The sequence below is a fragment of the Tiliqua scincoides genome, chromosome 6 (genome assembly GCF_035046505.1).
Source record: "Tiliqua scincoides isolate rTilSci1 chromosome 6, rTilSci1.hap2, whole genome shotgun sequence".
Classification (NCBI taxonomy): Eukaryota; Metazoa; Chordata; class Lepidosauria; order Squamata; family Scincidae; genus Tiliqua; species Tiliqua scincoides.
Genome location: NC_089826.1, coordinates 46569876 through 46714054, shown reverse-complemented (window position 1 = coordinate 46714054; position 144179 = coordinate 46569876). Strand labels below are relative to the sequence as shown.

Here is a 144179-nt window from a genome sequence, read left to right as displayed (position 1 = left end):
CACCATATCCTCTGTGATCACATGGAATAGCTTAGAGTTTGCATCAACTTCTATAAAAGAGGACACACATCCTTTTGCATGTTTGTTTTTCTTTAACAAGCACACTGGACAAAGTCTGATAGTTATTTCAGAAGACACAAGTGATCTTATACTAAGCACATTACCAGGAAATTGGACTTGTTACAGTTTGCAATATCAAAATAGAACAATAGTGTTGAGCAATAACCCTTCAGATAAGCAGATACAATCTTATGAATAAGTAATAGCACAATTATTAAACTTCTATTTACATAAGTGATTAAAGACATAATAAGCATTGGTGTGCACCAGGATAGTGGTACACATTCACTATCCTGAAAGTCTTGCACTGCAAAACAGGCCAGCAAAATCATATTTTTTAAGCCATTTTGGAATGATGCAGAGTGATCCTGTCCTCAAGTTACATCCTATCGGTTCAGCTGAGACCAACTGCAGCTTGGCATGTTCTCAGAACTGTTTTCTTCAGTGGTCATTCCACCTGGGCATTTGTCATATCTATTTATATATTTATTTGTTGCATTTCTGTCCCACCTCTCCATTCTCAAAGAGAACACTCAGAGTGGCTCATGCCAGAAAACAAAATATCAAAAAGGTGGTGGGGAGAGGGAAACCTCCAATTTTTTTTTAATAAAAAGAAATAAAAATGCGATCAAACAAAAGAAAGCAAATGCAGACAACAAAGGTCATGCCAAAAACAGATCCAAAGCTTGTCATAACAGCCAGATCTTCAGCTGATGGCAAAAGAGTTAATAAAATGGGAAGGCCAAAATGATTCCTTGAGCTAGGAAGCTCAATAGTCTGAGTGCCTCCTCAGAAGAAAAAAAAATCTTCTCATAAGGTGAAGGATGCACAAAAGGCCCTCCCCAACAGATATCAGTGGATGTAGAGACTGATTTTCCCTGTATGAAAATGGTCTTTCAGGAACCCTCTACCTAAGCCACGAGGGACCTTAGAGATAATAGCCAGCACCTTGAATTGCACCTGGAAATAAAACAGGAGGTCAATGAAATGAGTATAATGTTGGAATAACATGCTGCAAAAAAGCTAGCAGTCAAAATTTCAGAGACAGTATTTCGTAACAGCCAAAGTTTCTGAATTGTCTTCACAGCTGCCCCAAGTACAGCATATTTCAGTAGTTAAATCAAGATGTAACCAAATGGCCACAGCCAAGTTCGCTTTTCTCCAAGTATGGGCACAGTTACAGAAAGTACTCCTGGGCACAACCACCACGAGCGAATCCAGAACCCATACTGGGTCCAAGAGCACTCCCAAACTCCTAAATCAGTGTCCCAAGGAATTTTTTTTAAGAAGGATGTTTAGAATATTGGTCCAGAAAAAAACTAACATGCCACCACTGGATCAGCAGTTTTCCTGACTAGGAGCATATTAATCTTGTCTGGATTATTTATTTGTTTGCCCACATTTAACCCACCACTGCTCTCAGACACTAATTCAGAGCCTCTACAACCATGCTGGGTTGAGATGGTGGGGAAAAAGCTACAGTAGCACCACAACGGATGTCTACAAGTCCAAAGAGCCACCATATCTTTCCTCCCAGCATGCTGCTCCACTGTGCCCAATGATGGGTAGGGGAAATCAATAGGGGCAGAGTTCCCCTCTCAATTGCCCTGACAAGCTATTAGCAGTTGTCAAGGTGTGGTAGCCCCTGCATGTATAGAGCCACCATGCCTTTCCTCCTCATTGAGAAAACATTATAAACCTTCCTCCACCCTCCTCAGATGTGTGCAACTGCTTGCAGCACTGCTGGACTGGTTAAGTAAAAGACAGAGGGAGCATGTTCAGGGGCAGGTGGAAAGGATGTTCTAGCAGTGGGAAGGCTGACAGGGAAGGGGTCCTTTTCCTATTTTCAGATTGGCTAACTGTTTGTGGGGGAAGGAAGGAAATATCGTTTTTGAGTTAATCCAAGGTTAGCAGAAGAGAATTTATCCACCTCTGGTCCTAAGACATGACCCCAAGTGATGAGTGTATTCTTATTCTTAATAATCCCTCATAAGCACATCTGTATCTACCGGAGACTCATATTGACACAAGGCTTCCCTCCCCAAATGTGATAGTACAGGAGATCCTTCTCATACAGGACTGTAACTGTGTGAAAAAGAGTGAAGAAACAAAAGTATTGTACAATCGACAATGTACTTTGTGTTGGACAAAATGCTTCAGAGTAAAAAGTAATCCTGGTGAGTTTAATTTTACAAACCTTTACTTTTAACCAATATTCATATGCATCAAGCTTTTGAAGAGACTGGAATTTAGCAGCTCCCTTCCAGTCTTTATTCCCAGAGGCTCTAGAATACTCTGCATTGTTAATCTTTAACGTGTCTTGCGGGACTTCTTGGAAAAAGAATGAAAGTGTATAGGTTGATTGATGACAATTGGTTTTCAACAACTTCCCAGCTGTGCAAATAACTTCAGTACACGTTTGCTCAGCTTTCACAAATCTAGGCTGAGATCCATGAACAAACACAACAAACCAGAGCTCAAGGCTTGACCTTGAATAAGTTGTGAATGGAAAATGAACATCTCGTAGAGCCCTGATTTCATGAATGGAATGTATTGAATCAATTGTCTTTCCAAGGTGCATGCTTGCCCATGCTAATATCTGTGTAACGATCTACTGGGACGTTCTCCTGCATATGTCCCATTGAAGTAAATGGCAACTGCAGATAAATATTCTCATGCATTTCCACAGGGTGTATGCAGGGGAACTGGGTTGGTGAAAGTTACCTTAAACTAGGACTGTTCACACATAAAGCTGCTACACATTTCCATGTAAATGATTATACCCTGGTTAATATTTATAGATCAACAATCCATGTGCACTGTATCTACATTAAATGGAATATGTGAATAGCTGTACCCATGCACAGGCTAACAATGAGTGCAACCCAGTACAGGGAGAGAGAGAGGTACATTTCAACTTGTGAATGTGAACAGCTCTAGTGAGTCAAGGCGTTGGTCCAGCAAGTTCAGTATTGTTGGTGCAGCCTGTCAACTGGATGGGAAACTTTCTCTTCCTCTGTCTGGGAATTCCAGGGGTTGAACCTGGGGCCTTCTGCATGCAGAATGCACAGTTTATCACTGCGCTACAGGCCCCCTCCATATCAGATTTCATTGTAGGAGGAACAATATCTTCTATCTTATTGTTGTTGTCAAACTGGAGGTAGACTTGAAATTGTGAAGTTGATGGCCCCAGTCCTGAGATGCTCTCATGCAACATCCTTTACCAGTGATTCTCAAACCTTTCAGCACTAGGACCCACTTTTTAGAATGTTGGGGCCCACTGGAAGTGGTGTCATTAACCCGAAAGTGATGTCATGGCCAGAAGTGAGATAATCAAATTAGGCTTCACACTCTAACTGCGATCAGCAAAAGTTCCCATTACACATCATGCTCGTGCTGTTAGTTTGCATAGCTCAGAATTCAAACATTCCAGCTTGGAAGTCAAAGCAGAATGCAAACTTAGATCTTTCTCCAACCACACAGCCCTCTCCTCTTTCCAGTGTCCCATTTTCCCACCTATTCAGGGAAAAGCACCATGTCTCTCTCCCACTGGGAGCTGACCCTGCCCAGCAGCTCTGTACCCTGTATTTTCAGCTCTGTATTTTCAGTGGTGGCTGAGCTAGGTGCTATGCAACCTACCTGAAATTGGCTCATAACACACCTAGTGGGTCCTGATCCACAGTTTGAGAAACACAGTCCTATACATCAATATCCTATCATGCACTCTAGTCCCTATTTGTCGGTCCAAATCCTGCTTTGTTCTATGAAACGTTCATTTGCCGATTTCAGCGACATACAGAATTGATGCTTAATTCCCAAGAGTTCTCAATAGCACTTTGGATAAATAGAATATATAGTAATGAGCCATGGAAAAAAATACACAGATGTCTTTTGTACTGTGCATGAAACTAACTGTAAAAAGCAGTAAAAAAAAAAATACCCAGCACAGAGGTTACCATAATATTAATTAATGATTTGCACTGGCTAACTTTCCTCCCTAGCACACGCCATCCCTCTGATCATCAGGTAAGTAAGCAATAAATAATTCATGGCATTTCAGCAGAGCAAACATGTTGAGGAAGTTAAAAAGGTGAGGCTCTTTTAAATCAACATCATAAAGTTTGCCAATGTTTATTCTGAACTTACCACATTCCAGGTTTTTTTCTTCCTTCCTCTTCTATGAACTCTCTCTCTCTCTCTCTCTCACTCTCTCTCTCTCTCTCTCTCTCTCTCACACACACACACACACACACACACATCACCCAGCTAATACTTTAAATAATATGTGCTACGCTGTTTTGCATTATGATGATTTAAGTGAGCATTTTAGGGTCTGTTATGCTGTGATCTTGGTCCTACCGCCAAGTCTAGAGCAGAAAATCAGCTGTTTCTCAAAAAGCTAGCACTGTTTCCTTGCTGGTCTGAATTGTGGGTGAGCAAAACTTGTTAACAAAACATTGGGAGGAAAGAGGATGTCCCTTTGTGGGCTAACCTTTCATTGCGGATATACAGCTTTATAAAGAGAGGAGCCCTAGCTTGGTGGAGGCTCAGTATCAACATTTTGAAATAAAGCAAAGGAAAATTATGCTCTGAAGCCACTCAGTGCCACCATCAGCTAGCCAGGATCAGTGCTGAACTGACCAATGGTCTAAGTCAGAATAAAGCTTCTTCCTATGTCAGTGCAGCAGAGAAAATACATAATTTAACTATACTAATTTTCAGCTTGTCACCCCCCCCCCCCCACTGAATTAATATTCCTGGTTTGGTACTTTATAATCAAGTCACAAACTGATTTTGCAATGTTGTCATGGTCATCCCAGAGGCAGGGATCTCCATAGGACTCAGTGCAGAATTTTAGCTTCCACTGTCAAGTGCACACCAACAAGTCTTGCAACTAACTGACATGGGGAGTCTGTGCGTACCTCCCATATGTGCATCCATCAACACAGCTCCTCTCTAGAGCCTTTTAGTCAGGCAGCAGGTGATTGCAGCAATGGAGAGAGGAGCACACGCAACACTGTGCTTTCAGTGTTGGATAATAGAAGGATTTATGGGTCACTGACTGACTGGAGGTGAATGGTGGTCTAGCAATGGTCAGGTCTAATGTTGTGTGTTTGATGCTAAAAGTACTTTGCTTGGCCAAACACTGGCAGGCGAGAGGCAGTTCAAGGGCTCTACTGGTGAAGCATAGCAGATTCAGGACCTTCCTAGTTCAAATCGCACCTCTACCACGAACTCTGTAGGTGGCTTCAGACACAGCACTAAGTGTTATACCATATTTGATCACCTGTGGAACCCTTTAGAGGTGAGGCAGGAAGGACAGAGACTGCCAGACCAGGCTGCTATACACCTTCATCAAGGAAAAGGAACCACTTGCCTTCATTTTAGCTTAGCAATTAAAACTGTTTATGACCCAGGCATTTCTTCTGGATTTAGCTTTGTTTCATTCCTTTTAATTTTATAATTTTAATTATAAAATACAGGCATACCAAAAAAAAACCACTTTTTTTAGTTGCCAAGGATGTTTGAACAAATTTAGGATATTTTTGGGGTGCTGAATCCAAAAATGGCACTCTAGTTTTGGGGGTATGGCATAGCCACCATATATGCTAATTCAAGTAGCTTCCTAATGGGAAGCTGATGTCATGGCTTCCTCACAAGGAGTTGCAGTAAGTCCCACTTTGTACAGTAAGATTTTACTCCCCAGGTAAATTTGTAAAAGATTGTAGCTTTAATAGAACATAAGATGTATATTACCTCTCAAGTAGGCCTTATTATAGGCAATGGCTTAGCTCAGGGTTTTTCAAACTGGGGTGTTGTGATGTCCCAGCCTGTGGGCCCTGGCCTCTGCCCCCTTAAGGGGCGGGGGCAGCCTGGAGGCAGGGAGGAGGCAGCAGCATGATCCCCAGAATCACGCCACTCAGGGGGCTGAAGGGGCTTGGGAGCACTTACCCTAGTCTCCTGCAGCCTCCCCAGAGTGTGGGGAGCCTGGTGCGAACCTTTGTTAGGGCTCCCCGCAGCAGTGAAAGTGGAACGATCCTGGGGATCCTGCCACTGCCTTCCACCCACCCCCGCTGCCTCTCCTCGCCCCCGCAAGCACTTACAGTGGCTCCAACTCTCCTGGAGAGTTGGAAAACCACTGGCTTAGCTATTAATGTATGCCCAAAGGCAAACTTCTCAGTTTGTCTTCTGCTGAGCCTTACATGCCTTCTTCGCAGCTCAGGTTCTTTGAAAAAAGTTTCAAGGGCAGCACTTGAGTGGTACTCCTGAAGATGTCACTTCTCCCACTGAAGAGGAGGTCCCTGCACCAAACTCCTTCTTGAAACCATGCCCCCCCATTACACCCTTGAATAGTTCTTACTTCCAAGCACTGTGGGATGGGATGGGATGGGATGAAGACTATATTGTAGTTGCTTTGTCAGCTTGGTATTAGTATAAATTAATAACTACGAATAAGTCCAGATAGGGACTGGAATGGTGTAAGAAAAATAAGAGAGGGGAAAAAAAATCAGTGGTGTTGACAGTTTGTCTGCTTCCTATACCATTTACTTATAATAACAAACTGTGTGGAGCAAACATCACACATGGATGAGAAATTCTTTCCGCTGTTGCAGACTGAAAAGTTGTGCTCAGGAAATTGTGGCAGATTGGCAGAAGGAACTTGGACCGCCTCTACCTTTCCTGTTTTATGGATAAACATAAAGGTCACTAAACAATCTGAGCCTGCCTCTGTTCTGTTGACGAACAGCAGCTGCCAAAAATAGGAAAACCATTAATTTTCTTTTTTAATATCCATTTTACTTCTAGGTTTGTCTGGTGAAAATACCATCATATGACCAGATTATTGAGACAAGAACTCCATTTTGAAGGGGGGGGGGGAGGAATGACAGCCTAGAAATAAATTTCCAATATATTCAAACAATGAACTTGTGAAAACGTTACCCCAAATATAGGGAGAGCAAGTCTGAACATTCTATGATATCTGATTACAAACATGATAAAATAAGGCAGGGGTTATCAAATTGGTGGATTGTGACCCACCAGCCTGAAAAGCCCTGTCTCTGGCCCCTTAAGGGGCTGGGAAGGGGGGGGAACATAGCAGCACAATTCCCAGGATCGCACTGCTGCCAGGGACAAGGATCTTTTCCCACTTACCTACAGCCAGTGCTAGCCTCCTGGAGGGTCCAAATGTCTCCAAATGTCTGGAAAAAGTGAAAAAAAACACTACTTTCAGTTTCGCAATGAAAACAGGAAGTGGGTGGTGTGTGTGCGTGTGCGTGTGTGCGTGCGTGCGTGTGTGTGTGTGTGTGTGTGCTTTTTTACTTTTTCCAAGTATTAGGATGCTTGGGAAGCCATACAGAGGGTTACAGCTGGCTCCCCAGAACCCCCAAGAGGCTGGCGCTGGCTGTAGGTAGGTGGGAATAAAAACCCCTTGTCCCTGGCAACAGCATGATCCTGGGGATCATGTTGCTGCCTTCACTTTTCCCCGCAACAACTTACCTCAGTTCTCAAACTCCCTGAGAGTTTCAGAACTGCTGAAATAAGGACATAGTTCACATGGTAGAGGACAAAGCATAATGGTAGACTAAATTCTGCACAGGTAGATGGGCCAAGTGTCAGTTCCCAGCATCTCCCGGCAGGCCTGGGACAAATTCCACTCCAGATCTCAAAGGCCTGATCTAAGTGGTCAAAGGCAGCTTTCCATGAGATTGTCTCAAACCTTCAGACAAGACCACTGTTGGCTTTTGCATGTTGTATAGGACATATTTTAGGAGCTTTTTGAAATACTAGATTAAGGCTGCACATTACCTAGAAGAAAGAATCATTGAACTAAATGGGGTTTGCTTTCAAGTAGTCATGCATAGGATTGCATCGATGATGGTGGTGATAGTTGCATTTTCTTTGGAACTAGCATTTTCATGGTTCTTTGCGTCCACCAGTTTTATGTTATCATGTCTATGAGAAAGCAATTTACATTACTGAACCATGAAAATAACCCAGCTAAAGTTCTTGAACAGCAGTTTATTGAGCATAACATGAATGGCAAAGAAAAGATAAATACCTTTGGTGAAGTTGCTGCTGACTATAATTTTCACCTTTCATGTCAGGCCTCCTCTGCCCAACTACCTGCCAAACTATAAATAGCTCAAACATAGTCAAAATGAGCCATAGATAAGCTTTACAGCAGGCATCCCTTTGACATCATACCATTCCCCTAAATGCCCTGCTCAACTGTTACACAACCCCCCAGTAGAGATCTACAACTGTAACGAAATAGGCACCAGTGTTCCACAGGAGCAAGTCCTTGGAATAAAGGTATCTGTCTCTGGTGTTGGTAAAAAAAAGGGTGTTGACATTCTGAATGCAGTTGAGATTCAAACCTTTCAATTATACATCTGTTGAACCACTTAATGGCAAATCTCACACACTTCGTATTCCATCACCTCAATAGGAACTTTATGCTATCGGAGAATTCTGAAGTCCTCTCAGGTTATGTTAGAAAAATACTTTGAAGGATTTCACTTTCAAGTGCAATTTCACCAGAAAGGTTGCAAGTGAGATTGCAAAACCAGCCGCATGCCCTCCCAAGCTGTCACTGTTGTGCTTGTCTTTGGGACAAATTGGCCATTTGAGGATTTGGAATAAGACTTTTCCTGCTCTGAGAACAGCATGTTGTACGTCTTGACTTGAAAAAGGAAACTATTCTAGTGAGGAAGGCAGTGAGGAAGGAGGACGAGAAGGAAAAACGGGATTTAAAACCTCTGCTGCCTAGAGTGAGGGTTTCCAAACTACGGCCTAAGGGCCACATAGTGCCTGCCGCAAGATTTTATCCAGCCCGCAGCCACTTGGTTTTATTTTTATGTTTTTGTCAGAGTGTTTGCTAATGTTTGACATTTTTACTTGTTATGCAGGTGTGCCCCCATATTTGTGAGGGTTCCATTCTGGACCCACCCACCCCCCCGATAGCTAAAACCATGGATACCGGTGAACACCCTTCCCCATGCTCTGGGGGTCACCCCCCTTCTGGAGGCAAGGGGAGCAGTGCTTCCCTTGCCTCCAGAAGGGCTTTTTTGCCCAGCAGAGGCCGAGAGCATCTGTCCCCAGCCTCTGCAGGGCTCAGATTGAGCCCACCATCTCAAGTAACTCAATTTTCAGTTTTACAGAGAAATCGGAAGTGATGTTTTTAATGCCTTACAAGGCATTAGGAGGTCCGAGGAAGCCCTTCAGGGGCATGGGCAAGCTGTGGGTGAGTGGGGGCAGGGCCAGTATTTGGCACTTGTGCTGGATCCTAACACTGGTCCTAGGCAGGCCGGGGCAGCTCTGGGCTGCTTGGATCTGCACCACCTCTTGAGGTGGCACAGATCTGTGTAGCCTCATTGGGGTTGCTGCAGCTTTACCGGGGGTAAGAGAAAGCAATTCCCCTTGCCCCAAGCTGAGCTGCTTTCAGCCTCAACCCTGCTCTGGATGCGAGGCAGGCCAGTTTGCCTGCCTGCTCCAGGGCTAGTTAGGATTGGGCTGCCCATGTCTTGTGACTGTCTTCTAGTGCTTTATTTTTCTTCTTCTGGTGCCTAAAACTTAAGCTGCCTCTGCACACCTCAGACAGAATGCTTTCCTTGGCTAGCTGGTGGGATGGCTGAGGGAAGCTCAGCAAGAGCTTCCCTCCCAAATAGATAAAGAAAAGAAACCCTGCCTTTCTCTGCTGGAGAAACACACACTGGAACTGAAAATGCTGCCTTCTCCAAACATCTTGTCTTCTTCTTGTATAGTCCTTTTCTAAAAGAAAGAACTATACTGAATTGTAGTAGCCCAGACTGGCTGAGGGATTGATGGTGAAAGAGATCAGAGATGCAAGGAACCCACATAAGCTACCTGGCTGGCAGCTAATTTTTTGGAAATTCTGTGCACTGGTGTGCATCCGATTAAAGCAACCCAACCCAAGAATAGGATAAAGCACACACACACACACACACACACCCCGCCGCCAAAAGGAAGGCACAGGCAGGCTTCACTTGCTGCAGAGGTATATCCCAATGCCCCTGCTCTGCCTGCCTAACCATAAACTAAGAAGTGCTTCCTGGGTACTGTGCTGGGAGTGCAGGGGAGAGAGAGAGAGAGAGAACATACGGAGAGACCAACTGTTGCCACGTGGGTGCGAGCAATCAATGAATGCACACAAGGCATGGGTTCCTCCTTTTCTATTGCTTCATGAACTGCCTTCCTTGGTCTCCCTCTACCTCCTCCTGCTCCCCACCCCACTTGCAAAACCCACTTGTCTCTATGGCCAAAAATGGCTCCCCCTCCCTCTCCCAGAGACTCAAAATCAGGATATATCCTCCATCCAATGGATAGTCTGGGGGACAAGAAAAAGCATCTCCCCCCCCCCCATGTTCTGGACACCTGCAGTACCTTTTGCCAGTTGTTACTTTTCTAATGGACTTTTGCAATTCAATACCCAAACCAACAACAAACTGATTAACCATTTTCCTTCACCCCCAGCCCTTTCTCTGCCTCCTGACTGAACATAACGTACCCTGCTGCTGGTCACACAGTTGAAAGCCTGGCTTCTGGATCAGTGAACAAGGTCTTTTGGACCACACAGAAGCAGCACAACTGCATCAGAGTTGCAAGCTGCAGCCCCAAGCCATGTCTGGGTGACTTGAGTCGTCCATGATGGTTCCTGAGTCAGTAGCTCCAGATTTGAGTGTTTTCCCGAGTCACTGACATGCATGACTTGAGTCTGCACAAATCAGCAAAAAATACATATTTTCGTGACTCGGACTCGAGTCAGTTGATTCGAGTTCCCATCCCTGGCAATGACCCTACTGTCTATATTTACAGCAGCTCCTTAGTGGTTGTTTGGATACATGTTGCAAAGTTCTGAGACAGCCACCAAATCTGAATGCAAACAATGTGTCACATCCAAATCTTATCAAGGATTCTGTGACATCTTCTAAATCCAGGGGCCAATTAGACAAACAATCCCCCAATGCTAATCTCTTTAAGTTCTATTGATTTCAATGGATTGCTAAGTATACACTTAAAATCTTGTCCATTGTAACCAATGTTCAAGTTGTTTTACTTTGGGGGATTATGCCTTCAGGGTTCATATTTAACAGCTGTCCTCTGTTATTTATTAGGTCCATAATACGAGACCTATGATATGCTGAGATTCTTTTAGACTGCTCGGAAAGAGCTCCAAGTTAATTTATGAACCAATCCATTAACTTCGTTTAGCTAGGAGAGTCACTTCAAAACCTTTCATTCAAATGAAAAAGGAATGTATCTGACAATATGATGCTGCCAGACAGACAGCACTTTCCATTTAGGCTCATCACTACTCAGCTGTGCAGTGAAATGGATCATCATCACGACTAGTAGAAAAGTGGAGAGAAAAGATCTCTCTCTCTCTCTCTCTCTCTCTTAGATGTGGGAGGCCATGCAGTGGCAGACTTCCCCAGCCCCGCACCCCAGGGTAAAGATCTGTGATGGTGCCCCCTTGTGGGCTGTCGTCACCCCCTGCATGCAAATCCACCCCCCTCACCTGAGGCTCATAGAGCCTCACATGACCCAAGGCTGCTTTGGGGAAGCCTCCCTGAGGTTCCCTAATGCTATAAACTATGCTTCCGGGAAACCAGAAGCACAGTTTCCAACCCTATCAGGAGCCTCAGAGAGGCTTCCATAGGGTTGTACAGCCTTGCGCCTGGGGCATTTGCCCCATAGAATATAATGGGAGGTCTGCAACTGAGGCCATGTATGCTGTACTGTACAGACTATACAGCTGTACAGACAGTACAGACCGTACAGCTGTTTGCAATTTACTTAGAAAAAAGTGTGTAAAGATTTCTGCGAGTGTCAGAGAAAATTCTGCAAAATGATAAAAGACAAATCTCAAAATGCCTCCTTCCCAATCAGATGGTCTGCTTGCCTGCCTTCCCCAAGTGCTCCATAGATGACTACAGTTTGAAATATAGGTATGTTTCTGCTAGTCTATTTTATCTTGATCAGATCATTGGACCTATTTTTATCATGAGGTTATTTGAAATACACCCTATGCATAAGTCAGTATCTTATTTATTTACTTTTAATTTTCTAAACATAAACATTTAGGTTTACTGCTAATGTCAATCAAGGCAACAGAATTGTGGCCTTCTGTTATTCTGCACCCTGGTCAACCCCTTCCCCCCAAAGGCTATAATCCTATAAATACTTTCCTGGAAGTAAGCCCCATTAAACATAATGGGACTTATTTCTGAGAAGACCTGCATAGTATTTTACAGGGAGTAAACCCCATTCAACATAATGGGACTTACTTCTGAGAAGACATGCATAGGATTGTGCTGAAAATCAGTTGCCTTTGTTCTCGATGAGACAGCAAATCTGGAGCACTTCAGAGAATTGATTATATTATATTCACTGACAAAAGATTCTTTCCATATTGAAAACTGGATGTTAGGAGGAAGGATTCTAGCCTAGTTCTTTTCCCTGACACACACATTTTCTGGATGTGGAATATTATTTTTCATGGACAGATGCAGCAGCATTTTTGGGACTCAGCTGGAGTCATGCAGCCCAGACATAGGATTGCCATCTCAGTGAGAAAGATGCTGTTATTTCGTGCTGTTTCCGAGCTATGCTTCAGTTCTGAAAGTGGCAAATTATAATTCTGTCTGGCTTTCTGGTTCCAGCCTGGCTTTCCAGTTCCAGTAATTCAGCTGACCCATCCTGGCTTTAGAATATTACTGTCAGTAATGTACTAAAGTTTGTTTAACTTGCAAAGTACTATGATTGCCCCATAAGAACACTAGTGACATTTGGGAGATTCTCCCACAAGAGGCCACCCTGCTCCATTGGACTGAAAATTGACTATGTACCAGAATGCTGCTTTGTCGATATGCCTCTCAGGAAATAACATTTGTTTTCCAAATTAAAATTATCTCAGGAAACAAAATTAGAATACAGTGGTAATAAATTATGGAATACAAAGAGCTTCATATTTGCAAAAAATATGCTACAGCAGGGGTGCTCACACTTTTTTGGCTCGAGAGCTACTTTGAAACCCAGCAAGGCCCGGAGATCTACCAGAGTTTTTTTTACAATGTTCACGCCATCATAACATATAGCATTTATGTGTACAATGTATGTTGGTGTACCTTGAGCCCCACTGAGTATAACAAGACTTAATCCTGAGTAGACATGCCTAGGATTAGGCTGTGAGGCTGCAATCCTAGCCACACTTACCTGGGAGTAAGCCCCATTGGGTACAATGGGCCTTACTCCCAGCATTTCCTCCCAGAGGCACCTGAAGGGGGGGTCGGCACTCTGCGATCTACTCATTTTGCCTCGCGATCTACCGGTAGATCGCGATCCACCTATTGAGCACCCCTGTGCTACAGGGAAATCCTGTTTGATTGATTGATTGATTGATTGATTGATTTCTGTATTACTTTTCCCAAGGCTGAAAGTTTGAAGCTCAAGGCAGTTTACAACATGGTTAAAACATACATAGCAAAACATACATATGAACAATACAATAGTCTGAAGACGATTTAAGAAGGCTGCCAACACTGACCCATCTAATCATTCTTCTGCTGCCACCAGTCCCAGGGGGTCTGCTCTCCGCAAGGCCTTAAGGGAGTAGGGACACTTCACTTCTAGGTTCTCAACCCCCAAGTTGCACTTACTCTCCAGTAACCTGGCATTCCACCAACTAGAACATAAGGCAGAGAATCGATGCAGCTCTTCAAAAAAACTTAATTTATTTTCAAGAACAACTTTGGTAACACCATACCTCTCACTTAGTTCAATTATGCAATCCAGCAGTGATACAGTTCAGTGATTTGGCTCTTCTCTCCTGGCTTCAACTCCCCACACAGAATGGCAAGGAATTGGCCCACATAGTGGACCTCTTTATCCATGGGCTCGGCATACATGGATTTGAATATCCACAGATGCTGAGTCCATGGCTGGAGGCTTCAGAGGATCTCCTGGATGAAACCAGAAGTCACTTTCAGTCCACATCAGCAACTTCTGGTCACATCATGAGATGTTTCTTATATCATTTGTGGAGGTACCTGGCAATACAAGCAAAGCAGATCTTACAATTCACCTTTTCCCCAAGTCAAATCTTCAGCCTTTATTTCTGTGTGCTATATCTAGAATCTCCTTTTATGACTCACTCCCCCAAACACATATGAGGGCCTTCTAGTGACAGATACTTCTACTTGCCCCCAGGGGGAGGGTATGCAGTCTTCACTGACTTTCCACTCCAGCTTCAACCCCCATGCACCACATCATTTCTTGAGGCACAGGGAGACAGGCACAGAAGGCTGCAGTGAGGATGAGATGGAAAGTCCCATTCCAACAATTGAGTATTGGCCAGGCAAAAAGCTCCCACTGTGTCCAGTATAACGTCCTTCCACCCAATCACCCAACTCCATGTATGGAGCTCCTACATGAGTGAGCTCCCACATCCACTGAAATGAAGGAAGCAGTTATGCATATGCCCAAGAAAGTAGGCACTGAACTTTCCCTCTCCACAGCCTGCCTTTTCAGTCAGGCACTTCAGGGGAGGTTCCAGTGTTCATCAGTTTGGGAGGGGGGGACTGTTCAGATCTGTGGCTTTTTAAGGGAGGGATTGTACCTTAAAGAACCTTATGCCAACATTTTCATATTTGCTGCCACCCCTCCACCACCAAAATTCTTTGCAGCAATTATGCCGTTATTCCAAGTCTCGCATAAATCAGACGTGACAAGCACTGAAAGAGGTTATTGAGACAGTGGCAGACAAGACAAAAATACACCTAGCGCCATGCGCTGAACTTGCCATAACAACTCCCATTAGCATGCAAAACACATCTCGAAGATTCCTCCAAAACATGGCCAATGGTGGAAAGAACAGAAGAGGCACAAACAAGATGGTTTTGACAGGCATTGTTCGCCTACTGTACACACTCGTGAAATACCTATTATAACTGGAACATGCACTTCTTCCACTGCCAGTGAATGGTAACATGTGCTTAAATGAAAATTGCTTAGTGTCTAAATCTTTTCAAATACATGACACTTTGTCTGCTCTACCTTTCTCTGAACTTTTCAGCTTGAAAGGGGGGGGGGGGGTAAGAGCAATAGCTTCCCATTGCCAGCACAACGTTAATATTCACTCAAGACCAAACACAGAAGTCTAAAGAAAAGAGAAGTATTTTCATCCTTTTCCAACCACTTGAATGAAAACAGCGCCATCTTGAGGCTAATGGGAGGAAACTCAAACCAAACGATTTAAGATGAACTACAGCTCCTGAGCGAGGGTGGAACTGCAGGTCATGTAGGAAAATGTGCGCATCAGAAGAGTGACAGGCGCTTTTCCCAGGGAAAAGCTGTTTCACGAGAGGGCTTCAGAGAAGTGAAGCAGTTACTGCACCCCAGTGACGTAGCTAAGGGGTGCAGGCAGTAGCAGTTGCACAGGGCATCAAGCTTTAGTGGGGCAACAAGCTGAGCTTGACACTAGAGACCAAAATTGTGAAAATCTTGGTATGTATGAATAATACCATCATGTTATATATCATTGAAAAGGTTATTTAATGCACAATGCCATGAAATAAACTGCATTGGAATATTTTTATTCTATCAAAAGTTATGGCCAATTAACCAGAAAATGAAAATACAACTGTCTTGTGGAACAATAAGTGGATTTGCTTAACTCCAAACTGACCTATGAGACTGATTGTTCTGACTCTCACATAGCACCAGAACCAGGGGACATCCACTAAAATTGAGTGCTGGGAGAGTTAGGACAGACAAAAGAAAATACTTCTTTACTCAGCGTGTGGTTGGTCTGTGGAACTCCTTGCCACAAGATGTGGTGATGGCATCTGGCCTGGATGCCTTTAAAAGGGGATTGGACAAGTTTCTGGAGGAAAAATGCATTATGGGTTACAAGCCATGATGTGCAACCTCCTGATTTTAGAAATGGGCTATGTAAGAATGCCAGTGCAAGGGAGGGCACCAGGATGCAGGTCTCGTTATCTGGTGTGCTCCCTGGGGCATTTGGTGGGCCTCTGTGAGATACAGGAAGCTGGACTAGATGGGCCTATGGCCTGATCCAGTGGGGCTCTTCTTATGTTCTTAGGAGAAGGGTTCAACTTTTATTGGTGATTTTATTCTTGTTTTACTATTGCTGTTGCTTTTTTTGTGCTATATTTTATCTGGATTGTTTCATTCTAAACTGCCTGGGCACCATTTTTTTTTTTTGCTAGAAAAGCAGAATACAAATGCTTAAAATAAACCAATTAATACATAAAACAAAAACTTCCTTAAGGAAAAGTATCGCTTTCATCTAGCCAAAAGAAAAAAAAATTAGCCAGTCTTCTACCCATTCCCCCATGGGTGGCACCTACACTATGGAGCCTGGTGCATCTACAACCTATCTCCTGCCTTCCTGTCACCAAGCAGTGCTATCTAGTAAGGGCAAGAACCCCTGCCCTCACTGCTATTTTTATGGCATACATCCAAGGAAAGGCAGGAGATATGCTGGACCAGTAAAATGTCAGGCTGTCTGGCTGGGGCGCACTGAATCTGACATGTGCTGCTACCGCTGAGATCCGCACTGCTGCTTCCAAACTGTTCTTGCCCTTCTGGCTCTCTGCCCTGATCCTCCCCAAACAATCCATGACCCACCCTGTTGGTACCTCACCTGTTCTGACATGGGCTGGATCTGTCTCTGGTGGGTGGAGCCTTGCACCAGCAGCCGTGACATGCACAATAGCAGTAGGACATTTACAAAATCATAAGAAGGTTTTGGGCAGCAGATTGAGAGATTGTTGCCATAGGTCCTCTATAGAACTGAGTCATTATCTGTGTATGATTTTCAGCTGTCATAGGGATGATGCACTGGTGCTTGGAATTCTTATTACATAGCATATCTTGATTCATCATAATACAGGGTGAATGACATATATTAAAAAATCTGTGACAATACAGGAACCATAGGTACGTATTAGTGCTTTGTATCCAGAAGGTGCCAGGTTCAATCTCTGGTATTTCTGGGTAAAGTCTGCTGTCTGAAGCTCTGGAGAATCACGATCAGCCAGACAACATTGACCCAGTGGCCTGACTCAGTATTAGACAGTTTCATATGGCAGATGGGTTTTTGATCTAAGTAACACTAATTTAGAAACTACAAACCTAATAATAGAATATGAGAGTTCAAAGGGGCCTTAACAGTCATCTGGTCCAACCCCCTACTCTGCACAGGTGATTAGAGCATCTCCGACAGATGGCCATCTAGCCTCTGCTTCTCACATTTTGTTTTTGGTGTGCAGGTAGTGTCTTCCCCAACTGACCACAAGGGACAGTATGAAACATGCAGGAGGAAGTCACTGTTTATCCATCTATCATCCTGTTTTCTATCTCCACATATATAAAAATCCCCATTTGCGGTGAGCATCTTTGCAATATCTCTAGTAGCCAATAACCTCCATTCTTGTGACCCATCCCTTTGAATCATAACAGACTTCTGAATGAAACAAGTTTTATTTCTACAAAATTGCCATTTGTTCACACAATAAAAACTTCAAAATTTATGACTTATTTTAACTTGTTACTTGGTTAAAAAAAATTGTCTCCTATACCAGCGTTTCTCAAAATGTGCTTCTTGGAGCCCTCGGGCTCTGTGAGACCCCTTCAGGTATATCTGAGGCCCCTTCAGTACATCATGAGTGGCTGCCATCTGCCCCCTTTCCACTTTGCTCATCCATCCCACCCCTGTTTGTGGATCTCTTTCCTCACTCTCCTCCTATTCTGGTTCTTTGCCTGTATTTCTCATTGGGCTTGGTGCTGTGCCATTCCATGCATGCACCAGTGTTCTGGGGCTCCCCGAGACTCCATGCATGCACCAGTGGGGCTCTCCAAGATTCTTTTGGGGAATATAAAGGGCTTCAGACCCTGAAAAGTTTGAGAACTGCTGTCCTATAGCATCCCATTCCCTGGTACCCTACCCAGTGGTTTCCTCTAGAACTTTTAGGTGAGAGTTTTACATGTGTCCAGCAAAAAGAGACTGCACAAATTCTTTAAAAGCACAGCATTATGATGGATTCAGAAAAATCAGGGTTTTGTTGTAAGAATATGCATTTAGCTTGATTTCAGGACTCCAACACTACCAGCAGCAGCAGCAGCTATAATTTGCAATGCAATCTCTTTTCTGGTTTATTGAAATATGTGTTCGTAAAGAATAATTTTAATTCTATACAGCTGAACTGCTTCATATAAATTTATGAGTGCAACAGATGTTTCTACTGGCTCATTTAGCCTGCTTATCCTTACATTCCCCTCAGCTGATGAGGTGCCTGTCCATATAACAAGGAATTCCTTTTACATCACAAGAGTGCAGCTGGCCAAAAGTCACCATCTGCACTCATAAATGCCTGGATTGCATTAAGTTCCTCAGTGTAGAGCTTGAGGTTGTTTTCCAAAATGTAGTGATGGATTTTCATATTAGGCAGAATTAAATTAACCTCTGTGCATACAAGTTCTTTCCTATTCACCACATAAGCCCTCACTTAAGCCTTCTGGGAAATATTAACTCATGCAATTGCCATAAGCAGAAGCCCAATAAATATGTTTTGTACGTTGTGACTTCTGTTTATTTCAACATCTAAATTGGAATGCATTATGGTATACATGCATATATAGCCAATGATTCCATGAGCAATTTGCAGTTTCTCTGCCGCTACGTCTATCATGAGCCTCCTCACTAGAGAGGGTTTAACAATCCCCTTGGGGGTTCTGACTGGAAGATCCTTCTCTGGGATTTACCATAGATTTTAATTCACTGCCACCAGATCTCTAGACAGCTCTTGGCCTTCCATAGTAGGGATCACCTTTGGTGAAAGGTCTTAGGAAGGTGTGTACTAGGTGTGTTCTGTAAGTCTTACTCTCTCTGGGCACAGGGTCCTCCCAACTAATCCAATACCCACTTCATCTCAAACCAGGAACCTTACTTGAGAATCTAGTAAGGGATTATGTGAGCCAAGCTATACTAATGTAGGCCAAAAAAAGATGTCATTAATGGTTTACACCAGGGGTGCCTAAACCCCGGCCCGGGGGCCACTTGTGGCCCTTGGGGGCTCCCAATCCGGCCCGCGGGGAGTCCCTAGTCTCCAATGAACCTCTGGCCCACTGTAGACTTGCTGGAGCCCGTGCTGGCCCAATGTAACTGCTCTCAGCATGAGGATGACGATCTCTCACCTGAGCTGTGGGACAAGGGCTCCCTCCACTACTTGCTGTTTCACATCTGTGATGCAGCAGTGGCAGTGAAGGAAAGGCTGGCCTTGCTTTGTGCAAGGCCTTTTATAGGCCTTGAGCTACTGCAAGACCTTCATTCATTCATATAAGTTCCGTCTCTAATAAATTCATGTATGTAAATTTATTCAAATTTTAATGTAAATTAATGTGTTTTTTCCCTGCCCCTGACACAGTGTCAGAGAGATGATGTGGCCCTCCTACCAAAATGTTTGGACACCCCTGGTTTGCACAGAAATTGCAAGAATTGCAGCTCATTTATTAAAGAGATAAAAGGTTGAGTCTCATTATTCGCGAGGGTACCATTCTCAGAACTCACGTGGATGGCGAAAATCCAAAAAAGCAAATCCATTCAATAAACAAAGTCCCTTTGATTTAAAAACAGCCTTGTTGACCTTTTGAAATGCACACAAAGGCAATCAGTCTCTCTCCAGGCACTTAGGCTTCACTAGGAGGAAGCAATCCCTCCCTTCACCAGGAGCCACAGTAAGGGGGAAAGAATGGAGAAGGTGATAATCATTGCTTTTCAGCCTTCTTTCACTTGCTCAGGGGAAGGGAGGAATGAAGCTGGAGAGAGGATGTTTGATAGATTATCAGCGGACTGCCCTCTCTCACATTAATGAAGCTATTGCTAAGGGACTGTTTTCCTTTAATTTAAAGGGTACTTCTCATCATGCTGAGATGGTACAGCATACTCATGCTGGATTCTTCTATTTTCCACAGAAAAATATATGGATAATTAGGATATACCTGTAATTACTTGTATGACTGTCTCTGTACAACAGTTTTTAAAACTGTGATTTTAAAGGGATGCATAAAGGGATACATTTTTTCTCATTTGCAGTGGCCATTCACGTTGAGTCAAATCCGTGTATACAAAATCTGTGTATAACAAGGTTGGACCTGTAATGTTAATGTCTTTATCTGTCTCCACTTCAACAGTAGTTTGCCAAACTGGCACTGAAGATTTTGAAAGCTACTCTCCTAAGGATCAATATTCGTATAGAATCAATATTCATATAGAATTCATACAGAGAGCTAGAGTTGGATGGGGCCTTCATTTAGTCCAACTGCCTGCTCAGAGCTGGTAACTACTACAGTATCCTTGCAACATGGGAGGATGGAGTTTTAAGTTTAGAGGTTAAGCTAAGTTAAATTTAGAACCCATTGGTTCTAACCTTGCCCTCAGGAGCCACTGAAAGCGAGCCCCTACTCTGTGTCAGCCCTTCAGATGCTTGACGGTGGCAATCATATCTCGCCATAGCCTTCTCTTCTCCAGGCTAAACATACCAAGCTCTGTTTAGCCTTTTAACATAGGAGGTGATTTCTAAATTCAGTGCCCATAGTATTGTATTGTATTGGCAACCTTCAGTCTCGAAAGACTATGGTATCGCGCTCTGAAAGGTGGTTCTGGCACAGCGTCTAGTGTGGCTGAAAAGGCCAATCCGGGAGTGACAATCCCTTCCACACCAGGAGCAAGTGCAGTCTGTCCCTGGTCTGTCTCCCTGGCTATGGGCCTTCCTTCTTTGCCTCTTAGCCTCAGACTGTTGGCAAAGTGTCTCTTCAAACTGGGAAAGGCCATGCTGCACAGCCTGCCTCCAAGCGGGCCGCTCAGAGGCCAGGGTTTCCCACTTGTTGAGGTCCATCCCTAAGGCCTTCAGATCCCTCTTGCAGATTAATCAGAAAAGCCATCACTAGAAGCGTCATTTTCCCAAGATAGGTGATTTCTACATTCAGTCGCAGTTGTTACTCATTATGCCTTCCAAGTGTCTGACAACTGCCCCCTTTTTCAGCCCTGGAAAAAGATGTCCATTGGCAGGGCTGGTCCAAGACCTCCTGGTACCTGATGCAGCATGCCAAATGATGTCTCAGTTTCAGCTCCTCTCATTTCTGATCTTCTACTGATCCTCCCCCTCTTCCTTTTCCCATCCAGGAAAAAGAGGAGCAATGAAAGTGAGTGCATGGACAGAAATAGGCACTCCCTGCCACCTCAGCTGTCCTCATGGGAGGGCCAGCTCCATTTGTTGACTCCATCTAACCTGTAAGCCTAGTTAGCTGCATTCTACTTCTAAAAGAGCAAGCTCGAGGACCTGGCCCAGACAAATGCTAGCAGCCTTTTCAATATTAATTAATTCATCATTCAACCTCTGGATGTCTCCTTTTTGATATCTACTGTTCCCATTATTACAAAACAAAGGCTTTAACATTCTTCACCATAGAATCCTTCAGGAATACAAACAAGACATTCATTTATGCCCTCTATAAGGAAAATTCTTAATTCAAGTTGAAACTGAAGTTGAAAGCCATCTAAAAAGAGCTACATTTTGCTCCATGCACCCAAAAGGACGTTCTCAATTTTAAGACTCTCCATTACTGTGGATGTGTCTGAAAGTGCAGTCAGTTAAAATCCTTGGGGTGCTTTTCAAACAACCACCCTTTTCAGCAGAAGATTGCCTTGTAATTTTAGCATGAAAAAAATGGTCAGATACAATCCCATAATTACCACTCAGGTTTCAAGCACATTGTTTTTTTTAACCAGTATCCTGTATTTAACAATCAAGCCACTATTGTGAAGGATGAGACAAAGCAAAATTGGGCATATTTGCTTGTGGGACCATACTGTATGAGTCGCCATAATTTTAACAGTTGTGAAAACACCTGCGGGTGATTAATTTACACCCCAGAGCAATGATGAACAATGTCTGCAATTTACTGTTACAATGTAATGCTGCTAGCCAGCCATTACTTGTGAATTGGCTCATTTGGCGCATGCCAAAGCTGTTTCCAGGTCTTTATAATTCCAGGCCTTAATGTAATATTAAGGTGTCATGTGCATTTGTTTCCTGAACTTCTGTAAGCTGCCCAGCGGGTATTACTGTCTCACAACCAAAAAAATGGTGCCTTTTAAAAGTTCAAACAATAAATGGTTTGAATTAAAATTGGTTCGATGTTCTTAACCATGGAAGATATACCCTTCTTCCAATGGTTTCTAAAATTCAAAGTTGTTAAAAAAAAAAAAAACCTGCTTTAATACTTGCCAGGATGAACTGAGCAGGGGACAGGGCTAATGAGGGGTCCCTAGCTGTGGGGGACACACACCCCCTGACAGCAACTAGGAATGAGCAACACAACAGGCACCTCTGCTAACCTTGGGGAGATGCCCTAAGAACATCACACACAGAGACACAGACACATGTACCACTATACAAGGATGCCACAGCAACCCCAACTCGTACACGAATTACAGTGGCATCAGCAGCAAAGTGTCAAAAGCAGCTAGAACCCCCTGCACCCAGGACTAAACTCCCCTCATCTCACTCATACAAACACACACATCCAGGAAATAACTTTCAGAGTAGAGTAATGGTAGAAAGGGAAGAGGGGAGCCATGTGCAACACACAAGTCTCTCATTAGAAGGGTTTGAGTCCCTGTGGGTACATCTGTCAGCTGGAAGGAACCCTTTGCTAAGGGAGGGACTGAAAGAAGTCACAAGGGAAGCCTCAACTGCACTCAGGCAAAGCAGAGTGTTGTTGGCTCACTGCACAAAGACATAGGATGAGTTTGAGCCCAGCCAAGGGACTTGCCCTAGCCAGCAAGGCACTCACATTTTGCATGACTGGTCAGAAGCACCCATGGCAGGGACAAAAGAAGAGGAGGGTGCAGGTCCAGAACCCATGCCACTTACTCCACAAGGCTGCTCTCTGACCTCCCAGCCATAGCAGAAGATCGGCAAACTGTACCTCATCCAATATGTAAAAGCTGCTATCACCACAAACAGGCACACCTTACTGGGAGGCTGTAACCCATGAACCTATCAGTGAGACCACTACATGGGCCAGTCATTGAGCTGGCATATGACACAGGGTGCCTATTGAAGCAGCCTGTGCAGTTAACCACACATACCCCATACCCTTTGGTTTGCCAGCATGGCTCTTGGCATGCTGCCCCTCCCACCATATACCACAGCAGCAGAGAACGGGGGGGGGGCATGATCAGTGAGGAGTGTTCCCTCTCCCTTGGAGCCAAGATGTCATGGAGTGAGGATGCTGCAGCCTCTGAGAGCAGAGAGAAGCCTCCCTTTGCAAAGTCCTACCCTGAGGCTAAGGTAAGAAACAATTAGGTTGAAGGGATCCCAAGCTGCTAACAAAGTAACAAGTGTGATCCACTAGCAAACTGTATCAGCAGCATCTAAAAAGAAAGACACAAGTGGGGTTACCAACATTCTCCACCCAGCAGGGCTGCTGTGCCATTGCTAAAGGCACATTTTCAAACACTTCTAACCATTGCAAGTTATCCAAGAGACAGCAAGCAACCAGTGCCTGTGAGGTCTTGCTGCACCAGTTGTTTCACTCTCGTCCATGTAGTTAATACCACAGTGGCCTGACTGGAACAAGTAGGGGCCCAATCCTATCCAACTTTCCAGCTCTGGTGTAGCCACAATGTAGCCGTTTGGTAAGGAACACATGTTCCCTTACCTTGTTCCCTTACCTTGAGGAAGTCCCAGTGACTGTCCCTCCACCACAGGATACAGTGCACACCCCACTGGCACAACTGCACCAGCACTGGAAAATTGGATAGGATTGGGTCCTGAGACAGCAAGCTCACCAGGCACCAGACGGGCTCACACTGGTCACTGAAGGGAGGCAGGTGAGAGGCTTCCCTTGGGGTCTGCACAATGCCCTCCTCTGTAGGACAGCTGCCTGTAGGGAGCAAGGAGAAACTTGGTTTTTACATTTTTTTAAATGTCATTCTATGTCATTTTAATGTCATCATTCTTGAATGTCATCCAACCTTTGGTTGGAACTAGACTGAAAACATTATGACTGAACCAAGAGGTTTCTTATGGATGTTAGAACTTCTGCAGCATTATGTACTCAAGGATATAACAGCAAGGGACACACCTACATGCTCAGACACATGAAATCAATTTTCCATTAGAGACCTTTTGAATTAAATGCATGTGATATTTCTGATATTCTGGAATCACCAGCACATTACTGCATATATCCAGGCAACCATTTGTTCCCTATTATTTTCAAAAAAGAGGAGTTGCCATAGCAACTGCTCTGCCTTGCTCTTACATTATAAGTTACATTCAAGATGAAAAGAGCTTGTTTAATAATGTGCATATGATTGGTATTGCACATCATACAATGTTACATATGTTCCCGGTGGTATCTCTGAGGTTACTTGGCTCTCACAGAATCAGACATCATTACAAGCAACAGCCCAGATTTTAGAGGACAACCACATATGTTAATAACTGCATCTCTTCCTCAGACAGAGATTCATAATCTCTGCCCAAATCTCCCCAGGCTCCCAAGATAGTACAGCAAAACGTGAGAACAGTAAATGCGAGTTCCTCTGTGCTGACCCCACTCCACACACAACCCCAGTCAAGCTCAGTCAATGTGGGAAGGTCCTCTTAGAATGTGATGTAGGGGGCCTATGAACAGATAGCCTAGTATCTTTTTATTGTGTTAAAAGAAAAAATCCCCTTGATATCTCCTAAAGACTCTCCAAAGACAAATCAATACCCACCTTATGACCATCTAAAGAATCCTTAGAACTCCCTTAATAGCTCCTACAGACCCCCTAAACACCCCTTAATACCCCTGAAGAACCCATAATATCCCCTAAAAACCACTTAATGCCCCTTAAAGAACCCCTAAAGACAATACCCCTAAACACATCTTAATACCCCAAAGACCCCCTACTACCCCCTTAATATGCAATAAAGACCTCTTAATACGCCCTGAATACTTCCTAAAGACCCCTTAGTATTCCCTGAAGACCCTTTGTTACCCCTTAAGTCCTCTAAAGACCCCTATATAATCCTTAATACGCCCTAAAGACCCCTTAATACCCTAAAAGACCTAAAGATAGCCCTAAAAATCCCCTAAGTGTGCCCCCCCCATTTTTAACCGATCACTACTTCATTATTAAAGCTTTTTTTAAACTTCAGAAACAAATTTTCCCTGATACAATACCCTTTACACTCCACCGCTGTCCTAATAAAGGACAGTGACCCTGCCGCTACTTTTGGATCCCATTTTTGTCTGCTTCAAATAAACCTAAACTCTGATACAAAAATAGATGGAGGTCACGATCCAGAAATAACACTTCGTGAAGTTCTGTGCCCAGCTGCACAAGTTACACACATAATTAAATACGTGAAACAGGCTTCCAGAGGCAGAAGAGATATGAAATGCAACTTGATTTTACTCTTGCAAGGTCATTGCACAAGGAAAATTGCTGCTCTGCATACAAGTGCTTACTTCAATCTGTGATCTCTGAATCTCTGCCTGAAAACACATATAATACTTTTAATATTTAGGTACAAACAATGTATGGATTTGCATACAAACAGATATATGGATTTTTTAAAAAATGAATCTTTACTACTATAAGTCAGGCAATACAATCTCAGATTGTACTGTGTGTGTGTGTGTGTGTGTGTGTGTGTGTGTGTACGTACACATATATACAGTTTACTAGGCCCCAAAATCCCTGGGGATGGGAACTGAAGTCTTGGAACTCAAGTCAGAGAGGTGGTTCCTAATGATTGAAGAGAAACTCATGGCTCCAGCTGGCTCATTTAGCAACCAGCTGCAATGGGACTACTTCTGAGTACTTGGGTGGTACTGGTGAGTGGCTTGGGTGGTACTTGGGTGGTACTGGTAAGCCTCCCACCTGCTGCATGTGACCCTCCTCCCACTTGCCACTTCTCTCTTCTTCCCACTGTCATGCCATCTGTCTCACTCCCTCCCACCTTGCCAAGCTCAGGTGCCTCCCTACCCCTGTTGCTCCATGCCCTGGCATGCCTGGCACTCCTTATGAAGGCATGATGACAATTGGGGGGGGGGTGCTTCATCACTGGAGTTCATCAGGAACCAATTGCTGGTTTATGCACTGCTGCCTTCACTCAAAGATCAGCAGAGCTTTTGTTTATCAATTGGATGGGTCAACATGAGGAGAGTGGTTAATGAGAACTCTGACACACACACACACCCTGCCAGCAGCTTTGTTTTTTCCTGTGTAGCTGTGCCTGAGTCAAATAGAGTCCAAAAACATTCTGGACAACATTCTCACAGTCACTCATTAAAGCCTGTGCTTTAATTCTCACAGTCACTCATTAAAGCCTGTGCACAAGTCAAGTCAATGGGGGTGAGTTGAGTGTAGCTGCGGTGAGTTTGCATATCCCTGCCCAATCCTATTTGGAGTCTTGCGCTGCCAGAACTTGCTTTCTGGCAGAGCAAAGACCTGTATGGTGGCGTGAAAGCCAGGTCACTGTTGTTTGCTTCCCGGGTGCTGCCACAAATGGCAAGACACGTGATGCACATGGCAGCAGCTCCCAGAGACTCCACCAGTGCTGGTAAGTTGGTGACAGTGTGTGTTATTGGTGGGGAGGTGAAGGAAGAGGGTGGCTCTTGAAAGAAGCAGTGGACACTAGGATCCTATCCCCCTTTTTGACTCCATCCCACCCCTTTTCTGTTCTCGAACCTAGGCCATGTCTGAGACCCATAGGTTACCAGGAAGCCTATGCAGAGGCACGTAGAGAATATTTTTACTTACCTCTGGCAGGCCTCCTCATTACCAGCACCCCCATTACCAGATGTCGTGTCTGCTTCATCAGCACGGCTACATTGTCGGTAATGGTGGAGATTGGGCAGTCAATAAATGACTATCATCCGTTCGTGAATGTCAACTGCACTCATTAGAAATCTTGATTCTTAGACCTTTCTGTGTATTTAACTTTAGTGAGCTGAAATTTAAATTCACATCTCCCACTGATCTGGATTTGGCAGTCTTCAAAGCAGAAGTGATTAATTGGGATGTATGGAAGCTGTTATAAATAGCAGACTCACACAAGCCACACACATCAAAGGACCAAGGCTGCAGTTTAATTATAAATAGGAAGTGAGAGGGGGATGTGAAATGGCATGAAGCCACATAGGGGGAATGGAGGCAGTTAGTAGGTTGATCCTGTTGCACTTGTCATTCCAACACACACCTCGGTCACCATTTTTACATGAAAGAAAGACCTTCCTGTTGAGTCCTGCAAGGTTTCATCTTGTATGTCCTGCTGATTAACACCTGTGTGAAGCTGCTGGAAGTGGTTGTCTAAGAACTTGGGGTATGGTGGAATCAGTACACAGGTGAGAGTGAGCTCTCTCTCTTCTTTCCACAGGGTTTAAGGGAAGTTGTCTTTCTGAATCAGTGCCTCGCTACAGTGGAGGATAGGATGTGTATTAAACTGAAAAAGTAGCCCTATCCTATGTAAACCCTCCCCTCACCAATGCAGTAATTTGTTCCCTTGCCTCCACTGTCTGAATGGACCTGTGCCAGCAATTTAACTGGTACAAGTCTGAGTGGACCTAGAAAGGTGGATTGAGGCCAGGAAAGACGATAGGATATTGGTGGTGCTGCTCCTGCTGCCAATACTGCCCCTTTCTTGGCTTGGATCAACCTCCTTCTCCACCCCAATCTACCCACACCCACTTCTCTCCTGCCCTAGCATTGACTTACTTGTGCTGGGGGGGGGGGGTTACAAGGCGACTGGTTGTGGATGCAACCACTTACTGCCTGCGGCAGTGGCCTAGCTATGCACAATGGCATGTCACCTTTTGCAACCACCATGAAAGATCTCGTGGTGATGGAATTATAGTTCCTGAAACACAAGGCCCCCATAGAATTGTGCCGTAAATCCAGGCAAGATAAAGGTCTGTTGTTCAGTGGGAATGTTAATTTCGGGTTGAGACTGGAGAGCCAGGTGTTTCACATGCTGAAAAAAAGTAAGTAAGCACACCCACACATAGATAGACTCAAGTCTGCATTCCTGAGGACTCATTTACAAGTCAGTGGCTCAAACCCGAGTTAGCCCCAGAGTCAATAACATGCCTGACTTGAATGTTCATGAGTCAGCAAAAAACACGTTTTTTTCACCTTACTCAAGTTCCCATCCCTACCATGGAGTCCATCATTGTGCAGACTTCTACACCAGCAGCACTGTTGTCACACTATTGTATCTCAAGGGTGGGATTGGGCCTTCAGTTTAGTTAGGTTGAAATTGGTGGGACTTAGCCATAACCAACTAAAGTTTGGATACAACCTCATATAGTCTGTGACAACATTTTATCAACATTTCTGTCCTCAGTGGTTAGTAACCTTTCAAGGGATCTAGCTATTAGCATTTCATTTCTTCATTTTGGAAAAATTTTATTTTTTAAATGAAGGCTCTTATTACGAGAAGTAAATGCATTTGTTCTCAATTAACTTGTGTCAGCTATTGGTTCCTTATCTTTCACTGCCTCTTTAAAACATTCCTTTAAGCACTAAAAAAAATCAAACTTGTAATTTTCATTCAAAATAATGAGTAATAAATTATACTTAGTTTCCCCAAGGAGGTGATTTTTTTATGCCTTTGATCTATAATTTATAGGAAAGAGTGCAGGTACAATAGAAAACTTTGAAGAAAATATTCTACCTTATTTTAATTTATAGGCAATTGAATAGGTAGACTTTGCAATTCTTAAGCTACTCCAGAATGATTCCTTCTGGATGCTGTGGATGTAATCAGCAACTGCATGAATAAAAGGGATTATTTAATTTTCCCTGTTATTTATTGGAAAATTTATACCTTACTTTTCAGTTTCAAAAAAATTTAGCTCTCAAAGCACCACACACAGTTAAAAATCAGTTAACAATTTAAGAGAGCAATCCAAAGGCTCTCTTGGATTGGTGTAAGTCCCCTGCACCGGCCTGGAGGTGTTGTGAAAGTGCCATAAGGCAATTTTGCGCCACTCAGAGAGATGGGAAGCCAAATGTGACCTCCGCAGTGCCAGAGGATGTGTAGGTTTGTGTGACTTACCCTGGGCACTCTCCCAGGTGTCCTTCCAGTTCTGGGCCTACCGGCACAGCCTCCTCTTCTGATGCTGCAAATGTGCTTTACAGTACATTTGCAAAACCCATCGCTGGCAGTATGGTTGTACTGCCTGCACTGAAGTCCATAGGATTGGGCTGTAAGGATAGTTATTAAAAAGCTTAAGTATGTGTGAATGAAATGCTTGCACGTGCTGTCCTTGTTTACCCTTGCTTCTATTCCTCTCCTGTCTTCCTTGTGTGGATATCTGGATTGTAAACATCTTGGGGCAGGGACCTGTCTTTTCACTCTGTGGAAAGTGCAGTGTACATTCCTACTAATAACAATAGTACACAAGGTGAATACATAACACAAGGTGATTATGTAACTAACCTGCCATTAAGACAGATCAGATGGACAGAAATGTTTGCACCTTACAAACTTCTTATACTAATTTAAGAATACTTATTTACTGTTTTTCAATAGAGTAGTTCACAAAGCATTTTACCAGCAACAGCCACTGGAAAAGATGCCATGCTGGGGCAACAGCAGTTGCTCTCCTGCTGTTAAATATAAAAGGACACCACTTTAAAAGACTTGACTTTGCCAAGTTAGCAGTTCTAAATCAGATAACATTTTCTGTGCTGTTTTTAAAAGCATTAAAAGCATTTTTATCCCTACCATATGTACAGTTTTAATTAATTAGCATTTGTTCATAGCCTAAGCAGAAGAGATGGCGACTGGAGAAAAGCAATTACCTTTCTATGTCTTGATTCTGTGGCTTAGATATTGCTTGCCGTTCTGAGTTCAACTACTGCAATATAGCAGTTTGTTGTCTTATCTGCCATCACTGAATGGGGCATTCAGGGTTGAGAAGACAAAGTAAGCACCATGTTTACACTTGCTGTGAAGGTAATTCACCTTCTTTACAGAAAACACTTTGGCACAGCAGTGCTGAAGCAAATCTAATCTGTCAGAAAGCTCAAAAGCTGTAGCTTCACAGACAAGAACACAAGCTAAAATGTGTGCCAAGACAAGTGCATATGATAAGAAACAAGCAGGCTAGAAGGATGGTCTTTGTCCCCTATCTAGGTTATTTACTGCTAAGTCGTCTTAGCAGACATGGACAGTGAAATCAATCAATAATTCTGTCCTGGAAAGAGAAAGGCAGCAATCCTCTGCATAGTTTTGTGCACAAGTAGGTATATTGTGTTCAGTGGGCACTAAGGTCTATGCTAAGGAAGGGGCCAGAGCAATATGTCCTGGTGTAGGACCTTCTTCCAAATATGCTTGAGAGTCTTGATTTAGGTACTTTACTATGATGATGACAAGAGGGGTTAGGCCAGTAGTTCCCAAAATGTGAGCAATGACTCCCCAGGAAGCCACGAAAACCAGCTAGGGGAGCAGTGGAATCCTTGCAAAAATGCCACCACCCTATACAATTCAATTCAATAAAACTTTGTTGGCATAATATAAATGATCAAAAAAGATAAGTGCATAAGCATAATGTCAGATCGTATATCAACCAAATTCATTACTCTTGCCATCAGTTTCAAAAACTTAGCAGCCTCCTCAAGAGTCTTGGCATCCTCCTCCATGAGGATACATCGTACCTTATCCTGATCGGTTCACCCACTTATCTTTGCTAAAATCAAATCTAGATGTGATGATTGCAATTCGTGGTACAGAGGGTAATACAGGATCATATGCACTAAGGTTTCAGTCTGCCCTAGTTGACACACACTGTCTCTCAGGGTAAGGGGTCCCATTAAATCTGCGGTATAGAACTGCTGATGGTATCACATTACACCTAGGTCAGGGGCCAGCAACCTGTGGCTCTGGAGCTGCATGCGGCTCTTTCAGTTGTCTGCTGTGGCTCCTCCAGGTGAAAGTGGCAAAGGCGGTGACAGGAGGCACCTGTGTTGGGAGGGCAGGCTGCTTCCCTCATCCCCCTGAGCTCACTGCCCTCCTCTCCCTTCACCCCCACCTGCCCCGCATTGGTTTCCCTTTTCAATTTTGCCAGCTCTGCAGGCTTAAGCTCCCTGTTTTTCCCTTCCCCAACTCTCCAGCAGGATGCCCTCTTCCTCAGCCATTGCGAGCCTTTGCAGGTCCCTACTCAGTGCAAGGAGAGGCTTTTCCTCCACAGCAGAAGAGACCTCCTGTGTGTCTACTCAGTTGTAAACCCCATTACAGCAGATGAGGCTTACTCCCAGGAAAGGGTGCCTGGGATGGCAGCCTTGGAGCCTGCTCCTATGCCTGTCTACTCAGTTGTAAACCCCATTACAGCAGATGAGGCTTACTCCCAGGAAAGGGTGCCTGGGATGGCAGCCTTGGAGCCTGCTCCTATGCCTGTCTACTCAGTTGTAAGTCCCATTACAGCAGATGAGGCTTACTCCCAGGAAAGGGTTGCCCAGAAAGTAATGCACAACGTAAGCCCTGCTGTAGTCAGTGGGGCTTCCTCCCAGTAAGGTGTGGAGGGCTGCAGCCTCAGCCCCCTCCTATGCAGGTCTACTCACAAGTAGTCAGTGAGGCTTTCTCCCAGGAAAGTGTGGAGAGGACTGCAACCTGAGAGCTCCAACCAACTTGTCTGCTCAGAAGTCCCATTGTAGTCAATGGGGCTTACTCCCAGGATAGTGTGGAGAGGGTTGCAGTCTGAGTGAGAGAGGGCAGAAGCTGGCCTGTGGCTGCCCCCCCACCTCCCCCCTCCAGCTCTGGCTTCTTCTCTTCCCCACCTCTGGAGTCTGTGTCCTTTTTTCCTCCCAGCAGGGTGCCTCTGGAAGGTGGGGGGAGTTCTTTAGTATCCATGTAAGATAAGCAGATGTCATAACTGTATTGGAATCCTGGAAGATCTGGTGAGGAGGTAGATGTGGTGTCAGCAGTGGCCCCTTTAAGGGTAAGGCCTGGGCATCCAGCAGAGTGTGCTGCACAGCTGCAGCCACTTGAAGGCAATAGGGCCCTCAGGGATATAACCAGCACCTGAGGCAGGAAGACGATGTGGGTTGGAGAAGGAGTGCAGGTTGGAGAGGAGATTGACTGGGCTTATTGACTTTGACTTGGATACTCTGACTGATTTGACTGACTTACTTTGGAATCTGACCTTGGACTGTGACTTGGCTTATTGACTTTGGACTCTGCCCTGGATACTCTGACTGACTTTGTGCCCAAAGTCTTCTAGACCAACCAGAGGTTGGCTCAAGATGGTGGGGAAGGCACTCATTCTCATTTTTATATAGTACTCTCAACCAGACTTTAGCCACTCTCAGCCATGCTGTAGTTTCCAGTAGATGCAGGCCAGTTTCCAAGCATAGTAGAGCATATGGAACAGAGTGGGGAAGCCCAAGAGTTTTTCAAAGAAAGGTAGCTTGATTATGTTCAAGTGAATGGTCCCATGAGCTTATCTATAGTGGAACACCATACAAAACATTTGCATAATTTTTGCATTATAAATCTTCAGGGCTGTCGGCACGTAGCCTTTGCCTCTGCTGTAAAAGAAGCAAGTGATTATTTGGGTTGTATGCTGTAATACAAGATCATAAGATCATCAGGTGGGTGATATGGTGTTGACAGAGATTCCATGTTTTGACAGCTATTTGACAGCTCTGGGAAGGGCAGGGCTGGCTCCAGTTGTAATCAATCAAGGCCAATGGAGACCTGGTTGGACACCTGAGCTTCATTTGACCTTGATGGGACTTTGGACATGGACTGAAGAGATGGCTTACCTGAACCTAATTTGGACTTAACAAGGTAGCTCACAGCTGAGCTGCATTTTGGATTATGGGACTTTTATCCCATAGATTTTATCCAAGGATAAAAGGCAGCTTCAGAAGGAGCTAACCTACCTGACCAACGAGCTACCTGATCCAGAGGGAACCTAACCCAGACCTATGGGAGACAGGGACTGCCAGGATTCTGCTGGAGGACACAGAAGAGAGGACTGCCAGGACACTGCTGAAGGAGACACTCTGCTGGAGAGGATACAGAGGAGGTACTCTACTGCAGAAGACTGGACTGTGCTTTGGAGACTGGACTGGATTGGACTTGGACTGGAGGCTTTGGACCTTTACCCACTGAGTTAAGTGGAGTTTTGGGGAGGGAAAGCCTCTGGACAAGAGGACTTACAAGGAGTGTATGTTTTCATAGCAATAACTTCTTGTTAATTGCTCAGCTGATAAGGAGTTCTGTTCATTTCTTTGCATACCACAGCTGTTCTTGGAAAAGGAGGGTGTTAATTAGCCAAAAAGTGGGCATTAGAAGGGAGTTGAAATATTTGGATGGGACATACACCTAACTGTATTAATAGTGGCTTTCTGGTATGTTGAACTCAATAGTGCATACAATAGAAGTAAATAACCAAATATTTAAATTGTTTAACTGGCTCAATAGAATTCTCATTGATTTACTACATCCTGTGTTTCCATTCCCCCTCCCCCAAACAGTAATTTTTGATTTGCAATCTAGATTAAGATTATGGCTATTTACTGTAGATACTCAAGTATAGTACCTGAGATTTTTGCCAACTAATCAAGCTCCAATTCTCACTTCACCTTATCTCTGGGTCAATCAGAGGGCAGAGCCTTTCAACTCTGAGCAGTTTTGGTTCTTGCTAAAACAGGCTCATTTGTTTCTATAGCAGTGGTTTTCACCAGCTGTGTCTGGTTTTGGGCCAGAGGAGGCAGGCAGCAGCCCCTGCCTGAAGTGAAGGGAGAAGTAGCTGCTTTGACTCTCATGAAGCATGGGGTGGGGGGGAAGGAGCAGGCAGCTTTGCATCTCCTGCCGTGAGCAAGAGGAAGGCTGCAATCCGATCTTCCTTTACCTGGGTGTAAGCCCTGTTGACTATTATGGGGCTTACTTCTGAGTAGACACACCTAGGATTGGGTATCAAGTCCCTTGTCTGCCCTGCCTGCTGACTGGGCAACCAGAAAAGCCTGGAGGAGGTCTGGGTGGAGTGAGAGCCAGGGGCAGGCAAGCAGGTACAAAGCCAGTGAGGCTGCTGAGGCTACCAGTCTAAGAATGGGCTGGCTGAAGTCCCTTTTCCTTGCCACGGTTGCCTGCAGCTCCCCAAATCGACCCTCCCTGCCTCACCTTTGCCTTTCAGAGGAGGGGTGTTGGGCCACAATCCTATCCATACTTTCCTGGGAGTAAGCCCCGTTGACTATAATGGGACTTACTTCTAAGTAGACATGCCTAGGATTGGGCTTTTTCCTGAACTACAGGAGCTGGCAATGGGGGGGGGGGAATGTGAGGTAAATGATTCTGGACCTTTGGAAGGTGTGGATGAGTGAGGGGAGGGACAGTATGAGAGGTGCTAACTGCAATTATGAGAGGAGGTGGGAATGTGCCTGTGGGGGAGAGGAGGAGAGAGAAGTGCCAATTGCCTACTTGTGTATTTGAGAGTGCAACCAAAGGCCCAATCCTAGGCATGTCTACTTATAAGTAAGCCCCACAGGCACATTCCCCCCCAATGTCCCCACCTAGTTTTTGGCTGCAATCCTAACCACACTTTCCTGAGAGTAAGCCCCATTGAACAAAATGGGACTTACTTCTGAGTAGACCTGGTTAGGATTGTGCCCTTTGTCATGTAATGATTTAATTGCATTCATTAAAAATTAATTGTAATGTAGTAATTAAATGTAAGTAAAAAACAGGGAGTGTGCCTTGACAATTTTAGTGCCTTGACAGTGTGCCAAGAGCTGGAAAAGGTTGAAAATGGCTGTTCTATAGTAACTTTCCTGGGAAATTCCAGCCAAAGTTAACCTTTTATTCTCCTCTGTTCCCTTTTGTTGCTGCAACCTGGTTCCTTTTTGTAAATGCATTTGGCAGAAGTCTTTTTTTTTTTTTCAACACCAGGATGGGATCCTCCTTTCCATCAAATTCAATTCAGGCTACAGTTCAATGCACTGTTACTTAAGAATAATACCCATAGAAAGCAGAGGGTCTACTTCTCAGTAAAAAGGTTTGCAAATATATGCAGCTGCATCTCTCTGCTGTGAATTGAATTGCACACTCCCAGTTATGTGTTATGGGTTGTATGTTGAGCTTCTGGCTTAACACACCAGACACCTTAAAGGTGGATTTGATTCATGGTTCTCCTGCAGTGGTTCCCAACCCTTTTCACTTGCATATCCCTTGGCAGCCCATTTCCATAAATTGTACCCTTCATGTTAGCAAAATGTTTAATTAATAATACAAGCCCTCATCTCCTCTATATGAAAGCCCAGACTTCATGTATTTATCACAGTGTTTTCTCTCTTTATCTGTTTGAAGAACAGAAGACTCTGCCTTTGCACTGTTTTGCACCAGAAGTGTGCTGAGAAATTCTGGGTGATTGAAAACCAGTAAAAGAGCTGAAACATAATATGGAAAGTGATCAATCATTGGTTTTCAATCACTGGTTCATAGATGAATTGATGACCAAAAACTAGCTATTGGTGGGGCTTTCACAGCCAACTAGCTACCTCCCTTCCTGCCTTGCTGGAATGCCTTGCAAGGCATTCTGGAGCACGACCTGCCTTTTTCTGCCATTATTCCATTCTTTTTCAAGTACCCCTAAAGGTCCTGTTTAGTGTCCCTGGAGTACATGACTACCAGGTTGGGAACCACTGTTCTACTGGTATGTTGTTTACAGTGCACTTACTCTGATAATGCTTACAAAAAGGTGATGAAGACCAGAATTTAAAAAGAATAAAAATGTATCTTATCTTTTACTATGTTTTAAATAAATTAGAGTACAGTTCTTAGGTAACAATTAGTGGTAGGCTATTTTTCAGGATCTGGCCTCTGATAAAATCAGACAAAACTATAATCAGACACCCCCCCCTAAGTTTAACCCCCGACTTATCTGAGGATCATAGAAAATTCCATGATTTTTGGCTCAAAACCTGCCCTTATCTGTGGGGTCGACTTATAGGCGCATTTCTGCATTGAGTATGCCGCACATCTCTTAATAAGTCGCATCAAGCCAATATGAGTCCAGGACACGAACACTGTGTCATTGGCATATAACAATATGGGTATGTGATGAGTCCCCAGTCTTAAGCTGTGCCCCTCCACACCCTCTAGAACAGGGGTCAGATCATTCAAAAGTAAATTGAATAGTACAGGGGCTAAAATGCAGCTTTGTTTGCCACACTTATTAGTGGCAATCTGCTCCATTAGTTCTCCCTTTCTAGATACTCGTATTTGGCAAGAAGTATTTAAATGTAGTGTCTTATTTAGGAGAAGGAGTCACTTGTCAATGTCTAGTTTCAAAAGCTTATCCCAGAGGATGGCTTTATCAACTGAATCAAAGGCACTCTTCAGATCAAGAAAGGCTGCATATAATTTGGTGTTCCCTTTTCAACCTGCTTGTGACTTAGGTGCGAGAGTATCAAGCAATTGTCTAGAGTGGATTTCTCCTGTCTAAAGCCTGTTTGCTCAGTTCCTAAGAAAGCCTGCTCATTAACCCAGTGCATCAGTTTATTTTGTAAATGTTTAGCATAGACCTTGCTGATTATCGACAGTAGGGTGATAGGTCTATAACTCAATGGCAAACTTCTATCTCCTTTTTTATAGATAAGCACAACTATTGCATTGGAGTAATCCTGGAATTACTCCTGTTTTATTGCTAGATGTAATGCGAGGCACAAGGGTCGATGCTCAAGAGTCAGGTTCTCACTTTCAGAGATCACAGGGAATGTCATCTGGCCCCATGCCTTCAATTATCTCTCTCACTACTTCTATCGCCACTGGTGGCCATTCTGGAAGATTTAAGGAAGCAAAATCAGGGGTGACTGAGGAAGCTTTGCCACTGTCATAAAACAGTTGGGTAAAATGTTGCACCCAAGCCTGTGAAGGGACAGAGGTATAAACCTGAGTATCCTGCCCAAAACAATGAGTCATAATCTCCCAGAATAGCTTGTGGTTTCCCTGGGCTACTGATCATTGCAATAGGTGCCACTGGGCCTTAGCATTGGCCTGCCTCTTCTCCTCTAACAGGGTCTTTAATGTTTTTTTTAGTGTTAAATAATGTACCAGGAGTCTTGGACCATCTGTAAGTCCTATAGGTCAGGGCCTTCAGTTCTTGACATTCTTCATCAAAGCAGTTTTCCCTTCTGCCCATGTACCTATTCCTTTGTAAGTTGGATACATGTCCTAGCTTCATCCTGAAATGTCTAAACAACTTATCACATAGTGTAACCAAGCAATGGGAAATCAATTTCAGTAGTAACCTTATTCAAATACTCCCTGCATTTAGGTCCAGTTAATAAATAGCAAGCAAAAGGTTAGAGCAGAACCAAAGGTCCAGATGCTACCTGTAGAGAGGAACAGGACTGGTCAAGGGTTTAGAAGGTGGAGACGGGGAAGGTGTGATTGAGATCAGAATTGAGGATGGAACAAAGTACTAAAGCCCCCTTTCCCACCATAATGGGTAGTTAACCTTTAAGTGTGCACAAGGGTAAACTGGAATACCTTTGGCAGCTTAGGCAGGAAGCTAGAAGATTTGTGCAAAATGGGTCTTTAAATATTTGAGATTTTTAAATCCAAAAAAATCTAATAAACCCTAAAATTATTTATTTTTAGGAGGTGCACCTTCTGCCTTAATAAGAAACTCTTCCAGCAAAGGAATCTTTCAGGGCCAGCCGCGCAATCCAGTGATCATCCATGGCCAGCCTGCAGGTAGCAGTCTATTGGGTTCATGCTTGGCTCAGTTTTTTTCAGGGACAGACCCAGAAGATTTAATAATTTCCCCACTAACCTTCAATTATTTCATGCCCCACAACATGTTGTTTTTTCCCCTTTTTCTATATGACTTAAAATATGGTATTTGGTGACATAGAGCTGCTGCAGACTTTATTCAATAGAAAAGATCGGTTAAGGAGCTGGCTAGGATGCTGAACCTTCATATAATAACATTAGGCCTCCTAATGCCTCCTTCAGGGAAGTTTGTTTGAAGCTTACTAGGGAAGAACGGGCACACTGGGGAATACATAGAGTAATACAGAGGCCCCCTTGCTGAACTATGACTGACCACAATGGTTACCGATGAGAAGGTTTCATGTGGCAAAATTACGGACGTAGGAATTAACAGATCCATATTCAGAGGTGAAAGAAACAGACGTCTACTTGAAATGTTATTCTTGGATATCTCTGTTTCCTTAACGTGCACACAATTTATCCTGGCTCAAGCTTTTATTTGAGGAAAAGGGAAACGTTGATGTGAAGAAATAAAGATCATATTTTTCCTCCTTTAAAAGCATTTGCAATGCAAACTGCCATCTTTCATCTTCACAGCCTGCAATGCTTTCTCCTTTGTATGTCTGCTCTTGGAAGTAATAAGGTCACATTATCCTTTGACATTCATGCGCAGACAGGAGAGACTATCCTCGGGCACCCATTAATGTAGTGTAACACGCTGCTCTCTCAACGGCTGTTATTACTGATTTGGCAGTCTCACTGAGAACACCCTGAAAAGGTGACCTTTGCCACTTGGGATGGAAAGGAAACAAAAAGTCACCCTGACATAGAAGAAACTCTGGGAGATTATGAGAATGAAAAGGGGCAAGAAACTGAAGTCTGAGTTAAATGATGATCTATGCACATACACATTACAAATATGCAAAGATCTAAGGCAGCTTCTGTTCACCTCAGTCTAGCAAGAATAATACAGACTCCTCTGCAAATATGCAAAAAATCTAAGGCAGTTTCTGCTTGCCTCAATTCTTGCCAGATTGAGGCAAGCAGAAGCTGCCTTAGATTTTTGCGTATTTGTCTCAGTTTTAAGCAGACCTAGAAGTTTCACAATCAAACACCGTACTAAAGCTAGCCAACTGGCAGGTTTTGCAAAGCAGCTAGGAGGTTGGAAGGGCATTCCCACCCCTCTTCCAAATGCAAATACATCCAGCTATCCTATTCACTTTTGAGTGTACTGAAAAAGATGAAATGCACACATGGTTATATAATATTAATCAGTCTACTGACAGAAGTGAGTGTTTTGCATTTCAGTGATGTGCCAGGATGTGGAGTAAAGGAAGCTTTTCTGCTGCATAGAATTTGCTGCAAAGAAGCACATTCTTACTAGCAGTATTATAATACTAGCAGTAACCATGAGACCCTACTCCCATGTGGATATGGAGATCCCTGTCTCTGGCGGCCCCTATCTTCCCCCCCCCCCCGCGCCCATTAACATGATTTACAGCCCAATCCTATCCAAACTTTCCTGGGAGTAAGCCCCATTGACTCAAATGGGAGTCAGAATGGGACTGACTCCCCCATTCTGAGGGGGAGTAGACATGCATAGGATGTCTACTATCCTATGTAGTAGGACATTATTATTATTATTAACAGTATTTATATACCGCTTAGAGCCCAGTCCTATGCATACTGACTCAGAATTTCCATTATAATCAATGAATCTTACTCCCAGGTAAGTGAAGATAGGATTGCAGCTTTAAAGACTTATGAGACTGAAAATATTCATCCTCATACAGGTTGCTATATGCCTATATCAATGCATAGGCTGTCTCCTGGTAGCCTGAATACTTGAAAAGACTCAATCAAGGTTAACAGGAAGCGGAAGTTAACCTCCTGGCAGCCTGAATGCTTGAAAACAATGAGTAATACAGCCTGCGTGTATTATCTGCACGTACAGCCTGCACATATAACCCGTAGGGTTATAGTAATCTGTAAGGAAGAATATTTTCTATTCAATAAGCCTTTAATGTTAATGGGCATGTGGGAGGGGTGCAGGGAGGACCCTGGATCTGTGGATATTTGAAACCACAGATACCAGATCTGCCAGTTATGTGATACTGGCTGTACTATTGTTCTCCATCCATGAGCGTTATCAGTTTTCAACAATCGGGTATGCCAACAGAGCTAATGGCATAACAACAAAAGGAAGCCCCAACCTACCAGGAGACCTGGTATGGTGAAGTGGCTGGGAGACAGAGCTATGAATCAGAACTTCCCTGGTTTGACTTTCACCTTTCTTACACACTCAGCAGCTAGTCTTAGAGAAATCACTCTGTCTCCGCTTCAGTCTCTCATCTGCAACGGGGATGATAATCATATCATGTGCAATCATATGCATGTCTACACAGAAGTAAATAAGTCTCAATGAATTGAATGAGACTTACTCCCATGAAAATATGTATAGGATTTCAGCCTTATTTACCTTACAGCAGTGTTTCTCAAACTGTGGGTCAGGACCCACTAGGTGGGTCACAAACCAATTTCTGGTGGGTCTCCATTCATTTCAATATTTTATTTTTAATATATTAGACTTGATGCTGCCATGGTATGTGACTGCATTTGGGGAAATGTTACAGATATTTGAACAGGCTATTATGTATATGCTTTTAATGATAGTGAATGGGACTTACTCCTGGGTAAGTGTGGGTAGGATTACAGCCTAGGATTTTCAAAAATTTTCCTGCATGATGACATCACTTTCGGTCATTACATCACTTCTGGTGGGTCCTGACAGATTCTCATTCTAAAAAGTGGGTTCCAGTGCTAAAAGTTTGAGAATCACTGCCTTACATGGTTGTTGTCAGATTTCCATCAAGATAAGAGTCTTGCAACTCTTCACACTCTCTCTCTCTCTCTCTCTCTTCATTCTTACTGGAGGCCAAACTGTGCATTACAGGGGAGAGATGTGAATGTCTTTCCCAATTTTCCAAAGTTGTAATGCAGCTATTGGGGGTGGGGGGTGGGTGGGAGGTGCTGCATACAGAAATAATGGGGGAGGAAGTTTATGCTTCATGGGGGGGTAGAGTGGGCCTAGTGTATTGGCAGTTGAGAAAGACCTTTGTATTTTGAGGAGTTAGTGGCCTGCACAAATTCTTGGTTAGTCTGTATCATTCATGACTGGGTTAATCTCTCAGTAAAATTGTTAAATCATACTTAGTTAGCTTGAGCACTTGTTAGTACTGATGCCTTCCTTGCAGAGATGCTCTGGGCGCCACGCCAAGGACACGTGCCTGATGAGGTCATATTTCAGGGAGTTGCATCATACAATTTCTTTTCCTGACTCTAGGATCCTTTCATATAAAAGGGACATGAAGATGCTCATTAGTTTGAATATGCATCTGGCATCAGTGTGGACAGCTGTAGTTGTGCCACACACCCAGCCCACATGAGAAACTCATCTGTAGGAAGGGGAGCCACCTATAGGAGGAGGTGGAAGACATATGGTGGACTATGTTTGTGCAAAGCTAATATAGTGGACCTTTGGTATCCATGGGGGATCTGCTCCAGGACCCATATGGGATACCTAAATTCACAGATAATTAAATCCGGGGGGGGGGGGCCTGGCGCAGCTCTACATTAACTTACCCGGGGCCGTGCCTCCTGACACCTCAGAATTCCTGGACCTGACTAGAAGTTGCCAGTGAGAACCAGAAGTGACTTCCAGTTGTATCCAGGGAGCCTTCTGAGGCCCTCCAGCCACAGGTTTGGCGTCTGTGGATGCTGAGCCCATGGATAAGGAGGGTCCACTGTACATCCTGGTTACATCCTGTACATCTGTCTTCATTCACCCAGTGATCTGTTTCTTATCTCCATGTCCAAAAACAACTTTTGCCCTTTGGGCAACACACAGCTCTGGAAACAATATTGGCTACCTATTAGCTTCTTTTAGGAACATCAGGTGAGAGAGAGAAAGTGAGGGTAGTGGATTTCTACATCTCACAGAGTTCCGTAGTCCAGTGTATCTCAAACTGTGGGTCAGGACCCATTAGGTGGGTCACGAGCCAATTTCAGGTGAGTCCCCATTCATTTCAATATTTTATTTTTAATATATTAGACTTGATGCTACCCTAGTATGTGACTGCATTTGGGGAAATGTTACAGGCCTGTACTTTTAACAGACTATGCTTACAGTACATGCTTTTAGCAGTGATAGTAAATAGGACTTACTCCTGGGTAAGTGTAGGTAGGATTGCAGCCTAGGATTGTTAAAAATTTCCCTGCTGGATGATGTCACTTCCGGTCATGACATCACTTCTGGTGGGTGAATCTAAAGAATAGAAAAAGATTATTTTTCTAAAAAGTGGGCCCGATGCTAAATGTGTGAGAACCACTGCCGTAGCTTAATGCTTTAGCAACTGCTGCTTCTGTTTATCTTGAGCTTTCAAAAAATGTAAAAAAATAGTCTATAAAATTGGTACAATTTTTCCTTTTATTAATTTATGCTAATTAAGTTGTACTTGTTTTTCTGTTTATGTGCACCACTTGTATAATCTGCACTTGAGGTAAAATTTCAAAGTGTATTTGGAAAAATAAATAAAAAGAAACCCTTTCATAATTTTTACCTAGAAGGCATTCTTGTTGACATAGCACAAATGTCAAGAATTGGATTTTTAGGCAGTAGTTCCATTAAAATTGTGCTTTTTAAGCTGTAATTAAACATAGCCAGAAATGGGAGGGGTACTCCCTATCTGGAGAAAATGAGTTCCCATGAATGAGAGCTCAATTGTATCATGAGAGAACAAGCTTATTTGTATAATACCTTCAGTTCAAAGACTGTAAAGATGTAATCCAAAGGACAGTACCACTATTCAGCATCTAGAATTGCTTAGTTGTGCAGTAAACAAAAATGGCAAATACAGCAACAAACCTATAAGTACCGTAAGGGAAATAAGGATTAAATGAGCAGAATGATATGTAGGGTGCAAAAATCCAGCCAATCAGAATAAAGAATCTAGGGCAACAATCCTATATATCCTTTCCTGGGAGTAAGCCCCACTGAACACAGTAAGACTGACTTCTGAGTAGACATGCATATGATTGGGCTGCAATCCTATCCATGCTTACCTGAGAGTTAACCTCATTTATTATACTGGGACTTACTTCTGAGTAGACATTCATGGGATTGAGCTGTAACATTGCACTCCTACAAATGACCTCTCAGAAGTAAGCCCCACTGAGTCTAATGGGACTTACTCCAAAATAAGCACATATAGTTACAGCCAGGTTTCCAGCACATGCTGGGACCTGCAGTGTCGCTGGTGGGATAGTGCAGATCTTCCTGTCGGTGTTAGTAATTCTGTCGCAATGTGTTGTATGGCACATTTGCAACCAGCATGCTCTGCCAGCTCAGAGGCACAAAAGGATTTTGCTATCAGGATATTAGGTGGTTTAGCCTGCAATCCCGTACATACTTTCCTGGAAGTAAGCCCAATTAAACACAATGCGACTTACTTCTAAATAGACACATATAGGATTGCACTGTTAGGCTGCAATCCTATACACACTTACTTTTATGTTCCAGTTAATGAGACTTGCTTCTGAGTAGAAATGTGTAGGATTGGGCTGTTAGAGTAAGGAGTAATTGGAAAAAAATGGAGAAACTAATAGTGCAATTATGTACTAATTGCAAGTAGCAAGTCTCAGTGTGTTCAATGGAGCTCCCAGGAAAGTGTGCATAGGATTGCAGCTGCCTTGTTTTTTCTTCATTTCATCTGCTGATGATAATAAAGGAAAAAGGAAGGAAAAACACAGTAATAAGAGAAGACAACAATTTTAAAGATACATAAGAAATATAAAGAATACCTTTAATAATGTGGCATGAGGAAAGTTGAATGTTATAATTACTTTTATAGCTTTATATCTTAATAAGAAGAACATGAGAAGAACTCTGCTGGATCAGGCCAAAGGCCCATCTAGTCCAACTTCCTGTATCTTGCAGTGGCCCACCAGATGCCTCGGGGAGCACACAAGACAATAAGAGACTTGCTAAATTTCTAAGGGTGCAAAGCTAGGAGGCTTGCACTGTATCCAGTGCAGGATAGTGACCAGAAGTGGCTTAGCCAGAGGTAAGTAGAAACTTTTCCCCTTACCCCTGGGTAAGAACTGCTAGCGCCCATGGGTCTCCTTGGACTTGTGCCACCTCTGGAGGTGGCGCAAGTTCAAGGAGAGCAGAGGGGCTTGAAGCCGCTCCATTCTCCCCGGAAACGGGGCTTGGGATCCGGCATAACTGCCAGATCCCACCCCGCCTCCCTCTTCCCACCTGCCCACCCCTGGGGCCGCCCACCATCTGCCCTCCCCAGCCCAGGAATGCCTCCTCCCAGCCTCCCCCCGCCTACCTTTTCCGCTTGCATCGGCCCAGCAGAGTTTCCACCCATATATACTTTATATCACCGGTAGCCCCTCTTATCTTCTCATTATAAGTATTCCATTTCAGATTATTATTTCAGATTGCAGCCGTCTTGTTAAAGTCAATCAGCCATTTTTAGATTCTAGTAAACTGTTTCAAATAAAAACTGAAAGGAACAGAAGCTAAATTACAAAATCTGATCCTAAATATATGGGGAGAAAAATGCCCATAAGAAATCTGTCTCAAAGCAGGAATATTCTGTGGTTGTAGGAAACTTGTGCTGGTCTTTGATATCTCACTTTATAATTAAGCCAAAACAAATACAGTACTTGCTTCTAAAATGAATTGTATTCTTTAAGTTGTAAATCATACAGAAACTCTCACTGAGGTCAATGTAAGAAACTGCAAATCAAACAGGTTTTTTTTTTTTTTGTGCTACAGTGGGTACACAATGATTAGAATAAATGAGAGCTGAATCAATCATATGTTAATTATATGCTTGGTCCAATTTACAACTCAAAGTTAGAAAAAAAGGATTCTCTCATATGAAAAGTTCACTCATTAGAGGACAAATAAAATGGGAAGATTAATTTGTTCATAACAAACAGCTACATTATCACTTTTTGATCTGGTGGAGTTACCCATAGAACAGATTGACATTTACCATATTTTAAGCAAATGAATCAAATCAAAGTAAAATATTTTTAATTAGCAGCTTAACCATGATTAATGGTGTCTATATCTATCTGGCAAAAGGGGAAAAAAACACTTTGGAAATCAACTTTGTCATTCTTGATGGGCTGTTTTAGAGGCAAATACAATGAATGACAACTGCTGTATGAAGCCCTTTAAGCTGGGAAACTGCACATTACATGAAGAAAAAAAATGATTAATTCATTACAGTTTTCTAATAGCCAATCAAGTAATAAGACAATTCTGTCATCTGTGGTGTCAGGTAATGGTAATGAAACAACTTGCATGTTAATGATACAAACCATAGGAGGGAAAGCAGACTTAAGTGCAGACATTTTAGCTATCTACTGGTCTTAAGGATGCATATTGGGGTGTGGCAAGGAAAGAGATGAAATCCTTGCAACTTATGCCCTACAACATTTCCTGTGGTGGTTAGTGATCATCAGTCTTCACTGAATGCTACTATAAGCCACAATAGTCTGCCATACAACATGGAGGCCTTTTCTCCCTTTTAGGGTGCAGTGGAATCAGCTAGTTGTTGGGGATATAGATACTGACCAATGGGCAATTGGTAGTAGAAAGTATCCTTTTGCTTTAAGCCAGCTGTAATTTATTATGACTATTATTTAAATAGTGCTTTTCAATAACGAAGTTCACAAAGCAGTTTACAGACTTACAGCCCAATCCTATGGGTTCTTAGTGCTGGCAGAACTGGTATTCCACCAGCATGAACTGCCTTAACAGCAGTTCATAAAAGCACTTCCCTCCCACCCCTTCCTCCCTCTTTCTGTCCCCTTCCTTTTATGTTGGGGAAAGGAGCGGGAAGTAGCCTTTTGTCTGGCCAGAGATCAGATGGAGCCAATCCCAGAGCCTCCAACAATCTCCATTTTTCCTCAGCTAAGCCCCCTCCACAACCTCAAGCTGCTGCACCCCAAGTTCCTGGCATTTCAAAGAGCTCCCAGTGGATCTGTTTGGAAGGAGAATCTAAATGGCAAGTGCTAGAAAAGAGTGGGGACAACATACGCACACACACACGCACACAGTGAGTGCTTGATGAAAGGAAGCCCTATGTTTAATGCACACACTTTCATCAAGGAAACTGATTCAGGTGGACAAGTGGTAACCTGTGAAAAAAAAGTGTGAGAAATTATCTCTACAAAGCAAAGGAGAGACATATTGATTGTCAGCCTCCTAAACCCCTGCTACTTGGGCTGCAATCCTATACACACTTTCCAGGGAGTAGACCCCATTGAACGTCTCCCTCCAACAGGAAGAAGATTGAACAGTTGATGATTGGGACTCAGTTGGCCGTCTCTTCCCCCCTCGCTAAGATTCCAACCAGATTCATGGAGCAAAAGTTCAAGCAAAAGCAGGTTTCATTGCTGCCTCTTCTACAGAGACAACTGCCCTTCACAGCAAAAAACAAGGAGAAGAGGAGCTATGGCCAACAGCTCCATGGGGGACTGTCTAAGGCAGCAATGGTTCCCAAAGTATGCGCCATGGTCCCCTGGGGTGTCATGGGGCATGCACTGGCCAAGCCACTCAACAGCTTGAGCACGACGCAACACACTGGATTGCCATGTGGCAGTCCGGAGCAGCAGGCTGGATTCTATGCAGAGCTACTGAAGGGCCCTTGCACAGTTTTACACTATTTTTGAGGGCTTTTTGGCACAACCTGGAAGTAAGTGGCACTGATGTCATCACAACAGTGCGGCATTGTCACTTCCAGGTCCGGAGCTCAATGAGGGTGTGTCGCCTGGGGACTTACCCTGCAGTGGGAACCCCTGGGCAGGAGGAGGCAGGCAGGAGATGAGGCTCCGCGCCCCCCCAATGGGCAAGAGCCTGGAGCTGCCAGTGAGGCGGGGAGACAGGAGCCCGCCGCCTTGGGGAGCGGCAGTGGAGCCCGCTGCCTCAGCACGGTTGCCCATCAGGCAGGGAGCCAGCCGAGGGAGCAGTCACGCCGCACCCGCACAATGCGGCGGGGATAGGCAGCCTTATATGGAGGTGGGCTGAGATCTCAGGCCTGCCCACTTACTGGAAGGGGCGGAGACTGATGGGGCTGATGCTGGGCTCATAAGGAGCCTGGCCACGAAGGCGGGAGGTGGCGCCTCCGCAGTCTCCTCAGCTAGGGAGGAGAGGGACTGCAGGCAAGGAAAACCTGCGCAACCATCGTGGCCGGAGGTGGGGGACCCTGCCGGGGGGACTGAGGCAAGCACCCCTCGGGAGCACACTGGACCCAGGGAAGAAGCAGGGCAACCCAAGCAAGCCAGTGCAAACGGGGGAGGAGCCCCGGGCTCACTCCTACCAGGAGACCCCATGAGGTCATCCCAACTGATTCCCTCCCTCTGGGCAAACCACAGGGGAGCAAGTAGGTTGCAGCAGGAAAGGAAAGCAAGGGGTCCCACCTGAGACTCCGGGGTGGAGCGGAACATTCCCTGGGGCCAGCAACCCAGCGGGCTACGACCAGTGGCTCCTCACCCAACCTCCATCTTCGCCTGGGGCCAGGACCACCTGGCAGAGGCACTGTTCATGCTAAGCACCCTTGAGACCTGTGGCGCAACACAGACTCAAGACAACATAAGGGAAGTGCAAAAGACTTTATTGAGACAATTACAGTCTTCACAGCTCCTGTGAAGTAACAGGTCCCTCCATGAATGTTGAAGTGCTAACAAGATTAAAACGTGCCTATAAACCTCTTTTTGATGTTTCTCATGGTTCTCGCCACCCCGGCCGGGACTTCCTTCCATTGAATGACCCCGGGGTAAGTCTCTACCCCGGGCCCCACCCCGGGGTTGTATTTCACAGGGTGACACAGGCCAGGTGAGTTTGGGAAGCACTGGGCTAGGGTGTTCTCTCACTTTTCTCTGAGGACTCAAAACCCACCAATATTGACAACCATGTGAGTTTTCCTATCAGCTTTCAAAACCAACATGGAAATCACAATTTCAAAACCAACAATCAGAAATCACAGAGTAAAACATGAAAACAGGCACTTGGATATGCTATGGCAAAAAATTCACATATGTCTCTTGAATAAGGAAACCCAGATAGATTTTTGCACCATCAAATCCTATGTGATTCTTGGTGGGAGGACTCAAACAGGGGATCCTGTATTGCTAAGTGAGCTCCTGTGCTGGATTATGCCTTTGTTTTTCCCACCCATATGAGAGGTCTGTTGGCTCATTAGCATGTCTCCTGGATTGGGGTTACTTCACCACAGGGTAACTTCACCATGGGGCTAGTGAGGACCACTGGAGGTGTTAATGCTTCCCTTGGTTTCATTAGCTTGTCAGGAATGTCTAGGAGGTAGCTATGGTCATACGGTACCAAATAAGCTGCCCCAGCAGGATTTGGAGCTGATAGAGTTAATCTGAATCTTGGAGGCATGAACACTCAACTTGAATTTAAGGAGTAAGGAGTCTGTTCAAGTTGGACTCCTTAGATTAATGGGTGTGTGTGATTACATGGTTTTATCCAAAGTGAGCCTTTCCTTGCCCGTAGACCTTGTCTGTGGCCTCATGACATCACTCCTCTAGGCCATACTATTGGTTTGGCCTATTCTCTCCAGGCAAGTACTCAGAATCAAGTACATCATCATCAACAACAACAGCAGTATTTATATACTGCTTTTCAGAAAAAAAAAAGTTCACAAAGCAGTTTACAGGGAGAAATCAAATAAGTAAATGGCTCCCTGTCAAAAGGGCTCACAATCTAAAAAGATTCAGAACACCAGCAAACAGCCACTAGAATAGACACTGTACTGGAGTGAGGAGGGCCAATTACTCTCTCCCTGCTAAATATAAGAGGATACCACTTGATAAAGTGCCTCCTTACCCAGTTAGCAGGGAATCAACATAAGAACATAAGAACAGCCCCACTGGATCAGGCCATAGGCCCATCTAGTCCAGCTTCCTGTATCTCACAGCGGCCCACCAAATGCCCCAGGGAGCACACCAGATAACAAGAGACCTCATCCTGGTGCTCTCCCTTACATCTGGCATTCTGACTTAACCCATTCCTAAAATCAGGAGGTTGCGCATACACATCATGGCTTGTACCCCATAATGGATTTTTCCTCCAGAAACTCATCCAATCCCCTTTTAAAGGCGTCTAGGCTAGACGCCAGCACCACATCCTGTGGCAAGGAGTTCCACAGACGGACCACGCGCTGAGTAAAGAAATATTTTCTTTTGTCTGTCCTAACCCGCCCAACACTCAATTTTAGTGGATGTCCCCTGGTTCTGGTATTATGTGAGAGTGTAAAGAGCATCTCCCTATCCACTCTGTCCATCCCCTGCATAATTTTGTATGTCTCAATCATGTCCCCCCTCAAGCGTCTCTTTTCTAGGCTGAAGAGGCCCAAACGCCGTAGCCTTTCCTCATAAGGAAGGTGCCTCAGCCCCGTAATCATCTTAGTCGCTCTCTTTTGCACCTTTTCCATTTCCACTATGTCTTTTTTGAGATGCGGCGACCAGAACTGGACACAATACTCCAGGTGTGGCCTTACCATCGATTTGTACAACGACATTATAATACTAACCGTTTTGTTCTCAATACCCTTCCTAATGATCCCAAGCATAGAATTGGCCTTCTTCACTGCCGCCGCACATTGGGTCGACACTTTCATCGACCTGTCCACCACCACCCCAAGATCTCTCTCCTGATCTGTCACAGACAGCTCAGAACCCATCAGCCTATATGTGAAGTTTTGATTTTTTGCCCCAATGTGCATTACTTTACACTTACTGACATTGAAGCGCATCTGCCATTTTGCTGCCCATTCTGCCAGTCTGGAGAGATCCTTCTGGAGCTCCTCACAATCACTTCTGGTCTTTACCACTCGGAAAAGTTTGGTGTCGTCTGCAAACTTAGCCACTTCACTGCTCAACCCTGTCTCCAGGTCATTTATGAAGAGGTCAGTTATCAAGCACACATGTACAGATGTCTCCAGCATGCCTTGAAATAAAGGGAAATAAAATATTGACCATGTAAGAAAAGGCCTTTTGAAAAGGTAATTGAGCTGGAGAATGAAATGATCTTTCTCCACAATGGCCAGCACTGCTATGGTCTACAATTCACGTTTGCTGAAATCATTTTCCAAGACACTTTCCTAATGGATTGAAAATGTTAAGAGCTCACTTATGAAGAGAAAATGGCTCTTTAGGTCCTCTGAATGGAACAGATGACTCCAAAGGTAGACTATTTGACAGGTCATGCAGGGAGAGAAAAGAATGTAAACAGAGGAAGTCCTATTGGTATCTAACAAGAGGCATGCTGAAACAGGAACAATCAGAAACAAAAAGGCATCAAGGTGAAAAAGATACACTGAATAGATAGTCAACAGTGTGACAGAAACCAAATGTTCCATTTGAATGTATTATACATCAAAACCTGAACACAATGACCAGAAATAGACCAGCCAGGAAGAAAATGAGTAGAGCTTTTCATCTGCTTTATCGATGACTGCAACAGAGTTGCAAGAACATAGTTACTGAAGTGTGTAGATATCTACCTGTGGGTGCACACACAGACACAGCCCTTTAATTTGAGGTGAGTTCTAAGCCACTAAAAAGGGGAGGGGGAAGTAATCATCTTTTTCAATTATTCATTTCCCAAGTTGATATAACAAACTAATTATTTTAAGATGCCTACCGGCACTGTTCTGGATATAATATGAATATATTCATCAGATGTTAAACTTATTTATATTATCTTCATCAGCATACACACTGACACTTTGACAAAACAGAAGGAATAATTTAACTCATGTATACGGTGATTGGTCAGAAAGCACAAGTATTCAAAACTCGGCCAGATGGACAAATGCTATGAAAGGAAGCTTCCAGAATGCTCCATCCTCACAGGCAGCAGGAATGTGTACCAATCATTAACATATATCTGAATCTAATTTCTATGGCTCCCACAAATGATTGTGCAAAGGCAAAACATTCCGCGTCATAAATAAGAGTGAGTTCATTTTTATCAGCAATGTTATAACCTGATCATTCCTATGTGTCAAAGACATTGCTTCTCAAAACAGCTAGCTAAGGAGGCATGGATCGATGCCAGGAGGGGTGCAAACTCGTCCTGGTACTTCCCACTGTGGAGACCAGGGGTGTCCAAACTTTTTGGCAGGAGGGCCTCATCATCTCTCTGACATTGTGTTGGGAGCTGGGGGAAAAAGGAGTTAATTTACATTTCAAATTTGAATAACTTTACATAAATGGATATAAGAGTATTAGAGATGGAACTTATATGAATGAATGAAGGTCTGGCAATAACTCAAGGCCTATAACAGGCCTTGCACAAAGCAAGGCCAGCCTTTTCTTTGCTGCTACTGCTGCATCACAGATGTGAAACAGCAAGCAGTGGAGGGAGCCCTCATCCCACAGCTCATGCGAAAGGTCGAACAGTTGGCTGTCATGCTGAGAGCAGTTGCATCAGGACAGTGTTGGCTCCAACAAGTCAGAGGCTCATTAGAGACTGTGGGCTCCCTGAGCGCCAGATTGGGAGAACTCAAGGGCTGCAAGTGGCCCCAGTTGTTGGGGTTTGGGCACTCCTGGTGTAGACAATGTATAGACACACACTGATTGGGCCAGGAACAAATACCAATGCACTCTTCCTAACCATTGCAGTGTCAGCCACTGGTATGCCAGACTCATTTTTGCTGACTGACACTGCTGAACTTCCCTGGTTAGATTTCCAGCCTTGCCATTTCTCTAAGGTCCCTTGTCCTGGTCCCTAAATGATATATAACTAACTCCTAATGATATAACCATCTGCAGTCACAGAATGTGGATTTGAAAATGCATGCTCATCAGCCAGTATCTGGCTGGTGGACTGCCTCTACTATAAAGAATTGCATTTGAGGTGATATGAAGTTGGTTGATGGTGGTTGTTTCATGTATGCGTCTTCCCTTCTTGCAGTTACCATTTGATGAATATGCATGTGTGTACTTTTCCAAATCCCAACAGGCACTGAATGCTGCCAACTGAACCATCATGTTCCAATTTATTTTAGCTGTGGTTGAAGAGGAGGAGGCTCAAATGTTGACTTCCTGGATTAGGGAGCCTAAAATTGCACATCCTGGGAAGCTCTCATAACGGAGAAAATATAGGAAGGTGAGACTTGAGATGAGAGCCTTTCACTTCAGTTGTATATATCCTTCCAATTTATCTGCCTTATCCATTGCTACTGTGTTTGTTTTAGCATCAAACTGAAATTTTAAAATTGTGACCAGTTCACCATAATGAACAGTCCATCACACAATGAAAATACATATTTTATTAAACAACGTAAGTACTTTTGTCACTTGGTGGAGATAACATCAAGAGAGGTAGCTTTGTCCATCTGTTACAGCAAAAACAACAAAGAGTTGGGGGGCACCCTAAAGACTAGCGCATATGTTTCAGGATACATTTTAGTAGACTTTTCATGGATAAACTTTCAAGAGCACTTCTTCAGAAGGTATATCTTCAGTTGTCAGGTATATGTCCATGTATACACAAACAGGGACAGAGAAAGAGAGAAAAAAGATTGTAAAAGGTGGGCCAAATGGCTATGAGATGGAAGAGATACAGTCCGTGATCATTCTTATGTAAAGTGCAGAGACCATTCACAAAGTCAGTAACAGATAATGGTTACCCTTGAACAACCAAGCTACTTCAATGGGAGACTCCAGCCGGAATCTGCTGAACTAGAATTTGATTCTATTCATTTTGGCTTGGAAAAAAACAGGAGTTTCTTATCTCATGGCATCAAGTAACTGAGTTCAGAAAGCAGGGCTGTACTATCAACTATTACTGCTCCCGTAAACAATCATTGTATTTATCTCATGTATTGTGTTTCGCATTAAGAAGAATCAGGTACTGTACCTCTCATATTCCATGACCATCTGGTTGCTTTATTCACAGGCCCAGGTTCACCTGTGTAGACTAACAGGCAACTTTTCTTCCTGTCTCAATATGTTAGTCAATTAATTCAGCACAGCCAGAAAGACTGCTTTACCCATCATTACTGATGATGTGAATGCACACTGAGTGATACAAAATAATGGCCACTAACTGTACCTCCTCCACACCGTAGCCCTTGGAACCCACTTTTAACCATTTTTTCTTCTTTCCCATTATGTCTTTAAAGCCTATCAGTATACAGTAAGTGCACGCAGGCATTTTTAACTCTGCAAACCCTACAGAGATTTTGGAGAGAGACTGGCAGACATAAGAAGAGAGAGAAAGAGGTTGGTTTCCTCTGTCCTCCCCCTTCCGGCATTGGACATTTCTATTACATGCTCAAAGCAACTGCTTCCATTCAACATTATTTCTTCACCTGCTGAAGAAGTTAAGGACAACTGTGAGTAAAACCAAGATTTCTTGAGAAGCCTGTTACATCAGGTTGTGCTAGGAAAACATGAACTGTCAGCTATATGAAAATGTTCATCCTCAAAGAAGCAAGAAGACAGCAACTGTTTATTGAATGTTACTGATTCACTTTGTCCTTCTACACTATGGGATAAACCCTGGTCAGCAAAATCATACCATTCATTTCAAGCAACAAAATTCTGCCTATACATACCGATTTAGTTATTCAGGAAATCGTATGGGGCAGTAGCAGAGGTAGACCTGGGATTTCCAGTGCCTGGGGCTACTTCTCTGTTTGTGCCCCCCTGACCCAGAAGTAATAGTGGTGACGTCATTGCCATGACAATTGCTTCCACGTAGCTGCCTCCTCCGTTCCCCCTTTGAAAAAAGGGGGAAGGAAGGAGACAGCCCAGGATCTGAGGAGCCTTCTGTGCTGCTTCTGAGGGGTGTGAGAGGCTCCCTTGGAGTGCTTTGGGGCTGCTGGAAGCAGAGCCCAGGGCTGGTGAGCATCACTTCCAGGAGGCAGGCAGCACTCACCTCCTTGGCGCCACTTCTGAGCAGCTCCAAAGCACTCCAAGGTGGCATTTTGTGCCCCTCAGAAGTGCTGTGGAAGGCTCCTTGGAGCCGGATAAGTGGCACACGTCTCCTCCTAAATCAGAAGTGGCGAGCGCTGCTTCCTGATGCCCTGAGGACTGCCCCCTCCCCTTGAGTTAAAGGGGAGCGGGGTGGTCCTCAGATGAAGCTGGGAACTGCACCAAGAGTGGCTGCAGCAGTGCAGCCACTCTCGGTGTGGTTCTCCACTGCTCTGAGCGCTGCCTTCCTCATCTTTCCTTGAAGGGGAAAGGGGTAGTCCTCAGAGCAGAGCCGCTCTTGGCGCGCTGTCGCCAGGCTGTGCCCCCTCCTGTCCTCTGATGGGGGAGGAGAGGAATGTGGAGCCCTAGAGCATCTATGCACAGGGGATGTAACCCTTTTCCCTGCTCCAGAGGAGACAAGTGGATGCCCTAGAAAGGCGGCATGCTGGGAGTTTTGACTCCTGGTGCACTGACGCTCTAGGGTGCCCTCTCGTCTCCTCCTATAAAGGAGGAGGGGGGCGGCCCAGTCTGGTGTCAAATCGCTGCTGGATAGGCAGCATAGACCAATGGTGTAACTCAGTATAAGACTGCTTTCTAGGTAAGTAAAGTGTATAATGAAGATTGCTAAGCAGTTGTCATTTAAAACCTGAAATCAGGGGAGTCAAACTCGTTTTATACAGAGGGCTGAAGTTAGCATTCAGGGTTGCCTGTAGAGGGCCGGAAGTGATGTCATTAAGCAGAAAGTGACATCATTAAGCAGCTGATAACCAGAAATCAGCACCTTGCTCTCATATAGAAGTTCATTAACTGCAAATGACAGAAGAGAAAATACGCAAAACTTGATCATATTTCAAAATATGGGAAAGCCCAATCTTCATGTGGGCTGCTGTTTCAGTGGTAACACCTCAGCACTGCTCAGCAGCTGAGAGCCTGAGGGTCGAATAAAAAGCTTCCGGGGGGCCAGCCTTATGTTTGATACCCCTGCCTTAAATGGAAGCCCCAGTTCTGGGAGAAAAAAAGTTGCCCAGTTCAGGGCAGAAAATATGCATTAAAAACATCTTTTAGGACAAGCAGAAAGGGAAGGCCACGTTTCTTTCTATCAGACTGACAAAGTTCATTTAATTTAACACACTTGGCAGTGTCTGTCTAAATACATCTCAGATTTTGAGTGTATGGAAAAGAAAGTGAAGCCTGTGCTTTAAAATTAAATACAGTAATTAATAGATCTTTATTTCTTTACAGATGTGGTTACTGACATCATCTATATACACTTCAAAAGACAGTAACTTAATCTTCTGGGAAAATTGATTGTGCCTCCTCTTCAGGAGTGACATGGAAAATGCTTTTGTCTAAGAGGCCAACTCACAGCTATAGCTTACAAATTGTCTCTTTCTCCCTTTCACTCACCTGCAATAAACACAAAATCCACTTGACAGTTTTTAACTGGAAATCCAGGGTGCCACAATTAAAATCTCATGTTTGCGCACACCTTTATTAGCAGATTTCTAGCAGCAACACGATACATTTTTCTGCATCAAAGTAAATTTCATTAGACGTTCACATTATCATGGGAATATAGTTATGCATATGTGCTAAATATATTTATAGAATAAATTGCATGTCAAATAAGGGCCCAATCCTATCCAATTCTCCTGTGCCGGTGCAGCCGTGCCAAAGGGGCATGCACTGCATCCTGTGGTGGGGAGGTGGTAACAGGGGCCTCCTCAAGGTAGGGGAACATTTGTTCCCTTATCTCAGGACTGCATTGTGGTTGCACCAGTGCTGCAAAGTTGGATAGGATTGGGCCCTCAGTCTCCTAAAATTATTTTTAATGCCCATATGCCCAGAAAATACTCACAAACAGACCAGGATGGATGATTTTGGTTTTTATTTCAAAAAGTTATTGTGCTCAGATCTTTGAAAAGTCAGAGTCTTGTTGCATTCTGCCTTTCATTATAGCAAAAACATGTTTTTCCTTTTATTTCTGATTCCAGATGTGACATCCATGTTGATAACTCAGAGCTCTCTGTAGATGGTAAACTTTTATTAACTCTCTTCCCCCATATTAGTATTCCATTTGAACAAATGAATAATTAATTGTTGCAAATAAAGATGGGATTCAGTTGAAAGCACAGCAACCGAACCATAGAAATGAAGATCTGAAGGCATCCCATGGGTCACTTTGCCCATTTGTCTGCTTCAGCAGGAGAGGAGGCAGAAGGCTGCCATGCATGAAATGGCTTAAAATCCTTCTTTTGAGAGTTGTGCTATGGTTTATTTATTTTCTATTTTAATTTTTCTTATTGTCCATAAGCAGAAACGAGTGTCAGTTTTGACCATTTTTGTAACATGGTAATCAGGGCTGGAGATCATCCCTCTCTCATGATTGTCTTAACTCTTAACCCAATGGTTCCCAAACTTTTTCAACTAGCAGCTCCCTTGACCTACAGTTCGAGAAACACTGGTTTAAGGGTGCACCTTCTTCTCACCTTCCCTACCTATCTCTCCACTGCCTGGCGGTTTGGGTGACTGCAGAGTAGTGGAGCACCAGTGTTCTACCAGTGCTAGCTCAGTGCCGGCTGGCAGGGCCAGCTCTGGTGCTCAGCTGGCGCGAAGGGCTCACAAATATACTTTACGGCGTGTCTGCAACGGTGTGCACTGGCGGTGAACCGGCACACTCTGTTTAGGATTGGACCGTCAGTCTTACTGAAAACAATGGGCAATTCTAAGTAAAATAAATTCTGAGTAAAATATTCTGATATATATCAGAATATACAATTCTGAGTAAAATAAATAACCGTTTCAAACACCTCTAACTATAATTTGTTTATTAGCAATGAAGGACTACTGTAATGCCCTTTATGTGGGGTTTGCCTTGAAGAATGTCAAGACATTTCAGTTAGCACAGAAGGATGTGGTCTATTGATTATGGCTGCCAGTAGGGATACTACCCCTAGGTTACATGAGTTGCAGTGGTTGCCAGTTTGTTCCTAGGCTCAATTCAAGGTTCTGGGTAAGTCCTAAACACTTTGGGATGTGAGAATCTTATGGACTGCCTTCTCTCATATAAGCCTCCTTGTGTTCTCAAGTCATTGACAGAGGCCTTGCTCAGGGTGCCAGAGACAGGCAAGGGTTAGGGACAGGCAATCCACTAGGAACAGGACCTTTTCAGTGGTGGCACCAATCCTATGAAAGTCAGAAGCTCGTAAAGACTCCAATCTGGACACTTTTCAGCGCACTTTAAAAACTTGATGTTTCCTTCAGGTTTTGCTAGATGATTTTTGTTGGCCATGGGTATTTAGTTGTTCCTCCCCCCCTCCCCCGATTATGATTGTTGTTTCTTTTACAATGGAGTTGGTTTTTGTTGCTGTGGTTTGTTTTCAAGTTTATGATGTTTTAATTATTTATACTTTGCCTTTGCTACCCTCTGGATAGGAAAGGAAGGATATAAATGTTTTAAAATAGTTTTTTCAAAGTGACTCATATTTATCAGCGTTACAGAAATATTACATTCAAATATTTCTGAGCATTTTATGCATTTGTAAGCTATGTTAAATAATATATTTTTTCCCCAGAAGAGTGTTTATAATCTCCATATCAGTTCCTTGAAGTACGGGGGGGGGGGGGGGAAAGCTTATTTTGCCCAGGCAGTCAAAATTATTTTATTATTGTACTGGCTTCTATTTCATCTTTAAAAAAAAAAAAAAGAGTTCAAAACCTAACAGCACCATTATTGCTGTTGTCTTGGTTTCCACAAGCAAAATAAATTTGGTACACCTGTTTAGCACATATTTACAGCTAATCTCAGGCAAGCACTTTGCCCTCTAGACCTGCCATTCAATTTCTATTGTGACTCTATTTGGAAGACATGTGTTTCTTTGGAATCAATTGTTTAGAAAAAGCTTCCCACACTTGCACGTTGGAAGGTACATTGCTGCCCCCAAGTGTCTAGCAGTATGTATTCAATATATATGTCATTATATTGAATTTTGCAATGTTCTTTGCACAAGTATAGTATGTGACCTCACCAGATCCACAGGCCAAGGACCTCACCAGGTCCATAGGCAGACCAACAGAGAATCAACAAGAATGCCTGAGTCATTAGAAGCGGTTCATCGCAAATACTACAAGTCCAGAATCTGAGTCAAGATTTTGGCTGAAATGCACCACAAAATGACTCCTAAAATTATATGGGCAGAGGTTGAACATTTGTTTTCTAAGGAGTTGGGGCACTCTCACTTAAGTCTTAGTAAACCAATGTACAGAAGTAAAGAACAGAGATGGGCCATTTTTTGGCACATTTGCACCTTAAATGAGGAATATGTGAATGAAGGGCTAAAATCATTTTAAGCACCCCTCTGGTACCCCATCCTGAGAGAATTTCACCCTGCCTGCTTCTTCCCACCTGTTAAGCAGGCTTATTTAAAGGCTCTGCTCTTTCACAAAAATTTTAACATTTGGTTTTTAATCTGAGGTGGCACAGTTTTTATGAAATATTACTATAATTTTCTTGCAGAAGCTTGGATCCCAAAAGTAGGATACTAATTTATAAAAATAGTATTTTTAAATAATGCAACAATCCACTGGGAAGAATACAGGTGGACTTTGAATATCCACTGATTTGACTTACCACTGATACCAAGGTCCACCTTTAAATGCCTTGTCACGAGAGAAGAAAGCACCAAAATCCAATTTTCCTAACTTCATGCTGTTAAATAATTATAATTTCATTTCATTAGATTTCATTGTTCTCCCCCTCTACTGGTTGGATGTGGTGTTGTGTCTATACCAATGCATTCTGGGGTAACAATAGAGGAGCAAGAAACCTGCAAGTGGGTCTTTGAAGCTATTTTTCCACTGATTTGGTATCCACTGATTTTTTTTAATCAACTGAGAGTTCCGGAACAGTACACCCAGTGGATAACAAGGCCCGGCCTGTACATCAAAATGAAAGGCAATTTGAATTCCAACAGATCCTTCCACTGATCTGTGTTGTTGCCTAGTAGCTAAGAAAAAAGCAGGGCAAACCTACATACAGTATATCTACTCAGAAGTAAGTTCAGTTGTGCTTAATGAGGTTTACTCCCAGGAAAGTATGTTAAATTGCAATCCACCTGCATTGTGAGTTTAGTTATCTAATGACCTACTATACAGGGTGGCTTCAAAGATTACAAGACAATGCAGTGTTTCTCAGCTGTGGGCTGACACCCATTAGGTGGGACATGAGCTAATTTCAGGTTGGTCCCCATTCATTTCAGTGTGTATTTTATTTTTAATTTATTAGACTTGATGCTATCATAGTATGTGACTGCATTTGGGGAAATGTCACAATCTGTACTTTTAACAGGCTACTATATATATGCTCTTAACAATGAAAGTCAATGGAGCTTACTCCTGGGTAAGTAGGTGATGCTGTGAGCTAAGAGCTCTCACTAAACTCTAGCCAAAGTAACACCATTTTAACATCAGTTCCGACTCTGCCCTTAAAGATGCTTGTTAGCAAAAGGCTGCAAGCCACCCCTCACCCAGTGTCTTGTCCTAGAGATAGCAGGGCCTCAAGAGTCAGTCTGCAACAATAATTCCTAAGAGCAAGGGCAACCTACATCAAAGTGCCTGTGGTCTCTTATCTCTCCAGTACACTCTAACTCACTATGGTAAAGGGTGGAGAGAGAGATTAGTGGGTGGGGGACTAGGCAGTGAAAGTGGAAAGTTACTGGACCCTTGTCCCCTTAGTTTTGCTAGCCTTGCCTTTGAGTATAAAAAGCTAGCTGCGTCTAGCTACACTTGCGCATGATCTGAGGCAACTAGCCTCCTTGCTATGGTACCAGCAATAAACAAGCTGTTTTCTGCTATACCTTCTCTCAGAGTGTTAAATTGGGATGTAGCACTCGGGGTAACAAACCTCACACTGCCTTTGGGCAACATAGGGATAGAATTGCAGGCTTCCGGATAGTTGGGGATTTTTTAAAAAAACAGATCAGCAACTGCTGAGGGGGGCGGTTAGGAGAGTTTTTCTTATTTAAATAAATTTTTAAACTTACCCTTATTGTAAACTTTTAGTTTACTTACTTGCTCAATTAATTAATTGATTTGATTTTGTTGTATGGGGGTGTTAAAAATTTGCCTGCTTGATTATGGCACTTCTGGCCATGACATCACTTCCAGGTTAATGATGACATCACTGCTAGTGGGTCCCAACCAGTAGTCATTCTAAAATGTGGATCCTAGTGCTAAAAAGTTTATGTGAACAGAGTGCATCATTAGCCTGTGGAATGCAATGCCACAAGATGTGATGGGTATTACTTTGCATTGTGTGTGAGTGATATTTAAGCTGCAGTCTTATGCAGCTTGCACTCAAGAGCAAGTGTCACTGAACAGAGACTTACTCCTTAGTAAACCTGTTTAGGTTGGCAGTGCAAGGGCACGGTCCTGTGCATGTCTACTCAGAAGTCAGTCCCACTGTGCTCAACAGGGCTTACTCCCAGGAAAGGGTGCCTAAGCTTGCAGCCTACACCTTCCTCGCCTGCTGGCGGTCCCCGCAGCCACCTCCCCCCGCTTCCAAGCGCCACCCTGCAGGCGGACGGGCGGGCGGGGGCGCGCCGCAGGAGGAACGTCTCCCCCGTCTCCGGACACGGCTCCCCGCCGGGCGCCAGGAGGAGGAGCCAGCCAGCCAGCCAGCCAAAGCGAAAGGAGAGTCGGAGGCCGGGCGCGCCCGTGGCGCCCTCTCCATGGAGTGGTGGCTGCTGCTGTGCCTGCTGCCCGCCTTCGGGGAGGGCGCCCGAGCTGCGCGTGCGGGAGCAGAGGGGGGCTCCCTCGGCGGGGGAAGGCGCCCTTCCCTTCGGCTCAGAGCCCGGGGGAGCGAGTGGAGGAAGGAGGCTGCCTGGCGGGTAGGTCCCGGCGGCGGAAGGGCTGCTCGCCCGCGCAAAGAACCCTCTGCGCCCCCCGCAGCCTGCAGCGTCCAGAGGGCGCCGCCCACGACGCTCACCTGTTCCCGCCATCGGCATCCCTGCCTGTGCCATCGGCACACCTGGCGCTCTCAGCAGGCGGAGGGGACAAGATCCTGCCCCGAGGAGCTCCCTCAGCCAGTGGTGCGGGGACCACCACTGGCACCTGCGGTGGGACTCAAGGCGGCGGGCAGAGCTCCAAAGCAGGCTTGAATGTGCTCGAAAAGGCCCTCCCATAAGAACAGCCCCACTGGATCAGGCCATAGGCCCATCTAGTCCAGCTTCCTGTATGTCACAGCGGCCCACCAATGCCCCAGGGAGCACACCAGACAACAAGAGACCTCATCCTGGTGCCCTCCCCTGCATCTGGCATTCTGACATAACCCATTTCTAAAATCAGGAGGTTGCGCATACACATCATGAGCCCATACACTCCCGTCCACCCAGAGCCTCTTACTGGTTTTCGGCATGTTGCATCTGGCCTCCCAACCCAGAAGTAACTGGCAATGGTGTCATTGCCAGTTACTTCTGGGGGGGACTTCAGATAGGTGGACCATGTGAAGGGCTACAGCAGCCACGGCTTTTGAGGTAGGACATTCATTTAAAGAGAAGCAGGCCACCTTTAGAGTGACTTACATAGGTCCTCTACAATGCATCCTTTGTGAAAAGCTGTTGCTAGCAGGCTATTTTCATACAAGTATTTTTTTTTTTTTTTGTGAATTACTGATTTTTATTTGAAGGTTCCTTCCAATAAGGAAGTGGCAAGTCTTCTTGATGAGAATGTCTTGTGTGAATCTTTATTAGAACTTTTTTTTATTTTCACTGCAGGGCATCAGCCATAAACCAGTGGAGTTCTTAGAGTTTCTCGAAGCAGTGGTCAGTCCCTGCTCTCTCTAGGGCAGCAATGCTGCTCAGGGCACTTAGTCTCGGTAAAAGAAGGTGAAGGCATGGTTGCAGCATTTTTGAAGAATAACACAGTCAGGCTCCCATCACATCCCTCCCAGTCAGGGCTTCCCTCTGGGCTCCAGATGGTAGGGTGCTGAGTTCCTTTGGGGTCTCTGGAGACTGATTAGCCACTGTGCTCTTCCCCCACCATTCAGCTCCTCTCTCCTGCCTTCCTTTCCTTGTCACTTACTACTCCCCTCTGGCTCCTTTCCCATCTTACTCTAATTGGCCTTGTCTTTCTCCTATGTATGTTCCATTTCCCTTCTTTCTGGTGAAACACCCTCTGTCTGGTGTTTCCATTCTCCCCCTCCCCCTTTTGAGCTGCTCATTCTGACCCCAGCTGCAGCAACTGCCAGGTTCACTGCCCTTCAGCTGGGCAGCAGGGTTTACTACCCTTCAGCAGTGACCTCATTGCCAAGCATCTTTGTGGAAGCTCACATAAGCTTCACACAGACTGAGCCTGCCCAGAGTTGTGGCAGTAGGTGTACCACCACTAGTAAAATGTTAAAATATACCATACAGAAAGGTATGCTGGAAAGAGGAACAGAAGGTAGATAAAAAATTAAGGAAGGGCTACTGTTGACTCCCCAAAAGAAGCATTCTCTGTATTTGAAATATAAGTAGAGCAAATACAGTATCAGGGTACTACCAGCATACTGTAGCTAGCCTCTTGTGGTCCAAGCCAATTAATTCCCCTGGCTAGCTCTAGCAGTGTACAAAACTGCTCAAGTGCACCCCAGAACCAACACTAATAGGTAGCTTGCCTCTAGGACTGCAAGGTCCCTCCTCCCAATTCTCTTAGCCAGTGGTTCTTACACATTTAGCACCAGGACCCACTTTTTACCATAAGAATCTGTCAGAACCCACCAGAAGTGATGTCATGACCAGAAGTGACATCATCAAGCAGGGAAATCTTTAACTATCCTAGGCTGTAATCCTACCCACACTTACCCAGGAGTAAGTCCCATTGACTGTCATTGTTAAAAGAATATGCATAGTAGCTTGTTAAAATTTCAGATCTATCACATTTCCCCAAATGCAGTCACATACCATGGTAGCATCAAGCCTGATATATTAAAAATAAAATGTTGAAATGAATGGGGACCTCCCTGAAATTGGCTCACAGCCCACCTAGTGGTTCCCAACCCACAGTTTGAGAAACATTGCTCTAAGCAGCAGCTCTCCCTCCCCTCAGCTTTCCAACACTCAGCAGCCTCTGTTCAGTTAGCCTCCTACTTCCCACACACTCTCTCTCACCTGCAGGTGCTGCTTTTATCCCTGACAGTCCTGCTGTCTTCAAGTGGCTGCAGCTGTGCAGCACAATCAATGCATTTTTAAGGGCCTGGTGGTACATTCTAAGGCCATATTTCCCAGACTTGTCAGAGCAAGGGGCCACTGTTGACACCACACCCTATCTCATAAGAACAGCCCCACTGGATCAGGCCATAGGCCCATCTAGTCCAGCTTCCTGTATCTCACAGCGGCCCACCAAATGCCCCAGGGAGCACACCAGATAACAAGAGACCTGCATCCTGGTGCCCTCCCTTGCATCTGGCATTCTGACATAGCCCATTTCTAAAATCAGGAGGTTGCACATACACATCATGGCTTGTAACCCATAATGGATTTTTCCTCCAGAAACTTGTCCAATCCCCTTTTAAAGGCGTCCAGGCCAGATACCATCACCACATCCTGTGGCAAGGAGTTCCACAGATCAACCACACGCTGAGTAAAAAAATATTATCTTTTGTCCTAACTCTCCCAACACTCAATTTTAGTGGATGTCCCCTGGTTATCATGCACATCATGGCTTGTAACCCATAATGGATTTTTCCTCCAGAAACTTGTCCAATCCCCTTTTAAAGGCGTCCAGGCCAGACGCCATCTACTTGAGGTATCTTGCACATTTCCTCTACACCATGTCTGTACCACTTAGGAAAATGCCTATAGAGTAGAACCACATATGGCTCATTTCCATATCAGTTAGAGGATAGACTCTAGTGTGGAAAGCACCACCCTGTGGGTCCACTCTATAAAGGTGACCTATCAGTCACCTGAGGGACTGAGTGACAGGGAACTGATTCTTTTGCCTTCTGATAATATTAAAGTTGGACTATAAAGTAAGTTGTGTTTTTATAAATGAAGGTTATCAGTTCTACAGTTAAATCTTTCATACACAAGTTTGTTGGGAGGTAGCACAGGTAGTGTCCATGCTTGTGAATAAACCTCACTCTAGTAAGTGTGCCAGCACTGTAGAAAAACATGGCTGCATTTCAGAAGTGTAATTCTTGCTCTTTTGCTCTTTCAGGAAAGCATTAAGAGAATTAAGCATTTGAATTCATTCTCATCCAGTGGCAACATCTCTGCTGTCTATGGAATAAATCAGTTTTCCCACTTGTTCCCTGAAGAATTTAGAGGTATAGTGTTTTTCTTTGAGCAATGCCACCTTATCTTTAATACAAGAAATTTTGGCAGGTGTTTGTTGTTTTCACAGAATAGTGAATCTATACATGTTATTTTTGCAGAAAAAAAATCACAGTAAAGTATTTGTTTTTAAGAGGGTAGCAATGCTGCTCAGGGGACTTTTCCTTGGTAAAAATCTTGTCTATGAACAGACTAGAACAGTGGTTCCCAAACTGGTGGGGTGTGACCCACCAGTCTGGGAAGCAGTGGCCAATGCCTCTTTAAGGGATGGGGGGGAAGGCTAGCAACGTGATCCCCAGGATTTCGCTGCTGCTGGGGATGGGCGAGAGGTTCTCTATTCACCTGCAGCAGTCCAGAGAGGTAGGGAGACCTCCATAAGGTTCCGCATGCCTGCCAAAGTGCAAAAAAAGTACACTTCTGGTTTTTGCAACAAAACTGTAAGTGCCCTTTTTCATTTCATTTTTTTTTTTTTTGCACTTTGGCAGGCATAACTGCAGCACTGGCCACTGTTGAGTAGAAACCCCCTCCCTCTCCCTGGCAGCATCCAAGTCCTGGGAATTTCGTTGCTGCCTTCCCTGCTCCTCCACAACAACTTACAGTGCTCCCAATCCCCTTGTAGGATTGTAGCACTGGTCTAGAATACGTTCTGAGTTATGTCTAAAGTTTCAACCCTTTCTTTTTAAAGCTGTTTACTTACGAAGTAGACCATCTACTGTTCCCAAATACACTCCAGGGCCAGAAGGAACACCTTTACCAACCAAGTTTGACTGGCGGGAGAAGAAAGTTGTTACACAAGTGAGAAATCAAGATGCAGTAAGTTCTGTGTTCATCTTAGTCTTGCATCCTAAATATCTGATAATTCCTTCAGCTCTTCAACTCAGGGGCAACCTTGAGATCAAAAAGTAAAGGCCTCTGTTCTCTTTTTGAAACAGGGACAGGTGCCAGTGTTGTGATGGCAGTGATATAAAAAATAAGTAAATATTTATTTTTACTGTATCTCTGGTTAACAGGGCATAGGCGTTTCCACGAGATGCAGCTAGTGGTAAAGCTGAAGGGAGCCTTGGATGACAGGTTTAAAAGCTACAAAGTCCAGTGCAGTTCTACTAAAATCAGACAAGATGTGCATTAAATTTGCCACTTAATCTAGAAATTGGTCCCATAAACAGAATCTATGCTGAACTAGAGAATATATTATACTATATATTTATATACTGATTTGAAACAAAAGTGTGTTCAGAGTGGTTGAAAAGAAAGGAGTGAGATGGTTCCTTTTCCCAGAGGGGCTTGCAGACTAAAAAGAGACTTAGGGCACAATCCTAACCAACTCTCCAGCGCCGAGATAAGGGCAATGCAGCTCTGAAGTAAAAAGAACAAACATTCCCTCACCTTGAGGAGGCCTGCATGAATGCCCCCCAACTGCAGGATGCAGCCTATGCCCCATTGGTACAGCTATGTCAGAGCTGGAAAGTTGGTTAAGATTTGGGACCCAAGAAGATAACAGAACAAGGGAAGGGAAGTGGAATCAAGGAGAACCTGGGTAAGACTATGCTGTTATTTCATGTTTACGTACTTAACCCGTTTCTGCCCAGCCCACAGGTGTACACATTTGATCTCTGTTGCGTATATGCAACATTGGGCAGAAATGGCTTAAGCTTAGTCATAGTATCAGGTTGGCCCTTATCATCTACAGGTTTACGTCCAGAGGTCTTGTGAGGCCTGACCATGGATTTCATTATCTGCACATTTCAGTATCCATGGTAGGGTGAGGTCCGGAACTGTGAGGGCAGCAACCAAAGATGACTGTTGGTTAAGTGTTGTGCTTTCCTTTCCAGTGTGGAGGCTGCTGGGCTTTCAGTGTTGTTGGTGCACTAGAATCTGTCTATGCAATTAAAGGGAATGTTCTGGAAGAGCTCAGTGTACAGCAGGTCATTGACTGTTCATACAACAATTTGGGCTGTGGTGGTGGCTCTACTGTTAGTGCTCTCAGTTGGCTGAACCAGGTATGAATTTCTCACAAATCTACAATCTCTGCTAATGAGTGGTTGTTTTTGGAAAAGAAAAAAAGTGTCTGAGAATTGTCAGAAAACACTGTTCTGTTGGGCCAGGGGTGGCCAACTTTAGGGCTCCTGGATCTTTAACAGTTGTATAGAAGAGGGAATTTCAGCAGGTGCTGATTTTCAGATGAGCCCTAAAGTTGAAAGGTTGGCCTAAAAGGTTGAGCCCCTGGGCTAAATCAAAGATATTGTTCTGTGTGTAACCATTACTTTCCAGATGCTTCTGGGAAATATGGCATGATGGCAGTATTGGTTTGCCCTCAGCACATAGGTCATTGGATAACCTGTTCTGACCATGCTCTGACTGCAAAACACAGCTCTACATGGCAAGAAATCAAGAGTAGTTCTCACAGCCCAGTTCTATCATGGATTGAATCGGCGCACAGAGGGTTTTATGACAGTGGAACACAGTTCCACAGTTCCACTGTCATAAAATCGCCTTCAGCAGTTGCCACTTTAGGTTGTGCTGCCGAACCTGCTGGCAATGCTGGTGAGCATAGACCAGAGGTGTCCCATGACGGTGATGGAGACTTTCCCCAAGATAAGTGAGCAAATGTTCACCTACCCTGGGAAGACCATTCCAGTCATACTCTCCTACAAATACAGTGCACATTCTGTTGGCTCGGCTGCGTCAGCGGAGGGGGGATTTGGGGAAGGACTGAGCTGTCAGGCTCATGAGCCTCCTACCCCACCTGAACAAAGAGATATTGCGCTTATTTGAATGCAGTAATGCTTTGCTCCTGTTATGCAGATGGGTAGGGACTGTAGCTCAGTGGTAGCCCAAATGCTTTACATGCTGAAGGATCCAGTTTCAATCCCTGGGGATCTAGGTAGGACTGGGGAAGTCCTAGCATCTGAATTCTTGTGGAGCCTCTGGCTATATAGCAGCCATTTTCTGGTGTGCCGTGAATGGTCTGCAGGTGTGCCGCGGGAATATGGGGGCGGGTCATTTATTAATAGAGCCATTGGGGGATGTGAGCCCTCTGCCCACAGTACAGTGTGCCCTGACAATTGTCAACAGACTGATGGTGTGCCTTGACAATTTTAGTGCCTTGACAGTGTGCCATGAGATGAAAAAGGTTGAAAATCACCGCTTTATAGGAAACTGCCTTATAACAAGTTCATCTAGCTCAGTATGGCAGTGGTTCCCAAACTGTGGACTTTGGCACCTGAGGGCACTGCAGGAAACTCATGGGGGTGCCAGGGGATGTCCCTGGCAGCCTCTTTTTCCTGGCTCTCCTGGGTGCCATCATCTTGGATAGTACGAGATCTCACACGATTCTTGCAAGGTCTTGCGAGAATTGTGCAAGATTTTGCACAATTCAAGATGGTGATGCCTGGAGGAGCCAGGAAGAAGACGCTGCCACGAAAGAAGGGTGTCGTGATCCTGGTAAGTTTGGGAACCACTGCAGTATATCACAGTACTCAGCTGGATGGACCGATCATCCAACTTGATATAAGGCAGCTTCCTATATAAGCAGACCTTGCCATTTCAGAGGCCGCTTTGGTCATCATCATTGCAAGTCATTGGTTTGATTTATCTTCTTGCAGACACAAGTAAAACTGGTGAGGGACTCAGAATATACCTTTAAAGCTGAAACAGGAATGTGCCATTACTTCAGTCGCTCTCATTTTGGTGTTTCAGTCACAGGGTATGCTGCGTACAATCTCAGGTAACAGCTGTTTCCTTCTTTTTTTCTGGCTAGCTCACTGGTTCTACATACCAAGTGAGTATCACTGTTATAAATGGCTGTACCTGGGAAAGGTACAAATCTGTTCACTTAATTCAGAAAGAAAGAAGAGTTAAAACTGTCATGTTTTGTTAATATCACTATTATTATTACAAAGGATCAAAACAGAATAATCGTGTTAGATGTTCTTAGGAAGATACACTGCTTTTTCACAGCTTTGAATGTCTCTAGAGCGGATCTTCTGCTTCCCTTCACTGGCCTTTATTTATATCCCATCTTTCTACCATCATGGAACTCAAGGCAGTAGATATGGGGTTCCCAGGTAGTGTCTCAACCAGGCATCAACCAGCTCTGACTGCTTCGTTTCAGCGTGGTTGCTTTAGGGCCCAACCCTATCCAACTTTCCAGTAGTAGTGCAGCCCCTAGGAAAGGGAACAAACCTGGAGGAGGCTTCCGTGGCTGTCCCCCTACCACAGGATGCAGTAGATGCACCATTGCCATGGCTGCACCAATGCTAGAAAGTTGGATAGTATTTGACCCTTAACACATGCCTTCTTACCATACCCTGGAAAATTAAGGTGAATCATTCATCTTCTCTTTTACAAGGCCAGTGAACCAATTCTTTTCTAGAATCCTACAGTCTTTGAGATAAAGAGAAGTCTGCTGATGACACTCATGTAATAAATATATATCCACTATTCTCTTTTCCTTTGCATGTGCAGAGCACCACATAGCCTCTGTTGATCGCTTTGCAGACTGGATTTATTAAGCCATTTCTGCCCAATGTTGCATATACATAACAGGGACAAAACGTGTACACCTGTGGGACAGGCAGAAATATGGGTTAAGGAAGAGAACAGATACAAAGCACCAAAGCTTCCAAGACAAGTGGGTGTGATATAGAAGAAGATACATGTGTAGTACCTATTTGCCCAGTTGCCTGTAAAAAGGAGTCAGTACTGTTTGCATTTGCTTTGCAATGTGTACACTCTTTTACTCATGTGAGCTGAACAAACAGCAGCACTGAGTACAATTTGGATAAGCAACAAGTTATTATTGGAGGTTATTTCTTTGAGAACTACAGCAAAAGCGGTTTATTGAATACCCGGGAATACAAAAGAAATTACAAATGTTTGCAAGTGGTCAGAAACCAACCATTTAGAGTGTTTAATTCAGCTCCATCTGCACCAATAATAAATGTTTATGAAAAGTCATTGTATAAATAAAAAGCAGACTGGTGAGGAATTATTCTCATTTTCTGTGTTGCTTGCAGGTTGCCGCTTTCAAAATATTTTATAATGCTGGTTTATCATGATGGTTTGTTGATGTTGGTTTTAAATAAGTTAAAATGAATGAATAAATTCTGCAATCCTAACCACACTTTCCTGAGAGTCAGCCTCACTGAACAAAATGGACTTACTTCTGAGTGTACCTGGTTAGGATTGTGCCGTCAGCATAATAAATACTTTATAGCCACTGAAATTGAAATTGCATGCACTACCTGTTTAAGGCTACAATCCCATGCATGCTTGCCTGGGAGTAAATCCTTGAAATTACTGAAATTGATAATTTCAACAAGAGTTGTTAAAATAACAAACTTATCATTCTGTATGTCATGACTCTGAATAACTGCTACCTTGAAAACACTATGGTTGTAGTACCATCTAAAGTACTGTGGGAGGTTAATAAATTTTTATTTTTTTAAACCTGTACAGTGGGTCCTTTTTATCTGCAGATTCAGGTACCCACCACTGGTTCTGAACCTGCATCTGGGGGACCCAAAGAGGACCTCCCGAGTGCGACATCTGGTTGCATCTGGGAGGTCTTCTGAGTTGCAGGGAGACTGCGCACGGATTCCCTGTGCTTCAGAATGCCTGCCGGTGCCTTCTAGCAGGCACTTCCTGTTTTCGCAAAAACCAGAAGTGCTTGCTGAAAGACTCTAACAGGCATTCATAGACATGGGGAGGTTGGAAAATAGATTGGACAGCGAATTTCATTATCTATAGTTTTCGGCATCTGCAGGGGTTTTGGGAACAGAACAGACCTATATCTTGCCCTTTGATATAGAAAGTGTCTAGGGCATTTTTAATCATTCTCTTACAGGGCAATCCTCTGCATGTTTACTGCATTAAGCCATTTCTGCCCCATGTTGTATATATGCAACAGGGACCAAATGTATACACCTGTGGGCAGGTTTTCTCCCAGGCAAGCATGCACGGGTTTGCAGCCTTAAACAGGTAGTGCATGCAAATTTTCAGAGTCTGAATAGTACCCAACTCCTATCAGATTATAGCAGTGGTAGACGCAATATCACTTGCTTAGGGAGAGAAGAAACAGTGTCTGGAGTCGGTCCCCTTCTTTGCCACAAGTGGCCATTGTTCATGTTGATAATTTGACTGAGACCACATACAGTCAGCCCTGACCAGTAGCCTAGCCACTAGCTAGAGGGGTGCAAAACACTAAGTTTTGCAGGGCATCTCACCTTGGTGTGCAAGCAGCTCCTCCCCCTCCCCTTTGGAGCCATTCTGAGCCACTAGAGCAAATTGGAGGAGACACCTCCATTTTGTTCTAGCGTCCAGGAATGGCTTTGAAAGGGAGTGGGAGGGGCTGCTTGCACACCAAGGTGAGGTGCCCTGCAAAACCTAAAGCCCAATTCTAACCTGAGCTGGAACAGGCAGGTCAGTTGGCCTGTGCTGTTTCCAGTGTAGGGCTGGAGGTGGCTGTGGCACAACTTAGGGCAAGGGGATATTTTCCCCTTACCCTAAACACTGCCCCAGCCACCACAGTGCACCAGCTAAATAGCTGTGTCTGTCTGCCGCCCTCCCCCCCCGAATGGCCACAAATTGCCTTCCCCCCTACCACCCTAAACCCCCATGGCAGCAGCCACCACTGGTGCAAACTTACCTCTGTACCCCTTCTAGCTACGCTACTGATCCTGACTGCTACTATGTGTGCTCAGCAGTCCACTGTTTTGCATGAGTATCTCAGAGGTCAGTGACCCATTCTCCCTTCCATTCATCAGAGCAAGTACAGTCTAATTCTGGCTGTGTGCACACAGCTCCAGCTGCTGGATGCAGAAATTGCTCTGGGCTGTGCAGACATAGCAGCCTGCTGCCGCATGTGTGTAAATGGATCTGGAGTGTACCATAGTTATATTTTCCTTATTTTAGCAACTAAAGATTCTGCACAAACGTTTCTATAGTAACAGTAAGTTTAGCCTAGTTATGTGTTCATCAAGTCGAGTGTTGTTCTGATTGTTAAAGTTCACCAACAACATCTTTTATGTTTTATTATTCTTGTTGGCTTCATCCAGCAATTGTATTTTAGTCCGGAGTTGGCCAGCTTCAGCCTGATAATCTGAGATCCCTCCCTCTGGCCAACCAGGGCTCAAAAGTAGAATTGTTTTGATGGCAGATGGCATTCTGATTAAGAGGGATTATTTCTTTGCCTTGCAGTGGGCTGGAACATGAAATGATGAAACTGCTTCTGAAATGGGGTCCTCTGGCAGTCATTGTAGACGCTGTTAGCTGGCAAGATTACCTGGGTGGTATCATACAGCATCACTGTTCCAGTGGAGAAGCAAATCATGCTGTTCTCATTACTGGCTTTGATCAGACAGGTAACATTTCATAATGTTGATTATGTATTGGTTAACAGCACTGTGGTTCTTCAGAAATAAATTCCACTGATTCTAAGGGATTAATTTCCATCCAAGTACAAAAACCCCCCAAAAAACAGAACCCATAAAAATTTTATTAAATCCTACAAAGGTCCAGTAAATTTCAAGAAACTTACTGGACTCAAACTTCAATCTTGTTTGAAGATTATTGTTCCAATATTTCATGCACAAAGTCGACTTGTATACCCTGAAAGAAAAAAGAAGAAAAATTAAAATTAGCAGTTTTATTCAAAGATTTGTGGGTTCTGTTTTTTTTGGGTCACCCTATAAGTTGTGCTTGGAAGTACAGATTGAAGTTCAGTAACAAGTGAACATATTCAATGTTCTGCATATTTTAATTACAATGCAGGAAAGCTCTTCAGGCACAACAAAATATTTGCATTTTGAAATATTTGAATATTTGCATTTTGAATATTGCAATCCAAACTCTAAAACAGGCTTTTTATAGCTCAAGAGTGCCCTGCTGGGTAAAACTGTGAGGATGCATTTGGTCTGAGTAGTACCAGTGAAGTCCTTCGTGGTGGCCAGATTAACTGTGTGCTGTTGTGTGAGGAATTGAGTGGAGAGGTAGCATGTAGAATAAACTCCTTCCTGACTCGGTGGCAGATAGCCATAGGAAGATCAGAATGGACTTCCTTATATACCATTTCTTGTTGGGTGGATTTGCATATGTGCAGTTCCTCATACAATTACACGCATGCCCTGGTATCCATGGGGGTTCTGATCCAGACCCCCTTCGTGGATATTGGGGGTTCGCGAATATCATGGATGCTTCTCCCCACCCCCTGCAGCCTCCCCGTGTGCCCAATACACCTTTTTAAACAGTGGGGCAGAAATTGAGCCAATTTTCACCCCATTTGTTAAAAACATTGTTAACTTGGGGGGCATGCATGGGGTGGGGGCCCGTTAAACTATTTTATAAACTTACCAGGGACACATTGTTTAAACAGGCTGCCTTTCACAGCCAGGAAGGAACAGCAGTGAGGTCTTCCTGTTGACCTTCCTCTTTAACCATTCCAGCTCCTTAAGGAGAACAAAGCAGCCAGAATGGTTAAAGAGAACACCAGTGAATTCAACAGGAAGACCTCACTGCTGTTCTGGCTGCAAAAGGCAACCAGTTTAAACAAGAAGGCATCCCTGTAAGTTCATAAAATAGTTTAATGGGCGTGTGGGGAGGCAGTTTCAAGTAGTATAAACTGGCTGGTTAAGAAGCCACATACTGTACAAAATTCCAGGTTCCATCTGCACATTACTTCCATATATTGTGAACATTCTGTTCCTAGTCTTCTATTCATGAATGGTTGACATTTCCATTTGTTTTTTTTAAAAAAAACTTACTGAAGTCATTTTACAGGTAGCATTCCATATTGGATTGTACGGAACTCCTGGGGACGTTTATGGGGAATAGACGGCTATGCTCATGTCAAAATGGGCTCCAATATCTGTGGTAAGGCATTGGGATTGGTTGCACTGGAGGCAGACACTGATCTATGACTTTTCTGATCCTTTTGTAAGAGCCTGTTCAATCTTCAGACAGTCACATTCCCCACCACCACCACCACCACTTTGCTGTCTCACAGTGCAGCAGCAGTAACAATCACAGTTTTCCTGCAGATGAAAAGCTAAGCTGTCTGTCATGGTACATTGAGGATTGTCCTACATGCCTGCCTTGGTGTTTGCTTATATCCTTGGCTATACCCCATTAAACCTGTTGGCTGTAAAATGAGCAGTTTAAGGATTACCACCTTTTGGGCACAGTCCTAACCAGGTCTACTCAGAAGTAAGTCCTGTTTTGTTCAATGGGGCTTACTCTCAGGAAAGTGTGGTTAGGACTGCAGCCTTTGAGTAGTAAGCTAAGAAACATTAAGCTTGAATACATACAACCATGCAAAATGCTGCTCATTCTTCTGAAGCAAGTTGCCACTGACTTCTGACATGGTGATTAGACTTACTCATATCTGCAGCTTCTCTGTGGATTCTCTTTCTCACTAGAGCACATTATTTATTTACTTACTTAGGGCCCATCCTATCTAACTTTCCAGCACTGGTGCATCTACAATGCAGCCCCAAGGCTAGGGAACAAATGTTCATAACTACTCTCCTGCCACAGGATGCAGCACGCACCCCATTGGCACAGCTACACCAGGGCTGGAAAGTTGGATAGGATTTGGCCGTTACTTACTTATATCCCACTTTTCCCGTGCCAAAGTGTTTGAATACATACAGCCTTGAATACATACATGCTAAATGCCCAAGGCAGCTTACAATGCACCATAATAAAATGCTCATATACTCTCTAACAGCAATCGTTTAAACAGAAACAGAAATGGTTTAAAAACAAACACAAAACAAAACCACCCACACAGAGGCCTTAGAAGGGTGGTAACTATGTGGACCAGCAAGAAGCAGTCAAGCCAAAGGATTATTACAGAGGTGCAGAGGGCAGACATCAACCCGTCAACTAGACGGCAGATGAAACAGGCATGAGCTGAGCTCTTGCCAAAAACCAGTCAGACCCCAATCAGAAATATCTGTATTCTAAGAAGAAAAGATGAGCAAATATATTGCTCAGGATGAAATGATAACATTGGATTTATTTATTGCCTTTCTAGGTATTGCTGATACCGTTTCTGCCGTGTTTGTGTGAAATTGCTGAGCTAAATGATGACTTCATCAGATACTACTTTAATCAGTAGGAAGGCATTTGATTTTCAAGGACGAAAACTTGTGGGCATTGAAATCTTTGGATGTTGCACCTCTAAGACTCCCGAAAAAGCATGTGCTTTCAGCTTGCACCACAGATATGTACTGGTGGAAACAAAATGGCGTGCAGTAGACACATAATGTGTGCTAGATCATCAGTTAGGTAGAAGGAAGGTATTTTCAATTGTCAGTTTAGCAGTCCAGTCCTAGGCAGGATTGGGCTGTTGGACAGCTCCTCTTACCAAAAGGTACAGTGCTCCATCAGCAATTTTGTGGGTTTTTTTTATTTTATTTTATTTTTCCATAAACAAACACACATACGAAGCACATACATACAAACATTGAAGTTGCAGGATACCATATACAAATTAATTAATAATTCATTCTACCAATAATTTCTTATATCTCTTAATATAATCAAAAAAAGAAAGAAAACAATTATAAAAAGAAAAAAGGATATACAAAAAATACATATCCATTTCTAAAAACCCTGTTTCGTATTCTATATACTTCACCATTTCATCATCATAATCATCTCTTCCCTTCTTTTCCCATCATTCTTTATGTTCTTTCAATAAACTCTTAAACTTTTATTAATACAGCTTATTCTAATACAAATTTACCACTAAATACTTATCATAAATCTAATTATAAACAAATCTACCAAACCACTCATATACTGCATATCCATTGCTTTCTAAACTTTACTTTCTACCTTCATATAATTTCTCCATCTATAAATTCCAAAACAATATCAAACAAATTTAAATCTAATTCATCAAAATTAATCTAAATCTAAATTCATAAAAATTAACCTATAAAATACAAAATCTTAAACTTTTATTAATACGACTTATTCTAATACAAAATTACTACTAATTACTTATTATAAATCTAATTATAAACAAATCTACCAAACCATTCATATATTACATATCCATTACTTTCTAAAGTTTCCACCTTCATATCATTTCCCTAAATCAAATATTACGCCACTACCAAATCATGTCATTATCTTGAATAGCAATTTAAATCTTGCGTATCATCTCTAAACTTTTTTTTCTCTCTTTTCCATCTTTTTTTCCTGATAAACTTCACAAGAATGTCTCTTAAGAGTTCATGCTTTGATATACACCCTCTTCTTAGTTTTCTTATTCCTGCCAATAAATCCAGATCCTGGCAGGTCATCTCCTTCTCTTGGTCAATCTCTTGGTCAACTACGCTTGTTGGTTGACATGTCTCTTCCCCGTTCTGGTTCAATACCTTTTGGGTACTTATCCTCCAGTCTGCCCCATCTTTCCGTATTTCCATTAAAATTGTCATTTCAACTTGTTGGTCATTATTCTTCATTATTGCAGCTTTAACTTCCATTTCATTAAGCTTATTTATCTGTTGGCTTAAGGTTTCCACGCTAATTTGGATTTGTAAAATTTGGATCACTTGTTGTCGACTCATATCAAGCAAATATTCCAGCTTTTGTTGTAATAGATTTTCCCAATTTGTTCCTGATGAATCCATGATTTTTCCCTTACAGTTTTCTTTTAGTCCACTAGATGTCCTGGGCAATCTCTTTGCTATGGAATGCATACATTTCGTTTCCCACAAACGCCAACCAAACAATGTTCAACTCACCACTCAGTGATAGGAAATCCTTCCGCACTCAAATAATCCAGAATTCAACATCCAATAAAACTTATATCTCATACAGGGTTGCAGATTTGTAAACTTGTATTGATAAAGTTATACTCCATATAGTGCCAACAACTCAAATGTCTCTTCTCAGATTTAAAAACAATGAGGTGGAGGAATCCTCCCCCCCTTCTCCTTTTTCCAAAGTCAGTTGTTTAAAGCCGGGATTTACATAACACAAACAGCACTTACTTTGTTCTTCCAAGTATCTTCTTTCAATAGATGAAATCTGTTTCAGGAGATGGTATCTCCACAAGGGTTTTGCAGTTAGTTGTGATTTCACATCTCCTCCCCCACTGCCTTGAACGGCCAAGTCCTGAGAAGCAAGCCCCCCGGCTAGGCTCCAACCTAACTCAGGTATCACCGTCAGGATGCCTAAACCTCCCCTGGCAAAACCTCTCCTGATCGTGCCTGTTCAGTTCACTGCATTGTCCCGCCCCCTCTCCATCAGCAGCCATTTTGCATGCGCTGCTGCAACTTTGCTGCTGGACCACACCTGCTAGATCAGGTAAGATAGTGGTGCGGGCTAAAGGGTTGGCGGAGGTCTGAGGAAACTCATTGACGAGTGGGAGGCTTACAGGTAAGGGGAATAATTCTGCTTTCCCTTCCCAAGCCTCCTGATCCACCTCCCCCACTGGATACTGCTCATGCCCTTCTGGTGTGGCTGCGTCAGCGAAGTGGAGGGAAGGATGCAATTGAGCTGTAAGTGGGAAATCTTTACTCATTTATCAAAATATTTTAAACTAGCTGGATACCCGTGCTTCGCAAAGATATTTAACTAAAATCCATTTTGACTCCAATAAACTTTCCTTTGATTGTAATGAACAATTTAAATGTAGAACAACTACCCCATGTCAGGGAACACCCTGTAATGATTAGAAGTCATGGTTTCATTGAATGACACGATCTACACCTCATTTATGTTCAGGTTGATTTGAAACCTCACATTATAGTTTTCAAACTTCAAGAAGACAAATATTAAGCTTAAGTAAAAAGAATGTGAAAAAGACCTACAACCTTTTTTTGTCCTCTTTGTAGGACCTCTTTGTAGACCACACTGGTGGTTCTCCCCTCAGGTGCTAGGATCACCAGGCTGCTGGGTGAGCTTATTCTGGAGCAGGTGACATAGAACTGGCCATGTGAGAAGCAGTCCCTTCGTTGGGCCGCACAAGTTCCTTGCACCAGCCTGGGAGTGTCACCAACATACCTTAAGACATGTTTGAACCTCCTCAGGAGTCAGCTAGGCCAGCACGACGACGTGCACCGGCCTGTGGAGGCCAAATCCAATCTTTGTACTGCTCCAGGAAGGAACGGAATGGGAGGTGGAATGGGGGCATTTTGGGGTGGGGGAATGTGGGCAGTGGGCAGACCAGGGGCAGACTGGCTTGGGAGGGGAGTGGGCCCAGCCTCTGGCACTTAGAATGAATTCTAACCCCTTCTTGAGCAGCCCAGCATTACACCAGGCTGCTTGGATCTGCACCAGCGATTTCATTGGTGCAGTTCTGAGTAGCCTCATTGAGATGACTAGGCATTACTGGAGGTAAGGGGACATAAATCACCTTACTCAGAGTTGTGCTTTTTTCACCTCCTAACCTGCATTGGATATGGTACAGGCCAGTTGGCCTGCTTATTCCAGCGCTGGTTAGGACTGGACTGCCTGTTCTCTATACAATAGTGATCCACCTCACAAGGTTCCTGAAGACAAAACACAAAAGCACTGCAGACACAGTAGGAACTACAAATAGTTTGAAAGCACTTGTTTACTGTCCATGTTTTATTTGTTCTGCCACAACTACTCCTATATTACCAGTGCTGTGTAAAATATGAACCAGATTTTCAGTGCACCCCTCAGCAGCTGTGTTCTTTCTGATGCCATTACTGAGCCCTCCATCTGATCTTGTTCTTGGGTTTTACATTCTCCTAGACCCATGACATCACTATCTGTTGGTCTTGCAGTAACATGTACAAATCTAATCTCTTGCTTTCCCATTTGTGATATGTTGAATGTAGTTTGAATTAAACTGATCTGAATCATTTCTATAACTAGTGCTACCACCTGGTGTATTGTTTAGCCTTCTGGGATGCAGGGAAAGTGGTCCTTGGAACACAACTAAATAGCATTTTGAGATGTCTAAGTAATTATCTCTAAGTAGCAATACCTGTGATATTTGAATGATAGTTTTTATTAAAACATGCCTAAATATTATAAGAATTGTAAAAATATTTTATATACTCAAGTAAATATTTGCTAATTTTTATAATAAAGATTAGTTTTAAAAATATCTATTTCTTGTTTGCATCTACAATGAAAGAGTGCCATCTGTTTTTATCCCATTTTGTGTTTTGCCTTGGTTATAACTGGAGTAACAAAATGTAGAAATCCAAGAACAATGGTTTATTCAGTATATTTACTGTATCAAGTAACACGTTTGCTATACAATATATAGAAGTCTTCCTAAGCCAAATCAAATACCTATTCAGACCACCACTAAGGGGTATTCTATACACTAGGCTCCGCTATAACGTAATACGGAGTTAGTTGACTGTTTCTACACATATAGCAGTTCAATGTGTAAGTGACACTATAAATTATGCCCCTACAGGAGGGAACTTTTTATTTAACTATAAGCTGTTATTTTTTCAATGATTTGACACTTTATTTCTCCTGATGTATCTAAAATGTGGTTCTAATCACACTTTAAAGGCTATAGTACATTGTGCATAAATATATAAACATAAATGTTCTTATATATTCTATGTATAAAATGTTGAATGACCAAACATTTTTCAGTCAAATTTTGAGTTATAAACAAGGATTACTCAAGGGAGATTTTTAATCTGAGTCATCACTGCTGAAGTAGGAACTGTCACAGTACTCTGCCGTGTAAAGGAATTTATGGACAGTGGGGTTCAGCCGTGGTATCCAATGTCTTGGCACCAAATATGTTGAAAGATTGAACAAATCCACAAACACTTTGTACCTGTCGCTGTGGAGGAAACAAAAAAGAAATACAAAGACTTTATTTGAGAGGAATTCTCTAATTGCTTCTAACCTAAGTGCTGCTGAAAAGGATCTATAACCCAAGTCATACAAGCCATGAGTTTGATTTGGACTGGGCAAGTTTTGCTTGAGGCCTGAGAGGTGGCAAGTTTAAGCTTGAAGAAGTCGGCTGTAGTAGTGAGCTAGAGATCAGATTGTGGTGTGAGTTTTGGGTGCAAATTTATAGTGGCAGCCATATGCTGTCATGTGCCACAGTATACATGGTGGGGTGCAGGAATATTGAAAGGGTCTCAATGCTGGCTGAAGGCTAGCTAGCAGCCAACAGAAAAAAATATTACTTGTCATGCTATTGGAGCTCAAGCTGTGTTTTCCAAGATTTGTAGTGGGGAATTAAGAACATAAGAATTGCCTTGCTCTTTCGGACCAGGGCCGACATCATCCAGTACTCTTGCAGATATATGCCACAGGGAATTTTAAAAGAATTGTACAATGGGATTACCCATTTCTTGTTAGTCCACATTATCTGATTATCAGAGCTATACTGTCTCTGAAGATGAAGGTTCCATGAAATATTCGTGGCTCATTTCCATTGGTGGGCTCTATGGAAGTGTGGACAAGGGTGAATATGTTGCCATATTAAACAGGGCTAGCATAACGGACAAGTTTTAACATTACAAAAACCTATAGGCTTCAGCATAATGAGCCCCAAGTGTTGCCAAAATTGGCTGCTTACAACTGAAAGTATTTCAGATGCAACTTTTCAGTTCACAGTCATGCTGAACATGCCCAGCGTCAGTTAATGGTGTGCGTGGCCGGAATATGAGTATCTGTGACAAGTTGCTGCTCTTCATTAGTTTCATGAAGTGTTGTTCTCAGGTGGTATAGGCACGCAAATACACCACGTGGGTATAAAGAAAAAGTACAGGCATCTCCTGGTATCTGTGGGGGATCCTTTCCAGGGGCCTCCAGGAAATAAGGAAAACCCTATCTCTGCAGTCCTCAACCTGCACCCATTAACATTGTAGAAGCTTACCGGAGCAAAGGGTTTCTGCCTTTCTACAGGTCGCTATTAGTATGCAAGCTAGTGTAGAACAGGTGATCACAACAGTAAATTTTGCAGGGCATTTCAATGTGCCATGTAAGCAGTCCCTCCCCTTGCCACTGGAGTCATTCCAGCCTGCGACAGCAATGAGGGCGTATCTCCTGAACATTCTCGCTGCCCAGAGTGGATCAGACAGCAAGGGGAAGGGGCCACTTACACAGTGCATTGAGGAGCCTTGCAAAACTTACTGGTGTGACCCCCTCTTGCTCTACTAGAGGTCTAGAAACCTACCCACAGATTCACCATGGATGCTGGAGCAACATCAGAAAAATACAGTGCTAACATAGCTCAGGAATCAATTGAATGACAGCGCAATTCTGCTGGCAGAGATGCCAAAACAGAGGAGACTGGGGTATGATGTGGGATGGATGAGGAAGATATATCAGTATCTTCTGTACGCTGTTTCATTGTTCTTCAACCTTGGGGTTGGGACCCCAATAGGGTTGCAAAGCCTCAGTTGTGGAGTCACAGCAACTTACAAGAATGTAAAAGGTTGAAAACCATGGACTAAAACACCACCAGTGAAGAGGGAGGCATCTGGTGTATTCCCTCAGTAGTGGACCTCCCCAGCCCCGCACCCTGGGGCAAAGGTGGCACCTCCCCCTGCGGGATGCTGCTGCCCCCCTTCATGCAAATACGCCCCTCCCTATTTACCTGGAGTGCACGGTGCCTTGTGCGATTCCAGGATGTGTCGGGAAGCCTCTCTGAGGTTCCCAGATGCTTTAAACTGTGCTTCTGGTAAATCAAAAGCAGTTGCCGTTGGTAGCTTTGGCTTCCGTGGGGTCCTAAAGCTCAGTGACTTTAGGCATTTATCTCATCGAGCCTATGGGAGGTCTGCCACTGGTACCCCTTCAGATACCAGAAAATTGTGTACCAATCCTGTTCAGGTTCTTAGTAATTGTGCTAAAAAAGCTTTCATTAGTGCAAGGCTTCATGATAACTTTTTCTTCTCTCTCTAATAAGAATATTTGGTTACAGTCAACAGTGCTGGGAGGGTGCAACAATGGGCAACATGGGCAGGGAGTGGGCGGACAGGGTCCCAGGAGAGGGCCATGATTGATGGTGGAATGGTGGATCCCCAGTCTCATACTTTGTTTCTTTATTTATTGTGGTGGCGGCATGGAAAAGGCTGAAGATTACTGCACTATATCCTAACCCCTCTTACGACCAAAGATAAAAAATTCAGACAAAGACAACAGAAAACTCTATGTTTTAAATAAACATACCTTACAGTGGAGCGTAAATACTGATATCCTGATGAGCCTCCGGTTCCAGCCTTGCTACCAATCATTCTGTGCACCATGCACACATGGTTATCTAAATATATGGACAAATTTTCTTCAGTGCATCATTCATTCTGCAGTGTAAAAAGTGGCCATTTTACTATAAGTGAAATGTCCTTGAAAAGGGGTGCCAATCATCACTGTTGTGTTTATCTGTATGAGCACCATGGAGATCTTTTAAAATCATTGGCGTATTATTCAAAGGTTTCCTTGTTGCATCCAATGGATAAACATTACTCTGGAAGAAGTCAGTCCTCCACAGGAAAGACTCCTATTGGATGAAGAAAACCTTCCTTATATAGAACTTTAGAGTGCTCAAAGGCTTTAACATATATTATTATCCTTAAGTTAGAGCGGCATTCTTCTCAACATATTGCATATGGAGTGAAGGTGAGAGTGCATGACAGTGGTGAATTTGAACTAGGGACTTCCTGATTTGTAGCTCAAATGGTCAGCCAAGTCCTTCTGATGCCTGAGGTGTTACTCTAGCCCACCACTTTCCTCTCCTTCACTCTTCCTCTCCATTCCTGCCTCCGTTTTGAATCCAGGGAGCGGTAGCGTCAGCAGCAGCAGTGGGTGGGCAGAGGCAGGTGGTAGGCCCCTCACCCATCTGTTGCCTGAGGTAACTGCCTCAGTTGGTCTCATTGATAGTCCAGCCCTGGTTGCTCAGAGGAATACAGTGCAATCCTATATATTCAATGGGACTTACTCCCAGGTAATTGTGTATAGGGTTACACTATTAGTCACTGTGCAACTAGTTCTATGCCAATCCTGCTCATTAAGAAAAAAAGGGGGGATTAAAGAAGTCTCTCTCTCTCTCTCTCTCTGTGTGTGTGTGTGTGTGTGTGTGTGTGTGTGTGTGTGTGTGTGTGTGTGTGTGTACGTGAGCGCATTAATGAAATAAATCCCCTGATGCAGTTAGAATACTTCAAACATGTGAACTGTAATTCACTGTGGGTCGGTACAAATGCTGCTCATCTATTAGACTTTCTTGACCAACATAAACTCCGGGGACTATGTAACGGAATCAGTGTAAGAATGATGTAGCTCAGTCCTATCATGCTAAATGCTGTATGATATCTGTTGGAGTCTATACTAAACTGTCAGATCAAGGTGGCCGATCCATTAGGCAAGGTGATGTGGGTTGCCTCAGCTGCAGATTGTAGGGGGGGTGCAAGGACTGTGAATTTGGGACATCTTCTGGCCTGCTGTTGATGCAAACCACATTGATCTACTTTCTGCCCACTAAAAGCAAACAGAAAATGAATGATCAGCCCCCCTGCCATGCTCCTCATGCAGTTTCCTCAAATGCAGCAGGACTTAAGATTTTATTTACAGAGACCACACACATTAGCACCTTCATTTGTGCAGTCCCTTTAAAAAAAACTAGAAGTTCCACACTTCTGCATTTGAAGACTATGAAAAGACTACAGTAAGAGGCTTGAACACACACATTGTTACGTGAAAATCCCCTTTTGCCTTTTTAGTTGAGATTTTATATCTGGTTATGTTCTTATGGACTAAAATATCATGCGGGCCAAAAACCTCTCACAGGCCAAACTTCCAAAAAACCTGGTCAATCCCATGGTTACAACATCCATCTCTCCAGGAACAAGTCTGGAAGAGTAAATCATTGTTTAAGTGTCTCCTTTTGTTTTAAGAACTTTATGCAAAAGTGTCTCCTAATCCAATCACTGTTTATGCAAACACATTTAAACTTCCCACACAGGCCAAACTCAGGTAACGTCACAAGTTTACACAACTTCCACCTCTCCATGCACACAGCATGGGAGGAAGACTCCCGGCAACAAAGTCTAAAGGGTAAATTGTTGCTTAAGTGTTCCTTTTGTTGTATTGTTTAACTTTTTTTTTTTTTTTTGTATTGGCAACCTTCAGTCTCGAAAGACTATGGTATCGCGCTCTGAAAGATGGTTCTGGCACAGCGTCTAGTGTGGCTGAAAAGGCCAATCCGGGAGTGACAATCCCTTCCACACTGGGAGTAAGTGCAGTCTGTCCCTGGTCTGTCTCCCTGGCTATGGGCCTTCCTTCTTTGCCTCTTAGCCTCAGACTGTTGGCAAAGTGTCTCTTCAAACTGGGAAAGGCCATGCTGCACAGCCTGCCTCCAAGCGGGCCGCTCAGAGGCCAGGGTTTCCCACTTGTTGAGGTCCATCCCTAAGGCCTTCAGATCCCTCTTGCAGATGTCCTTGTATCGCAGCTGTGGTCTACCTGTAGGGCGCTTTCCTTGCACTAGTTCTCCATAGAGGAGATCCTTTGTTTAAGTGTTTAACTTAATCACTGCTTATTGTGTAAGTTCCCCTAGCTAGGAAGCCAACCATTAGACACATTGAATTTCACTAATAAGGGACATCCTGACCCCAAACACCCTGGTGGGTGGCAGTTTTCCCCCAGCTCAGCGCCCAGCCCAGCTCCGGGTCAGCAAAAACCCTTTTAAGAGAAGGCTGCCATGTGCTCTCTCTCTTTCTCTCTGGCTGCCCCTCCAAGGCAGAGGTCCTCCTCCCAGGACTTCCCCCCCATCCATCTGCTCCTCAGGACAGGTAACTATTTTGCATAAGAACATAAGAACATAAGAACAGCCCCACTGGATCAGGCCATAGGCCCATCTAGTCCAGCTTCCTGTATCTCACAGCGGCCCACCAAATGCCCCAGGGAGCACACCAGATAACAAGAGACCTCATCCTGGTGCTCTCCCCTACATCTGGCATTCTGACTTAACCCATTCCTAAAATCAGGAGGTTGCGCATACACATCATGGCTTGTACCCCATAATGGATTTTTCCTCCAGAAACTCGTCCAATCCCCTTTTAAAGGCGTCTAGGCTAGACGCCAGCACCACATCCTGTGGCAAGGAGTTCCACAGACCGACCACGCGCTGAGTAAAGAAATATTTTCTTTTGTCTGTCCTAACCCGCCCAACACTCAATTTTAGTGGATGTCCCCTGGTTCTGGTATTATGTGAGAGTGTAAAGAGCATCTCCCTATCCACTCTGTCCATCCCCTGCATAATTTTATATGTCTCAATCATGTCCCCCCTCAAGCGTCTCTTTTCTAGGCTGAAGAGGCCCAAACGCCGTAGCCTTTCCTCATAAGGAAGGTGCCCCAGCCCCGTAATCATCTTAGTCGCTCTCTTTTGCACCTTTTCCATTTCCACTATGTCTTTTTTGAGATGCGGCGACCAGAACTGGACACAATACTCCAGGTGTGGCCTTACCATATTTTTGTACAACGGCATTATAATACTAACCGTTTTGTTCTCAATACCCTTCCTAATGATCCCAAGCATAGAATTGGCCTTCTTCACTGCTGCCGCACATTGGGTCGACACTTTCATCGACCTGTCCACCACCACCCCAAGATCTCTCTCCTGATCTGTCACAGACAGCTCAGACCCCATCAGCCTATATGTGAAGTTTTGATTTTTTGCCCCAATGTGCATGACTTTACACTTACTGACATTGAAGCGCATCTGCCATTTTGCTGCCCATTCTGCCAGTCTGGAGAGATCCTTCTGGAGCTCCTCACAATCACTTCTGGTCTTTACCACTCGGAAAAGTTTGGTGTCATCTGCAAACTTAGCCACTTCACTGCTCAACCCTGTCTCCAGGTCATTTATGAAGAGGTTGAAAAGCACCGGTCCCAGGACAGATCCTTGGGGCACACCGCTTTTCACCTCTCTCCATTGTGAAAATTGCCCATTGACACCCACTCTCTGCTTCCTGGCCTCCAACCAGTTCTCAATCCAGGAGAGGACCTGTCCTCTAATTCCCTGACTGTGGAGTTTTTTCAGTAACCTTTGGTGAGGGACCGTGTCAAACGCCTTCTGAAAGTCCAGATATATAATGTCCACGGGTTCTCCCGCATCCACATGCCTGTTGACCTTTTCAAAGAATTCTATAAGGTTTGTGAGGCAAGACTTACCTTTACAGAAGCCATGCTGACTCTCCCTCAGCAAGGCCTGTTCGTCTATGTGTTTTGAGATCCTATCTTTGATGAGGCATTCCACCATCTTACCCGGTATAGATGTTAGGCTGACCGGCCTATAGTTTCCCGGGTCCCCCCTCTTTCCCTTTTTAAAAATAGGCGTGACATTTGCTATCCTCCAATCTTCTGGCATTGTGGCCATTTTGAGGGACAAGTTGCATACCTTAGTCAAGAGATCTGCAACTTCATTCTTCAATTCCTTAATAACCCTTGGGTGTATGCCATCAGGGCCCGGTGACTTATTGATCTTTAATTTATCAATGAGGTCTGAAACATCTTCTCTTTTAACCTCTATCTGACTTAACTCCTCGGTTAGAAGGGGCCGTTCGGGCAGCGGTATCTGCCCGAGGTCTTCTGCCGTGAAGACAGATGCAAAGAACTCATTTAATTTCTCTGCCATCTCTAAGTCTCCTTTTATCTCCCCTTTCCCTCCCTCACCATCCAGAGGGCCAACCGCTTCTCTGGCGGGTTTCCTGCTTCTAACATATTTGAAGAAGCTTTTATTATTCCCCTTAATGTTGCTGGCCATGCATTCCTCATAGTCTCGCTTGGCCTCCCCTATCACCTTCTTACATTTCTTTTGCCACAGTTTATGTTCCTTTTTATTCTCTTCATTAGGGCAAGACTTCCATTTATGGAAGGAAGCTTCCTTGCCCTTCACAGCCTCTCTAACTTGGCTGGTTAGCCATGCGGGCACTCTCCTGGATTTAGTGGAACCCTTCTTTCCTTGCGGTATACACCTCTGCTGGGCCTCTATTACTGTTGTTTTAAGCAGCCTCCATGCACTCTGGAGGGATTGGACTCTTTTTACCCTCCCTTTCAGCCTCCTTCTAACCAGCCTCCTCATTTGAGGGAAGTCCGCCCGTCGGAAGTCAAGGGTTTTTGTTAGAGATTTGCCTGGTATTCCTCCCCCAACGTGCACGTCAAAACGGATCGCAGCATGATCACTGTTCCCCAATGGCTCAGTAACGTTTACATCTCTAACCAGGTCCTGCGTACCGCACAAAATTAAATCCAGAGTCACCTGTCCTCTGGTGGGCTCCGTGACTAGCTGATCTAAGCCACAGTCATTTAGCACGTCAAGAAATCCGGTTTCCTTATCGTGACCAGAACACAAATTGACCCAGTCAATATGAGGATAATTGAAGTCCCCCATGATTACAACCCTGTCCTTCCTTGTCACCTCCCTGATCTGTTTCCTCATTTCAAGGTCCCCATCAGATTTCTGGTCTGGAGGGCGATAGCACACCCCCAGTATTACATCGCTGCTCAAGCCTGGTAATTTAACCCACAGAGATTCTACGGTGGAGTCGGACCCACCTTCAATCTCTACTTTGCTGGATTCTATCCCTTCCTTAACATAAAGGGCCACCCCACCTCCAACACGCCCCTGCCTGTCCCTCCTGTAGAGTTTATAGCCCGGGATTGCGGTATCCCACTGATTCTCCGCATTCCACCAGGTTTCCGTTATGCCCACTATGTCAATATTTTCCCTTGTCACCAGACATTCTAGTTCTCCCACCTTTGCTCGTAGACTTCGGGCATTCGCATAAAAGCAATTATACATGGAATGCCCCAGGATGGGCTGCTTATTCGCTCCTTTGTCCCCGCATCCTCTCATTGTGCCAAACTGTCTATCACATCCCATCTCCCTACCTTTCCCAATTTCTTCTCCTACCCTGCCTTTGTCTTGTTGTTCTCTAACCTCCCCATCCTCATCCCATAGGGATGAGGAGTCCCGAACCGGATGCCCCTCGGCTCCTGTCGGCCTTCCCCCAGGGATCAGTTTAAAAGCTGCTCTGCCACCTTTTTAATGTTATGTGCCAGCAGTCTGGTTCCATTCTGGTTCAAATGGAGCCCGTCCCTCTTGTACAGGCCCCGCTTGTCCCAAAACGTTCCCCAGTGCCTAACGAATCTAAACCCCTCCTCCCTACACCACCGTCTCATCCACGCATTGAGACCCCTGATCTCCGCCTGCCTAGCTGGCCCTGCGCGTGGAACAGGTAGCACTTCAGAGAACGCTACCTTTGAGGTCCTGGCTTTCAGCTTCCTGCCTAAAAGCCTAAATTTGGCCTCCAGGACCTCCCAGCTACACTTGCCCACGTCGTTGGTGCCGACATGCACCACAGCCGCTACCTCTCCCCCAGCACTGTCTACCAGCCTGTCTAGACGAGAAGTGATGTCCGCAACCTTCGCACCAGGCAGGCAAGTCACCATGCGGTCCTCACATCTGTCGCAAACCCCCCTCTCTATGTTTCTAATAATCGAATCCCCCACTACAAGAAGCCCCCGACCCCCCTCCCGCCGAGGAGTATCCCGAGTGCGCTCGGATACGGGCCCATCCCCTGGAGAAGGGATCCCCCCTAGGGGATTGTTTCCCTCCTCTCCAGGATGATGTCCTCCAGTCCCGAGACTTCCCACCCGGGCAGCCGAGGAGCTGCACGCCTGAGGTTGGGACGAAGCCTGATCGTCCCCAGAAGTCTCCCCACGGTCCTCCTCTGCCTGCCTGCGCTTCTCCAGGTCGGCCACCAAGGCTTCAAGGGAGCGGACGCGTTCCCTGAGAGCCTGGAGCTCCTTGCACCGAGGACACACCCATGACTTATGCCCCAGAGGCATATAATCATACATGTGGCACTCGATGCAGAACACTGGATAGCCCCCACCCTGCTGCTGGCTGTCTGACTGCATAGCTTTTTTGTTGTTGTTGTTGTTGTTTTATTTAGGGGTCCTTTTAAAAACCGTACACTGGATAGCAGCCCTTTTCTCTAGGGAAGAGGAAGGGCAGTGTATGGGGCCCTGGCCTCCTCGCCCTGCTGCTGAACTCGCCCAGATGCTAAACTCTTGTGCCTTACCTGGCACTTAGTTCCCAGAGGCACTGGGTTCCCAGAGGCCACACGCGTCTGCAGAGAGCCTCACGCGATGGCCTGCCTAGCTTTATACTCCTGGCTGGCTCCTCCCCCCTCCTTCCTTCCTGATTGAAAGGGGGCTGGCCTTCCCAGGTGAGTTTACAAAAGCTCAGGAAGGCAAATGGCTGCTGATGGGCGTGACCTACTCTGCAGGCTCCTGAATGGACTGCTTGGATTAGCCTAATGGGGCTCTTACTGGGTTGGGAATTGGCCCTTCCTAGGTCCTTTCCCTCCTAGTTCTGTTCTCTTAGGCTGGACTGTTTTTGTAACCTCAAGCTAGTTTTTATTTGGGTTTGTTTAATTATTTATTGCTCTCTAGATCCTGTGTCCCAATTTACTGACCTGTTTAGGTTATGTTCCAACTTAGATTAGGTTTAACCTGGGTTAAGTATAGGTTTAATTTAAACAAGTAGAAAACCTGCTTTTCACTTTATCCTCCTCCCTTCCTTCGATTAAGTGCTACCTTAGGTGCAGCTAACTTTCAATTTTGATTTAAATGCCTGACCCTTGGGCACTTACTCACGAGTAGGACGCTGCTCTTACTCACGAGTAGGACTCTGCTCCTGCTCAGAGTAGCCCTATGTACCTCCCTTAGGTGCTAACTTTCAATTTTGATTTAAGGTTGCTTTAAAGGTAAGGTTAAGGTTAGAAGACAGGGAGTTAGAAAGACAAAGCGTTAGAATGAGTACACTTACCTCCTCCTCCTGCTCCTGCTCCTCCTCCTCTCCTTCTCCAAAACTCAGAGGTCTCCTTGCCTTCTCCTCACCCAGATGCTAAACTCTTGTGCCTTACCTGGCACTTAGTTCCCAGAGGCACTTGGTTCCCAGAGGCCACACGCGTCTGCAGTTCTGGAACTCTTTCCCCTCTTTCTTTCCCACCTATTTCTCCCCTTCTCTCCCCATCTTTAGTTAGCAACGGGGTTTAGCAGACCAGGGACCCCTAAAATCCTTCCCTACAAATTTCCCTTTTCCTAATTTCCTTGAATGCACCAAATACATGTCACATGCAACCACCATAAAGCTAGGTACACTTTTCAAGTACTAGAACCAAGAAATGTGCATTATGTTTTCCTCTGTGCTTTTGTAATAAAAATCTAATCTTGTATTAAAAATTTATCTTTCTACCAGTCTCCTCCTTAAGCTAAAAGGGAATTTCTCTGCATTACGCCGTCTTGTTGTCTAGCCTGCAATCCTGAGGTTCCAAAAAGGGCAGTGTACTAATTCCCCTAAACCAAAACAGCCCTTTTGGTAACAACATTGCCAAGGTGGCAGTGGCGGATCTGAGACAACATTGAACAGTGTTCTGAGCCATGCTGAACAGAAGTCACACATTGATAACAGCAGAGAGCAGCCACCGGTATAATTTTCAAGGAATGCATAAATTAATTATCCCAACATTTAATGAATGACATCTCTATATAAGCATTTGAATAACAATACTGTCACAATGAAAAACTGCTGGATTATAATAGCAAAGTCATGTGGCACTTTAAAGAGGAGTTAATTTATGTCACAATAAAGCTGATTAGTCTTTAAGGTTCCTCCTCTGAATATAATTACTTTGGAAAGCGCCAATGGTGGTCCTACCACAGGAATACAGGAGGGAAAACTTACATCTCCATTTGGTCATCAGCACGTCAATATCCATAAGGGAGGTGAGAAGCTGGAAAGGAACCTGGAAGCGAGGTTCCTCTCTGAGGAAGGGATGGAAAGACAAGAGTTCATTATCTTATTTATCCTTTATTGTATGTGTCAAAAGGTCTCAGAAAAATCATGTTAATAAATACATCCTATTATATAGGCAAAACAGCTGTTGAAATAGATACTGGAAGGCTGGAACCTGGGGAAGGTACTGGAGAAGTATAGGAGAAGCACAACTGACTACTGACCTAAGATCAAGAGGACAACTCCTGCTCTACTTTATAACCTCAGTTGGTGATGGGACAGCTGGAAGAGTTTTTTTCTTTCTCTTCTATCACCCTCATCTCAGTTGTGTGCTTCTCAGCATCAGGAGCAAAGGAGAGAAATCTGTAGTAGCCATTAGTAGCCATGTATTCTTTCTGAGGTATAATGTATTGCAAAAGTAGCAAATAAACAGGGAGAGAAGGAAAATCACCTCCTCTCTCTCCACTTTGTTGCTGCTACCACCTCCTATCTCAGTGGTGTCTCAAGGGTCAGGTAGGTGAATGAAAAGGAGGGTAAGACCAATGAGCTAATCCAGACAGAAAGTTCTGGTTGGTCAAAGAGGTCATCGTCAAAGTGGGCTTTTTGAACCTCTGAAAAGTCCACTGGTATCTCTGCCAAAAACCCTGGAACTTCAGACCAAATCCAAAGACCTGGAAACCCTCATTTGGGTGTAAACCCATTGAACTCAGAAAGGTTAGCTTCTGAGACTACATGCACAGGATCGGGCTTTACACGTACAGGTCATGTTTCCTTCACCGCTGATTCAGGACTCACAGACTTGACCCACCGTGAGTCCCAACCAGGACACTGACCTGTACCTCCTGGATGCGACTGGAAGAATCTTCAAGTCGTGCCCGGGAGGTTGTCTGAGGCTCCAAAAGGCCTTAGAAGTGCACTTCTCTCCAGCATCTCCAAGCTTCTGAAAGCCCCATAAGGCCTTAGAAGTACACTTCCAGGAGGGCTCAGACAACCTCACCTCAGATTCCATTATCCGGGGGTTTTAGCATCCATGGGGTTTCCAGGAACAGAACCCCCATGGATGCCAAGGTTGGACAGTAGTAGCTTTGCAGACCAAGGGCCCAATCCTATCCAACTTTCCAGCTCTGATACAGCTGTGCCAAGGGGCATGCACTGCATCCTCTGGTGGGGAGGTACCCAGAGAGGCCTCCTCAAAATTAGGGAACATTTATTTCCTTACTTCAGGGCTGCATTTTTTGTATTTTTTAAAAAATAGGGGAGATGGCTTTTGGGAATTTGGGAAAATAAGTTTTTAAAACAATTACCACCCAAAATATGAACAGGGTCAATCTCTATGAGTGCAATTGCTATGAGTACAAAATGCAAAGAGATGTTTTTACATATCAATATTTTCAAATATCTCCCTATCTGAATCCCAAAAAAATCCTTGCAAAAGATGGCATTAGTGTTTAGAAAAAAACCTCTCTCTCCAAAGAAGAAAAGTAAGATTACTAAAGTCAGAGACTTTTCATGATGAATAATCTTATTAATGTACCTGTAGAAGTAAATCATTAAAGCTCCTTTCATTGCTTTATAGGACAACCTTCTTTCACCTGTAAAAATAATTTTTAATGTCTTATTACAGATAAGTTCCATTAGGCACTGCAAATACACTTGCAGATGTTAAAAAGACTAACCAAATAGCCAAGCAATCCTAGCTCACCCCTGAACCAGCACAAGTTCCTGGATGACATATATCACAAATGTGCCACATTTGCGGCTACTAAGGAACAAGTTGAGTCAGTGCAGTGATGTGCGCTGGCTAGCTGGAGCTGAATTCAGCACTGGAGAAGGTGAGTTTGTGCCGGCCTGGGCAGACTGGCACAGGGGGTAGGTAAGGGTGACAGGAAGGTTGAACAGAGGCAGGGAGGGGGCATTTTGGGGTGGGGAGGGTGGACTGGGCTCAGGGGAGGGGGTAAGATCAGCTGCAGCAGTACTGGTCAGGTCCTAACCCCTGGCCCAACCAGCATTACATAGGTGACTGGATGTGCACCTGCGAAATCACAGGCGTAGATCCAAGTAGCCCTGTAGGGCTGGCTGGCATGTGACAAGGGGACAAAAATCTCCTGGATTGAGACCTGGTTGAAGACCAGGAAACAGAGAGTGGGTGTCAATGGGCATTTTCACAATGGAGAGAGGTGAAAAGCGGTGTGCCCCAAGGATCTGTCCTGGGACCGGTGCTTTTCAATCTCTTCATAAATGACCTGGAGACAGGGGTGAGCAGTGAGGTGGCTAAGTTTGCAGACGACACCAAACATTTCTGAGTGGTGAAGACCAGAAGTGATTGTGAGGAGCTCCAGAAGGATCTCTCCAAACTGGCAGAATGGGCAGCAAAATGGCAGATGCGTTTCAATGTAAGTAAGTGTAAAGTCATGCACATTGGGGCAAAAAATCAAAACTTCACATATAGGCTGATGGGTTCTGAGCTGTCTGTGACAGATCAGGAGAGAGATCTTGGGGTGGTGGTGGACAGGTCAATGAAAGTGTCGACCCAATGTGTGGCGGCAGTGAAGAGGGCCAATTCTATGCTTGGGATCATTAGAAAAGGTATTACGAACAAAATGGCTAATATTATAATGCTGTTGTACAAATCTATGGTAAGGCCACACCTGGAGTACTGCGTCCAGTTCTGGTTGCCACATCTCAAAAAGGATATAGTGGAAATGGAAAAGGTGTAAAAGAGAGTGACTAAGATGATTACTGGGCTGGGGCACCTTCCTTATGAGGAAAGGCTACGGCGTTTGGGCCTCTTCAGTCTAGAAAGGAGACGCCTGAGGGGGGACATGATTGAGACATACAAAATTATGCATGGGAAGGAGAAAATGGATAGAGAGATGCTCTTTACACTCTCACATAACTCCAGAACCAGGGGACATCCACTAAAATTGAGTGTTGGGAGAGTTAGGACAGACAAAAGAAAATATTTCTTTACTCGCCATGTGGTTGGTCTGTGGAACTCCTTGCCACAGGATGTGGTGATGGCATCTGGCCTGGATGCCTTTAAAAGGGGATTGGACAAGTTTCTGAAGGAAAAATCCATTATGGGTTACAAGCCATGATGTGTATGTGCAACCTCCTGATTTTAGAAATGGGCTATGTCAGATGCAAGGGAGGGCACCAGGATGAGGTCTCTTGTTATCTGATGTGCTCCCTGGGGCATTTGGTGGGCCACTGTGAGATACAGGAAGCTGGACTAGATGGGCCTATGGCCTGATCCAGTGGGGCTGTTCTTATGTTCTTAAAAATCCCTTTCCTCTGAGTTGTGCTCCAGCCCACATGTACCTTGCACTGGATACTGCAGAGCCAACTCAACCTGCCTGTTCCAGGGCAAGTTAGGATTGTGCCCTAAGTCACATACCAGCACATAAATTCTCAAGATGCAATGTAACCAACAGCTATCCCAGTGCAAACTCATAACATGCATCGGTGTTTTAGTGAGAGTAACAACAGACCAGCATTGCAGTGATGTACTGAAAATGGAGGGATGCAGATACAGTTCAGTGTTGAGTGAGTCAGTTCTAAGACTATGTATGAATTCATACTGTAGGAGGAAAGCAGTGAGCTACTGATGGTCTACTGATTTCTTTTGGTTTAGATCTGACTGCTTTCCAATTCTAGCTCAGCTACGGACTTAAGTCCAAGCTGAATGTGACATGAAAACCTCATGTCAGATTCCTCACAACATATGAAAAAAAAAAACCAGCCCTGGATGCCCACATCATGCTCCTGTAGTGTGCATCCAATAGAGTGTTATATGTGCTTCTTACAGATGTCAACATTAAAGAGAAAGCTTGGGAAGACTGGGAAGACTGGTTTTATTCCCACCTCATGCACATTTCTTTCTCACTTAAAATTCATCACAGGTATTATTTAAAGGGACATGGTTGTTTCTCAAACATCTTCCATTTCCAACTTGTTTGCAGTTGGGGTTAGAATGTTCATGATTCTGTCCTACCTTTACTTAGAAGATGTTCATGACGTTTTTCATCAAACAGTGAGATAAGCACTTCTTTTTGCTTCTGAAGTTCTGACAGCTGATCTTCTTTTTCTTCTGAGTCCTGTTTGGTCTTCCAGTTAAAAGAAAAAGACAGGTACATATGAATATATTTTTTTAAAAAATCTTAGATCTTTCTTCCATAGATTATTCTTTTCTAATGTCCTTTTTACATCTAGAGCAGGAGAAGGCAAACAGTGGCCTGAGGGCCAGATCTGGTGCCTGCATGGATCCGTTCACCCGGTGAGTGGACCTTTCGGTTCTGTGCGGCTTGCATGTGATGTCCTCCTAGTTTGAAGGCCAGTGATGCTCTGGGCAGGCGTCCTGTTGTGCGGCATTCTGGAACACCGGGAAGACAACACGACTGCCCAGAGTGTCCCTGACCTCTTAACAGGGAGAAAGTTGCATGGCAGCTGCGCAGAATGACTCTACTTTTGTAGTGTAGTCATTCCTTATTTCAAATCACTAACCTAAGAATCATGTTCAATAAAAATGAAAAGCTCAGTTCATATATCCACCCATATCCACGCTTAAAAGAAAAAAAAATGGAGGTACCTCACTTCGAAAGACATGTGTGTGTCACTGCCACACAATAATAAAGCTGTTTGACTTCCTGCAATTTGACTTTTTCAATCATGTGACCACAACCACATACACACCCACAAAGAGGAGTTGTATTGGCATACTTAAAACTTCATTCAAATCCATGTGCACATAAGTGTATATGACCATAAGTGACTACCTCATGGGGCCGTACCTAGCTAGTTCTGTAAAAGCAGGGCAGGTCCCGTCCTGCCACTGTGGACAGATGAATTTACTAAATCATTTCTAAGACAACCTATGGCAATCACTGCAATTAAACTTTGAGGTTTTTTTCTTTAATAATGTCATACATACTTGCACCATTGCAAATTCCTCTTCTAGACCCTTAAGCACATTTGCTTCAAACTTTCCCCAGAAATTAAATCCTTGAGGTTCAAGTCCAGGTGTCCTTTCCAGCCAGGCCTTATAAAACAAAAGATTCAATTGCTCATTTATCATGCAGATTATTTACAGTCCAAAAGCAATCATCAGTATTTCAGTTTGCAAATGGATAGCGGTGATGATGCCTTCTCTGTTTGGCACCATGTTATTACTAAGGTCAATCATGCACAGTAAAGGGTATACACTAATTAAACTGTACTGAGGTAAATCTGTGTACTTAGGGACATTATTGTTAGTCTGTACCTGGATACAATTCTCCACATGTTCAATTCAATACAGGTACAATATGCGTACAGTGTACACAGATTTGTAAACATGAACTCGGCTGCACTTTCATATGAGAATGCATACTTGAGTACAGTTGTTAGTACAACATGATGTGTAACAGCCCTGTACTTTTGTCTCTTTTATTCCACCACACCTCAAAGATCTCCTGTAGTATCAAAAGTAACCAGTTATTCCTAACCACAATGCTGATGCTTTTTACGAATGCTGATGCATCAAGCAAAATGTCACTGCTTTCTTCTCCTTAATTGATCACCCACCATGTTATCAGCTCCAGGCTACAGAGTAATCTTGATCAAGAATCAAGATGACCAAATGTTGTGGACTGGGTAATACCAGATAATTAAATCACAGGAGGAAGAACAGGGTCCCTGCTCTTGAGACTTACTTGCCTATAGTACTATAGTGAAATTTTTGCCAAGTAATCAAGCTCAAATTATCACTTTGCCTTATCTCCGGGTCAATCAGAGGGCAAAGCCTTTCAACTCTGAACAGTTTTGGTTCTCAAGTGGCAGACAGGTGCCAAGTTTCTCAAGCAGCAGACAGGCACAGCTCCTTAGAAGCAATTTGTTAACCTTTTATTCTCCTTCCTTCCTTCCCTTTTGCAAATGCTTGCAAAGCAGATCTGTTTTTTGAAACAACAGGATGGGAATCCTCCTTTCCATCTGAAGCAGGCTACCATTCAATGCACCCTTACTTAAGAATAACACCCATGGAAAGCAGTGGTTCTACTTCTGAGTAAAAAGGTTGCAAATATATGCAGCTGCATCTCTCAGTTATGTGTTATGGGTTGTATGTTGTACATTGAGCTTCTGGCTTAACACACCAGACACCTTAAAGGTGGATTTGATTCATGGTTCTCCTGCAGTGGTTCCCAACCTTTTTCACTTGCATATCCCTTGGCAGCCTATTTCCATAAATTGTACCCTTCATATTAGCAAAATGTTTGTAATTAATAATATAAGCCCTCATCTCCCGCATATGAAAACCCAGACTTCATGTATTTATCAGTGTTTTCTCTCTTTATCTGTTTGAAGAACAGAAGTCTCTGCCTTTGCACTGTTTTGCATCAGAAGTATGCTGAGAAATTCTCAGTGATTGATCACTTTCCATATTATGTTTCAGCTTTTTTACTGTGCTGGTTTTCAATCACTGGTTCATACATGAATTGATGACCAAAAACTAGCTATTGGTGGGGCTTTCACAGCCAACTAGCTACTTCCCTTCCTGCCTTGCTGGTTCTTGCAAGGCATTCCTGTCTTGCAAGGCATTCTGGAGCATGACCTGCCTTTTTCTACCATTATTCCATTCTATTGCAAGTACCCCTAAAGGTCCTGTTGAGTGTCCCTGGGAGTACATGAATACCAGGTTGGGAACCACTGTTTTACTGGTATGTTGTTTACAGTGCACTTTGATAGTGCTTACAAAAAGGTGATGAAGACCAGAATTTAAAAAGAATAAAAATGTATCTTATGATCTTTTACTATGTTTTTAATAAATTAGAGACTACAGTTCTTAGGTAACAATTAGTGGTGGGTTATTTTTCAGGATCTGGCCTCGAGTAAAATCAGACAAAATTATAGTCAGACACCCCCCCTAAGTTTAACCCCTGACTTATCCGAGGGTCATAGAAAATTCCATGATTGTTGGCTCAAAGCCTGCCCTTGGTTTATCTGTGGGATCAACTTATGGTTGAGTATCTGTGGTGGTTTATAGTCCAGTTGGCTAAATATAGCCCCCTCACACTATGCCACAAGAACAGGATGGATACTTGCAGACAAATGCCATGTAATAGTAGAACCAAGAGTTAGCAGGGGAGGAATTCATACCTCTACTAGCTGCAGCAGAGTTGGCTCCTGCTCAGATTTAAGCAATAATTCATTATCTTTTCCCTTGAAGTTATCTCGGTAGTGTCTTCTGTTATATGGGACTCGCAGACTCTGAGGGACTCCGATCTTATTCTCCAGTAATCGAAACTGTAAACTCTGGAATCCTGATGCCGGACTCAAGTAATCTCTTAAAAGACAGGAAAAAAATGAACAGTTAAGAAACTGTCACACAATATTAAAAGCAAACTGTAACTCAGTGGGCAATTCTGAGAAAACTGTTGAGATGCAAAAATGTATCAGTAGATTTGATTGTCATTATGCAGAGAAAGGAGGCTGCCTCAATATTTTAGTTTATGGTTAGACATTTCTAGGGAGACAGAGGGTGATGAAAAGCTTTTTTTTGTGATAAGGTGGAGTATACGTCTTGAAAACAGGACTACAATGAGATATCCCAAGCACAAAGAGAGAGACTTAAGAAACCATTGCGAAGAGTTTAACCTTTGTCCAAACAGCTATCAAACCAAAGGGCACACATTAAAAAGAGTTCACATTCTGAAGCAGGATCTAAATTTTGGAAATATGCAAGCACTGATTTTGTTGTCCTGGTATAAAAAAAATTGAATATTTCACTTAGACATCCTGCTCCTTTACATGTTTCGTACTGAGGGCAAATTAGTCCTGAATATGTGGGGACAGGCAGGGCTGTTCCATGATCTTCTAGCGCCTGAGAGAGCATGCCAAATCTCACCTGCCATCTGGTTTTATGATAGTCTCTGCTGCTCACATACTTCCTGGATTAGAAAAAGGATAGGGAGGGTGAGGGGGAAGAAGTGTGGAGGAGAGAGAAGTGGAGGATCCTCTCCCACTCCACCCCCTCTTCCTTTGTCAATCCAGAGAGTGGAAGGAGAAGAACAAGGTGCATTGGAGGCAAGTGGGTGGGTAAATGTGGGAGACCTCTACCAATCTGCTCCCTGATTCAGTTGGTTTTGTGGATGGGCACAAGATTGCATGTTTTTGTTAACAAGTCTTTGTTATGTGCAAACTGGATTGGAAAAATGGCCCACCTGTACTTTATACTTGGATTCTAATACGTTTGGGATGCAAATAACTGACTGATTGGCTGCAATGCTGGAGCAGACTCCTGAAGTGCAACCAGCTCTCTGGTGCTGGCACATATATTAACAGCCCAATCTTGTGGAGGGCTGCACCACTGTGGGGCTGTTGGGGCAAATGGCCAGAGGCTCCTTGTACATGCCAACAGTTCCAGGATGCCACACTAGTGCAGGTAAGGTGCCGGCAGGAGCAGCTCGTGGGCAGTTCTCTTCCAAGCCCAACATGCCCCTTACCTCTCCTCAAACTTATGTCATCAAAATAGCTGACGTATATTCAAGGAGATTCATTCGCGGGCAGGCAGCTTTACCTCTCCCGGGTTGTCTGGATACAACATGTGCTCTGGAAGTGTAGCTTTATTGCATGGGATGGTGGGGGATAGGATTGGGGCTCATTTGAACAATCTAATCTTACCATATGAAGTCTAAGACACAATGCTGAAAAGGTGCAAGCTTCTGTTTGGCCTAAGAGGGCTCCAATACTTGGGCACTTGACTCAGAAATGAGTTCAGATAGCATTTACCTGAAGTCAAAGAAGTCCAGGGCGGTCATAGTTTCCAGAACAGAAAACTGCTCCACAAGTAATTTCAGGATCATGGAAATTCTGTGCATTCGAGCAACAACCTTAAGCATGTTCCTCTCATCTCTCACCTTAGTGGGAAAAAGAAGAACTGATCAACTGATAGATGGTGCATGGAATGGTGGCTTATTTTTAGATCTGTCACTCAACTAAAGAATCTTATGCACAATTATCTGGGAATAAGAACCCAGTCCTAAAACCCCCAGCTCCGCTGGGTAAGGTGATGCCAAAATGACTACCACTGCATCCAGCAACACCGCTGAGGCGGCCAGAAGTCTCCTCAGGGGAAGGGGACTGTGGAAAGCATCAAATAATGGAGTTTCTCAAGTCTATGCTGGCTATTTTGAGAGACTCTGTGTCTGGCCTTTTGGCCTCTTGATTCACCGCCCACCTTTGGGTTGGCAGTGAATCACGTAGCTCCATTGTGGGGCTACTGTGCTTACCCAGGGGAAGGGGATAAAACGTTCCCTTCACCCGAGGTGCTGCTGGCAGCTGCCTTGGGTGTGCAGGATGCAGCGGCAGCCATTTCAGTGCCACTGTAGCCACGTGTCCCAGGCAGCTCAGGATTGGGCTGTGAGTTTTTTTTATAGTACTTTACTTTTTTATAGTAAAAAAAAAATGCCATTTTTTAAATAGTACTTGTATTAAAAAAATAATTTAATCTTTAAAAATATGCTACTTGATTAACAGGGATGACTCTAAGGGTTAGTGACGGGTAGTGGGTGCTCCCTCAAAATATTTTCCCCATCCCCAGTGACTCCCCCAGCTCTCAGTCACAATATATAAAGGTCTTATATGCCAACACTCCCCTAATAATGGTCTTCCCACCCTTTCACTCTCCCAAAACTAATTTTTTCATAGTTGCCCCACCAATGAAATGGGCCACCACCAAAATGCAAATCTGACTGACTCCAATTAGGGTTGCTTTCCAAGTCTTAAATCTGTTTGTTGTTTGTTTGTTTTTTGCATAGATCAGTTGAGAACATCATTTTGATCAAAGCATTTGTTTGAGTTTTATATACAGTTAAAAGTTTGCTGATGTGATTTATTTATCTAACAAACTATTTTTATCCCATCTTTCCATCTGCAAAATATGCCAAAGACATGCAGCTCATACCAAAATGTTAAAAATGAACTGTATTGGAATCACAAGATATTGCAAGGAGATAGGATGTGGTGTCAGCAGAGGCCCTTTGCTCTGGTGACTCTGGGGAATACAGGGTTAAGGCCTGGGCTTTCAGCAGAAGGTATGCTGCACAGTTGGAGGCACTAGAGACAATGAGGTCTTAAGGGATATAAGCAGCACCTGATGCAGGGAGAGTTTGTGGGTTGTAGTTGAAGAGAGAGTGGAGGAGGAAGAGGAGATGAGACTTGCTGGCTAAATGGACTGACTTTTTGGCTAACTGGCCTGTTAACTCACGGACTGACTCATGGCTCTGCTTATTGGACTGATTCTTTGGCTAATGACTTATTGGACTGATTAACTTGCAACTTGACCAATGTTGTGAATGTACAACAAACTGGTGGACTGACTTGTGAATTAACTAATTGACTATCTCACTGATTAATGGACTGAGAGCCCAATCCTGAGGTCCGTGAGGCATGTTTGTGGGGCTTATCGCTGGGCTCCTGCTGTAGCTAATCCAGCGCCAGCCAGAGCTGGGCTAGTGTGCTGTGGTGGCCCGGGTTCCCTGGCCCAGTGGGCAGGTGGGTGGGGAGTGGGAGGTGGGGCCAGGACCTGGTAGTTATGCTGGATCTTAGCCCCTGTTCCCAGGCAGCATGGAGCAGCTCCGTTCTGCTCAGATCTGTGCCATCTCTTTAGGTGGTGCAGATCCAAATAGACCCATTGGGGCTGCTGTGGCTCTCCTTGGGGTAAAAGTTTCCCCTTGCCCCTGGCTGAGCCACAGTTGGCCCCAAACTTGTGCTGGATACAGCACAGGCCCACTGGCCTGCCTGTTCCAGCACAAGTTAGGATTGTGCTGCCCAAGTGTAGGCTGCTGTTTTCCAAGGAGACTCATGGATTAAATACTGGAAAAGGTATGAAAAGTGAAAGGTAAGTACATCTTTATTGAAATATCTGAGATTGGCAACCACATTCTATGCACACTGTGTAACCACACACTATGTACACTCTATGTTTACTCAGAAGTCTTATTGGGTTCAGTAAGATTTACTCCCAAATACAGTTGTGTAGTACTGCAGCCCTACAATGCAATCCTATGCATGTCTACTGAGAAGTAAGTTCCACTGAATTCAAATGGAAAGTGTGTATAGGATTGCAGCTCTAACCTCTCAACTATGGTCATACATCTTACTGAGTGCAATGGGACTTCCATATGCCCAGCTTTCCTAGATTGCACCCATGATTCTTAAAGAAATAGGTGATTCTACTGCTCAAAATAACTGCAATAGATCTATCAAATGTCAAGGGCTGAAACTCCAATATTCAGTGGGGTTTTCTTTTCATGAAAAACAGAAAATGAAAGAAAGGAGGGCTTTATGAGATATATTGGCACACAACTTACATGTCCATTTTGAAATATCACCCGAACAGAGTCCAGTTCCCACAAAATCTGCTTGAACCATAGTTCATAAGCTACAATGAAAAGGCACTATTAGTTTCCTTTCTTAGCAATAGCGATAGTAAATTAAGGAAAAATATTAAAAAGTTGAATGTCACCATATTAATTTCAAAATTGTCCTATCAAAAATGTCATGCATTTATAGGGATAGGCTGTAGGTAAACGATACAGGTGGTGTGTGTTCTGTTTTGCTGATCTAGAGCAGCGTTTCTCAACCAGTGGTACTTGAGGTGAGGCACAGGACCCCCAGACCTCTGCCACCTGGCAGCAAGACCAATAACACAATGTGACAAGCAGATGTAGGAGGCTTGACTCAGAGGGCAGAGCTCTAGCGAGTTCTTTTCATGTGCTCAAAAAAGCCCTCCCACTCATCCTGAGCCTCTTACCTGTGTTTGTCAGGTTGCATCTGGCCTCCCAATCCAGAAGTAACTGGTAATGACATCATCACCAGTTACTTCTGATGGTATTTCCAATGAATAGGTGGACAATGCGAAGTGGTACAGCAGGGGACAAACACTGAGAAACAATGATCCAGAGTAATCCTGTTTACGCCATCTCTTCTACACCCTGTGCACACATTGACTAGCTCTGCAGGTGTACATACAGTGTCAGAGCAATGCCGAGTGCTCATGGCACTCATGCAGTATGGAGAGCTGCTTTTCTCTCATTGCACTATTCCAACAGGGAAAACGCTTCCACATAGGCACATGTCACTGCATGTGTCAATGAGCTGTCAATCCGTGGCTCCCTAGCACATGTAAACTGCATATTCATGAATGTAAAAAATCATAAGCGATGTTCTGCATATGGGTAATACTTTTTCCTGTTCAGATATTATTTCTATCTAGGCAAATCATAATATTCATTGCCTTGGCATGGTCCAGAGCTCTCACTTTTCAATATTTTATCCACCATTTTTGTTGGAAAATGGTATATACATTTTCTCAATAACAGCAATTTTGTATGAATTTTACTTGAGCAACCACAGACTGGAATAATTTAGCACATCAGGGCTAAGAAATTACTGCTAAGATCTAAAAACTTACTTTTCTTTCATATATTAGAACCATATGCATTTTTAAAAAGAAGATATAATTTCATCATCAAGTAAGAAGGTGGGGTTGGTCACATAGCATTTGTTCTACTCCTACTTTTTTCTGAAAATTACCTTGATGGGTCACAATAAAGAGATGTTCATCGTGGATTTTGTTTCCCTTCTTTTCACTCTGAAGCTCCTGAGCATTCAATATTTTATCCAGCTTCAAAATAAATATAAAACTTGGTCTTAAACCAACATGTTAATTCCAAAAAAAACTTTCCTCTGGCTTACTTTGGCATCTAATACTTTAAAAAGGAATAATCAGAGACATACATAGTTCTAAATTCATACCTTTGTTAATCTAAGCTTTCATATAAAGCTTATATATATAAGACTGATTTTGGAACATCAGATTTCAAAGAGAGTAGATTGTATTCAAAGTGATATAATCATGTAAGCCAGGGGTGGCCAAACTTTTTGGCAGGAGGGCCGCACCATCTCTTTGACACTGTGTTGGGGGCCGGGGGAAAAAAGAATTAATTTACATTTCAAATTTGAATAAATTTACATAAATGAATATATTAGAGATGGAACTTATATGAATGAATGAAGGTCTTAAAAGGCCTTAAAAGGCCTTACACAAAGCAAGGTCAGCCTTTCTTTTGCTGCTGCTGCTGCATCACAGACATGAAACAGCAAGCAGTGAAGGGAGTCCTCATCCCACAGCTCATGCAAGAAGTCAAACAGTCACCCTCACACTTAGAGCAGTTGCGTCGGGCCAGCATGGGCTCCAGCAAGTCTCTGGAGGGCCAGAGGCTCATTGGAGACTGGGGGCTCCCTGTGGGCCAGATTAGGAATCCCCGAGGGCTGCAAGTGGCCCCTGGGCCGGGGTTTGGGCACCCCTGATGTAAGCCAAGATATACAGCACAGTCTTATGCATAATTACTCGGAACTAAGTCCCAATCTGTTCGATAGTAGAGGTGTTTCAAAATGGTGTTATTTATCTACTGAGACGTAAGCCCATTGTGTTCTGTAAGACTTAGGATGTAAATCTATCTTACTCACCGGCAACAAACACCTCTATCAATGGGACTTACTCCTAGATAAGTGTGTATAGGATTGCAGTCTAAGTTCCACTGAAATTAATAGGGCTTAGGTTAGTCAGACTTAACTTGCCTCATTGATTTCAATGGGATCTATCTTATGATTTATTTCCTCCTGTGGAAGGAAGGAATTTTCCTCTGAAGTCCAAGTTCCAAAGGAAGAGTCCTTCCACAGGAGGACGTCTTCATCCTTCTGCCAGAAGAAACTCCTTCCAAAGGAGGAAGAAAACCTAAGGATAAAACATAATGATGCTTAATCACCTTTGGATACAACCCAGTGCATAATGTGAGCACGAGCTATTGTAGACTACAGTCCCCCTTCATCAGATGCTAAAATGAATCCAATAGTGGCAATCATTGTCCAAGAACATTTGCTGTTTTATCCTTTGTAGTTTTTAATTGGTGTTTTTTATTTGGTGTGTTACTGTATTTACATGAATCTGTTTTGCAAATTAGCTTGAAGGAACTTGTCTAAAGACAGTCTATACATCCTGTAAATAAACAAAGCAATGGCCGTTTTTGGGGTTTAATGTCATGTAATCCTCTTAAAATCATGTTGGCATCCTTCAGTCTCGGAAGACTATGGTATCACACTCTGAATAGTGGTTCTGGAACAGTGTCCTCTCCAGTGTGCGAGGCCTGGGTAAAGTAGATATGGAGGATAGACTGTTACCCATGCAGGAAATCCCCCCTCTCCACGTTGCTGGAATGGGCCAATGGAAAGGCAGAAGCCAATATGGTAGGTTCCAGCGGCGTCGCAGGAGTTGCCAGAGCATGACTGTATACAGCCGCAAACTGCCTCAGGAACTCCGGCTCTGGATTTTGCCTTGAGGTTGACTCCTGAAGCCTTTTCCACAACTGGATATAGCCACAAGGCAGTGGAGGTTTGAGTTCAGAGTTTCTTTCTCTTAGATGAGCTACCTTCCCAGGCTGACAAGCCTCATCTACCTGGTGGCTGTTTAGTTGCCTCTTACGACAAATATAGCCAAACTGGGGTTGTGGAGGAAGAGGATTGCAGAATTGTGGTGGATAGAGAAGAGATTGTGGGGCATGGAGGAGGGAGCGGTCAGGCTGGATTGTACTGGATAGAATAAAATAACTTGCTCATATCTAAACCATTTAATCCCAGTTTGGTGACAGTTTTGGAACTCAGGGCCCAATCCTATCCAATTTTCCAGTGCAGCTGTGCTAAATGGCTGTGTGCTGCATCCTGTGGTGGGAAGATAATCACAGAGGCCTCCTCAAGGTAGGGGAACATTTGTTCCCTCACCTCAGGGCTGCACTGGTGCTGGAAAGTTGGATAGAATTGGACTCTAAGGTAGCTCCTTGTATTCTTTTACAAAGTCATATGGTTCTGGCAGTCTCTGTCTCTCACCCCCCTCCACAAACTCTTTTTTTTAAACTTGCAACAATAATACCTGTTTTCTCCAACACCCAAAGCAGAATATGAAGCATTAAAATAATCAAATATCACAGTATCATAAGTATATAAGAGCTCTATAAAATATGAAAACCCCTGGCCTTGGAGATCCATCCTGTTATCTATTTTTCTCCAGCTTCAGAAGGCTTTTTGCTGTTTAGGAAAACCTTTGGTTTGCCTGCTGTTTGATTAGTTATAGACCCTTCCCTGCTTTGATTAGTGTTACCTTATGCTGTGTCATTATTTGTCTGCTTTAAAAATCTTGTCATTTTTATGAATGTAATCTATCTCCTTGGCATTCCTGTGAGTGGAAAGGCAAAGCCAAAATCCCTTCATTCTTCCATATCCAGAAAGAAAGGGGAAAATCTGTGTTTTCAGAAACACAGATGTTCAAAATGTTGAACATTACACCGAGGTTCAAATTTCTCATTCGCCACCTTCCAGAGAGATTGGACATCTTTTAGGAGGCATGTTTGCAGGTGATGATTTGCTGGAAAAGCTTTCTCCAATCATTTCCCAAGGCTTGTTGTATGATAACTTACCTGTAGATAGTCTCCATAGATAAGGCCCCCATTGCTAGCTTTATTCACTCCTTCTTGTGTCTTGTCTTCCTCCCCATCAGCCAAAGATAGCTTATTAAAATTATATCTAGGAAAGGGGAAAGACAGAATTGATAAATAATACCAACTGACATGATCAAAAAGCACACTCCTATGAATGTCTACTTTTAAGTAACCCTCATTACATTCAATGGGACTTACTCCCAGATAAATGTGTATAGGATTGGAGTCAGAAGCACCTATACTTGTTCAAACATTGTGATGATTCCAGCATTGAACATCTATTAAAAGGGCAAGATCAATAGTCCCATCTTTTTAGTGTGTTTTGCTAAGATTCCAAGAAGGTTCTTGTGTTTTTTTAGAAGAATTCTTGGTAATTAATTGTCTACCTGTCAGATCTTATTTTATCTTTGCTTTTTGCCCTTTTATATTTGGCCACCCAGATAATGTCTATCTTAATTACTGTATATTATTTGTAAAAGAGATAAATATACTCACTGGTATTTGTTCTCCCAAAATGGACACCCACTCATGACTCCAGAATCCAATGAGGGACTGAGAAGCAATCCCCCCTGAAGTATAGCGTATTGACTTTTACCAAACCTCGAGTCCTCTCCTTTTATGTAACCTGATCCCATGATTTTGGCCAATCCCCTGCTTATCCATCTGCCCATCCCTGTCATTCAGCTATAATCACAAAAGCTATCCTGAAACAGCCCCATGAAGCATCTGAGTTGACGGATCAATTCCCAAACAAGAACAGCTCACAAAGATCAAAGAAAAACTTTCATGGCAGTTCTTCCAACCTCACTCATTTGCAGTTCCGCAAAATGTTTAAGAATAAGCTGCAGGACACATACAAGGGAGTTTCGTACATGGAGTTCAAGGGCATCTATAATTGCTGAAGAAAAATTGTCATATTTCCTGGGTACAAAATTTGAAAGCAATTTGTCCAAAGAAATAAATGAAACGTGCGCCATGAAGATAGTAACAATTAACAAAGGCTTTCTGAAATAATTTAACGTAAGCAATCAAAGGTTCACATCCCTAAATTAAAATGAAACGTTTTTAAAGTGAAAAAAAATCCAGTTTAACTTAAAAGTTTCACTCTCACTACTGTCCAAAACCTAGTAGTATTTGTTAAACATTGTTGCTCAATTCTGTTAACCATTAACAGAATACTTGCTGCTGTAAAGACCACATGGCATCTTTTCACTGCGCCTCAGTTACACCAAAGGGTTTGGTATGTCACACAGGCCTTATTTGAATCATCTCATTAAATCAAAAATCACTAAGAAGTGACATTTCTTCATGAACCAGATCTTTTCCTGGCCAGGTAGTGTGAAATGTTAATTAGAATCATGTTTTTAAGTACAGAGCTGCAGTTTCAAAGATTTAAGACAGCAGTTAAACTAAAAGATTTAAATATAAGATATTAATTACCCAGTACTGTGGAACCAGTTGGTATCATGTCATATGGGCATAACATCTCAAATATTTTTGATTTTCCCATCTATAAGGTTACATGCACAGGGCACTCTGGGATGCAGTTCTTCTCCAAATGGGTATTGTGCCAAGGCATGGAGACATCTTCATAGAGCATAACACAGCACTTTCCCTGTCAGGTCCCTTGCGCTGGCCCAGGAGGAGCGCAAATGTGCTGTAAAGCACGTTTGCACCTCCTCTAGAGTTGGCTGGCCCAGCGCAGGGATGCATGCTGGCCTGCAATGGCTGAATTCAGCCTCTGTACTGAATCTGACAGGGAGCCTTGCGTCAGCTGAGCTTGGCTGAAGCAAGGCTCTAGGGTGGGTGGGGAGGAAACGTGAGGGAGGCATTCCAGGGTGGAGCGAGGCCAGGTGGAGGGCAGTCCTGTGGGTGGGCAGGGAGCAGGAGACGGGGCTGGGACCCAGCGGGCAGGGAGCAGGAGGCGGGGCTGGGATCCTGAACAGAGTGGAGTGGCTGCAAGCCGCTCCACTCTCCTCGAACTTGTGCCATATCTAGAGGTGGCACAAGTCTGTGGAGACCTATTGGGGCTGCAACGGCTTACCCGGGGGTAAGGGGAAGAGTTTCCCCTTGCCTCCGGCTGAGCCACTTTGGACCCCTATCTTGTGCTGGATACAGGGAAGGCCTCCTGGCCTGCCTGTTCTGGCGCAAGATAGGATTACACTGCACTTTAGCAATATGGAAAGTCAACCAAATGAATGGTCAGCACCTATCAAGCTCCATCTAAAGCTTCCATAAAATAGCCTTTCTTACATGATAGCCTCTGAAGTACTGTATGTAAACATAAACACAGTCTTACTTTCATAATTGCTCCTAATCTGTTTATTAGAATAATTTCACATCTCTTACATACCCACCTGCAAGCCATTTGTGAATTAGGGTTGTGTGATCGATGCATCCCAAAAAGGAGATATCTGAGGTGGGGCTTTTGGTATCATAAGATTGCCAGCCCTCAAAAACTGGACAGATACCTAGTAACAGGACAGGGCCCAGAACCAGCCCAAATGCAACCTGAGATTAACCTTTGCTGCTTGTTCACATGAGGGGGAAAAAAACCTGGAGAAAGCGTTTGAACAAACTATCAACCCTAATGTGGACACCTTTCCATTTGTTCATAGTTCATAGTGTTTTTGGTGTTTTTGTCCCTGACAGTAACACCATTTGAATTTCACAGCCCACTGTGAAAATCAGGCATACTTTATCCTCACAAGAATTGCCATAGGTAGGTTAGCCTGACAGACAGTGACCATATCAAGGTCGCCCAGCAAGGTTTGTGATTTAAATCTGAGGAGACAATAAAGCTAAGGTGTGGGGGGCATTTGGTGTCAGTAGAAGAAATGTAGTTTTACTGGTCATATGTTCAACATTGGAACAATTGTCATCTTTGGAACAATGGAAACTGAAATGAGAGGCCTACAAAGTTCTAATATTACACAAGCCTACACACATTCCTATTCCTGTGTATATTTGGGGTACTGAATCAAAAAATGGCATCGGTTTTGCCCTATTGGCTCCGGTTTAGGGGGTATGGCATAGCCACTTTTTATGCTGCTTCAAGCAGCTTCCTCATGAGGAAGCCATGGCATCAGCACCATGAGGAAGCTGCTTGAATCCGCTTACAAGTTGCTATGCTGTATCCCCCAAACTAGAGCCAACTGGGCAAAACCAGTACCAATTTTGGATTCAGCACCACCACAATATCCTAAATTCATTCAAACATCCTTGGCAATTTTTTTTTTTAAAAGTGGTTTTGGTAGACCTGTGTTATAGAAGATATGAGCAAAAGAAGGGGTATCTGGCACTTCTAGCAAGAACATTATTTATTTTTCACATTTTTATACCACCCTTTCTCCAAAGAGCTCAGGGCATTGTACACAACTGCTCCCCTCCTTTTGTCCTCACATAACCCTGTTAGGTAGGTGAAGCTGAGAGAAAGTGACTGGCCCATGGTCACCCAGGAAGCTTCATGGTTGAGGGGGGATTTGAACTTGGATCTTCCAGGTCTAAGTCCACCTCCCAAACCACTATACCAGTGGTGCAAGGGAGGACTGAACAGCAGAACAGGAGGTGAGTGCAAGCTGAGTGTGATCTCTGTGTTCTTATGGCTGCCGATAGGCTGTTCCTGTGCTTTGGCCTTAGCAGTGTCTCCATTAGGAGAGCAAGGCATGGCCTGCCACTGTGAAAAGGATGTGACATAAGGTGCAAAGGTTATTGGCATGGGCCTAGCCTCTTTTCCTTCAGTAGCTCAGCAACCTGGGCCTAGGCCAATTCCTGGCTCAGCCTGCCAGACATGGTGCTGTTCTGTCTCACACTTGGGTGTACCTGTGTACAGTTTTGCTCCTTGCACATTTGTGTATATATTTTTCTATAATTTTATTACTCTTGTGGGGAGATGCTGGACTTTTTTCCTTTACACAATTCAGCCATTGAGGCTCCAGTTTGAAGTGGAAGGCTGGCAGGGGAAGACAGGTTTCTTAAGCCTTCTTAGGCTCCTGTTTTTCTGCTTAAAAGTGCACATGTATCTTCTCCCCATCAGGAGTTAAACCAGCTGCGGAGCTATTTGCATCTGGGCAAAGACAGGGTTAATGGTCAGATTAGCAACCTAGGCATGCAGTATAGGAAGGTGGTAGAGAGCAAAGATATTCTAGTTAGTTGATTGGATCCCTGCACCAACCCAGCTACTTCCACAACAGACCTTGACCAGGCCCAGCATCCAGCATTGACATTGCTCCTTTGAATCACGTATTTCACAGCTGATTATGACATTGAGTGGAATTTGGACCAAAACAGATAGTTCTCTGGTCAACTGATTGGAACTGAAGGTGCCTCCTTCTGCTTGAACCAATAGAAACAATATAATCTTGTATTAGCTGGATCAAAACATTTACATAAGCAGTGCACAAAGCCCAATTTCTTCATAATGCAATGTTGTGCCCTAAATGCAGATGTTTCCTTTTGCTGAAATGAAGCTCCAGGATCCAAATGATCATTTTTCTATTCTTTGCCTTTCTTGTACTGATGCAGAACATACACCTAGCAAACAAGACATTTGCTGGTGAAATGTATCAGTGGCATCTTTGTTGTGGGGAGTAGTAGACATTGCAAGGTGCTTTCAGGAATTCAAAGAATGCACAAGGAATGTGCATGGGGAGGGGGTTTGGATCACAGTGTCAGGCTGAAGTTACAAGTTGGCACCTTTATCTGGACATCTCATGACATGCAGCTGTCATGACATGCAGATATTGCATGAGAAACAGTGAAGCATAGTGGCTTATAGGTGGTGATGCAAATCAGATCTTCTCTGGTCCTACTCTCTGCCCTAGGTGAACCATACTCTCTCAGTCTTTCCCAGATGCAGTATGGGGATGATTACCTTGAAGAGTTATTGTAAGGATGACAACAAAATAAAACAAAGTGATATGAACACTGGGAAGCGCTATACAAATGCAAATTATTGTTATGTAATGTAGACAGTGTGCAATTGGGAAGCAGAAAATCAAGCTCTGTTACATATCTGGGCAGGGGCAGTGGCTGCTGACCCAGTCCCCAACATCTGCATGGTCATCTGCATGGTCACTGGAAGGTCTGGTGGTAGTCAAATGCACCCACAAACGTACACATGATAAGAAGCCCTGCCTTTTGCTGAATTCCTGATGGTGCCAAGAAGCCTATCCATATGCTTATACACATGCAGCTTTGCTCAGCCCTATGTTATTTTTATTAAAAGTATTTACATACCTCTGTTCAACAAAAATTAGTTCAAAAAGTGGTTTAAATGGCTAAATAAAGAAACATAACTGATAAAATGACAGCTGTGAGGAAACTGACTCCCTGCTTGCCTCAGGGATGACATGACGGGACAAAGGCTACCCCCCCCCCATTCCTCTTAGGCTTCCCTATGTCTACACAGGAGTGGGCATCTTCTAAGAAAGTGATTGCTTCTGTCTCACTGGAAGGAAATAAACTCAGACTCCAAATGCCAGCAAGCTGCAGCTTTACTAAACTAGAGCACAAAAGAACAAGGAAATAGATAAGAAGCCTTGCCAGTGAGACTCCTTGACAGCTCCGCAGACAAGCTCACAGACAAACAAGCAACGCAATGCATATTATCCAAGCCAACTGTTGCTGCAGAAGGTTCACCAGGGAGGCGAGACTCTCAGCAGATGGAGAAGAGAGACCTCAATTCCAGAGCACAAGCCCCTTTTCTCTCATCCATCTCCATATCTATTGGCTGTAGTCCTGACTGGGGTGATTAGGTGGACACAGAGAGGGGTTTCCTAAAGAGTACAGTTCTAAACCTGGAGCACCCTGGATAAGTAATTTCTGGGTCAAGATGTACCTGTTCCATCAGCCTTGTTTCCTTTTATCTCCTCTGCTTGCCTACTTTTGCAACTTTACAACTGTACCTGGAGTTTGGTTTTAGTTTCAACATCCCCCTTTGCTCTAATCTGGTTGTGCACAAAAAACACACAGAACAGTGATACAGGCTAACTGAAAAAGGATTCTTAGCAGGCCTCTGGCTAAGTAAGGTCAAGGCCCCATTTTGAGTCCGAACAGAGGGTAGGGTGTGGAATGACACAAGGACAGTTTGAATGGTCTGATAGCGATTTCTGAGAGACTTCCTGAAATGCAAATGCTTCTATGTCAGTTACCATTTGTAGAGAAGTGAAAACAACTTATATAGATTTGCCTCATACAAATCTATTTATTAGTGTACTTTTACTTATCTTCTGATTTTTTTAGAAAAAGAAAGTAATATCATTAAGCATGATGGTTCCTCAATGTCATATCCAATATCTTTGAAACCTGAATCGGCAGGCAATATTTTGAATGATCAGTGCTATCATAAAAATATCAATATCTATATGCATATATCTATATTGGCTCTGCAGTTGTTCAAATGTTTCCTGTCCCCTATTTTGTAATTTCCGCAGGCAGACTGCCCTTTGCATTTAACCTCCGCTTACAATTAATAGTCTACTTTAAGTAAATGGGAGATCCAATTACTCAAGGCTAGGCAAATACGGATAACAGTTGATGCAATATTAATAATCCAATCGCATCCTCATTCGCAGTGGGAGGAATAAAGTTCAAGGTTATGCAAACTGCAGACTCACATGTAAAAATGTAGCAAACTGTGGCAGGACAGCTTTTAAAGATATGCACCTTGCCATAAAAAATTGCATATATGTGACATGGTCTCTATCATGTAGAAAGGAGACTCCCCTGAAATCACTTTCTTGCCTTGAAATCATGACTGGTTTCACCATATACCATCTCAAGAGAGCATGACGTACAAATAGTTTACATATTAAATGGTACAACCAATTGCATATCCGCATACAATCATGGTTAGATTATACCTGGGTTGGTATAGTTATCCACATGTTCTGTTCAAAGCAGGAACAGTGTATGTGGATTATTGATCTTTTAAAATGAGCTCAGGTACAGTCACTGTGGTAGGCAACAGATGGGCAGAGAGTGCAAGCACTACCCACTGAGCTGTCTGTGACAGATCAGGAGAGAGATCTTGGGGTGGTGGTGGACAGGTCGATGAAAGTGTCGACCCAATGTGCGGCGGCAGTGAAGAAGGCCAATTCTATGCTTGGGATCATTAAGAAGGGTATTGAGAACAAAACGGCTAGTATTATAATGCCGTTGTACAAATCGATGGTAAGGCCACACCTGGAGTACTGTGCCCAGTTCTGGTCGCCGCATCTCAAAAAAGACATAGTGGAAATGGAAAAGGTGCAAAAGAGAGCGACTAAGATGATTACGGGGCTGGGGCACCTTCCTTATGAGGAAAGGCTACAGCGTTTGGGCCTCTTCAGCCTAGAAAAGAGACGCTTGAGGGGGGACATGATTGAGACATACAAAATTATGCAGGGAATGGACAGAGTGGATAGGGAGATGCTCTTTACACTCTCACATAATACCAGAACCAGGGGACATCCACTAAAATTGAGTGTTGGGCGGGTTAGGACAGACAAAAGAAAATATTTCTTTACTCAGCGTGTGGTCGGTCTGTGGAACTCCTTGCCACAGGATGTGGTGCTGGCATCTAGCCTAGACGCCTTTAAAAGGGGATTGGATGAGTTTCTGGAGGAAAAATCCATTATGGGGTACAAGCCATGATGTGTATGCGCAACCTCCTGATTTTAGAAATGGGTTAAGTCAGAATGCCAGATGTAGGGGAGGGCACCAGGATGAGGTCTCTTGTTATCTGGTGTGCTCCCTGGGGCATTTGGTGGGCCGCTGTGAGATACAGGAAGCTGGACTAGATGGGCCTATGGCCTGATCCAGTGGGGCTGTTCTTATGTTCTTATGTTCACTTCCAGCCCCAGCTTGTCTTGAACCTGGAGTCAAACTGGGGTGACAGTTCTTGTTCCCACCAACCAAGACCAGGGAAAAGCTGGCATAAGGAGTCTGCCTTGGGGAAACCTCCCTCTCAAAGAGCCTCCAAATCTCTGGGGATCCCCTTGAGAGCTGTACGGTAGTAAAAGTTGGCAGTTTGGGAGAATGGGACTCAATCAGAAGTGAACTGAAGCCATTCATTCAGAAGTGAACTGAGAATAGGGAGGTTTAAATAGTAACAGCAAAAAGTTTTATTTTCTTAAAAGGATGAAGAGCACCAAAACAAAAAAGATAAAGGGCAAAAATAAAGTCTCTGGAAACACAAAATAACAAAGCAGGAACAAGGGATCAGGTGGATGAGTTAAGGCAAAAACTGGCATAGAGATTAAAAGGCAGACTGAAACATTAATGTGGTTTACTAGGTACTTTTCCTACCCAGACTAGACAACTCAGACAAGTCCAAGATCTTGATACTTACACCCACATCTAGCTGGGCAAGCAGGTGATTCTCAACTATGTATTCAATGCTTGGATGAAAGACCAGGAAGAATGTGCAAAGGGATGTGTGTGACCTCAATTCTGATAACCTGTGAGCACTATCCAGATTTTACCTGTGAGATTGGTGAGATTTCCATTGGTTGGAACCAATGAAAAGAGGATATAGGGTTGGACCATACGTTGCAGTGACAGCATACATCCCAGCTGTTACTACAGAAAGTGAAAGCTGAAATAGAGACACAGCCTTGGTTAACAGTATCATCCTGACAAGGAATAGAGAGGGTTTATCATACATTACATTCAGATGCGTAATAATTTATTTGTCAGGATCTACCAAAGCCTGAGTCTCACTGTAAATTCAGTTTCAATAAATACGAAGAGGGTTATGTTCTGAGGTCAGTGTGCAAGCCAAATTCCATATAGTCAAAACTCCCATAAAGCCAACAAATACAAGTTGAGACTCATTATTCGCGAGGGTTCCGCACCAAGAATGGATGGCAAAAAACGCACTATAGCAAATCAATTTAAAAAACAAAGTTTCTTTGCTCTGATAATTTAAAAACAGCCTTGATGACCTTTGTAATTCACACAGAGTAAATCAGTCTCTCTCCAGGTGCTTAGGCTTCACTAGGAGGCAGCAATCCTTCCCTTCACCAGGAGCCCCAGCAAGGGGGAAAGAACTGAGAAGGTGATAATCGCTGCCATTTAGCCTTCTTTCACATGCTCAGGGGGAAGGGAGGAGTGAAGCCTGCAGAGAGAATGATTGATGGATTGTTAGCCGACTGCCCTCTCTGGTATTATTAAATGACTGTTTTCCTTTAAATTAAAGGGCCCTTCTCATCAGCTTTGAGACAGAAAAATCTGTGGATATACCTGTACTCACTTGTATGACTGCAACAGTAAAAAGCAGTTTTTTAAACTGTGTTTTTAAAGGGGTGCATTTTTTCCCCTTCTCCAGGGATCAGCAGATTCCTTCTCATTTGCGTTGAGTCAAATCCATGTATAACAAGGCTGGACCTTGTATGTACTACCTCTTTAAAAACTACAAGCACAGTTCAAGGCATGCTGGAACTTTAGCTTCATTCTCCCGTTTCTGAATTGTTCTGGAGCATGAACACAGTAAGTGGAATAGTGGGCAGATTCGCTCGCTCTATTTAAACTGCTGTTTTTCTCAGTCTTTGGCGAGCTGAGCATGTATACTTGAGTTTGCACAAGTCTATCATGGATACAATGTGGGCCAACTGTATTTGGTACATTAACATGCTAAACAGACAAATTATTTAGGGCAGCAATCCTATACAGTAGGGAAGTGTACCTGGGATTAGGTCCTATTGAACTCAATGGGATTTTTTTCTGAGTAGACATACTCAGGATGGTGTTTGAACTTGAATATTTGCCTTTATTAAATGAACAGGGAGCTGGTTATCAGTAGATAACTATGCTGCTCCCTCTAGTGTTGTCTATAGAAATCAGTTTTAAAATTTTGACTTTTCTGAAATACATAGCAATTCCGTAAAGGAAGTCAAAAAGAAGCCAGCTCAATCCCTTCAATGGAAAACATACAGAAGAAATACCAATATTCATTTCAGTGGATCTCTTTTGAATGAATATGAGATGCTGAGTAACCATAGGAATTTTTTGTGAAGATCAATTGACATTAACACATTTTAGTGGAAATCTCATGCCTGATGCTGCTTGCAAACATTGATACCCCAAAATTGAAGAAGAGTGAGGTTCATTCCATGAAGTGTTCTTTAGTGAGAATACTTACAAAATATAAGATGCTTAAATGATGATGATAATCACTGCGACTATGTCAGCTAATTGGAAGGAATGTGAATATTGCTTGCAAAGTGTTATAAAATCACCACCCTGGTTCTGATATTGCAGGGGTAGGAAATTAGAATGTCATAACTTCTAAGAGGAAAATACTAGCTTGTAATTTCTGCCCTTTCAGTGTTCAGCTCTGAAAAGTAAACACAAAGCACAGCTACTAATACAGTTACATGTGTCCTCCTCTCCAGCAGATGGTTTGATTAAAGAGTAATGGATGATGCTAGAAACACATCCACTCAGGGTAAAATTAGATGTGATGTAAATCTGTCAGCTTTGTCTGCCAGGTTTTTAAGTGCAGCAGCAGCCCTGGTCACAGGGCAGCAAGGTTCAAGGGCAGTGCCAGAAGGTACAGAGCATGAAACACGGGAGTGCTGTTGCCTATTTGAGCCTTTCCAAAGACAACTGGTTGACAGCTGATGAAGCCAGAAAGGTGGTCTGCACGGACCTTTAGTCTGGCACAGCAGGGGCGCAACTGACCGGCATGCCACCCTGGGGCATGCAGGTTAGTCTGCGGCTCCCTCCAACCCAGAAGTAATTGCGGTGATGCCATCATATCAGCATAATTACTGGTGAAGCAAAGCTCTCCAGAACCTGCCTGCCCTCGCAGCCTTTTCGGCGTGGTCAAAGCAGATCCAGGCGCTTCTTCTGAAGCACCCAGCCTCATTCCAAGAATGACTGTGTGTGGATGGGTATGCACAATCATTCTTGGCTGTGGCATGGGCATCAAACTGGTTCCAGCAGCCTGGTACCAGCACTGCTCCCACTGCCTGCTTTTGAGGAAGCATGTAATGGAGCAGAAGGAGAAGTGTGGAAGAAAAGACAGTGGTGAACTGGTGCATCTTCAGTTTTAATGGAAAGCTTATATTATGTAGCTCATGCATTTGGTCATTTTATTTATTTTCACGCTGCTTGGAAAGAGTATAGTAACAGAGGCAGGTAAATTGCCCCTTGACGTGTATTTACTCGAATCCCCACCCCCTTTCTTGTTTTTTTATAAAAGCAATTAAGTGCCAGTGAGATGCCACTATTCGGCAGCTGCATCTCCTTTCTCAGATATGTTCCCAATGGAGAGACTTCAAAGATTGAACAGATTTCATGGCAGGGGTATGTAACAGTAACTATTACAGTGAGTGGGATGTTCTTTTTATTTGTCCTGATGGTTTTATTTTGTAATGGAACTAAGAAAACGATCCCTGTTAATATTTTTTTTTAAATCCATAAATTTACGGAACTTTTCGACACAGTTTACAAGTGTAGATATCCCCTGCTAACTGGGCAAGAGTCACTTTTTCAAGTAGTGCTCCTCTTATATTTACCACAGGGAGACTAACTGTCCCTTTTCATCCCAGTACAAAATCTTTTCTAGTGGCTGTTGCTGGTGTTCTTCTGCAGCTTTTTAGATTGTGATCCCTTTTGAGACAGGGAGCCATTTAGCTTTTTTTTCTTTCTTTCTGTAAACTACTTTTTGAATTTTTTTGTTGAAAAGCAGTAATAATAATAATAATAATAATAATAATAATAATAATAATAGTCTGCAGCTCCAATCCCATGCATGCTTACTTGAGAGTAAGTTCTGTTGTATTCAGTGAAACTTATGTCTGAGTAACAGAACATTGGATTGGCCTGAAGAACTAAAACTAAACTACTAAGCAGGATATTATACTTTATAAGCCTTGTCTAATAGGAAAATTATTCATCTTTTTCAAGTGTATGTTACCCGTACTATGTTACTATTACTATTTTGACACAGAGTGGATCATCAGACATGCTTCCATATAAATGGTTTTCCACAGAACTTACAAAAGTTCAATATAGAGCAAATGTATTACAAATTTTAGAGATGTTTGTATGTGTTATACAAACAAGTTTTTCTCATTTGTTGCATAGGATACAGGCATCTTCCCTCACAGCTGTGCTCCTTTTGGTCTCAATACATGAATTGTGCCAAATATATGCATATTTATAATAAAAGAATGACATTTTGCCACATTGTATTTTAAGGCTGGTTCTGTGATTAAACAGTTGTGTTTATTGTGTACCATTTTCCTTCCAGTTCTAAGGTGCTTCAGGTTCTAAGGGGAGTTAGCCAAGTAGAGAGCCAGGGCCAGAAAAAGATCACCTAGCCTGAGGAGATTTTTTTTTTTTTTGCTCTTCTGTGCACTTCTAACTGGGCAAGACCCACCTAACTGGGAGAGCCCACTCTCTGGGGAACAGAGTGGAAGGCACCTGGGAGAGCACCCAGGTATATAGACAGGGACCAAGTATCAGCCAGGAACATCAGGTTCTGTTTATGTTGGTCTGTCCTCTCACTCCATAAGTTGGGAGCTCTTAGTTCCCTCAACTCCGGCTAGGCTGAGTTGGAATCCAGGCTCTCAGCCTAGTCCAGCAGGACCTGCACGTGTGAGGCTTCCCTGCAGAACCAGCACAATTCAGGGGACATTTATCTGTGAGAAACCAAACCTGTTTACATTGTAGTTTTTTTTTCTCATCTCTTAGTAAAAGCTTTTTGCTTAAAACCTCTGCCATGTTCTGGAATCAATGGATTTGACAGCCTCACCACACTGTAGGTATTACTGTCAGAATGAGCATTTTTAGCAACCCTAAATAGTATTCTTGGGGAGAGGTTTTGCCAGGGAACCCCTCTAGGAACTGGATCTCCGGGGCTGATGGCAGTGGACTGGATCTACCAATTCTTGTCTCACCAAGCTGCACGTCCAAACTGATTGGAAGGGAGTGAGCGCTTGGAACTAGGCATCGCTGCCCTGGATCAGCAGGTGGTCACTAGTAGTCCCCGCTCTCATGACAGGTTCTATTAAAGGGATAATTTTGTAGCTGATACAGAATCTGTCCTAAAGGATCCTACTTGCTTGGATTCATAGAAAACGTATGCCCATAATTGTTTTTCTTGTCAACTATTCAGGATTGTTAGAAAAAGCCAAGCACTATTTAACAAGCAAGCCATTGCCATCTCTGGAAGAAAGAAAGAAGTACGATTATGAATTTGCAACGTCCACCTCGTTCCATGGTGTGCACAATATTGTTCGAACCAAGAGCAAGACCCGTAAGGTGCTGTGGATGTTAGTACTCATCGGATCCATCATCATCGTTGCCTGGCAAATTGGCAATCGTTTTGTCTATTACTTCAGCTGGCCCACCACCACATCAGTAGTTGTTCAGTATGTGGAGAAGATTGAATTTCCTGCAGTAACCTTTTGCAATCTGAACAGGTAGGATACCCATAAGTTCCTTGTGCCATATTTTCTTTTAAGGTACTGTGTATTTCAGTGACCATTCAGGGATGCAATTCAAGGTGGAACCGTGCAGGCCCAGTTTTTCTAGTTTTAAAAAGAATAAGCCAATCTAGTTTTTATAGGTGCTACAGCAGCCATGATTGAAGGGAGGGGGAGGGGAAGTCGCATGTGAGTCTATCTCTCTTGCCAGGTGTCCCAGTCAGCAGTTTCCTGAGTTCAAGTGTCTGCACGTTGTGTTGTCTGCACTGCTGCCCAGTGGTCTCCCTACCTGAGCTGACATGGTTGATCTCTGGAGTGGCATTAGAGTCCCCTCGCCTATTAGCATTTTACTGAGACCCCTGGGGTTGGTGCAGCTCAGGATTTCATGGCCACCATGATAACCACGGGCCTGTCCTAGAAGTTCTTGACCCCAACACACACCACAGGACACATGTTGGACCTGCTGTTTACAGCTAAGCAAAGGGTGGTGGTCTGTATGTGGAGGAGATTAAGATCACTCTATTGTCATGGACCAATCTCTTCCTGGTAAGGTTTAGGCTTGTTGCAGCTTCATACCTTCGAACAGGCATTGTAAAGTCCACCCCAGAGGCAATTGGATGCTGAAGGTTTCCGAAGGCTCTGGGGGATTTTCCAGCTGCCAAGGTTGGTGTCTCATCTGAGGCCCTGGTTGACCTCTGGAATGGGGAAATAGCCAGGGCAGTGCATGAGATTGTTCCTGAGCGATTTCTGCTATGTCACAGACTCAGAGCGGATCCTTGGATTACTGAGGAGCTACGAATGATGAAGAGGCAGTGTAGACATCTAGAGCAGGGGTGCCCAAACCCCGACCTTGGGGCCACTTGCAGCCCTTGAGGACTCCCAATCTGGCCTGTGGGGAACCCCCAGACTCCAATGAGTCTTTGGCCCTCTGGAGACTTGCTGGAGCCGACGCTGGCCTGATGCAACTGCTCTCAGCATGATGGCCAACTGTTCAACCTCTCGCGTGAGCTGCGGGATGAGGGCTCCCTCCACTGCTTGCTGTTTCACGTCTGTGATGCAGCAGCGGCAGCAAAGGAAAGGCCAACCTTGCTTAGTGCAAGGCCTTTTATAGGCCTTGAGCTATTGCAAGACAAATATTTGGAACATTAACTTTTAATTTTTTACCTTATTCAGAATATGTGTGTGTGTGTTGTTTGTGTGTGCACTTGCACACACACACTGTTTCTGCTCATGTTTTGATATTCTTTGATTTTATTATTTGTTTTATTGGATTTTGTGAGCCAGCTTGACAGGGGAGAAAAGAAGTACATAAATACATACCATTATATATAGGCAATAGCAGGCTTGGTTCACCTCTTTGCCTGGGTACTTGATGCTGAATGATGAGCCTGCAATCAATAATACCAATCCTTTAATTTAATATTATTAATATGCATTAAATGTTATTTATTTACTTTTATTTAGGAGCTTTTAATCCCACCCAACAGAACTTGAACACAATAAACAAGTACAATACAAAATAGACTAATCATAAAGTTACAAAATATTAAATTATATAATATAAGAACAATGATATTCATTCCATTAATTCATCCAGTGGAATTCAGTTAAATATCCAGCACACACTCCATCACATCACATAACCCACCCGTAAATGTCAAGCAGTTTTATGTGACAATTCTTGTACAGTACTTACATTCTGGAGCCCAAAGCAGCCCCCAGCCCCCAAATACTTTCAGGCCCTCTTCCGTGTGAGTTGGGATTCCATTCTTGCATGCATCAACCTTCCATAGAGCATCTGTACAGTGCAATGCTATAGCCTTAGCAAACTGTTGCCCTGGTTTGTCAGTTACTGTATATTGTTGCAAAGATTAAAAAGCCGCTTTGGGACTATAATGAACAATTCAAGGTTTACACACAGTGCTTCCGTTTTGTGATCATAGGTTTCAAACCCAAGCAGTAGCTAATCTGAGCATCATTTTCTTCCTCTGGAGCATCGTGTCTGGAGTTCTTTACATGTTTAAGATTGGCGACAAGTTTGGCCAGGAGCTAACAGACTTCCTTCAGGGGAATCAGAACTTCAGCATCAAAGAATTTACAAGGCATAATGGTTTCTATCTCAACAACAGCACATTGTTGAACTGTGAATATTTTGGGAAGCCATGTTATCCAGAGGTATTATTTCTGCTTATATCATAAGAGAAAATGTAAACATTGTAATCAGGGTTGTGCCAAGACATCCTGGCACCTGAGCTGGCACGCCAAATCTATCCCCCTACCAGTTGTCACAACAGCAGCTGCTTCCGCTGCTCCGTCTCCTCCTCCCACTTCCGGAATTTTGAAAAGAAAGACTTGAATGGAACAGAAGAGGAAGTGAAGAGGAGAGAAGGGCCATGGGCTAGAGCAGGAGTGTCAAACTCGTTTCATACAGAAGGCCGAAGTTAGCATTCAGGGTGCCTGCTGAGGGCCGGAAGTGATGTCATTAAGCAGAAAGTGACATCATTAAGCAGCTGATGACCAGAAATCAGCACCTTGCTCTCATATAGAAGTCCATTAACTGCAAATGACAGAAGAGAAAATATGCAAATCTTGATCATATTTCAAGATATGGGAAAGCCCAGTTTTCATGTGGGCTGCTGTTTCAGTGGTAACACCTCAGCACTGCTCAGCAGCTGAGAGCCTGAGGGCCAAATAAAAAGCTTCCAGGGGCTGCACCTGGCCAGCGGGCCTTATGTTTGACACCCCTGGACTAGAGCATCAGAGAATTTCTAGCCAATCACCGCTCTCTTCTCCTCTACACTTCCTTTTCTGCTGTGTTCTCATCTTCCTTTTCAAAGCAAGGGAGCAGGGGGAAGAGAACAACAGAGGCAGATGCTAGTGGGTGACAAATTCTACCCCCAGTCAGCTGTCTTGGCTACACTTCTCTGGAAACGTATTCATCTAGGATTGGATGCCTAATTCAGTTTTTCATTTCCTTTTGCTTTCTCCACTGAAGGACTTCAAGCACGTGTTCACGGAATATGGAAACTGTTTCACTTTTAATCATATTAACATTCCAACGAAAAGAAGAGTGAGCGCCTCTGGAAGGGGCTTGAGTTTGCTTTTTGATGTCAAACAGGTACAGATATTGCAATAAAACACACACTTAACCATCCATTAAATGTATTTTTCAAATGCAGTAGTGAAATCTTTATGGTAAAGAGCAGAGCTTATGGGTGACTATAATAAATTGTGCAAGTTTATTTTTATCTTGCCGCAAACCTCATCACATGTAAAAATAGGCATGATATTTGACTTATTTATTATGGCCTTCACTCACCATAAATTTCAGTGATTTTAAATTAAATATTAAATATTAGGATTTACAAAGAGTACATGAAGTTATGACATAGGCAACCCACTCTTAAGCTTCCCAGTGCCCGGAGGAGCAGTTGTGTCAAAACAGCAACCACTGTATCCTGGGGGGCGGGAAGCTGCCAGAAGTCTCCTCAGGGAAAGGGGATGTTTGTCCCCTTCCCTTGACTAAGGCAAAGGCCCTGCAATGGGGCTTCTCAAATCTGTGCTGGCTATTTTGCCAGCACAGGCTTGAGAACCTCCGTATTGGGCTTTTCAGCTCAACACGGAAGATAGGATCCCACCCCCCACCCACCTGGCCCATCCCACATCTCCTCCCTGCCCTGAACACCTGCACTGCTGGTGAGTGGTGCTGCTTACCAACTGCCAGCTTCCTTCCTGCACTGGGCCCAGCACCGACTGGCGCTGGCCCAGCGCTGGTGCACCTTACTCTAAAGGTGCCGTAAATGTGCTTTAGGGCATGTTTGCAACACCTAATGCTGGTGCTGGAGCTCAGTTCAGGCGCTATGGGCCTTTAGAATTGGGTCCTTAATGAAATAAGGAACAAGATGCAAGAGCTCCACTTAGCTCCAGTATTTCAAATAAGGAACTTACAGCCCAATCCTATCCTTTTCCCCACCATAGCATGCAGCCGCACCAAAACAGGCATGCTGTGGTGAGGAGGCAATCAGGAGGCTTGGAAGAGGAATGTGAAAATATTTTTTCTTACCCCTTAGTGAGCTCCTCAACCACCAACAGTCTCCTTAGACCTATGCCAGCTCTTTAGATCAGGGGTGTCCAAGGTTTTTGGCAGGAGGGCCACACCATCTCTTTGACACTGTGTTGGGGGCCGGGGGAAAAAAGAATTAATTTACATTTAAAATTTGAATAAATTTACATAAGTTTACCTAAATGAATATATTAAAGATGAATTTATATGAATGAATGAAGGTCTTGCAATAGCTCAAGGCCTTGCACAAAGCAAGGCTGGCCTTTCCTTTGCTGCTGCTACTGTATCACAGACATGAAACAACAAGCAGTGGAGGAAGCTCTCATCCCACAGCTCACGCAAGAGATCAAACAGTCGCCCTCACACTGAGAGCAGTTGCATCCGGCCAGTGTGGGCTTCAACAAATCTCCGGAGGCTCATTGGAGACTGGGGGCTCCCTGAGGGCCACATTGAGAAGCCTTGAGGGCTGCAAGTGGCCCCAGGGCCAGGGTTTGGGCACCCCTGCTTTAGATGACACAAGTCCAAGAAAACAAAAGGGGCGTGTCAGCTGGCTCCAGAGGAGATAGCAACCAGCACAAGTTTCTTGCACCATGTGCCACCCCCTTCTTCATCTGACATGCCCAGCCCTCCTCCAATCTGTCTCATTCAACCTAATCCATTCCCATCCTATCCTGGCAAGTTACTGGCGTCAGCAGGTCTACTCTTCTCCAAAACCGCATGCAGGTTCTTCCCCACCATCTATGGCAGCAACCCGGTAGCATGTGGTTTCATGCACTTCTGGAAGGCGTTTTACAATGCTGTAAAGCATGGACCACCACAGGAAACTACGTAATTCTGGTGGTGGTAGCATCCATTATGATTGGGCCATTAGTTATAAGATGCAAAGTGGTCAAGTGGAGACTAGACATTTAATTAATTTGGAGCAAAATTTTGTACAAATGAGAACATATGGGGCCCTGCCTGAGATTACTACTCCTCAAGAATGGGGATGACATGAACACAGCTTCTGCTGCCTTCAAGGGCTCCAAAAGAGCAGAGCCTGGAAAGGAAAGAAGATTGGATGCTGCTGATAGCCCCATATCATTGGTCATAATGGCAGAGTCACTTTGCCAGCTCAGATGTAAAAGGGTCATGACATGGCTGACCTACAAACAAGGGTGGAATTGGAGCCTCACCTGACTGACCTTGAATTATTAGTACTGGTGATGGTTTACAATCCAATGTGCCATCACGTCCTCTCCAGATCTCAGACACTGGAAATGGGCTAAGAGAAGTGAACCATGCCTCCCACAAATCCTCCTATCAAAAATTTTCAGTCTTGGAATAATAAATACAGGAAGCACAGGGGACAAAATTTATAGAACAATAACCTTGTTGCAAAGTGAAAAAGTCTTATGCTGCACTGCTTACCATTTCAACACAATTTTTTTGTGTACACAAAATGTTTCTGAAATAATTTGTGGCTGGATCCCTGGAGGTGTTGTCTGGTTTTTGTTTTGTTTTGTTTTGCTTTCTGCTTTTTTGGATTCTTGAATTCCTAATACTGTAATAACCAAGAAAGAATGTTGCATTAATGTTCTTTAGGCCAAAGTGGATGAGTTGGAATTCTGGATGTAACCTCTTCTTTCCTGTTTGGAAAAGTAACACTGGAGATCTGACAATTTCCATTTCAATTTTCCACAGCCTTAGCTCAAGTTTTTGTTACCTCCCCTCCCAAAGTCTATATTTGTTCCATTTTGATGGCATATTTTGGTCTTACTTTGACAAAAGGAGGCAGTCATCACAGGAGCAATACCAAGAGTAAAGAGGACAAATGCTTCACATAACACAAAGGCAATTGCTTTTATATGCATCTCTATTCAGACTTCCTACAGAAAAAAAACACAGTTGCTGTGTGCCTCATGTCATAGCAGTCTTTCATGCTCATGTTAGATCTGCATCACCTCGTGTGACTTGACAGTGCATTAAAAATCATGGCCTGTGTTATCCCTAAGATACCTTCTCCTTCCGTTTGCTTATCCATCAGTGAAATAGTTACATCTAACACCATGAAATTAGTTACTCACATTAGTCACATTAGTGACATTCAAGGTTTCTTTACTAAAGAGAGCAGGAAAACGCAAAAGCTATGCTGAAATAAAGGGGTTAGTTTTAATGGCACAAGACTCTTTGCTGTTTCTGCTGCAGCAAACTGACATACTGCCCTCTCTGCAAAAGTCAGCAAACAGATTTGGAATAACTGGTTTCAGACCATTGATTTCTCCTTGTTTTGTTGCTTTCCATGACCTTCCATTCACATGTGAGGACAGTGTAAATAGGGAAAGTGTCTATGATCCTGAAGTGTGAATATTGTGGAAGCATTTCTTAGCATGTGGGGTTTTAGCCCTAACTGTATTTCTGAGAGCATGTATTTCAAAACAGAGGGCACAATCCTAACCAGGTCAACTCAGAAGTAAGTCTTATTTTGCTCACTGGGGCTTACTCTCAGGAAAGTGTGGTTAGGACTGGAGCCTAAGTCCCATTGTGTTCCATGGGGCTTACTCGCAGGAAAGTGTGTATGGCAATGTTTGTCAAACTGTTTGTGTTTGTGCAACCTCCTGATTTTAGAAATGGGCTGTGACAATGTCAGATGCAAGGGAGGGCACCAGGATGCAGGTCTCTTGTATCTGGTCTGCTCCCTGGGGCATTTGGTGGGCTGCTGTGAGACACAGGAAGCTAGACTAGATGGCCCTATGGCCTGATCCAGCAGAGCTGTTCTTATGTTCTTATGACGGGACTCACTACCTTTGTGGGTCCCCATTCATTTAGGTGGGTCGTGAGCCTTTTTCAGGTGGGATCCCATTCATTCAATATTTTATTTTTAATATGTTAGATTTGATGCTACCATGGTATGTGATTGCATTTGGGGAAATGTTACAGACCTGTACTTTTAACAAGCTACTGTGTATATTCTTTTAACAATGATAGAAAGTGGGACTTACTCCTGGATAAATGTGGGTAGGATTGTAGCCTAGGATTGTCAAAATTTTTCCTGCTTGATGATGTCACTTCCGGTCATGACATCACTTCCGGTGGGTCCTGACAGATTCTCATTCTAAAAATTGGGTTCCAGTGCTAAATGTGTGAGAACCACTGGTGTACAGTTTAGGACTGCAGCCTCAGCACAATCCTGACTGTGCTCTGTGCTGGCACAGGCCCCCTGGGCCGGCCCAGGAGTGTCATGATTGTGCTGTAAAGAACATTTGGGCTTCTCAAAAGCCGACTAGGCTGGCATGAAGGCCCATACCGGCTCCTGGACTCCAGATCCAGCCTCCACACCAGCGAAAGAGGGTGGGTTTGCACCGGTTCAGGCAGGCTGGTGCAGAGGGTGGCAGAGGGTGGCAGAAAGGAGTCACGGAGGCAAAGCGGGGCTTTTTGGGCAGAGAATAATAATAATAATAATAATAATAATAATAATAATAATAATAATAACAGGTATTTATATACCGCCTTTCTTGGTCTTTATTCAAGACTTTATTCAAGGCGGTTTACATAGGCAAGCTTTATTAAATCCCTATTAAATAGGGATTTTTACAATTTCAAAGAAGGTTCTTTCTTTCAAGAACCACTACATTCAAGGTGTTTCATTCCGATCTGGCTTCACATTCTGGCCTCCATCCTCCCACGCTCAGAGCAGATGGAATAGCTCGGCTTCAGCTTCTCAGCTGCTTCAAGTTTGCACGGTGCCGGTGGCCTCGAACTGGCGACCTTGTGGATGTTGTCTTCAGGCAGACGGAGGCTCTACCCTCTAGACCAGACCTCCTGCCAGTGAACAGTGGACCAGGAGACAGATTGTGCGCAGGTGGGGGGGGGAGGACTGGCTGTGACAGCCCACGCCAAATCCTAACAACGCCCCCCTCCCTGGCCTGAGCAGTCTTACACAGGCTGCTCAGATTTGCCCCAGAAAATTTGCTGGGGCTGATCTGAGTAACCCCACATTGGTGACTGTGGCTCGACATGGGGTAAGGAGAAAAATATTGCCTTTCCCCAAGTTGCTCTCCAGCCGCTTCTTAATCTGTGCTGCAAAAAGTGCGGGCCAGATGGCATGCCTGTTCCAGCACAGGTTAGGATTGGGCTGTCAATCTCACAAAATCAGCTTTGATCATTGCTAGGTGTAGGTCAGCAAAGGCTAAAAACAGCAAACACAGAGTTCTGTGATCATTAGACATTGAAATTCAGAAAGTACCAAAGGCATTCAGCTGTTCTCAGTTAATCATTTCCAACATGCACAGAGGAGCTGGGCAAAAGAAGAGGAAGAACAGGTGAGTTCTTAAACTTTCTTTTGACCATGATGGTAGTGGGTGGTAGTTCATAGTGGGTTGTGCTCGTTAATATAAAATGGAGAGGAAAGAGGAAGTGTGGTTTTTAATCAGTGGTGAGAAACTGATTTCAAATTATAAACCCTATAATTGTTTGCAGGCTCTCTCTTTATATATCTTTGATACATATTAAATATTTATGAATTCTTTGAATTTTGGGGAAATTTTTTTAAGGAAAAAGAGAATTTTTTTAAAGGAAAATCATGGCATAAGAACTTTGAATTTAGCAGGTTGTTTGGTTCTTAAGGCTCATCTACAAAGACTCACAGTTAATTTTTTTAAAGTTTCCCCCAAAGTCAAAGTCCACAGGCAAATCTTGAACATTTTTGAAGTTCCAAAGTTTAATTCACTTTGTGTATCTTTGTCAAATTTTGAATGTGTGTTCAAAATTTTGTTTTGGCTTTAATCTATGGTAATGTTTAATTGATATATGATAAAGGGTGGGGTGGCAAAATGAAGATGATGCAAAAGAGAAAATTCTTGAACCAGCACACTAATTGAAATCATAGATCATTTTTCATCAGGGCAATTCACAGATCAATGGGATATACCCATTAAAGTGATCAGGAAATCATTCTCCATTTTACTAAAACTTATTAACACAGAAATGATTTGTGTACTAGGCACAGTTCACTGATGACCCAGCCCTTGGTTTTGTTGATGCTGGCATAACCTTTGCTATCCATTCACCAAAAGAACCTGCACGGTTTGATGGCTTAGGTATAACCACCCCTGTAGGAATGCATGCTCATGCTGCAATACGCCAGCTGAAGGTAAGAATTAGTATATGATATGAAAAATAAGTGTATTTTAGCCACTTAAGAATTCACTAAGTTTTTCTATGCAATCGGCTTCATTATTATCATTTCAACTAATCCATATACATGGCCATGTGAAAAAGAATAATTATGCAGGCAGCAAAATTAGATAAAATCAATCCTGGGTGACAGACCATTTTTGAAGTAAGGTGTTTTTTTGGGGGGGGGGGGGGAGATGTGAAACACAGTGTTGAGCTACCCAATGCAGAGCTGCCAGGGTGCATGGCTGCGGCCGCACTGAAAATGACTGCCACCGTATCCTGCGCACCCAAGGCAGCTGCTCGTGGCACTTCGGGAGAAGGGGACTTTCATCCACTTCCCCCGTGATTCACCGCCAACCCAGAGGTGGGCGGTGAATCAAGTGCCTCCATGTAGGTCAGAGAGCCCAATACAGAGACTCTGGATCCGGTGAAGTTCCATCGGTCTCTCCTTCCTCCCCACTCCCTCCCCCTGGCATGCTACCTCCCTGCCCTCCACCTGCCTCCCCCCTCCCCAGAACACCTCCTCCCCGCCTCTCCCCACGCCCCCACTTACCTCTTCACTGCTCGGCGGTCCGTGCAACCGCAGAGAGGTGGAGGTTAGGTGCTTGCCCAGCGGTAGCCTGGGCTACCACTGGCACTTGTCCGGCAGTAGAGTCCACAAATGTGCCTTATGGCACATTTGCGGCAGTGCACACCGACAGTGAGCCAGCGCACCGAGCCCAGGATTGGGTTCTAAAACATTAATGTGAAACGGTCTCCAATGAACTGCTCTAGGTGAAACACAAATATATGCACAGAACTTCCAACCAGGAATGACTCTCCCACTGATTTCAGTGAAGGAAAACAATCCACAATTGCATTCAGGTGTATAGCTGAGTACACACAGACCTGGCCTGAATCAGAACCACTGCAATGAAGTGGTTCAGGCTCTCCTCTGGGGCTTGGCATGGAGGAGAAGCAGGAAGGAGAAATTCAGTGGTGGAGTACTTGCTTTATATGCAGAAGGTTCTAGGGTCAAATTCCGGCATTTTCAGCTCTGAAATCCTTGAGAGCCACCCCCACCAGTCAGCAGACAAGGTTAAGCTAGGGATCTTATGCCTGACTCAATAGAAAAAAGCCTCCTTTGTTTGTTAGTGTATAGAAAGGTTTCATACTGATACAAATTGAATGTGAAATGTTCATTTTATAGTAATAATGGGGTGTGTTTTTTTTGTTTGTTTTGGTTTAAAAATAAATTTATTGTATATGGGCTGACATGTTATACTAAATCAGGGGTCTCCAAATTTTTTGGCCAGAGGGCCGCATCAAATATCTGGCATGGTGTTGAGGGTCAGAAAAAAAAATTAAATATAATATTAAATAAATAAAATAGAGATGGAACTTAGATGAGTGAATAAATGAATGAATGGGCTCATTCATTCAACCTCTTCAGCCCTCAGAACACCCTCCAGTTTTAACCAGAGCACAGCTCAGGTCGTGTTTAGTAAAGTGGGCCAGAAGTTTTCAGGGGGACAAGAGGCTGGGTGCTGGCCTGATAAAAGCTTGCCATGGGCTGCATGTGGCCCCCAGGCCGGGGTTTGGAGACCCCTGAGCTAAATCAACACAAACAGTGGATGTCATTTTTTCTAAACACATCTTGAGATTTCTTTCATTCTAAAGACAATTATTCAAGAATACCCTTGGGGAGAATGTAACCCACACATCAAACTTCAGCACTTCAAGATCTATAGCACTTATGGATGCCTACAAGAATGCAAGGCTCGGCATATACAGAAATGGTGTGGATGCTTACCGTTCATGCTACCAGGTACAACTTGGCAAATACTGTCTTTGTCTTACAAAGGACATTTAAAGAAATACAGTGAGACTGTAGGGCAGCCATTTTCAACCACTGTGCCATGGCACACTGGTGTGCAGCAAATGGCCTGCAGGTGTGCCATGAGAGTTTGGGGGAGGGTCATTTGTTAGTAGGGCCAATGGGAATGTGAGCCCCCCCCACCAACAGCATGGTGTGCCTTGTCAATTGTCAAAAAGCTGGTGGTGTGCCTTGACAATTTTAGTACCTAGTCAGTGTGCCATGAGATGAAAAAGGTTGAAAATCACTGCTGTAGGGATTGCTGTTGGAGCACATATTTTTGTCAGGTTTCTTTATCTTTAGACAGTTTGGGTAATAAAACTGAAGTAGGTGACTACTCAGTATAGATTATGAGGCTTTTTGGAATGGGCAACCTCCTTTTACATTTTGCTATGTAAACCACTTTGTGAACCTTTTGATGCAAAGTGGTATATAAGTATTTTAAATAATAATATCATTTTTGATTGATAGCTGTATTTTTATTTCCCTCTCATTCTCTCTTCCATACCTCATCTCTTGACAAGGAAATGGAACAGAATGTGACCTGGAAAAATTTTACAACTGTGTTTCTCCTGCACTGTGTGAGTAACATCAAAAATTGGCCATCAGAACACCTGAGTTCCTTTCCTAGGTACCAATGTGACCTGAACATTGTTTTTTGTATCATCAGGACACGGTGTTACAGTGGAATGTTTGCAGTTCACAAACAGATAGGTTAGAGGCCAAATTCTGTGTTTCCCCCAAAAGGCTTGTGCTGCATCCTGCTGGGGGTGGGGGCAGTCTCAGAGGTCTCCTCTGGGTAAAACTTCATGGCACAGAGGGGTCTACATGGACCTGTACTAACAAAATCATTGGCACAGGTCCACATAGACATATGCCTTGGGATCGAGTCCAGGAAGAGTGCTAGGATTCAGTGGCCACCACTGCTGCCAAACCTGCCTCTTTCCCAAAGCTGATCCATCCTTTCCACCCATCACTTCCCCTTCTACCCTCCCTGTCCCACCTCTCCTGCTGACTTACCTTCATTGGTGGGCTTTCTTCTGGGTGTTTCTCCACATCGAGCTACTCTGGCTTTGCCTCTGGTGGGCTGGCAATGCATGGAATTGTGCACTGCCAGCAGGCCATTTGGGATGGCCATAAAGCTACTTCCGATGGTGGGGGGCAGGATTAGGATTGGGCTGAAATCCATACAATCCCTTTCATTATGTGCAGATGGAAAAACATGTTCAGTCTTCCCCTGTCTCCTGCAATTTATACAACACCCTTAGCAAAGGATATCCTTTACAATGACGACAAGCCAAATCCTACTTTTGTTGATTTCATTGCCATAAAACAAGTCAAGAGTGGCCTTTCCCCTTGTGTAACCATTTATTAATGAATCATCATTTCACCTTAGATAACATAGAACTCAGGGGACTGTGTACAGTAGGAACCCATAATTCAACTTGTCCAGTACCTTGTGAAGAAACTGATTACCCAGCCTCTATCTCCTATTCAACATTTGCAAGCGAAAAGGCTTCAAAATTTCTTTCCACAAAGCTGAGGAAAACTCCAGATTATATCAGGTACTTTTATTTTTAATGCTGATTTATACACAACCTTGCCAATACTGACTAAAACTGTTTCACAAGAGTTTGTTTGTTTTAATGTAATGTTGGAAATTCCTGGAGGCCATTATGGTTGCTCTCAGTAGTCACCTGGAGATTGATACTAATTCCTGGTGACTCCAGGCCAGGCCCGGCCCAGCCCCTCCATGAGGCCCATCCTCTGCCTGGGCAGCGCTGCTCTCACAGATAAGGCACTTTGTGGTACCAGGTGATGAACAGCACTGGCAGAAAGGCCAGCGTCAGTAGACACCGGGCTCCTCGCTGGCAGGATGACTGTTGGCGCGCGCCGACAGCAAGTTCCCTGCCAAGCAGCAAGAAGGTGTTCCTGGGGAACGTGAACGAAAGGCGGGAAAGGGGCAAAATTGGGCAGGGGGAGGGCAGGCCACGGTTCAGGCCTGGGAGTCGAGTGGGGATGGCAGCATAGGGTTGCACTGAATCCTGTCCTCCCCCCACACCTGAAAGCCCTACAAGAGCTACTCAAATCTGCTCCAGCTATGGAGCTGGTGTAGATCCGAATAGCCCCACAGGGGCTGCCTGACGTGGGGTAAGGGAACTGATGGTGATGTTCCCTTACCCCAAGGAAACCTCCAGCTGCCTGTTAGGCTCTGTAGGATACAGCTGCAGCCATTGCCTGGATTGTGGAAGGAAAAGGAGTGGAGTGGAAGGAGAAGTGTTGAGAAGAGAACAGTGGGCTCCTGTCCTCCACATTTCCTCTTCCACTCCATCCCATTCTTTTTTCCAAGAGAGAGAGAGAGAGCACAGAACAAAAAGGTGAAACTGGTTTTTTTTTAATTTAAACTAGGTCAGGTTGCTGTATGACTGTGCTTGGTCTTAGATCAAACTAAACAGCTCTCCAATATATATTTTCTGTCCTTATAATATCGACAAAAAAAATGGATTTGGGCATTATCTATGTGTGCTAATTTTATAGAGCCTTATTAGATCACTAGACCAGATATTTAAAAAGTGTACTTTGTGAACTTTTGGTTGAAAAGCCATAGTCTTCACCATCATCTTCGTCATCAATATCATCATAATCTCTTGAGGACTACTTAGAAGGAATGAGTCCATGGAGGGGAGCTTGCCCACCATCTGCTGAAATCTGGAGCCAGCTCTGTCCCCATGCTAAATGTTCCCCTGCTGATAATTTAATTATTTTCTTTCTGTTATTCATGCCATAACCTGGGTCACTCAATGCGGCTAACAATGAGAATTTAGATACAAGAATTACAATAAAATAAATTAAAAGAAATAAGTACAGTAAAATAGGAGAGAATCACAAAAACTAAAAGCAATAGCCCTGCTTGGGAAGGAGGAAGGCATGGTATAGGAACCTTGGGCTGCAATCCTATCCACGCTTACTGGAGAGTAAGTCCCATTGACTATAATAGGTTTCACTTCTGAGTAGGCACGCATAGGATTGAGCTCTTTATGTTTTGCCCAGCACAGCAAATAACACCTTTGCTGAGAGTGATTTGGACTGGGGAAAAGCAAGTTGAGTTAAACCCCCTTCCCCCATGCCATTGAGGAGCATCCCCATCACTGCTTTCAGCTCACAGTGTAAGTTTCATGGAGGTCTGGCGTGCCAAATAGTTTGGCCATTTTGCTCATGTTGACATTTATTGTCTGCAAACAGGGCGCTATCTGGCAATTGCTATTTGAAGCCAGACAAATTACAGGAGGATTTTTCTGTTCCCAAGTGATTAGCCACTAGGAATCAAGCAAACATATTAATGAAAATAGACCATAAATTATAATGGCATCATCAATTGATTTTTAAAGAATGCAAAACACTAGACCTACCTGGGTGCCAAGGATGCACCATTGTAGCTTCTCAGCTATGTCAGGAAGTCTAAATAATAGGATCCATTAACAAGGCCATTATGGTTATTGTATAATATAAAGTGTTCAGATTAGAAAGTGCCAATCCAGAAGGAATGTCTCTTGACACTTAACCCTTCTATTTCAGAACTATGTAAAAATTAGGCTTTGTGTTGTCTAAAATGTCTGGGCCTGAATGCATGAGCATCTGAATTAAAAATTCAGACACCATTCAAATTGTGGCTTGTGGAATATGTAATTGAATAGTTGCTATTTTAAGAATTTAGCTATAGATCAAGAGCATCCTGGCTCACAAACCTTGTCACCATCAATCCTTTGATACAAGTTCAGGGCTGTGCTACTCACTGGTTGCATTGTTTGGGAAGGCAGGGCACTGGTTGAGGGCTCATATGCTCCTCAGCCCCCAACACTAACCCTTGAAGCCCCCCCCCCCCTGTCTGAAAATATATAGTGAAAACTGTTGGGGAATGACAACACTGAGTAGTGGTTATTAGTTGAGTATCTGGTTCTTTAATGTTGAAATTCTATGTGGTCCCTTTAATGGTCTTTTTAAAGGGTGTGTCACCTTGCTGATTCCTCCTTATGTATATATAGCTTCTTGTTTGCTGACTTTAGTAGAACAGGAGAGTGTATTTTAATCTCTGTTTTAACTATTGTTTTAGCATACTTGCATGCATCCAGGGGCAGCTTTTTAGGACTCCTGGTCTTCTAGTTTTAAGAACCTTGATGTGAGAAATGTTTGTATAACTCTGCATCAGACTGTAAGTAAACTGCCTTTGTTCTTAACCTTTGGATTTGAGTTTTTGTGCCTTAGCTTGCAAGCAGCCTGGGTAGAAGAATTTAAGAGTTTTTGCCTGAACCAACAAAAACATGAGTCTAGGTTTTGATTGGCCTCTGGGTGAAGAAAAAAAGGCCTACATGGGGAAGGCAATGTGCTTGGGCACTTCTTTCTCCCTCCCTCATCCCAGAGTTGTTGTTGTTGTAACCTTTATTGGCATATACATATACATCAAAACAATATACGAATAAAATTCAAAGTTTATATAAGATCTGAAGATGGCTCCACAATCCATAAATGCCTGTCACACACAGGAAAAATCCAATAGTCAATAGTGCCCCCATTAGCTGATCTCATACAGGGCTAAGCTTCCAGTCTCATTTCTCGCGTACTTATGACTGTGGCGACAAAACAAGAGATGTTGATAAGAGTTTCTCCCTTCTCTACTGACAAAAGTGCTTATAGCACATCTGCCTCTGCCCATCCCCGGAAGTGCGCTAGGATGGGCATAAGATGTTTCTGACGCTGGGTCTTATGCAAGGGACAGAACAAAAGGATATGTTCAACTGACTCCACATGGTTCAGATCACAAAAACAGAGCCTTGTGGAAAGAGGTATCCCTTTAAACCAGCCCCATAGAAGGGCTGAAGGAAGGGCATTACGTCTTGCCAGCATGAAGGCTCTTCTTAACTGTGGATTATACAGCTGGGATAAATAAAATGGCATCCTGCCTAACTGGACAGGTACATGAAAGTGCAATGGGGAGCAGGAGGTGTCAGCCAAACTCATTAGCTCTTGACATTCAGTGTCCATGATTCTCTCCCTGACAACTCTATATGGTGCTGTTTGACACAACATAATAATAATAATAATAAACAATATTTTTACCCCGCCTTTCTCCCCGAAGGGACTCAAGGTGGCTTATAACAGGTTAAAACAGATTAAAAACATAATTTAAAACAAATAAAAACATTAACACATATCATAAAAACAGCAGTCAGACAAAAAATAGTTAGGTAAAAAAGAGCATAGAGCAGCAGCAAATCATAAGAATCAGGCCTGCAAAAAATATTAAAAGATGTTAAAAAGATGTTTAAAAAGGCTGAGAACTCAGAAGGCTTGTTTAAACAGAAGGGTCTTCAGGCCTTGCTGAAAAGTCTCAAGAGAGGGAGCCATTCTTAAATCAAGGGTAAGGGAGTTCCATAGTGTTGGTGCCACTACTGAGAAGGCCCTATTTCTTGCCGCCGCCCCACGTACCTCCCTAGGCGGCGGCACTTGCAAAAAGGCCTTCTCTGATTACCTAAGAGGACGAGCCAGGTTGTATGGGAGTAGGCGATCTCTAAGATACCCAGACACTCAATATCGTGACCATTTGATTTTAACTTGGTGTGTAAAATGGACATCCCAGAGTCAACGTGGCCAGTACGATTCTCAGGTGTGGGGCTTCCTTTGCTTTGGAGCATTCACATGGTCTTTGGGGCAAGGAAGAAAGAGGAAGTGCCTGTCAGGGCATTTTATCCCCCCCTTCCACAAAGGCCTAAACCCTTACAGGGTTGTTGTAGGGACTACTTCAAGCTAAAATATGTGAAGCTCAGAAAGTGCTATACAAGTGCAAATGTACAATGAACTGATTTAAAACACCATTGGCCCATTCCTTTGCTGGCTGATCTTATGATTCATCATCACAACCCATGGGCTGCTGGCGCAGCAGCAGCTCTACAGAAGCCATGCACATGTGACAGCAGCCAGCAGAGCCTCCACCATACCAAGTAAGTTGGCAGTGCAGACCAATCAGTTCACAGAACAAGCCGAGGCATGGCCCAGGCCCAACATGGCCCTTGAACCTACCAAATTTACTCCATCAAAAGAGCCGGTATAGATCCAAGTAGAATCATTGGGGACCCAGGAGTGGTAGAGGAGGCAAGTTAAAAAATTCATTTACTTACCTCTCCGCCACTGCCAGGGCCCCAGCTAGCCAACAGGATGCAGCAGAGCCAGTGCTGGCACTTCTGCACCCCCACGGGCAAGCTGAGGATAGAATTGGGCTGAAATAAAGGGAAAGGGGCGTCATGCACAGAGGAAGGAGCAAGGTGCAGCCACTGTCACAAACACCCCCAAAAAGCCATGCACCCTTACCTTGCTCCTGCTTCTGTGCAGGCCCTTGAATAAAACAGGAAGCGTGGAGCATGCTGAGATTGCTTCCAACATACTTTCAGAGGGCATGGCAGAAGCGCTGCATAATGAACAGTTCATTTCACATCTCTTATTTTCAAAGCCTGTTAAATCAAGGTTTGTTAAATCAAGGGTATTTTTTCCTTTTCTGCAAGATAGGTGCAATGTAATTTTTGTTACTGTGCTAAAAAGATTTTTTTCTATGCAGTGGTAAAAGTGGATTGGAATGAAATGTGGATGGAAATGACTTAAAGGATATTGATATGTAATAGGCTAGTACAACAACAGCAACAACAATAATGTTTTATTATTCCTAGGAATAACCTTGTATATATCGACATAAAATATAATGATCTGAACTACAAAGTGACTCAGCAGCAGAAGGCCCTGAGTGCATCTGAGTTGCTTGGTAAGTGATCCTCAATGAATACGTGTTCATCAGTATTCTGAAATGTACATTGCTTTGAACCCATTGGAATACTCTGTGACTACAGGCTGCTATCCCAGTCATAAGAAGCTGCCTTATACCAAGTCAGACCCTTGGTCCATCTAGCTCAGTGCTTTCTTGGACTGGCAGCAACTGTGTAGGGTTTTAGGCAGCCTTATCTGGGATTAGACCCTGGGACCTTCTGTATGCAAGGCATACATGCCACACTGGCCTACAGACCTTTCCCCTGTAGTTACCGAGAATTTAATCATAAGGTTTTCAGTGGACCTTATTTTGAAATAATGTAGAATCAGAGTCTAAATTGCTCTTTTTCATGTCAGACTGATATGTTCCTTTTTTTCCCCCACTTGCAGCTGATGTTGGTGGTCAACTCGGATTGTTTTGTGGTGCGAGTATGATTACAATCATTGAGATCCTTGAATATATTTTCACCAACTGCTGCTGGATGTGTGTCTTTCTTCTCCTGAAAGCCCCAGAAGTGCCTAACTGGGACACTGCAAACCAGAATCAACCACCACACAAGAGGCAGATACAGGAATGTTAAGGGCTGGCCCAAATGGCACCATTTTGAAGTGAATGAGAAGGAGGATGAGCCTACACTTCGGTTATCCTATGTCTTGTGTAATGCCAAATAACAGTTACTAAATCTTGCAGCTTTTTGTGATGAAACTTGGATTTGGTTGTTCTAGGAAGGATGGGAGTTTTGGGGATGGGAGAAATAAGGGACCTCTGTTCAAATCAAGTAACTGTGCATATGGTGTTTAGTGTGGCTCACACATTGCACTATGTATGCTGGGGATGGGCAGAACAGACACCCACTCAATTAAGCACAGAGCACCACAAGTTGTAAGCACATTTCTTACTTTTGGAGAAATGACTTTTTCTCCACTTTTGAAGAAAAGTGGAGAGACCACTTTTACTAGGCAAGAAGGGGGCAACTGTTCCTGTTCATCTGGGCATTGCATCTTTTCCCATGTTTGCTTTCATTTTTTTTGTTCATTGTTAATTGTCTCTTTTTTGGGGGTGGGGTGGGGACAGGGAGCCATTTTTCATTCATTCAGCTATGTAAACAACCACTTTTCTTACTATTGAAAATAAGCCTATAAATATTTTTCATAATAATTTGGACCCTCAAATTTGGACACTTTGGTGGTCATTTTTTCAATTATTGTTTTTAAAACAACACAGTCCTACACACATTTTGTTGTCATAAAAGTTAGACCTACTTTGGGTCTATTTGGAGTGCTGAATCTAAAAATGACATTGGTTTTGCTCAATTGGCTCTAGTTTTAGGACCATGGCATAGCCACTTTATATGCTGATTCAAGCAACTGCCTTGTGAGGAAGCCAATACTGTAGTTTCTTTAGGAGGGAGCTGGTTGAATCAGTGTATAAAGTGGCTGTGTTGTAACCCCCCCCCCCCAACTAGAGCCAATTAGGCAAACCTGATGCTATTTTTGGATTCAGCACCCCAAAAATATCCTAAATTTGATCAAATATCCTTCACAACTAAAAAAAAGGTTGATTTTGTAGGCCTGTGTAATTTTTACTAACTTGAGTCCCTTTAAACAAGAGACAAATTTGCTCTAGATTTTGTCATTGCAGTGCATCACCAGCAGATGTCCTTACCTTTCTTGTTTTCTAGTACAAAATGAGATAATTTCACACACTGAGAGCCAAAGCTGTCAGCCTTTTCTTCCAAATGTGAGGTTTGCAGAGCTAATTTTATGTGTACACAACTGTGGCCCAACTCCAGCTATGCAGGCATGCAACAGCCAGGACAGCATGTACAGAGTTCTCTTCATAAGTGATAATCACAGCAATCACTTATGTTCAACATAGGGGATAAATGCACCCCACCCTCCTATCACTTACAAGTACTAATTTTTCAAGAAGGGGGCTACATACACTGTAGCTGGACCACAGAAGGAAATTTCACGTGGCATATGTTTCTGAGTGTGACTTCTTATGCAGCTGGGGATCAAAATGCTTTTGTTTTAATAAAGAGACGCCTACCCATAAATAGAATTCATGGACACAAACATTTTAAGCCCCACTGAAACAAGTGCAAGACAATTAAACATAACTTTAGCTCTCCCATTGAAATTAATAGGACTTAAAATGCTTAACTAACAGCCTGATCCAATTCCACCACCCTGCTGGTGGAACAGTGGCTGCTGAAAAGCGGCTGTAAAGCACTATCTGACAGCGTGGGCTGTCAGAGCACAGTTGGGAAGGCCAGAGCCTCCCTGCACACATCATTAGAGCACTGGCCAGTCACCAGAGTAGGAAAGCCTGAGGTGGAAGCAGGAAGAGTGGGGGCAGGGAAGCTGCAGGAGAGGGTGGATCTGGTGGCAATGGCTTGACAATGGAGTGGATCCTCCAGCGGCAGCCTCCCCACACCCTTTTTTCTGACTTGCACCAGCAAAATTGCTGGTGCGGGTCCAAGGAAACCCATTGTGGGGTGGGAAGTTCATGAAGGGGAAAGGGGATTTAAATTCCCTTTCGGGTAAGAAGCGTCCCACTCTCTCCCCCTGCTGGATACAGCATGCACCTTTTTGGTGTGTGTTTGGGTGGGGAGGAAGGATAAGATTGGGCTATTAGACTAGACCACATCTAGTGTTGTCTTCCAAGAGAGAGGCAATGTTTTTGTTTGTGTTTTAAATTAGGGTTGAAAACATCAGTTTGGTGTGCTGCAGTGCTGGAAAAGGCAAGCTCTATGCTGGGGTTGTTTAGGAAGGAAATTAAAATTAAACTGGTCACTGTCATAATGCCTTGTTATTAATCTAGGATGCAGTCGCATTTGGACTACTGTGTTCTAGCCATTCTCATTTCAAGAAGGACATCATAGAGCTGGAGAATGATAATGAAGATGATAAAGAGGTTGAAACACCTTTCCTATCAAGGAAGGGTGAAGCATTTGGGGGCTTTTTAGTTTAGGGTGAAAAGACAATTGAAGGATGAGGCAAAAGTTATTAAATGAAGCATAGCATTGAAAAAATAGAGACAACATCTTAAGTCTCTCTCTTGTCCCTCCACACTAGTTCTTAGAGTAAGGTGGTTCAACTTTTAGCAGTGGGGGGGGTGCATGACCCCCCAGCTGTGCCAACCCAGAAGTAATTGGTAGTGATGTGATGTCATCACTGACAATTATGTCTGTGTTTTAAGCTACTGAGGTTATTCTGCAGACTCAGGAGGCAAGCAGCGGAGTTGACAGTGAGTGTCATGGGGCTTTTTAGTCTCCCTGCAGTACTATTCTGGCTTCTCCTTCTCCAAAGGCACAGAAGGGAAGATTTAAAAAGCCACTGAAACAGGAGGCATCAGTGGGAGACTGCAGTGTGGCTTTCGGGGGCCACCAAAAAGGAACTCAGGGGCCACATATAACATGCAGGCCACGTATTGGATCACCATGGCTTAGAGTCACCCAATGCAATGGATTTGCAATAGGTTCAGTGCAGACAAAGGGAAGTTCTTCACACAGTCTGTAACTGTTTGCATTTCCTGTCTTGTGGTTCCAACGGTTGCTTTAGAGTTAGACTATTTTTAAAATTGTTCAGCTCAAACAATGTGCTCTGGCTATCACTAAGTCAACCTATAATGTGTGATTCAGACTGTGTCCAGACATTACTGCCATTACCTGGAAGTGATTCCTCACACCTGATTATGGAGACTGAAAGCGTGCTGCTGCAGTAATAGAAAGCTGCAGGGGGTGCTAGAACTGTTTCCTTGGGCACTTCAAAGTCCTATGAATACATCTTCATTTTTCACATTAAAACATTCTCATGGACCATTGCAGTGCAAAATATCAAAACACTGACCGGTACTGATGATCAGTTCAAGCCATGTCTTGTTGCTATACTTTTGAAGTGCAACTAACCAGCTGCTACAGAAAGTGGTAATTCTATTTGAGAGTCCAGTCTAAGTCTAGTCTCATTTGAGAGTCCACTCTAAAAGTCAAAGATTTCCCTACAAGATTTCCAAAAATGATCATCTTCAGGGTTCCACAAAAATGGTTCCATTCCACAATAGTGGACTCTGTACAGAATATGCATTGAATTAGAGTACAGTATTTGTATGATTGTTGAGGAAATTTTTCCAATAGGAAATAACTATTCAAGTCTATTCTCACCATCATGTGAACCTTGGGAACCACTGCCATATAATAGTGTACAAGAAGATAAAATGATTCAGTGCTCAGTTGAGGTACAGGCAGTGGTTCCCAAAGTGGGCCATTCCCCATTAAGGGGAGAGGCCCAGTAATGGGTGTCCTGATGGTGCCACAGGGATCGTAGCACTGTTGGAACCCAGGGACGAAAGTCTGGTACAGATATTTGACTCATACTTTGCCATCTATATAGCACTTTCAGAGGGCGCAAAGTATTTAAAGCTATTTAAAGAACCTGGGGGGGGGGGGGCTGCTGCAGCCTCTCTGCAGTGCCACAAGGACATCCTGCCCCAGGCCTTGCTCCCGCATACTTTCTCATCTGCAGTCTCAAAGTCCAAGTAGACCTTTGGGAATTGCTGTTCTATTGCATTTCCTAGAGAGATACTTGAATTCCACCCTTCCTCCATGGAGCAATGAACCATCTGGGTGATGGCAAGTCCCAGACCCACTTTGCCATTAAATGGATAAGTCTGGTCTGGTCATTGTACAGTGCGTGACCTGTTCCAAACTTGCCATCTATATTACCTTGCAATTTTCCAGCTCTACAATATTGGGGGAATCTTTAAGGACTGAAAGGGGAATGTGAGCCCTCAAGATACCTTTCATTATACATACCTCAAGGAAATAAATGGGGACCGTGTACAGTACATGACCTTCTAATGGTCTAATTTAGGTTGCAATTCGATCCACACTTTCCTAGGAGTAAGCCCCACTGAACATAATGAGAATTACTTCTGAGTAGACATGTATAGGCTTGGACTGTCAAGAACTCACAGATGCAGCCAATACTCAATGCATCTTATTGGTAAGCAATTGATTATGTTAATGGACCTGGCCCAATGATGAGGATGAGCACACAGGGGAGCAGAACAGGACATATATGAAGGAGACTTGTGGTTGCCAAGGCCAATGTATCTCCTGGGAGGCCAAAAAGAAAAGGTGCATTTTAAGAAGGGATTTGATGAAAGACATAGCATCATAGGGGTGTTCTGAAAGGCAATTCCAAGCATACGGTGTGGCAAGGGAAAAAGGACAGAGATATTTGAAGAAATCTTTCAACAGTTGAGGGAAGTGGCATTAGATACAAGAGCAACTGTGGCATATGGCCAAGAGACTGAGCTGAAAATTAGGGCTTCCCAGGTTCCCAGCCTTTGCCATGGACTTATGACCACTCTTGGCCTCATCTTGCAAACTGCAAATAGATGCAATACTGGGTGTTTTTACTGGGTTGCTGAAAGGTCAACACAATAGCTTTAAATACTTTGCGCCCTCTGAAAGTGCTACATAGATGCAAAGTATGAGTCAAATATCTGTATCAGACTTCACATGCCAAATGAATGAGGTAGTTCTAGTGTCAGGTGCATCATGAGAGAGGCTCACCACTTTAAAATAATAGGAGTATTTTGCAATGCAATAAAAGTATACAGGAACTGGGGTTAAAACAGAAGATCAACTAAGGATGAGCAAAACGATAATGACAGCTCAGACAAGTCAGCTGGGCTGACCAGAGCCAGCATGCATGTTCCAATACATATTGATGTTTTTGTTACTATTATTATTATTCCTCCCAGGCTAACACTGTACTTTAAATTGAGTGCCTGGTGGTGCTGTGACAGCACTTTGAGCTCTTTTATTATAGAACTTTGTGGTATCAGGCAGATAGTACACCCTTCCTTTATTTGAAAATGAATGCCAAAAACTGAAGGGTGTTTGTTTTTGTGGATGTGCAGTCATTGCTTCACATTCATTGCTTTGCATTTGCCCCTATCTCTCTTTACCAGAACATCAACTATGTAACATGAGGTTTTTAATGTGGTTTTTCACAGAACTTCTTGAGTACTAGAAGGAAGTGACCTTTCCAAAAGAAAAAAGTAGGAAATGATATTAGCAATTTTCAGTATCAGACTTTGCCCATCTCTAAACATGATTTTCATTTCCATGCCAAGGAGCTAAAATTTCTACTGCCTACATACATATCTTCCAATTTAAACACTACTCACTCACACACACCAGGGACGTGTGGTGAGTGGAGAGGCAAATGAGGCAGAGCCTCCCCATCAGAGTCCTTCGAAAAGTGCCACTGCGTGTGAAGTGTGCAAGCACTCATAAACCATGCGCACAGGTGCCCGCACACTTCATATGCGGTAGCACATTTTGAAGGACTCTGATGGGGAGGCTCTGCCTCACCTGCCTCCCCACTCACCACACATCCCTGACCCACACACTCCCTATTTCCTGCCTTCATTAAAAAATGAAGCTTAACTATTTTTACAGCTTAACTATTTCAACTAAACTCTAAGCAAAGTCTATGTAATCCCCAAGCATCTTGCCATCATATCTACACACTTCCCACCATGTTAGTCATTAATATATAAACAAGAGTGAGTATTCTATGAGGTTCATCTTGACCAGGGGTGGGGGGAGTAGGGACAGAGCATCAATCCAGTTCTAAAATAAAAACAGACTACTTATTCCAATAGGTGTTTACATGAAACATCTTCAGCTCATCTCTTCAACCACTCAGTGGTTGGTGTAGGAACTGGAGAAGTCTTAGACAGGGCCTAGGAGAGGGGTATAAAGGGGGTAATTTGTACCCAGGCCCAGGGTCAGAAAGGGGGCCCAGGAGTCAAAGGAGGGGGCCCAGAAAGTTCCTAGGATCTGACATTTTCTTATATCACCTGAACTCGCTGCCTGCGCATGATGCTGGGGGCACAACTGCGGGTATGCAAGCCATGCACACTGGGCCCAGGAATGCATCCATGACCCTCCTTCAGACCATATCACATCTGGGAAGAAACTGGCCTGCTACAGTAGCTCTTTGACTTGTGGATCCAAAAACTGTAAAAGAGTGTATAGGAGTTCAGGGACACAGCTGCCGGGCTACAGCTGCTGCAGAAGTTTATGTTGGTGCACACAGGACACTGTCCATTCTGGTGTGACTGACTACAATGATGCTAATTTTCTATGATTGGCTATACTTCAAAGATTTTAGAAAGACTGTGTTTGGTTTTCCATACTACTCTATCTAGCTGACAATGCCACATGGTTGGGTAGACCTAGGCTTCAAATACTATTCTGGCTGTCAGCACCCTCCCCCTGCCTTATTTTGTCTCCCATTCTGCCTGCTCCCATTGCCCCCTCC

General features: G+C 43.8%; 3 protein-coding genes across 3 annotated transcripts; 2 read left to right on the top strand and 1 right to left on the bottom strand.

The window, feature by feature from the left end:
* The first annotated feature begins 60622 nt into the window (after positions 1-60622).
* CTSO (cathepsin O) lies at positions 60623-74790 on the top strand. The gene is made up of 8 exons (XM_066632636.1): positions 60623-60808; positions 64119-64227; positions 64920-65047; positions 66067-66234; positions 67840-67961; positions 71435-71598; positions 73013-73105; positions 74271-74790. Exons 1-8 carry the CDS (start codon positions 60650-60652, stop codon positions 74303-74305), a joined length of 978 nt encoding a protein of 325 aa, XP_066488733.1. The 5' UTR covers positions 60623-60649; the 3' UTR covers positions 74306-74790.
* Positions 74791-78883: 4093 nt separating this feature from the next.
* TDO2 (tryptophan 2,3-dioxygenase) lies at positions 78884-106062 on the bottom strand. The gene is made up of 12 exons (XM_066632675.1): positions 106028-106062; positions 105512-105617; positions 102576-102666; positions 101351-101421; positions 98769-98896; positions 97137-97323; positions 94936-95043; positions 94000-94111; positions 91540-91597; positions 89955-90034; positions 81380-81470; positions 78884-79037 (listed from the first exon to the last, which is right to left on the bottom strand). Exons 1-12 carry the CDS (start codon positions 106060-106062, stop codon positions 78884-78886), a joined length of 1221 nt encoding a protein of 406 aa, XP_066488772.1.
* A 9510-nt stretch (positions 106063-115572) lies between these two features.
* Positions 115573-137416, top strand: ASIC5 (acid sensing ion channel subunit family member 5). Its single transcript, XM_066632894.1, is given in 10 exon segments — positions 115573-115633; positions 118641-118947; positions 120894-121125; positions 121946-122068; positions 127995-128144; positions 129830-129977; positions 130550-130606; positions 131422-131590; positions 136742-136833; positions 137226-137416. Coding segments are annotated over 10 exon segments (1530 nt in total).
* Positions 137417-144179: the final 6763 nt, after the last annotated feature.

Coding starts and splice junctions, on each gene's coding strand:
- CTSO (XM_066632636.1), top strand. CDS start 60,650: ATGGAGTGGTGGCTGCTGCTGTGCCTGCTGCCCGCCTTCGGGGAGGGC. Junction 60,809..64,118: donor GGAAGGAGGCTGCCTGGCGG/GTAGGTCCCGGC, acceptor TTGCTCTTTCAG/GAAAGCATTAAGAGAATTAA. Junction 64,228..64,919: donor GTTCCCTGAAGAATTTAGAG/GTATAGTGTTTT, acceptor TTCTTTTTAAAG/CTGTTTACTTACGAAGTAGA.
- TDO2 (XM_066632675.1), bottom strand. CDS start 106,062: ATGAGTGGGTGTCCATTTTGGGAGAACAAATACCA. Junction 102,667..105,511: donor TCTATGGAGACTATCTACAG/GTAAGTTATCAT, acceptor TTTATTTTGAAG/CTGGATAAAATATTGAATGC. Junction 81,471..89,954: donor GCTGATGACCAAATGGAGAT/GTAAGTTTTCCC, acceptor CCATATATTTAG/ATAACCATGTGTGCATGGTG.